This window comes from Cynocephalus volans, chromosome 10 (genome assembly GCF_027409185.1).
Source record: "Cynocephalus volans isolate mCynVol1 chromosome 10, mCynVol1.pri, whole genome shotgun sequence".
In the NCBI taxonomy this organism is placed as follows: domain Eukaryota; kingdom Metazoa; phylum Chordata; class Mammalia; order Dermoptera; family Cynocephalidae; genus Cynocephalus; species Cynocephalus volans.
The window spans coordinates 30,739,950-30,861,845 of NC_084469.1; the positions used below are offsets into that span (position 1 = coordinate 30,739,950).

General features: G+C 38.0%; 4 protein-coding genes across 4 annotated transcripts; 2 read left to right on the plus strand and 2 right to left on the minus strand.

Moving 5' to 3' along the window:
- Nucleotides 1-19,600: 19,600 nt before the first annotated feature.
- On the plus strand, nucleotides 19,601-20,560 carry LOC134389169 (olfactory receptor 3A3). The gene has a single exon (XM_063112659.1). It carries the CDS (start codon nucleotides 19,613-19,615, stop codon nucleotides 20,558-20,560), a length of 948 nt encoding a protein of 315 aa, XP_062968729.1. The 5' UTR covers nucleotides 19,601-19,612.
- Nucleotides 20,561-41,394: 20,834 nt separating this feature from the next.
- LOC134387241 (olfactory receptor 1E2-like) lies at nucleotides 41,395-42,339 on the minus strand. The gene has a single exon (XM_063109663.1). The coding sequence runs from the start codon at nucleotides 42,337-42,339 to the stop codon at nucleotides 41,395-41,397; it is 945 nt and encodes a 314-aa protein (XP_062965733.1).
- A 5,215-nt stretch (nucleotides 42,340-47,554) lies between these two features.
- On the minus strand, nucleotides 47,555-95,819 carry SPATA22 (spermatogenesis associated 22). The gene is made up of 8 exons (XM_063112863.1): nucleotides 95,777-95,819; nucleotides 93,870-93,998; nucleotides 91,585-91,645; nucleotides 91,360-91,455; nucleotides 60,086-60,428; nucleotides 57,375-57,504; nucleotides 50,720-50,817; nucleotides 47,555-47,746 (listed from the first exon to the last, which is right to left on the minus strand). Exons 1-8 carry the CDS (start codon nucleotides 95,817-95,819, stop codon nucleotides 47,555-47,557), a joined length of 1,092 nt encoding a protein of 363 aa, XP_062968933.1.
- Nucleotides 95,820-101,538: 5,719 nt separating this feature from the next.
- ASPA (aspartoacylase) lies at nucleotides 101,539-121,499 on the plus strand. Its single transcript, XM_063113005.1, has 6 exons — nucleotides 101,539-101,774; nucleotides 105,299-105,494; nucleotides 107,002-107,095; nucleotides 112,950-113,057; nucleotides 117,503-117,612; nucleotides 121,302-121,499. The coding sequence occupies exons 1-6, from the start codon at nucleotides 101,539-101,541 to the stop codon at nucleotides 121,497-121,499; spliced, it is 942 nt and encodes a 313-aa protein (XP_062969075.1).
- The last annotated feature ends 397 nt before the right edge of the window (nucleotides 121,500-121,896 follow it).

A 121,896-nucleotide genomic window follows, 5' to 3' on the forward strand; every position in this document is an offset into this window, starting at 1 on the left:
CCCCAACTGCACCTCTTGCTTCCTGGGGGACTCTGAGGCGATGGCAAGTCCCCCAGGCCTCGGTGAACCACCCTTAAGAGGGGCTGGCATCATCCGCCCTGATTACCTGCCCATAGAGCCAGGGCTTGAGATAAAAAGCCTTTGCTGAGAAAGTCTAAATACCAGGAAATGTGAGATATTATGGCTGTACGAGGGGTCTTCAACAAGTGCATGGAAGGATTCGTACTATCTTTTAGTTCTATTTTTCCATGAACTTTTTGAAGCACCCTCATACTTATGAAGGGCTTTAAATGTTCCCTCTCCCACATCTGTCTCCCGATCCTTCCCCCCTCTCTCAGGCGGGCTAATTTCTGAGGCCCCGGAGGATGACCCTGCACACAGACAGCCCTGTGACAGACGTCAGCTTGTCTTTCCCTCGCTTCTTGCACACAGCCCCTCACCTGCTTTCCGAGTGGATACCGGCTCTGCACAGCTCCTCTCCTCCTTCCCTGCAGAAACCTCACTGGCTTCCATGCCCGCTCCAGGGTGAGTAATCCTCGTGTCCTTCCTCTCCTCTTACACAACAGAAACGGCTTCCGTTGCCATCGTTTCAATCCTGCTTTGTACCTCATGCAACAGATGCCCCTGAAAGGGAAAACTGTGTAGGAGAAGAGCTGGGACTGTAACCCAGAGCTCCTGGCTCCTTTCTGGTCCCCTCTGCCCAGGGCCCCCCTCTTGGATGAAGCCCACTCTCTGTTGCTTTTAGAGGTGAGCATGAGAGGACTTACAGGGTCCGGTTCCCCACCCGGGACCCACTGCATCAGGCAGCCTGGAACCTTCACCCCAGGGAAGACCTTTTGGAGCCTTGTGGAGCATGATGGGACGGGTGGAGTTCCAGAGCAGGGGTCGGTCCGCTCAGGAGGACAGCCTTGAGAGTGGAGATGCGGGTGGCTCCTCAGTGGCCTCTTGGCGACCCTGCCAGATGCTGATGTCTCAAGGTGATCAGGGGTCAGCCCAGAACCCCACTGGTTTTAAGCAAGCGGCATATCTAGCCATCTGAGGGTCAGCAGCAGCCGGTCTTTCCTCCTCTTCTGTCCCTGGCATGACTTGTCTGTAAAGTGTTCCTCTCCTAAGGGCCTTATTATTTTGAGGGGCTTATGTGAAAAGAAACATGTCAGTATGTGGATTGCTACATGACCTGCTTGTGCCATCAACACAAAGGAAAGCAGTCATCCCTGCAGCCACCCTGCCCCTACACCTCCCCTGAACCACTCTAATCCATAAAAGTCTAGCCCAAACTCCACTGTGTCAGAAAGTCTTCCAGGACAACTCCAGCTCACACAGATGCTCTCTTTGTCTGAAATCCTTTGGACATTTCAATCATCCATTTATTTGTTTAAGAAACATTGGTAGTTACTATGTGTAAAGTGCTATGATGAGTAAAGTGCTACTGAAACAATGAATCAAACATGTGTTCTGTCCTCATGTCACTCACAGAGAAGTAAGAAAGATGTGCTCTATAGAGAAATGAATGACTCAGCTGGAAGGTAAACAGCACTGAGTTCGAAAAAAGAGTGGGTAGAGGTAGTTTGGGGTAGGGAGTGGAGTGTAGAGAGAGAGATCCTTTTGAGTTGAGGATGTTACAAGGAAGGATTTGTTCAGCAGCCAACATTTCAGTCAAGTCTTGAAATAGTTGGGCATGTGGAAGTGGAGGGAAGCCATTGCAGGTAACAAAAACAGCACGAGCAAGGAGGTGGAAAATCACAGGGTCCAAATCATTAGATTACTTGTGTTACAATGGGGAAAAAATAGGTAGTTAACTGCTCTTTAGTATAACATACATCAAGAGCTGTTATCTACCCACTGATTTGTCAATTTGCAGAGCATTTATCAATTACCAATTTCATCAATGATATCCAAGCCTGGAGATAATTCCCACCCACCCCCAATCATGTGATCTTGGAATTTTAAGGACATCTTGCAAATCATCACATCCAACTTCTCATCCATGAGGTGTCTCCCTGCAGCTTCCCAAAGGACTGAACCCATGCAGTGGAGACCTCATTTGGGAGGTGGTCATTGAGATGTCCTTTTGCTGTAATAAAGAGTCCAATGAAATGCATGTTATCCACTTGAAACTGTGGGTCAGTCTGCAGTCACAGCCTTCACTGCAAGCCTAGGTGGAGGGGTCTTTGTGGAAGGAGTCTACATACCCTGGAATGGCTGGTAGACTTTTAGGTCCTATAAGGAGAAAAGAAATGAAGAAGGGAGCGAAAAGCCATTATCACAACCTAGGTTGCAAATTTGTCAGAGTTCTCTATCCTGGCTGGACGTTGGAACCCTCTGCCAGCTTTAATGAAGCTCTTGTACTCCGGTGCCACCAACTAAACCAACAAAATCAGAATTCTTGGTGAAAGGCCTGGGCACCAATATCTTCTTGTTAAAACTTCCCGGATGATTCCAATAACGATGGGGACTACTGAAATTTCAGTCTAACAAAGGGTCACAGATAGCAGCTTGAAATACCACCACACCTTTGTGAGATAGCTTAAATTTCTGTAACTTTTCTGTGATCTTTTTTTAACTGTTTTATCTTCTGCCTTCATAATCATCAGTAAAAGTAAAATGAGAAAGGACTGTGCCTTAAATTTGAAAGAGTGGCAAGAAAGAGCTGGTGCTTGGAAGCACCGTGCTGTGAAATTCTGAGCAGTGATCAGGCAGGTGCTTTAAAAATCCTAATGCCTGGGTCTCACCTTCACAGGTTCTGATTTAATCAGACTGGGGACAGAATCCATGCATCAAGATTTTTAAAAGCTCTCACTTAATTCTAACCTATAACCAAGGTTAGACTCACTGCAGTATACTTTGATAAAGCACCAGACAGAAATGAGTGGCAGGCTGGTTTCCTATAGTCTTTGGAAAGAAAGTAAAACACAAGGCAGGAAAGGTAGTGTGAAGTAGAAGTGACTTCAGGATTTTAAGAGTCAAAAAAAACCCTATATGGCTGTTCTTTGACATTTGGTGGCAGCCATAGGATTAGAGAACACTGGGGCACATCCTTGGTGACTGAATAAAAGGTGCAAATCATCTCAGGGTGTCAGAGGTAAAGCACTCCGGGCAAGACAAGAGACAGCTGGCCAGAGGAAATGGAGTGAGACAGCTGCTGACTACACCCAGGACCCACCCAAGGCTCTTCTGTGGACAGGAGCTGCTGCAGCTTGCAAGGCAAGACACTGAAATTTACAAGTCAAAGCCAGGGAAAGGGTGGGAATAGTTCAGTCATTCACAAAAATGTGTATTAATAACCATTATAAAAATGATATAGATAATATGTAAAATAAAAAACTTCCAAAGAAAAAAGCTAAAACCCACTATGTATTACCAACACTCTTTGAAAAGCACTTAGTAATATCTTGGTATTTCCTTCTATTTACTGTGTGTGTATGTTGTAACATTGGGATCAAATTTTAAACATACTGTTTGCCTTCTCTTTTATTTATTTATTGTCTTACCACAAGAATTTACTTTTTTTTAAGTTGTTTTTGTTAATGTGGCCTTTTTAAAATTAAATTTTCCAGTTTATTACAGTATATATAAGAAAACTGTATATTGTTGTATTTTATTATTTTTATATTTACTTTTTGTCATGTAATTTTCCTACACATTTATGTTTTTAAGGGTTTTACAGGTCACTTAGTATGTAAATTTATTATTTCTATATATATATATTTATTATTTTCTAATGTGATTTTTTTAATACAATTTCTTGCATTAACTAGCACTTCCAGAACAATGTTAAATAATAATCATGATAATGAATATACTTGTCTCATTCTTTAATTTAATAGAAATGCTTTTAATATTTTCCCATTAAGTATGATGCTGGCTTTGAGGATGAGTTAGTTTCTTTCTTTTTTTTTTTTTTTTTTCCATTTTATTTATTTATTTATTTATTTATTTAAATTTTATTTTGTCGATATACATTGTGGCTGATTATTACTCCCCATCACCAAAACCTCCCTCCCTTCTCCCTCCCCCCTCCCCCCCAACAATGTCCTTTCTGTTTGCTTGTCATATCAACTTCAAGTAATTGTGGTTGTTATATCTTCTTCCCCCACCCGGTTTTGAGTGTGTGTGTGTGTGTGTGTGTGTGTGTGAATTTATTTATTAATTTTTAGCTCCCACCAATAAGTGAGAACATGTGGTATTTCTCTTTCTGTGCCTGACTTGTTTCACTTAATATAATTCTCTCAAGGTCCATCCATGTTGTTGCAAATGGCAGTATTTCATTCGTTTTTATAGCAGAGTAGTATTCCATTGTGTAGATGTACCACACTTTCCGTATCCACTCATCTGATGATGGACATTTGGGCTGGTTCCAACTCTTGGCTATTGTAAAGAGTGCTGCGACGAACATTGGGGAACAGGTATACCTTCGACTTGATGATTTCCATTCCTCTGGGTATATTCCCAACAGTGGGATAGCTGGGTCGTATGGTAGATCTATCTGCAATTGTTTGAGGAACCTCCATACCATTTTCCATAGAGGCTGCACCATTTTGCAGTCCCACCAACAGTGTATGAGAGTTCCTTTTTCTCCGCAACCTCACCAGCATTTATTGTTCAGAGTCTTTTGGATTTTAGCCATCCTAACTGGGGTGAGATGGTATCTCAATGTGGTTTTGATTTGCATTTCCCGGATGCTGAGTGATGTTGAGCATGTTAACATGTTAGGTAGGTATCTATCTATTCCTATTTTATTGTGAGGTTTCAAAAATCAAAATGAATATTAAATATAATCAAATGCCTTTTTAGCATCTGTGGAAATGATCACGTAACTTCTCTTTAGATCTCTTAATATTATAATATGTATTAATAAATGTCCTAATTTCAAGCTAACACCACTGTACCGGAACAAATCTCACATACTTACAGTGAATTATTTTTGTAATATATTACTGAAATAATTTGTTAATATGTTATTCAGGAATTTATATTAGAATTTAAGTGGTAAGCTGCATTTTCTTTTCTTTGAGCTAGTTGCACATACTTCATAAAAAGAATTTGGAAGCTTTCTTTTATATTCTCAAAAAGTTCAATTATCATTACAAACTTCCCTGTGACATTTTCTGAACGTGATTCTTTTTATTGGTGGCATTTGGAGTATAGCTCATTCTTCACTTTTTCCACAATAGTCAGTCTGTTTAGATTTTCTAATTGTTCTAAAATAATTTTAATAAATTATATTTTCACAGAAAACTATCCATTTCATTGCACAGAGTTCAAAAACTAGAATTTAACATTTTTTAAATTTCCTATGGGGCTTTGGTTATTTTCTCCTTATCACTTCTTATTTTTCACATTTATACTTCCTTTTTATTAATGATTAGGTCACTAGTTAAAGGCTTACCAATTTCACTTTGCCCAAATGAACCTGTTTTCAACTTTGTTTATTTCTTTTGTCTATTTTCTAATTTATTATTTTGTTTGTTTTCTTTCTGTTTGTTTTTTATTTTAATTTATCAATATACAATGTACTTGATTTTTGTGTCCCTTTACCAATTCCTCTTTACTCCCTCCCTCTATCCCCTCCCGCCATCAACATCATATCTGTTCACGTCTTAAAAAGTTCAAGGAATTGTTGTGATTGTTGTGTCTTCCCCACCCCTCCCCAACATTTGTTTGTATATTTACTTATTTATTTATGTTTAGCTCCCACAAATAAGTGAGACTATGTGGTATATCTCTTTCTGTGCCTGATTTATTTCACTTAACATAATTTTTTCTAAGGCCATTCATGTTGCTGTGAATGGTAGTATTTCATTCTTTCTTACAGCAGAGTAGTATTCCATTGTATAGATATACCACAGTTTCCTTATCCACTCATCTGATGATGGACATTTGGGCTGGTTCCAACTCTTGGCTATTGTAAATAGAGCTGCAATAAACATTGGAGTACAGGTATTCCTTTGACATGATAATTTCCATTCCTCTGTGTATATGCCCAGCAGTGGAATCGCTGGATCATATGGTAGATCTATCTGTAATTGTTTGAGGAACCTCCATACCATTTCCCATAAAGGCTGCACCATTTTGCAGTCCAACCAACAATGTATGAGAGTTCCTTTTTCTCCGCAACCTCGCCAGCATTTATCGTTCAGAGTCTTTTGGATATTAGCCATCCTAACTAGGGTGAGAAGGTATCTCAGTGTGGTTTTGATTTGCATTTCCCAAATGCTGAGTGTTGAGCATTTTTTCATGTGTCTGTTGGCCATTTGTATATCTTGCTTTGAGAAATGCCTATTCAGCTGCTTTGCACATTTTTTAATTGGATTATTTGTTTTTTGTTGTAAAGTTGTTTGAGTTCCTTGTATATTCTGGATATTAATCCTTTGTCAGATGTATATTTTGCAAATATTTTCTCCCACTCTGTTGGTTGTCTTTTAACTCTGTTAATTGTTTCTTTTGCTATGCAGAAGCTTTTTAGTTTGATACAATCCCATTTGTTTATTTCTCCTTTGGTTGCCTGTGCTTAGGGGGGTGTATTCATGAAGTTAGTACCCACTCCTACTTTCTGGAGTGTTTCCTCTATGTTTTTTTTAAGAAGTTTTATTATTTCTGGAATGGAAAGATGGCAAGTGAACAACCTAACACTTCACCTTAAAGAACTAGAAAAACAAGAACAATCCAAACCTAAAGTTAGCAGGCGGAAAGAAATCATTAAGATCAGAGCAGAATTGAATGAAATTGAAAACCAAAAAACAATTCAAAAGATCAACGAATCAAAAAGTTGGTTTTTTGAAAAGATAAATAAAATTGACAAACCATTAGCATGGCTAACAAAGAAAAGAAGAGAGAAGACTCAAATAACAAAAATTAGAAATGAAAAAGGCGATATTACAACTGATTCATCTGAAATACAAGGAATCATTTGAGACTACCATAAACAACTATACGCCAACAAATTTGAAAATCTGGAGGAAATGGATAAATTTCTGGATACACACAAGCTCCCAAAACTGAACCATGAAGACGTAGAAAATTCGAACAGACCAATAACAATAAAGGAGATTGAAGCTGTTATCAGAGGCTCCCAACAAAGAAAAGCCCAGGACCAGATGGATTCACAGCAGAATTTTACCAAACATTCAAACAGGAATTGACACCGATTATTTACAAACTATTCCAAAAGACTGAAACGGACGCAAATCTCCCAAACTCATTCTATGAAGCAAACATCATCCTGATACCAAAACCAGGTAAAGATATAACCAAAAAAGAAAACTACAGGCCGATATCCTTGATGAATATAGATGCAAAAATCCTCACTAAAATACTAGCAAACAGAATACAGCAACACATACGTCAAATTATTCACCATGATCAAGTGGGATTCATCCCAGGGATGCAAGGTTCCACATACACAAATCAATAAATGTGAGACACCATATTAATAAACTCAAACACAAGGACCATATGATCATCTCTATAGATGCTGAAAAAGCATTTGATAAAGTTCAGCAGTCATTCATGACAAAGACCCTCTATAAGTTAGGTATACAGGGAAAATATCTCAACATAATTAAAGCCATATATGCCAAACCCACTGCCAATATCATCCTGAATGGGGAAAAGCTGAAAGCTTTTCCTTTAAGAACAGGAACTAGACAAGGATGCCCACTCTCACCACTCCTATTCAACATAGTGTTGGAAGTACTAGCCAGAGCAATCAGAGAAGAGAAGGAAATAAAGGGCATCCAGATTGGAAAAGATGAAGTCAAACTGTCCCTGTTTGCAGATGACATGATCCTATATATCGAACAGCCTAAAACCTCTACAAAAAAACTCTTGGAATTGATAAATGATTTCAGCACAGTAGCAGGATACAAAATCAACACACAAAAATCAGTAGCATTTCTTTTCTCCAATAGTGAACATGCAGAAAGAGAAATCAAGAAAGCCTGCCCATTTACAATAGCCACCAAAAAATAAAATACTTAGGAATTGAGTTAACTAAGGAGGTGAAAAATCTCTATAATGAGAACTACAAACCACTGCTGAGAGAAATTAGAGAGGATACAAGAAGATGGAAAGATATCCCATGCTCTTGGATTGGAAGAATCAACATAGTGAAAATGTCCATACTACCCAAAGTGATATACAAATTCAATGCAATCCCCATCAAAATTCCAAAGACATTTTTCTCAGAAATGGAAAAAACTATCCAGACATTTATATGGAACAATAAAAGACCACGCATAGCCAAAGCAATGCTGAGCAAAAAAAATAAAGCTGGAGGCATAACACTACCTGACTTTAAGCTATACTACAAAGCTATAGTAACCAAAACAGTATGGTACTGGCATAAAAACAGACACACTGACCAATGGAATAGAATAGACAATCCAGAAATCAACCCACACACTTACTGCCATCTGATCTTTGACAAAGGCACAAAGCCTATTCACTGGGGAAGGGACTGCCTCTTCAGCAAATGGTGCTGGGATAACTGGATATCCATATGCAGGAGAATGAAACTAGATCCATACCTCTCACCAAATACTAAAATCAACTCAAAATGGATTAAAGATTTAAATATACACCCTGAAACAGTAAAACTTCTTAAAGAAAACATAGGAGAAACACTTCAGGAAATAGGACTGGGCACAGACTTCATGAATACGACCCCAAAAGCACGGGCAACCAAAGGAAAAATAAACAAATGGGATTATATCAAACTAAAAAGCTTCTGCACAGCAAAAGAAACAATTAAAAGAGTTAAAAGACAACCAACAGAGTGGGAGAAAATATTTGCAAAATATACATCTGACAAATGATTAATATCCAGAATATATAAGGAACTCAAACAACTTTACACGAAGAACAAGCAACCTAATTAAAAAATGGGCAAAAGAGCTAAGTAGGCATTTCTCTAAGGAAGATATACAAATGGCCAACAGACATATGAAAAAATGCTCAACATCACTCAGCATCCAGTAAATGCAAATCAAAACTACACTGAGATACCATCTCACCCCAGTTAGGATGGCTAAAATCCAAAAGACTCTGAACAATAAATGCTGGCGAGGTTGCGGAGAAAAAGGAACTCTCATACATTGTTGGTGGGACTGCAAAATGGTGCAGCCTCTATGGAAAATGGTATGGAGGTTCCTCAAACAATTGCAGATAGATCTACCATATGACCCAGCTATCCCACTGCTGGGTATATACCCAGAGGAATGGAAATCATCAAGTCGAAGGTATACCTGTTCCTCAATGTTCATCGCAGCACTCTTTACAATAGCCAAGAGTTGGAACCAGCCCAAATGTCCATCATCAGATGAGTGGATACGGAAAGTGTGGTACATCTACACAATGGAATACTACTCAGCTATAAAAACGAATGAAATACTGCCATTTGCAACAACATGGATGGACCTTGAGAGAATTATATTAAGTGAAACAAGTCAGGCACAGAAAGAGAAATACCACATGTTCTCACTGATTGGTGGGAGCTAAAAATTAATATATAAATTCACACACACACACACACACACAAAACCGGGTGGGGGAAGAAGACATAACAACCACAATTACTTGAAGTTGATATGACAAGCAAACAGAAAGGACATTGTTGGGGGGAGGGGGGAGGGAGAAGGGAGGGAGGTTTTGATGATGGGGAGCAATAATCAGCCACAATGTATATCGACAAAATAAAATTTAAAAAAAAAAGAAGTTTTATTGTTTCTGGATGTATATTTAATTATTTAATCCATTTTGAGTTGATCTTGATAGATGGTGAGAGGTACGTGTCTACTTTCATTCTCCTGCATACAGATATCCAGTTTTCTCAGTACCATTTAGTGAAGAGGCATAGACTTGGTGCCTTTGTTAAAGATCAAATGGCTATAGATGTATGGGTTGATTTCTGGATTCTCCATTTTGTTCCATTGATCCATGTGTCTGTTTATATGTGAGTACCATGCTGTTTTGGTTATTATAGCTTTGTAATATAGTCTAAAGTCAGGTAGTGTTATGCCTCCAGCTTTATTTTTAATTGCTCAGAATTGCTTTCGCTATTCATGGTCTTTTGTTATTCCATATAAATGTTAGGATAGTTTTTTCCATTTCTGAGGAAAATGTCTTTGGAATTTTGATGGGGATTGAATTGAATCTGTAGATCACTTTGGGTAATATGGACATTTTCACAATGCTAATTCTTCTGATCCAAGAGCATGGCATATCTTTCCATCTTCTTGTGGCCTCTTTAATTTCTCTCAACAGTGGTTTGTAGTTCTCATCATAGAGATTTTTCACATCTTTGGTTAACTTTATTCCTAAGTATTTTATTGTTTTGGTGTCTGCTGTAAATGGGCTACCTTCTTGATTTCTTTTTCTGCATGTTCACTGTGGGAGTATAGAAATGCTACTGATTTTTCTGTATTGATTTTGTATCCTGCAACTTTGCTGAAAGCATTTATCCACTCTAAGAGTTTTGTGTAGAGGCTTTAGGCTGTTCGATATATAGGATCATATCATCTGCAAACAGGGACAGTTTGACTTCACATTTTCCAATGGATGCCTTTATTTCCTTCTCTTCACTGATTGCTCTGACTAGTACTTCCAACACTATGTTGAATAGGAGTGGTGAGAGCAGACATCCTTGTCTAGTTCTTGTTCTTAAGGAAAAAGCTTTCAGCTTTTCCCCATTCAGGATGATATTGGCAGTGGGCTTATCATATATGGCTTTAATTACATTGAGATACTTTCCATTTATACCTAACTTGTAGAGAGTTTTTATCATGAAAGAATGTTGGATTTTGTCAAATGCTGTTTCAGTATCTATAGAGATGATCATATGGTCTTTGTCTTTGATTTTATGGATGTGGTGTATCACATTTACTGATTTGCATATGTTGAACCAACCTTGCATCCCTGGTATAAATCCCACTTGATCATGGTGTATAATTTTATGTATGTGTTGCTGTATTCTGTTAGCTAGTATTTTATTGAGGATTTTTGCATCTATATTCATCAAGGATATTGGTCTGTAGTTTAGTTTTTTGGTGTATCTTTGTCTGGTTTTGGTATCAGAGTGACGTTTGCCTCATAGAATGAGTTTGGTTGAATGGCCTCTGTTTCAATCTTTTGGAATAGTTTGTGGAGAATTGATATCAATTCCTCTTTGAAGGTTTGGTAGAATTCTGCAGTGAAGCCATCCATTCCTGACTTTTCTTTGTTGGGAGACTTCACTTGACAGCTTCAATCTCTTTTATTGTTATTGCTCTGCTCAGATATTCTTCATCTTCTTGGCTCAGTTTTGGTAGTTTGAGTGTGTCTAGAAAGTAATCCATTTCCTCCAGTTTTTCACATCTGTTGGCATATAGTTGTTTATAGTTGTTTATAGTTGGCATATAGTAATCTCTAATGATTCTTTGTATTTCTGAGCTATCAGCTGTAATATCACCTTTTTCATTTCTAATTTTTGTTATTTGGGTCTTCTCTCCTCTTTTATTCATTAGCCTTGCTAATGGTTTGTCAATTTTATTTATCTTTTTAAAAAATCAATTATTTGTTTCATTGATCTTTTGTATCATTTTGGAGCTTTCTATTTCATTTAGTTCTGCTCTGACCATAATTATTTCTTTCCATCTGCTAACTTTGGGTCTGGATTGTCCTTGTTTTTCTACTTCTTTAAGGTGAAGTGTTAGGTTCTTTACTTGCCATCATTCTATTCTTCTCAAGTATTTAATATGATAAATTTCCCCCTTAGTACTGCTTTTGCAGTATCCTACAGGTTTTGTATGATGTGTCATTATTTTCATTAGTTTCAAGAAACTTTTTGATTTCCTGTTTGATTTCTTCTTGGACCCATATGTCATTCAGTAGAATGTTGCTTAATTTCCATGTGTTTGTATAGTTTCCAGAGTTTCATTTGCTATTAATTTCTAATTTGAATCAGTTGGGATCTGAAAAAATAGATGGGATAACTCTAATTTTTTTGAATTTGTTTAGACTTGCTTTGTGACCTGACATGTGGTCTATCCTGGAGAATGTTCCATGTGCTGATGAGAAGAATGAATATTCTGAGGTTGTTGGACGGAATGTTCTGTAGATATCTGCCAAGTCCAATTGGTCTAATGTGTTGTTTAGATCTTGTGTTTCTCTGTTGATTTTTTGCACAGATGATCTGTCCAATGTTGAGAGTGGGGTGTTCACATCCCCTGTTATTATGGTATTAGTGTCTATCTCATTCTTTAGGTCTAATAGTGTTTGCATTATAAGTTTGACTGCTCCAGTGTTGGGCGTGTACATGTTTGTGATTGTTATGTCTTCTTGATGGATAGATCCTTTTATCATTATATAGTGGCCTTCTTCATCTCTTTTTATGGTTTTTGATTTAAAGTCTATTTTATCTGATATAAGAATAGCTACTCCATCTCATTTTTTGTTTCTCTTTGCAGGGTATATCTTTTTCCATCCTTTTACTCTTAGTCTGTGTGTCTTTACAGGTGAGGTGAGTACCTTGGAGGCAGCATATTGTTGGGTCCATCCTTTTAATCCAGTCAGTTAGTCTGGGTCTTTTGATGGGGAATTTAATCCTTTTACATTGAGTTGTTATTGAGAGGTGTTGATTTACTCCTAGCATTTTATTGATTTTTGTTTGGATGTCTTAAGTATCTTTTGTTCCTTTTTTTCTGATTTATTGTTTGTCTTCTGTGTTTGTTGGTTTCTTGGGGTGGTAAACTTTTTTTCTCTTTACTGTTAGCATTTTTTGTTTTACTAGTGGGTTTTGCTCTTTCTTGAGTATTCATGGCAGTGATGGTTGTTTTTCAGGTACCAAACCCAGTACTCCCTTGGATATTTCTTGTAAGTTTGGTCATGTTTTCCTGGTCGTGAAGTCCTATAGTTTTTGTTTGTCTGAGAAATATACTATTTGTCCTTCATTTTGGAAGGATAGCCTTGCTGGGTAAAGTATTCTTTGATGGCAATTTTTGTCCTTTAGTATTTTGAATATATCATCCTATTCTTTTCTGGCTTTTAGGGCTTCCAATGAAAACCCTGATGTTAGTCTGATTGGGGCTCTCTTATAGGTGACTTGATGCTTCTCTCTTGAAACTTTTAAGATTCTCTCTTTGTCATTGAGTTTTGCCAATTTGACTATAACATGTCTTGGAGAGGACCTTTCCAGGTAGAACATGTCTGGGGATCTTTGAGCCTCCTGAATCTGAAGATCTGTCATTTTTCCTGTCCCCGGGAAGTTTTCTGCTATTATTCCATTGAATATGTTTTCAATGCCATTTCATTTTTCCTCCCCTTCTGGAATACCCACGATTCAGATATTTGAGGACTTAAGGTTGTCAGTTATCTCTTTTATATTTTCTTCAATTTTTTAAATTCTTTTTTTTTTTTTTTTTTTTTTGGTCCACCTGTGTTATTTTGAACAGCCTGTCTTCAAGTTCTGAAATCCTCTCTTCTGCTTGTTTTAGTCTGCTGGTTAGACTCTCTGTTGTGTTTTTTATTTTGTTGAATGAATCCTTCACCTCCACAACCTCTGCTACATTCTTTTTCAGGGCATTGATTTCTTTGTACATTTCTTCTTTCAGGTCCTGTATACTTTTTCTCATTTCATTGTGTTGTTTAACTGAGTTTTCTTGTATCTCATTTAGTTTCCTTAGAATCGTTGCTTGAAATTCCTTGCCAGTTATTTCAAGGACTTCCTCCTGTTCTATAGGGTCTAGAGCTTGAGAGTTATTATTTTCCTTTGGTAGTGTCATACTTTCTTGATTTTTCATATTTCTGTTTTCTTTCTTTTGATATTTAGTCATTGTGACAAGAGATTTCACCATCCACTTGTTCGACCCTAGTATCTGGCTTGGATTCTGAAGGGGCTGCCAATTTGTTGTGGCTGCCTCAGGGCCTATGGGCTGGCAGCTCAGGCCTCTCAAGGCCACGAGGACTGGCCTGGGCTTGGAGTCCAACAGCGTGATGCCTCAGGGTCCTGTGGGCCCGGCAGCTCTCAGGCCTCTCTAGGTGGCACAGAGTGGCCTTAGCTGGGGTTCCACTGGCACATGGTGCCTGTCTGTTCCAGGGCAGGTGGCTCAGGGCCCTGTCTATTTTCTAATTTATTACTAAGTACTTCCTTTGGGTTTCCTTAAGCTTATTTTGTTTTCTTATTCTAATCATAAATTGGCTAATTCTTTTAATTTCAATAATTTCTGTTTATTAAAAAACGTATCTTTTGACTTACAGCTATAAAATAAATAAGGAAGTTGACATAGCTTCACTATGTCTACTTGCTCTTCCTTCTTCTCTCAATTTTATTAGACATGCTGTTTCTACATTGCCATGGTTCATAATATTTATTTTATATTGTGAAAATACAATCCCTACATATGTACTAGAGTGAAATACAATCAGTGCCTTTCATCAGTTCTTTTGCAGTACTTTTAAATTTTTTAAAAATTTTTATTGTACATATCTGTGGGGCACAGCATCAAACAATACCTGTGTGCAACATGTGATGTTCAGATCAGGAGAATCAGCACATCTACCATTGCACAGGGCAATTAATCTTCACAGACCCCACCAGCTCCTCCTCCCTTCCCTTGCTCCCCTGTCAACCCAGCTCTGTAGCTCTGTTCCCCTCTCCCCCAAAATCTAACATATTATTCTGATTGCTGAATCCCTTTTCCTCCTTTATTTATTTGCTCATTTATTCATCTATTTTTGTATTAGCTCTCACATATAAGTGAGGACATGCAATATTTCCCTTTCTGTGCCTGGCTTATTTCACAACATAATTTTCTGTAAGTTCATCTGTCTCACTATGAATGGCAGTATTTCATTCTTTCTTATGGCAGAGTAGTATTCCATTGTATAAATATATCATATTTTCCTTATGCACTCATCCATTGATGGACATTTAGATGATTCCAACTCTTGGCTATTGTAAACAGAGTTGTAATAAACATGGGAGTACCAATGTCCATCAGATATGATGATTTCCCTTCCTTTGGGTATAGACCAAGCAGTGGGACTGCTGGATCATAAGGCAGTTCCATCTGTAGTTGTTTGAGAAACCTCCATACCATTTTCCAAAATGGCTGCACCATTTTACAGTCCCACCAGCTGTGCAGGAGGGTTCCTCTTTCCCTGCATCCTCACCAGCATTTGTTATTCTGTCTTTTTGATAGTAGCCAGCCTAACTGGGGTGAGATGGTATCTCAGTGTGGTTTTGATTTGCATTTCCCTGATGTTGAATGATGTTGAGCATTTTTTCATGTGTCTGTTGGCCATTTGTGTATCTTCCTTAAGAAATGCCTATTCTGCTCCTTTGCCCATTTTTTAATGGGGTTACTTTTTTTTTTACTGTTAAGTTGTTAGAATTCCTTGTATATTCTGGATGTTAACCCTTTTTCTGGAAGCATATTGTGCAAATATTTTCTCCCATTCTGTTGGTTGTCTTTCTGCTCTGTTAATTGTTTTTGCTGTACAGAAGCTTTTTAGTTTGATATAATCCCGTTTATTTTTCCTTTTGTCACCTGTGCTTTTGGGTCATGTTTGTAAAGTCTATTCCCAGTCCTACTTCCTGAAGTTTCCCATATGTTTTCTTTTAGGAGTTTTATAGTGTCGGGATGTATATTTAATTTTTTAATCCATTTTGAGTTGATTTTGGAATATAGCAAGAAGTACGGGTCTAGTTTTATTCTTCTACATATGGATGTCCAATTTTCCCAGCACTATTTATCAAAGAGGCAGTCTTTTCCCCAGTGTATGTTCTTGGTGCTTTGTTGAAGATCAGTTGGCTATAGGTATATGGACTGATTTCTGGGATTTTACGTTGTGTTCCATTGGTCCATGTGTCTGGTTTTATGCAAGTACCATGCTGTTTTGGTTACTACAGGCTTTGTAGCATAATTTGAAGTCAGGCAGTGCTATGCCTCTGGGTTTACTTTTTTTGCTCAGGATTGCTTTGGCTATTTTGAGGTTTTGTTTTCTATATGAATATTAGGGTTATTTTTTCTTTTTCTGTGAAAAATGTCATTGGTATTCTGATGCGGATCGCTTTGAATCTGTAGATCTCTTTGGGTAGTATGGACATTTTCACAATGTTAATTCTTCCAATCCAAGGGCACAGAATATCTTTCCATCTTCTTGTGTCTTCTTTAATTTCTTTCAACAATGATTTGTAATTCTCATTGTAGAGATCTGTCACTTCCTTGGTTAACTTTATTCCTAGGTATTTTACTTTTTTAGTGACTATTGTAAATGGGCTAGCTTTCTTGATTTCTTTTTCAGCTAGTTCATTGTTGGAATAGAAAAATGCTACTGATTTTTGCATGTTGATTTGTATCCTGCAACTTTGCTGAAATTGTTCATCAACTCTAAGAGTTTTTGTGTAGGATCTTTAGGCTTCTCTCTATATAGGATCATGCCATCTTTAAACAGGTACTATTTTTTGTTAGTTGAAGTTTGTCCTCTAATTGTTTATTCTGTGGGCTCATAGAAAAATTATTCTTGAGTTGTTGCATATCCAAACATGTTAAGCTGTTGCTTATCTATTTAAACAACAGTTTCTCTTGGCATGATATTCTTGAATCACACTTTGTTTCCCTGAAGACTTCATAAGCAATGCTCTATTTTTTCTAGCCTTGAGTGCTTCTATAAAGAAATATGATAAGCCTCTTTTTTTCCCATTGTGACTCGATCTTTTCTACCACTGTACCCAAAGAATTCATTATTTTTTAATTCCAATAACTTTACCAGGACTATCTTAGAATGAAACTTCTGTTTCTGTTTTTCCTGGCACATGTTGTGCCTTTTCAATCTTCAGAAACTAGTCTTCACTTATTTCTGGAGAGTTTTCTCTTATTTTAATTGTATGTTTTTCCTCTACTTTTTGCCTGAGTACTATTATCTCACATTTCATCTTCTGTTTTCTTGAAACACCTCCCTGAGATCTTGTATCTCTGCTTTATGTTCTTGTTATACAGAATTGAATGCTTTATTACATGTGTTAAGTACCTGTCTTTTATTTTTTATGTTATTCAGCTGCTCTGTGGCACCAGGTTTCTTCTGAGTGTTTGGAACCTAGAATTTGTTTTTCCTGGTATCTCTCCTCCTCCACCCCTTTATTTCTTGGGTATCTTTGACTAGATCTTGTTCTGGTTTCTTTTTGAGGACTAAATGAAATGAAAGGATTCTGAACCAGTCTTTTGTGAGAGGTTTTTGTTTGGGAGAGGCACATGTCTTGATTCATGATTGTTTGTGTGTACTTTACTTCTCTATAGTCCATGCTGAAATGCAGCTTTGGAACTGCTAACAATGCAGTTTTCCTGCTTTTACAGTCTCACCTAAAAATGACAAAACAGTTTACCTGGATTTCTTTTTTTCTTTTTTTTTTTTTTTTTTTTTTTGTCTTTTTTGTGACCAGTACTCAGCCAGTGAGTGCACCGGCCATTCCTATATAGGATCCGAACCCGCGGCAGGAGCGTCACCATGCTCCCAGCACTGCACTCTCCCGAGTGCGCCACGGGCTTGGCCCTTACCTGGATTTCTTATTCAGTCCTGCCTCCTCTGCTTCTCATATCCAACCTGAGACCAGAGAAGATCACACCACCAACCTGTACAGTCAATTCCTATTTTTATGAAGAGGGGTTTTTAAAAGAAATTTTTTGGTGAGCATATTCCCAGTCATATCAGTCATATTGCTACAGCCTCTCTGATTTCTGGAATTTCCTGAACCACATCTGCCCCTGAATTTCATCGCCTCAGCTCAGGCAGTGATCACCTGTTCCCTTCTTTTAGAGTTACCAGGCTCCAACTGCTTCTTATCCTCTAATTCCGGTCCATCCTATGCAAGAGTTACCAGGCTCCAACTGCTTCTTATCCTCTAATTCCAGTCCATCCTATGCAAGAGAAAGACTTTACTCTTCATGAATCTCCAGACCCTCTTATTCCATGGGCAATAGAGACATTGATATTTTTTGATGCAGAGCTTGACATAAAATTTGAAAGTTTTAATTCAATATGGCTTTACAAATATGAGGGTACTTCAAAAAGTTCATGGAAAAATAAAATTAAAAGATAATATGAATCTTTCCATGAACTTTTTGAAGTACCCTTGTACATTCCTGCTTCATTTGAGGACTTCTCCTTACAGCCATTCATTCAATCTACCATGCTGAGTCAAGGACAGGTGGAAGACCAGTGCCTGTGCCTAATCCTAATGGCACCCAACAGTAACCAGCCCACCGGCCATGCTTACAACTTTGATTTTAGAGAGGAGCAGCAGACAACATAAAAAAAGTAAATAATTTTAAATTAAGCTGTTATTTGAAGTCCAATGTAAGAGCTTAAGTAGCAATAATAACACTAGCAGTTTACTGAACAAGGGATTTTGAATTTATAGTTCAGAATATGGTTTCTCGTCTTGGAGAAATGTAGTTGGCTGGTCTTTCTGAAATCTACAATCATGGGTGTCTTCTCTCTGATTCTTGCTTAATCTTCACTATTTCTAGAAGACTTGGAACCTAAGTAATGTTTGCAAATACTTTCTAGTTTCTCTGGAAATATCGTTAATTTTTCTATTTTGAAATCTGCTTATTGGTCTCTGCTTCTATGAGGTTGAATTTTTAGATTTCACATATAAGTGAGATCATACAGTATTTGTCTTTCTGTGCCTGAGTTACTTCACTTAGCATAATGTCCTCCAGTTTTACTACAAGAATAGACTTTCAATGTTCTCACCAAAAAATAATAAGTTGGTGAAGTGATGGATGTATTAATCAGCTTGATTAAACCTTTTGCCAGTGTATACACAGATCAAAATACCACATTGTATCCCACAAACATACACAATTATAATTTGTTGATTAAAAATAAGTTTTAAAAAAATAATCTGTTTATTGGTTTGGCTTGATCTCTCAGAGAAATATGGGAAATTCCATTTTACTCCCACTATATTCAAAGAGAAATCTTCTTTTACTTTTTATTTAATGAATTTTATTGTGTATATTTAAGGTATACCACATAATGTTATGAGATATATAGAGTAAAAATGTTTACTATAGTGAAATAGATTAACATATCCATGGGCTCATATAATTACCTATTTTCCATCTATGGCAAGAGAAGCTATAATCTACTCATTTAGCAAAAATCCTGAATACAATACACTGTTATTAAGTATATGTTGCACGTTGTACATTAGATCTTTTTGTTGGTTTGTTTTTGTTTTTGTTTTTGGCAACTGGCCAGTATGGAGATCTGAACCTGCGACCTTGGTGTTATCAGCACCATGCTCTAACCAAGTGAAATAACCAGCCAGCCTTTACATTAGATCTTTTAACTCATTTTCCCACATATTTTGACCCCTTCAGATAGAAGACAATGGGAGAAAGGGGGTGGTGGTGGCATCAGGCATCTCAGCTGAGAGCAGGTAAAGGTGCTGAGGTGATGAGGAGGTCAGTGAGTGAGGTGTGTGGCCTGGGGAGTGGGAAAATACTCACCTAGACAACTGGAAACTTACTATGGGGATTTAAACAGAAATTATTTAAAATGTTTATGTTGAATAAGTAAAAGAGCGTACTGACACCTCCCCTGCTGTGACATTTCCTCACAGGAACTCATGGAGCCAGAAGCTGGGACCAACATGACAGCCATTACTGAGTTCATTCTACTGGGCCTAGTGGAAACAGAAGCGATGCAGTCTGTGGTCTTTGTGCTCTTCTTCTTTGCCTACCTGATCACAGTTGGGGGCAACCTCAGCATCCTGGCAGCCATCCTGGTGGAGCCCAAACTCCACACCCCCATGTACTTCTTCCTGGGGAACCTATCAGTGCTGGATGTTGGGTGCATCAGTGTCACTGTTCCCTCCATGTTGGGTCGTCTCCTGTCCCACAAGCGTACAGTTCCCTATGGAGCCTGCCTCTCCCAACTCTTCTTTTTCCATCTTCTGGCTGGGATGGACTGCTTCCTGTTGACAGCCATGGCCTATGACCGATTCCTGGCCATCTGCCGGCCCCTCACCTACAGCACTCACATGAGCCAGACAGTCCAGAGGATATTGGTGGCTGTGTCTTGGGCTTGTGCCTTCACCAATGCACTCACCCACACTGTGGCCATATCCACACTCAACTTTTGTGGTCCCAATGTGATCAACCACTTCTACTGTGACCTCCCACAGCTCTTCCAGCTCTCCTGCTCCAGCACCCAACTCAATGAGCTGCTGCTCTTTGTAGCAGCATCCTTCATGGCTGTGGCCCCCTTGGTCCTCATCACTGTGTCTTATGTCCACGTGGTAGCTGCTGTGCTACGAATCCGCTCTACCCAGGGCAGGAAGAAAGCCTTCTCCACATGTGGCTCCCACCTCACTGTGGTGGGCATCTTCTATGGGACAGGCGTCTTCAGCTACATGAGGCTGGGTTCAGTGGAGGCTTCAGACAAGGACAAAGGGGTTGGGGTTTTCATGACTGTTATCAATCCCATGCTCAACCCACTCATCTACAGCCTCAGAAACACTGACGTTCAGGGTGCTCTGTGTCAGGTCCTTGTGGGGAGGCAGTCACTGACCTGAGAGGTTATTGGGTCCCTCCTTTCCTGCCTTTTCTGGACTTAGGAAAATTTCTCATGTAGCCAGCAATCAGAAAAACTGGTCTATAGCCATTTTTCCTATCTCCTGATGCCTGAATATCGATGTTATGTGTTTGTCCCACAAGGAAACCCTACGTCATTCATTCATTCATTCATTCATTCATTCATTCATTCAACAAATATTTATTGAATTACTTCTATAATCCAAACAGTCTTCTAGGGCATTGGTGAACAAAATGGACAAAAGTCTCTGCACTCAAGCAAATCTTATGCTATAAAGGTAGGCAAAGTAAATTAGTAAGCATCATATATAGTAACACCACATGGTGATAAGTTCTATAAAAAACAAATAAACAAATAAGATAGGGGGATATGAAGTTAAGTTCTGCCAAGCAAACCCCCTGGGTAAGTTGCTACCTTGTTTTTGGCTGTGCATATTCTGGGCAGAGTTGAAGCCTTGGCAGCAGCAATGTCCTACAGGGAAGAGACATTTGGTTAATCACAGCCTAAGTAACCTTTTGGTGGGGATGTGAGATTCCTGTAGATCAGAGTGTGGAAAGATGAAAGATGAAAGATGTTTCATGTGCATCGTGCCAAGAATCATTTCCTTTCCCCTCCAATAACTTCAGTTCCTTCTCTCCACTATCCTACAAGAATCCCATAGAATGCTTAGGGGACCAGTAGGGCCTAGAGAAGGAAAGAGACCATTAAATAAAAACCGCATTACCTTAGGACAAAAAAGGAATGTTGCTTCTCCATCCCCTGTCATGTCTTTCTCTCTTATTTGATGAGTCACTTTCCTCACACATATGATAAAGCCAATGTAAGAGTAGGCATTTATACTGCAATCAGCCCTTTAGAATTTTCACTGTAGAATGACCTTCTCCTCCAAAGTCTTACTTTTATCTCTCAAAACTCTTCACTCAGAAAACACATATCTATAAATGAAGACCCTGGGAGTGACGCCTCTTTCTCACTTTATTAGTGCGTCAGTTTAGCCCCCAACCCAGAGCACTTCTTCATCTTTATGTTTCTCCAACCTGTGGCCTATTCGTTCTTGATGCCCTCCAGCCTCCCTGGGAAAGCTGCTCACCCTGTCCTGGCTATGCTACTGTCCCTCTGCTGTATCATTTCTAAAACTGTCCCACGGCTGTACCTGGAGCTTCACTTCCCTGTGATCTCTTCTTGGGGTCAATGGACTGGAAGAATGAGCTGAGGTGAGGAGGCAATGAAAAGATATGATAGTGGGACATGGGTCAGGACTGGAGCAGAGCAATGAAGACCACATACGAGCACATGGGGAGGAAGGGTGCAGGACGGTGAGCAGAAGGGGTAAGAGGTAAGAACAGAAATGAGGGAAAGAACATGATGAGAGAATGGGAAGAGAGATGAAGCATGTCTCTTTTCTGATACTCCTGGGGCTTGAGCTTCCCTCAAAGGGCAAAATTCTTGAGAACAAAAACCAGAAATGTGGGTTGTAATTGCAGCATTCTCACTTATCCACTTCTTGTGATCTCAGAAAGTTCCTTATCATGGTTAGGCTTGTTTCCACCTATACCATAAGGGGCTGGGACAAAATCTTTGCAGAGTTCTTCACCTTTACTGATGTCTGATTATAATGATCTCAACAAACTTTTCCCAGATCCAAACACATCAGAAAGCATTTTGAGACCGTTACCACCACCACTTCCACCACTCCATCTCCTCCACGAGCATTTAACACTAACCCAACTAATTTTATCTGTTACCCCAAAAGATCCTTTTTCAGCATTGCTTTCTCCTGAGAATTTATCCTTTCCTGTGTTCTGCCTATTCCCCAGACCTAAAGGTTTCTTTAACAAGTGAGAAAGTTGTGTTTCCCTTGGGATTTCTTTCTTTGTGCCCCCAAATGTTAATATATTTATTTTAAAATCATTCAGAAATATTATACCTGATAGTGGACACATTCAATGTTATTTTGTCAAGCAGGAAATAAAAATCCATGTGTTCCTATATTGCACCAAAAATGCCATTATTCAGAGTTAACACCTGTTCAGAATTTTGTGTTCATTCCTCTAAGGATTTCATGCATATGATATGCACATTTCACAGCAGTAGGACCGTACTGTTCTGTGATCTGTTTTTTGTTTTTCCAGCACATTATGCAACATAATTTTTACCTGACAAAGACTAAAACTCTGCTGTATCTGTTTTAACGATGGCATGGTATAACATTAAACATGTAAACTATAATTGATGTAATCAAACTTCTATTGATATAATTCGGGTTGTTTCCAATTGTTCTGCAATAACAAACAATGTTCATATCTTTACAGAGCTGTCTTTCTAAATTTTTGTAATTATTTCCCTGGGATTAATTCCTATGAACAATTTTATCAGATTAAAGGAAACACAAATACAAATTTTGAGATAAACACACACGCACACATCTAAAACTTTTAGACCAGTTTACAAGTTCACTAAGTTATGATAGTGTCTGTTTACCCACATACCTACCATCAAGAGTTATAACAAATAAATATCTTCCATTTTTGCAATCTGAAGGTTGAGAAATTGCAGTCTTTTCATTTGAATTTTTAATTTTAACTAAAAGTGCATTTGAATGTCTTTTACATTGGCTATATGTATTCCTTCTTTGGGAATGGCATTTTGATATCTTTGCCCTCTTTTACATTGGATTATTTGCTTGTTAAAAATCGTTAGGAAATATTAACATATTATGGATAGCAGCCTTTTATCGTGTCATTTACAAATATTTTCTCTAACTTGACATTTCTCTTTCAATTTAATGTTTTTCCAAATAGATGTGTTGATTTTTATATAATCAATCTGTTTGTCTTTTCTTATAATGTTTCTTAATTTTGTGACTCATTTTGAATGCATAAGATTTTTTCCATCTGTATCAGGCAAGATTGGCTGCGTTACACTGTACTAACAAACAGCCATGAAGTCTCAGGGGTTTACAACAATCTGACTGCAGAGGAAGAGAACCAAAGTGTTTTTCCTACTCAACACAACACTTCTGACCAGATGTGTGGGGGTATTTCCCTACACACCAAGTAAGAAATCCTGTAGATTTTCCAATGGACACCAGCTGGGTGTCTACAATTTAACTCAATTCTGACACTATCTACCTGGAGATAGACCCACATCTAACAGGTTGACGGCTCAATCCCACAAGACTGCCCCCACTTCAGATGCCAATCACAAACCCCATATTGTAATATGTGCTTCTGACTGACAGGCTATAAATCAGGGTTCCCATGACCTCCTCTTTAGGTTCAATGAACTTGCTAGAGAGGCTCACAGAACTCAAGGAAACACTTTATTTACGTTTACCCACTTATTATAAAGGATATTACAAAGGATATAGATAAACAGCCAGATGGAAGAGATGCATAGAGTGAGGTATGTGGTGAGGGGCTTGGAGCTTCTATGCACTCTCAGGACACCACCCTGCAGGAACCGCCATGTGTTCAGCTGTCTGAATTATCCCCAAGCCATGTCCTTTTGGGTTTTTATGGAAGACTTATCACACAGCAATAATCAATTAAATCATTAGCCACTGGTGATCAACTTAACTTTCAGCCTCTCTCCCGTCCCTGGAGGTTGGGGAGCTGAGACTGAAAGTTCCAACCCTCTAATCAAGCCTTGGTCTTTCTGGTGACCAGCCCCCATCCTGAAGCTATCCAGGGGTCCCTGGGCACCATTCATCTCATTATCATACAAAAGACACTCATATCACTCCAGGGATTCCAAGAGTTTTAGGAGCTATATGCCAGGAAACTGGAACAAAGACCAAATATTTACTCCACAATATTACAAATAGCAACGGTTAATTTCTTACTCGTGATATGTCTCCACTGTGGGTGGGCTATGGCTCTTCTCCATAACATTTTCACTTTGAGACCCAAGGTGATGGAACCTGGAAATTGAGAATATTGCCAGGATTGTGGTAGACAGAAAGGAGACATAGTAAAACTGCACTGTATCTTGAAGCCTCTGCTTCGAAGTGACTCACATCACTTACATCCATGTTCCAAACCAAGCCATATGGCCACAGCTTACATCATGTCAAGGATGGAAAATCCTCCCACATGGAAGGGAAATGAATATATGTGTGCAACAGAAGCCAAGGGTCTCTGTCATCTCAGCGCTTCAGTGATACCTTCGTTCATGTCAAAGACGGCTGCAGCAGTTCCAGGAATCACATGCAGATGTTTCAAAGACCAGTGAAGAAGAGGTGTGTTTCCTCTCACATTTTACTTTTTATTAGTCAAGTAAATATTTTCTAGAGGCCCACAAGGAGATTTCCTCTTTGTGTCATTGGCCATGCTCATTCCAGTCTTGACAAGGGAAATTAAATTATCATGATTGCTTTAATGAATCAATTCATCCCTGTCCTAGTCAGCTCAGGCTGCTACAACAGACTGGGTGGCTTAAACAACAGACATTTATTTCCCACAGTTCTGGAGGCTGGTAAGTCTGAGGTCAATGTGCTGGCAGATTCAGTATCTGGTGAAGGCCCTTTCTGGCTTGCAGATGGATGCCTTCTCACTGTGTCCTTACATAGCAGGGAGAGAGAGAGAGTTCTGGTCTCTTCTTCTTTTTATGAGGGCACTAATTCCATCATGGGAGGGTCCACCTCATAACCTCATTGAAGCCTACTTACCTCCTGTGGGGAAAATAGAATAGTTTAGTCAGGCCCCTCGCCTCAGATCTGTTAGGGGGTGGCGCAGCACATTCTTTGTAAACAAGTTGTGTGAGGGTGGAGTTAGTGAGCATGCACACCAATGTATCTTTTTAGTTTGTTGCTAGTGTGTGTTCTTGAGTTTGCAGAGCAGCAGCCCTGAACTGCTGGTTGGCAGAGAGTTCATGTCTAAAAATAGAGTACATATACTTTACTGGCAGCTGCTCAGTTTTTCTTTGGACTTTGCAGGTAGCAGTTGAGTTTCTGGGTTTCTCTTTGGACTGCCTTGCTCTGAGATGACTCTTTCTTCAACCAAGGCTCCAAGGACATTTTTCCAGTTACCTAGCTCATAGACCTACATGTGAAGGGTTTGTGACCCAGTCTGGACAACAGGCTTAAGGGGTCTGTGAGCTTCAGGACCAGCCCTAGCTCTACACCTCCTCAAAGACCTCATCTCTAAATACCATCACAGAGGGGATTACGACTTCAACATATGAATTTTAAGGGACATAAGCATTAAGTCCATAGCACCCTGGAGTTAGGGAAGGATCACAAAGCATAAGACCTTGCAATTTCTGAATAAAATCAGGATGGGATTGGCAAGGAAGAAGCAAGAGGAGATGGCTATTAGGTTAAGTAGCAAGCAATGTCTGCCCTACTGAGTTAAAGTATTTAAAGTATTTACACATTTTTGTAGTAGTTGCCCTAAAGTTTGCAAGAAACATTTACAACTAATTGAAGTCCACTTTCAAGTAACATTATACCATTTCACAGGTTGTGCACATACCTCATAACAGAGTACTCCCAATTCTACCACCATATTGTTGCTATTATTATTTTGAAAAAATCGACATCTATTCAATCAGTCAAAAATAAGAAAAATAAAATATTTTATTTTACTTTCATGTGCTCCTTCTTAAATGCTTTTCCTTTTTTTATATAGATCTAAGTTTCTGTCTTACATCATTTTCTTCCTCTCTGAAGAGTATCTTTTAACATTTCTTGCATTTCTTGCAGGTCTACTAGCAACAAATCCTTCCAGTTTTTGTTTGTCTGAGAAAGTCTTTATTTCTCCTTCACTTTTAAATTCACTATATACAGACTTCTAGTTCTGGAGGTCTTTTTCTTTAAGTACTTTACATATTTTACTCTCATCTTCCTTGCATGACTCAGATGAGAAGTCTGATATTATTCTTATTGTGTTCCTCTGTAGGGAAGATGGGTATTTTCCTCTGGCTTCTTTCAAGATTCTCCTTCTGTGTTTCACTTTCTGCCATTTGAATATGATATTCCTGCCCAGCCAAGTGCACATGGAGCAGGGAGACATCCAGCAGGGGAGGCGGAAGCACCACAGAGACCACAACCCCGGTGGTGCCAGCCTGCGACCCAGCAGGAAGGCCTCACATCTGCCACCCAACTCCATCCCTGGCCCACCCGAGCATGCGTGGAGCAGGGAGATGTCCAGTAGGGAATGCAAAAGCACCACAGTGACCACACACCCTGTGGTGCCGGCACACAACCCAGCAGCCAAGCCAAGAGTACATGGAGCAGGGAGACGTCCAGCAGGGGAGGTAGAAGCACCACAGTGACCACACACCCTGCAGTGCCAGAACACAACCCAGCAGCCCAGCCTAGTGCACGTGGAGCAGGGAGACATCCAGCAGGGGAGGCAGAAGCAGCACAGAGACAACACACCCTGTGGTGCCAGCCTGCGGCGCAGCAGCATCCTAGCCAGACAATTGTGTCAAACCAGTAGACTGTGACACCCCCTGCCACAATGACTAAACATCAAAGGAAAGATACCAGAAATATGAAAAATCAAGAATGTACACCACCAAAGGGTAATAACTCTCAAGCTCTAGATCCTATAGAACAAGAAGCCCTTGAAACGTCTGACAAGGAATTTCGAGTGATAATTCTAAGGAAACTGAATGACATACAAGAAAACTCAGCTAGACAACTTGAGGAAATGAGGAAAAGTATACAGGACCTGAAAGAAGAAATGTACAAGGAAATTAATGCCCTGAAAAAGAATGTAGCAGAGCTTGCCGAGCTGAAGAATTCATTCAATGAAATAAAAAACACAACAGAGAGCTTAGCCAGCAGGCTTACAGAAGTACAAGAGAGAACGTCTGACCTTGAAGATGGGCTGTTTGAAATAACACAGGCAGACAAAAAAAAAAAAAAAAGAAAAAAGAATTAAAAGCATTGAAGAAAATCTGAGAGAGATATCAGACAACCTTAAGGGCTCAAATATCCGAGTCATGGGTATTCCAGAGGGGGAGGAAAAAGGAGATTGCATTGAAAACATATTCGCGAACATAGTGGCTGAAAACTTCCCAGTTATTGGAAAAGACACAGATCTTCAGATTCAGGAAGCTCAAAGATCCCCAAACGTATTCAACCCAAAAAGGTCTTCTCCAAGACATGTTATAGTCAAATTGGCAAAACTCAAAGACAAAGAGAGAATCTTAAAAGCTGCAAGAGAGAAGTGTCAAATCACCCATAATGGAGCCCCAATCAGACTAACATCAGACTTTTCATCACAAGCCCTAAAAGCTAGAGGGGAATGGGATGATATATTCAAAGTACTAAAAGACAGAGATTGCCAGCCAAGAATAATCTACCCTGCAAGGCTATCCTTCTGAAATGAAGGGAAAATAGTATATTTCTCAGACAAACAATAACTGAGGGAGTTCACTACCACATGACCGGCCTAACAAGAAATTCTTAATGGAGTACTGGGTTTGGTACTTGAAAAACAACTACCACTGCCATAAAAACCTAAGAAAAATCACAACCCACTAGTATAATAAAAATGGCAACCATGAAGAGAAAATAAACAAACCAAAAAAAGTCCATCTACAACCCAAGGAACCAACAAATACAGAAAACAAACAGTAAATCAGAAAGAAAGGAACAAAACACACTTAAGACATCCAAACAAAAATCAATAAAATGCTAGGATTAAATCAACACTTTTCAATAAGAACTCTCAATGTACAAGGCTTAAATTACCCAATCAAAAGACACAGACTGGCTGACTGGATAAAAACGGGGGACCCAACTATATGCTACCTTCAAGAGACCCACCTGACATATAAAGTCTCACATAGACTAAGAGTGAAAGGATGGAGAAAGATTGACAATGCAAACAGAAATGAAAAACCAGCTGGAGTAGCCATTCTTATGTCTGATAAAATAGAATGTAAACAAAAACCATAAAAAGAGATAATGAGGGCCACGACATAATGATAAAAGGAATGATCCATCAAGAAGACATAACAGTCATAAATATATACACAACCAATGTTGGAGCAGCCAGATTTATAAAGCAAACTCTATTAGACCTGAAGAAGGAAATAGACACTAATACCATAATAGCAGGGGACCTGAACACCCCACTGTCAATATTGGACAGATCATCTAGGCAAAGAATCAGCAGAGAAACACAAGATCTAAACAACACACTAGACCAGTTGGACTTGGCAGATATCTACAGAACATTCCATCCAACAACCTCAGAATATTCATTCTTCTCATCAGCACATGGATTATTTTCCAAGATAAATCACATGTTAGGTCACAAAACGAGTCTCAAAAAATTCAAAAAAATTGGAATTATTCCTTGTATTTTTTCAGATCAAATGGATTAAATTAGAAATCAAAAACAAACGAAATTCTGGAAACTATACAAACACATGGAAATTAAACAGCATTCTACTTAATGACATATGGGTCCAAGAAGAAATCAAGCAGGAAATCAAAAAATGTATTGAAACTAATGAAAACAATGATACATCATACCAAAACCTGTGGGATACTGCAAAAGCAATTCTAAAGGGGAAATTTATCGCATTAAATGCTTACTTCAGAAGAATGGAAAAATGGCAAGTGAACTACCTAATACTTCACCTAAAAGAACTAGAAAAACAAGAACAATCCAAACCTAAAGTTAGCAGACGGAAAGAAATCATTAAGATCAGAGCAGAACTTAATGAAATTGAAACCAAGAAAATGATACAAAAGATCAATGAATCAAAAAGTTGGTTTTTTGAAAAGATAAATAAAATTGACAAGCCATTAGTACAGCTAACTAAAAAAAGGAGATCCAAATAACAAAAATTAGAAATGAAAAAGATGACATTACAACTGATACTTCTGAAATACAATGAATCATTAGAGATTACTATAAACAACTATATGCCAACAAATTTGAAAATCTGGAGGAAATGGATAAATTTGTGGACACACACCAACTACCAAAACTGAGCCAAGAAGATGTAGAAAATCTGAACAGACAAATAACAACAAAAGAGATTGAAGCTGTTATCAGAAGGCTCCCAACAAAGAAAAGTCCAGGACCATATGGATTCACAGCAGAATTCTACCAAACATTCAAAGAGGAATTGACACCAATTCTCTACAAACTATTCCAAAAGATTGAAACAGAGGCAATTCTCCCAAACTTATTCTATGAAGCAAACATCATCCTGATACTAAAACCAGTTAAAGATACAACTAAAAAAGAAAACTACAGGCCAATATCCTTGATGAATATTGATGCAAAAATCCTCAATAAAATACTAGCTAACAGAATACAGCAACACATACGTAAAATTATTCACCACGATCAAGTGGGATTCGTCCCAGGGATGCAAGGTTGGTTCAACATACGCAAATCAATAAATGTGAGACACCATATTAATAAAATCAAACACAAGGACCATATGATCATCTCTATAGATGCTGAAAAAGCATTTGATAAAATTCAACATTCATTCATGACAAAGACCCTCTATAAGATAGGTATAGATGGAAAGTATCTCAACATAATTAAAGCCATATATGCCAAACCCACTGCCAATATCATCCTGAATGGGGAAAAGCTGAAAGCTTTTCCTTTAAGAACAGGAACTAGACAAGGATGCCCACTCTCACCACTGCTATTCAACATAGTGTTGGAAGTACTAACCAGAGCAATCAGAGAAGAGAAGGAAATAAAGGGCATCCAGATTGGAAAAGATGAAGTCAAACTGTCTCTCTTTGCAGATGACATGATCCTATATATCGAACAGCCTAAAGCCTCTACAAAAAAGCTCTTGGAGTTGATAAATGATTTTAGCAAAGTACCCAGATACAAACTCAACACAGAAAAATCAGTAGCATTTCTATTCTCCAATAGTGAACATGCAGAAAGAGAAATCAAGAAAGCTTGCCCATTTACAATAGCCACCAAAAAAAATAGAATACTTAGGAATTGAGTTAACCAAGGATGTGAAAAATCTCTATAACGAGAACTACAAACCACTTCTGAGAGAAATTAGAGAAGATACAAGAAGATGGAAAGATATCCCATGCTCCTGGATTGGAAGAATCAACATTGTGAAAATGTCCATACTAGCCAAGGTGATATACAGATTCAATGCAATCCCCATCAAAATTCCAAAGACATTTTTCTCAGAATTGGAAAAAGCTATCCAGACATTTGTATGGAATAACAAAAGACCACGTGTAGCCAAAGCAATGCTGAGCCCAAATAATAAAACTGGAGGCATAACACTACCTGACTTTAAACTATACTACAAAGCTATAATAACCAAAAGAAGCACAGTACTGGCAAAAAAACAGACACACCGATCAATGGAATAGAATAGAGAATCCAGAAATCAACCCACAGGGCCGGCCCGTGGCTCACTCGGGAGAGTGCGGTGCTGATAACACCAAGGCCCCGGGTTCGGATCCCATATACGGATGGCCGGTTAGCTCACTGGCTGAGCGTGGTGCTGACAGAAATCAACCCACACACTTACGGCCATCTGATCTTTGACAATGGCACCAAGCCTATTCACTGGGAAAGGGACTGCCTCTTCAACAAATGGTGCTGGGATAACTGGATATCCATATGCAGGAGAATGAAACTAAACCCATACCTCTCACCATATACTAAAATCAACTCACAATGGATTAAGGATTTAAATATACACCCTGAAACAATAAAACTTCTTAAAGAAAACATAGGAGAAACACTTCAGGAAATAGGACTGGACACAGACTTCATGAATATGACCCCAAAAGCATGGGCAACCAAAGGAAAAATAAACAAATGGGATTATATCAAACTAAAAAGCTTCTGCACAGCAAAAGAAACAATTAACAGAGTTAAAAGACAACCAACAGAGTGGGAGAAAATACTTGCAAAATATACATCTGACAAAGGATTAATACCCAGAATATACAAGGAACTCCCAACAACTTTACAAGAAAAAACAAGCAACCCAATTAAAAAATGGGCAATAGAGCTGAGTAGGCATTTCTCAAAGGAAGATATACAAATGGCCAACAGACATATGAAAAAATGCTCAACATCACTTAGCATCCGGGAAATGCAAATCAAAACCACACTGAGATACCATCTCACCCCAGTTAGGATGGCTAAAATCCAAAAGACTCTGAACAATAAATGCTGGTGAGGTTGCGGAGAAAAAGGAACTCTCATACATTGTTGGTGGGACTGCAAAATGGTGCAGCCTCTATGGAAAATGGTATGGAGGTTCCTCAAACAATTGCCAATAGATCTACCATATGACCCAGCTATCCCACTGCTGGGAATATACCCGGAGGAATGGAAATCATCAAGTCGAAGGTATACCTGTTCCACAGTGTTCATTGCAGCACTCTTTACAATAGCCAAGAGTTGGAACCAGCCCAAATGTCCATCATCGGATGAGTGGATACGGAAAATGTGGTACATCTACACAATGGAATACTACTCAGCTATGAAAACGAATGAAATACTGCCATTTGCAATGACATGGATGGACCTTCAGAGAATTGTAGTAAGTGAAACAAGTCAGGCACAGAAAGAGAAATACCACATGTTCTCACTTATTGGTGGGAGCTAAAAATTAATATATAAATTCACACACACACACACACACACACACACACAAAAAAAAAAAAAAAAAAAAAAAAAAAAAAAAAACCAGGGTGGGGAAGAAGATATAACAACCACAATTACTTGAAGTTGATACGACAAGCAAACAGAAAGGACATTGTTGGGGGGAACGGGGGGAAGGAGAAGGGAGGGAGGTTTTGGTGATGGGGAGCAATAATCAGCCACAATGTATATCGACAAAATAAAATTTAAATAAATAAATAAATAAATAAATTCACACACACACCAAAAAAAAAAAAAACGGGGGGGGCGTGGGAAGAAGACATAACAACTACAATTCCTTGAAATTGATATGACAAGCAAACATAAAGGACATTGTTGGGTGGGAGGGAGGAGAGTGAGGAGGGAGGGAGGTTTCGGTAATGGGCCACAATAATCAACCACATTGTATATCGACAAAATAAAATTTAAAAAAAAGAACTTTCACAATTGAGTGTGTAATTCTCCAAATTGAGGAAGTGGTCAACTTTTGTTTCTATGATTGTTTTGACTGTTAAATAAATCAATCATTTAAAGGGAAAAAAAAAAGAAATAATATCAGGGGAGAGAGAATCAAGATGGTGGAATAGATGTCCCCAGAGTCACTCTCTCCCACAGTTGACCAATTTACAACTATTTAAAAAAGCAATGACTGCCAAGCTGGGGATGCTAGAGCTCAGGGGAAGAGGAGGAGAGACATATGGAGTTTGTGAAGGTTGGAGAAGCTGTGTGATAAGAGAAAGAAGGGACTGTTCCAACCACTGTGAGCCCTGACCATTTTGAGCCCCAGCCATTTCAAGGCTGGTCCTGGAGAGCACAAGGAGCAAGAGCTGGCAAAAACCACAACTGTGCCCTTTGTGTGAAGTTGCTTGGAGACTGCAGGGGAGAGGAGGGCCTTGGTGGACCCCGGATCAGCAAGGCCACTGAAGGGGTTCCCATGGATATACACAGGAGTGAGAGGCCACAGACAACTGCAAAAAGGAGCCACTCAAAGGCCAGTGAGTCCTCACAAGGGGACAGTGCACAGATCTCCCCATGGCAAGTGTTTGGAATGCAGAGGGGTGGGGGAGTCAAGCCAATCAGGAGAACATTGGGGCACAGCATAGACAGCTGATCTTCCTCCGATCAGCACAGGCATACTCAGTGGAGACTGGTCAGGAGTATAGATCTGCAGAGGGTGCAGTATGCTGAAAAGACTCAGGCCCTGATCAAAGTTTCCACACAACCTAGGTGTATCAGGCTTCACAAGATCTGGAAGGACTTAAAAGATCAACAATTAAAACCTGAGCTGCACAAAAAGCCTTCCCCAGGGAATCAGCAGTAAAGCAGCAATTTAGCTCCACTGCAGGACTCAACCAATGGTCCCCACAGGAAGTTCTCTAATTTTAGAAAGAAAGGACAACAAATTAGTTCCAGTGCATAGTTCAAGTGTTGGGGGTAGCTAATAATCCAACACAGAAGTGAAAGAAAACACAAAATACCTACAGATCAGAGATAAATATCTGATATTAACTCATAAAGGTTTAATACCACCAAGGAACACCTATAAAACCTACAAGAGCTGGAAGTTCCCCAGGCAACAGAGCTGGGGCGAGGGGAGCCCAAGAGCCTCATCCATGCCCCACTGATATGCATCCAGCCAGGCAATGACCACACTGCCAACAGAAGCTCTCCAGGCCCCTGAACCATTAAGGCATAAGGGCCTCAGTTATACCACCACCCAAATGTCTGCATTCAGCCCAGAGACAACCACACAGCTTCCGGAAACCCCTCAGACCCCAAACCAGTGGTGTTACCGAAGACCTAAGCCATGCCCCCCTGACATCTGCATCTAACCTCATGATAACCACCCTGCCACTAGAAGCCCCTTGGGCTCCCAATCCTGGGGGTGGGGGTCAAGGGCACCAGTCATGCACCTCAATGTCTGAATCCAGCACAGCAATAATTGTGCCACTGCCAGAAGCCCCCTGTATCCCTGAGCAGGGGTGGGGGGAGCAGAGGGCCTCAATCACGGCCCCGCAAAGTCCATATCCAGCCTAGTGACAACCTACCACTGCTGGAAGACCCCACGCTCCCAAGCCAGGTTGGGGGGGGCCAAGGGCTCCAGCCATAACCCCTGACATCCACATAATAATCAGTGACAACCATGCCACCACTGGATGCCCCATGGGCCCCAAGCCAGGGTGGGGGTGCTGAGTGCCTCAGCCATGGATCCCTGATGTCTGCATCCAGCTTCATGATGACTGTGCCACTGCTGGAAGATCTCTGAGCTCCTGAACTGGGATGGGAGAGGGCCTAAGGCCTCAGCCAGTGCCAGAGGGACTGGCCCACAGCCCCAGCAGGTGCCAAGGTGAGCACTGTCCCACATGCCTTTGGGGGCACAGACTCCAGCCCCAGAAAGCCCTGCTCACTGCTGGAACAGGAGCCAAAGTGGTGCATGACAGCCACCACCACATCTACTCTCACCATGAGGATAATTCATGACAACAGTAGCCACCATTCTACAGGCAGCCTGCCACACACTCAACTACATTTATACAAAAAGAGTCACCAGTGAAGCCTGCAAGTAGAGGAGGAAATCTTTATCCTCATAGCCAACCCCAGAGTAATAGAAGCAAGTGCTCTACTGGATGACCAAACATCAATGAAAAAATATTTGAACTACAAACAAACAAGAAGATATGACACCACCAAAGGAGTACAGTAATGCTCAAATACCAGACCCCATAGAAAAGGAAACACTTGAAATGTCTGAAAAGGAATTCCTAGCAGTGATCTTAAGAAAACTCAAAGAGATAAGAAAAGACTCAATTAGAGAACACAATGCAACAAGAAAAAATATCCAGGATATGAAGGAGAAAATTTACAAAGAGATTAATACATTTAAAAAGAATGTAGAGGAATGCCTAGAAATGAAGGATTCACTCAATGAGATAAAAAAAAATAAATAAATAAATAAAAAAAATTTTAAAAACCCACAAGAGAGCTTGAGTAGCAGGCTGGAGCAAGCAGAAGAAAGAATTTCAGATCGCAAAGATGGTCTTTTTGAAATAACCCAGGTGGACAAAAAAAAAGGAAAAAAGAATTTAAAATAATGAAGAAAATCTAAGAGACCTAGGAGACAACCTCAAGCACTCAAACATCTGAATCATGAATATTCCAGAAGTGCAGGAGAAAGGAAAAAATATTGAAAACCTAAACAAGGAAATAATAACAGAAAACTCCCCAGGCATAGGGAGAAATGCAGACCTTCAGATCCAGGGAGCCCAAAGATCCCCAAACAGATTCAATCCAAAAAGATCCTCTCCAAGAAACATTGTAATTAAATTTGCAAATCTCAAAGACAAAGAAAGAATTCTAAAAGCAGCAAGAGAAAAGTGTCAAGTCACCTATAAGGGAGCCCCATCAGATTAACAGCAAACTTCTCAACTGAAACCCTATAGTACAGAAGAAAATGGGATGATATATTCAAAATACTAAAAGAAAAAAATTGCCAGCCATGAATTCTATACCAAGCAAGGCTCTCCTTCAGAAATAAGGGAGAAAAAGTTTATTTCCCAGGCAAAGAAAAATTACGGGATTTCACCACCACATGACCAAACCTTTAAGAAATTCTTAAAAGAGTCCTATATCTGGAATCTGAATAAAGATAATCACTATCACAGATACATGAGAAAGAGCAAAACCTACTGTTAAAACAAAAATGCAAACAAGAAAGAAAAAGAAGATAAATCATGCCACCTCAAATTTCCAACTAACATTGAACACAAGAAATAAAAGGGGAAGAAATGAAGAGATTTAAAACTTCTAAACAAAAAGCTATAAAATGACAAGAGTAAAACAATAGCTGTCAATAACAATCCTAAATGTAAATGGTTTAAACACCCCATTCAAAAGACACAGAACGACTGATTGGATTAAAAAGCTAGACCCAAGTATATGCTGTCTTCAAGAGAGTCACCTCATCTGTAAAGACACACACATTAAAAATGAAGGGATGGAAAGAGATATATCATCCAAATGGAAACCAGGAGTAGCCATTATTATATCGGATAAAATAGACTTTAAGCCAAAAATCATAAAAAGAAACAAAGAAGGCCATTATATAATGATAAAGGGATCTACCCAGCTAGAAGACATAACAATCATAAATATTTATGCACCCAGCACTGGAGCACCCAAATATATAAAGCAAATACTCTCAGACCAAAGAAAGAAATAAACCCTAATGTGATAATAGTGGGTGACCTGAACACTCCCCTCTCTCAGCATGGGATAAATCTTTCCGACAACAAATCTACAAAGAGACACAGGATCTAAACTACACCTTAGACCAACTGGACCTGGCAGATATCTACAGACCATTTCAGCCAACAACTACAGAATATTCTCATCAGTACATGGAACATTTCCCAGGATAGACCACATGTTTGGTCACAAATCTAGTCTCAGCAAATTTTTTTTAAAAAAGAAATCATTCCAAGTATCTTTTTAGACTGCAAAGGACTAAACCTGAAAGTCAATAACAAACAAAACTCTGGAAACTATACAAATGCGTGGAAACTAACCAATAGGCTTCTGAATGATTTATGGGTCCAAGAAGAAATTAAACAGGTAATCTAAAAATTATTGGAACTAATGGAAAAAGATATATCATACCAAAATCTGTGGGATACTACAAAAGCCACTGGAAGCCCTTGGGGCCCCAGTACTAAGAGGAAAGTTTATTGCAATAAACACTTACATCAAAAGAATAGAAAGTCTGCAAATAAACAACCTAACAATACACCTAAAGGAACTGGAGAAACAACAACAATCCAATCATAAAAGTATTAGATAGAAGGAAATAATTAAGATCAAGGCATAACTGTTGAAATATAGACCCAAAAACTGATACAAAAGATCAATGAAACAAAAAGTTGATTTTTCAAGAATATAAATAAAATAGACAAACCATTAGCTAGATTAATAAGAAGAGAAAAGACCCAAATAACAAAAACCAGAAATGAAAGGGAGACATTACAACCAATACTATAGAAATATGAAGAATCATTAGAGATTATAAACAACTGTATGCCAACAAATATGAAAACCTGGAGGAAATGGATACATTTCTGGACATGTACAAACTACCCAGACTGAACCAAGAAGAAATAGAAAACCTGATCATACCAATAATTAGCAATGAGATTAAGGAGGTCATTATGTTAGGTGAAATAAGCCAGGCACAGAAAGACAAATCCCATATGATCTCACTCATAAGTGGAATCTAAAAAAGCTGATCTCATAGAAGTAGAGAGTAGAATGGAGGACACCAGAGGCTGGAGTGGATGGCACATGGGGGCTGGTGTGGGAAGATGTTGGTCAAAGTATACATATGTACAGTTAGACAGGAGGAAGAAGTTCAAGGTATCTATTGTACAGCATGGTGACTATAGTTAATAAGGATATATTACATTCTTAAAAATGTTGAGAGCGAATGTTAAATGTTATCCCCACAAAAATAATAACTATGTGAGCTATTGCATTTCTTAATTAGCCAGATTAGACCATTCCACAATGTAGATATACTTCAAAACATCATGTTGTACATGATAAATGCATACAATTTTATATGTAATTTTAAAAAATAAATTTGAAACAATAAACTTTAAAATTTTGTATTTCATTTTCCATAACCCTAATGAAATTATGAAAAACCTTAAATATGCCTGTTTTGTCACCAGTTAGCTACAAACACCTGGGTCCAACATGCAAGAAAAGCCATGTACTTACCCACAGACCCAATTGTCCACTAATCAACTGTACATATCCCAAACTTCTGCCAAAGATTGGAGTGGGGGAGGTTCACTATTTCAGGAGCAATCTCTATAAACCTGAGAGGCTCCAATTTTTGCTCTATAACGTACCTTGTGGCCTCCATCTTCAAGGACTAAATCATGAAGCTTTTGATGAGAACCCCACACAAGAGGTAGTTTTTCCCTCCTTCAAACTCTTATAGCACTCTGTTTAGAACACCATACTTCATTTACTGCTTACCACCTCTTTGTACTGGTGGCTGTTGCGAGGAGTTCACTCCACAGATAGGTGCTCCACTGCTACTACAACCAGCCCCATTCATGGGCATAAGGTGAACACTGAGTCACATATACACTTGTTACATCAGGTTTCCCAGCTTCTAACCTCAGTGTAGACAAGAGGAATAGTTCATGCAATGCCAAATCTTGTCATAGACTGGGCATGTCCCCACTCCTTCCTCTCTTGTGTCTTATCAAGCATTCCCAGCTCTAACCCCATTTACACAATGAACCTACGACCTACTGTCGTTAAAATGTATTTCACAGCATATATTCTACATATGCACAAACTTCTTCTGCCCCCTGGAAAGAGGTATGTGAAGGGGAAGGAGGATACTGGGAGAACTAAGGATTAGGCCTATGTCTTAATGCAATCAGCCAAACTTTAATAGATTTGAGTCATAGCCTAGGTGTGGTTTAGGTTCTAAAGACAGCATATCAGGTAAAAACTTCAAATTACCTTGAAAATTCTTAGCAAGGCACCTCACTGTATAATGACATATTGTCTATTAGTAAGTCAGAGCTAGTTTTTCTTTCTTACTTGAAACAGCTAATATTTACTTAGCATAGCACAAGCACCAATGAAGTATGTGCCTGTACAGAGGCCTGTGGAACAAAGAAAAAAATGTACCTCTAAACACTAAACTCTTACACGGTGTGTGAGATTCTCATGGTTCATATTTTGTGTACATGTGTGTGTGTGTGTTTTGAGCATCTATGATTACATTCACATCAGCTAAATTCAAGATAAAAATATATACCAGTTTGCCCTGCACAGCCCCATCTTATGCCCATTATTAGGCCCCTTTCACTCTCAAAACATATTCCAATTTGGACTATGAAGAGGTAATACAACAGAATTTCTTTATGGTGATGGGACAGTTCTGTATCTCGGTTGTGGTAGTACTTGTACAATCTATACATGTGATTAAAAAATCATAAACTGAACACAAAGACTTATAAAAAAGAATGAGTGCTTGCAAAAGCTGGTGAAATCCAAGTACGGTCTGTGTTCCAGTTAACCATATTATGCCAACATCAATTTCCTGTTTTGAATAATGTATTCTAGTTATAAAATGATGCCAATGGAGTAAGTCAGGTGAGGTACAAATGACCTCTCTGTCCTATTTTTTAAACTTCTTGTGACTCTATTATTTCAAACTAAAATTTTTTAAAATGTATACTCCATTTTTGACAAGTAATTATATGATCTCCTTTGTTAAATGTACATAGTTTAGTTATTCTTAGTCTCCCTTTCTGGACTTCATAGTTATTTCATGCAACTTCCCTGAGTCAATGTGGCAAAACAGTTAAATGTTCATCAAAAGTGCATGGTCTCATTCTGTAGTACAGACTTGAGTATGGCAGTATGAGAAAAAAAAATTCTCACTGCCTCCCAACCTTGCATCTAAGTCAAGCTATATGAGTGAATTCTGGAGAAGGAAATGTAGGTCCAAGTGATGTATGTCACTTCTGGGACCAGTTCATAAAACTCTTCTATGCAATCCCCTGCCCATTACCTACTTTTTCCAACTAGATGCCAATACTTAGACTGAATTTGGAAACTGGATGTTGAAGATGTCACAGCCTCCTCTAGCCTGACAGCATGGAACATATGCTCCCCACACCATAATGCCCACTGAATTTTACATGAGCAAGAAAATTTTGTTGTCTCACACTACTAAGATTTCAGGGTTTATCCATTATATAAACTAGTGTATCTTTAGTAACACGTGGAGAATATTAAAATAACCAGAAAACTGCATTTTAATAAATTAAAAATAAATGAAAAAAGAAAAACTGTATGAACAATAGTCCATTCTTGTAAATACATATATACACATAGACACACAAATATACACTAACAGCTTCTTGGATAACTACATAGAAAATAATACAAATCAAGAAATGGAATGTAGAACAAGAGCAAGTGTGGGTAAATAAGTAAGAAAGAGTTCAATTTGTGCATGCCATAGAGAATAAAATGGGAAGATGAAAATAAAAACTGGGAACTGGAGAAAGCTCTGGGCAGATGAGAATAAAAACTGGGAATTGGAGAAAGTTCTGGACTGCAGAGATGTGGAGGTCAGCAGAATAAATGAAAAGATTGAAATAAAGGGCTTAGACGCCATCACTTAGAGGGGACAATATGGAAACAAATGACCTAGACAATGCCATATGTGTACCAAAGATCTAAAATGAATGGCTGTTCCCATTATTTCTGAGGGGGGTGGAGTAGGGGTGAGTACAAGAAACCCAGAACCAGATAATGTGAGATCTTAAGTAGGTTCAATAATGATCCACTCTGGAACCCTGGAAAGTTCAAATTCCACATTTTTCAATCTTTAAAATGGTGATAAGATTTCCTCTTCTTTGTGGAATAATCATAAGAATGCAATAAAATCATGGCTGTAAAGTTTAATCATAAAGTCCAAAATACAGAGGAGGAAAAAGAGATCCTTAAAGAGTGGGACTGTTAAGCAAACTGGCTCCCTTCCCCATGTTTGAGGGCCCCAGGTCTGACATAGCTTCCAGGTAAAGACAAGTTAAACTATTATAGCAAAGCAAATGGAAAGTTCATTTTAGGTTCAGGTCAGGTAGAAAAAATACAAATATGAAGAAAAAGGAGAAGAAAAAAAGGTTAAAAGACAGAATGATGTGAACACTTGCTCAAGATGATACAAGTGAGAGTTTTTATTCAACAATGAAAAGTCTAGTTTAGCAGAAGGAACAAGGGTCTGAGATGATTGGGTCTTAGTATTAACATGGTATGAGAGAGTATCATTTAAAGCAGAGTTAAGTTTCAAAGAAAGAATACGTAATAAATTAGTAATTTAACAGATGGAGACAGCATATTCAATTTAAAATTTTTTTAATTATACCTCCTGAGGGTCACCTGAGATTAACAGAGGAAAACCTTCCTAGCAGGTTACTGCAAACCCATTCCTAATTCAACTGCACACCTCCATTTCATCTGCTTTACTTATTGGACAATTATGTGATATTTCATTTGAATTCAAAAGTTTTACGATGTGAACAAAAAGAGGTCTGGAATGATATTCAAGTATCAATATATCTACTGGGAAAAATTATGTAAAAATTCCACGTTGCCATCATAGACAGAAGGAGATTTTCCTTTTACAAATGACTCTTCCCAGAGCTCCCTTCATGTCTCTGTTCCGCAGACTGTAGATGAAGGGGTTCAGCATGGGGGTCACCACAGTGTACATCATAGCCATGACAGTCTCCTTCACAGTAGAATTGTTAGCTGATGGGTATAAGTAGAGACCTATAACCGTCCCATAGAACAGGGACACCACAGAGAGGTGGGAGCCACAGGTGGAGAAGGCCTTATGGATACCCCTAGCAGAAGGGACCTTGAGGATGGAGGTGACAATTTGTGCGTAGGACACAATGATGAGTAAGAATGGGATGACGAGAATGAGACCTCCCATGATAAATATCACCAACTCATTAACTCGAGTGTCAGAGCAGGCCAGCTTCAGCAGAGCAGACATATCACAGAAAAAGTGGGGGATCACGTTGTCTGCACAAAAAGACAATCTGGCTGTGAGCAGAGTGTGCAACAAGGCATGGAACGTGGTCAGCACCCAGGACAGCACCACCAGGCAGAGACAGAGACTGGGGCTCATGATGGCGGTGTAGTGCAGGGGGAAGCAGATGGCCACATAGCGGTCGTAGGCCATGGCCACGAGGAGGAAGCTCTCCAGGTCTGCAAAAAACAGGAAGAAGTACATTTGGGTCAGGCAGGCTGCGTAAGAGATGGATGGGACTTGGCTCTGCATGATCTGCAGCAGTTTGGGCATTGTGACTGAGGAAAAGCAGACGTCAGAGAAGGACAAGTTGCTGAGAAACAAATACATGGGCGTGTGGAGATGGGAGTCCAGTCGAATGAGGACAATGATAAGAAGGTTCCCCAGGATGGTGGTGAGATACATGGTCAGCAACAGGGCATAGAACATGTTTTTTTGCTCTGGCTGGATGGGCAGGCCCAAAATGAGGAATTCTGAGATTATAGTTTGGTTCCTTCCTGTCATGCTCTGTCTCCAGTATTTTTAAGAGAAAATAATGGGTCCCTTAAAAACCTGGAAAAAAAAGAATCATACTCATATTTCTGTGACACACAGATAATTGAAGAACCCTTAACCATAACAATGATCTCCATAATCAATAAATGTAAGCCACTTTTTAGACTTACTCTCATTAGATGTAACAATATTGAATTTCTTTTCCTTCTATTTTCCTAAAACACTCTCATCTATTAACTTCTGTATGATCACACTTGTTTTCCTGATACTTCCCTGGCCATTCATTCTCAAGAACTGTAATTAGTTTCTTCTCTAACAGTATCTTATATTGGTGTTCCTGGGCTTTTTCCTGAACGATGTTCACTTGTAACTCTACATACAGAGCCGTGAAAGAGCTCACCTATTCCCATGGCATTGATTACGGTCTAAACCTCATGGGTAAACTTCTCTATCACCTTCAGTTCTGTATTACCAATTGGTTACTGGTTATCTCCCCATGGACATATCACAACCATCTTCAGCTCAACAGATCCCAAATGAAACTCATGATCTCACTTTGCCCCTCTCTCCCAATCCACTCCTCCAGTCTCTCATATCTCAGTAAAAGGAATCCAGGCTGAAAGCACAAACCTGAGAGTTTTGTTCATTCATTCATTTCTCTCACCATCAACACCTAATCTAGCAAGTCTTAAAATATCTGTGACTTCATTCTTTCTAATTCGTCCACTGCTTATCCCAACTACCACTGCCCTAGTCCAGGCTGACATCCTGCCTGCACTATTGGAACAGCCTCTTAATTCATCTCCCTGCTTCCATGCTCACTCTGCTTCAATCCCTTCATACTGTGGCATTCTAAGATAAAAATCTCATTATTATTTTTCTGCCTAAACTCTTCATGGATTCTCATTGTTCTTAAGATAAAGGCAAAATTGTTTTCAAGGGCACAAAAGTGCTTCATGACCTGACATTGCCTATCTCCACAGCCTCATCTGGCCCCACAGTGACTCTTGCAGTCCACTCTCCAGCAATGCGGCACTTTAAGTCACAAATTCTCGTCTGCAGCTTTTCACACTTGCTGTCCCTCCTGCTCAGCACCTTCTTGCCCCTGCTCCCTCTTCTCATGGCTTACCCCCACTTATTCTTCAGGTATATTATTACATGTCACTTGCTCAGATAAACCTTCCCTGTCTCTCCAGACTGAGTGAGACCTGCTGCTGTTTCCACAGCATCCTGTACTCATCAAATAGCACTCTATGACCTTGATTACTAGTTTATAGCTAAACTTCCCTACCAGACTGTAAATTCCATGCAGAAAAGGCCAAGTTTGCCATCATGACTGTAGCAGGGCCAGCACCTGGCCTGGTGCCTTGGTGTGGCCAACATTTCATTAATATTTGTTGGCTGTCCTTCAGGCTGAGACATGGATTCCTCAAACTTTAAAGGCAGCAAATTCTCATTTAAATTAGAATAACTACTCCTACTAAATCCTCCCAGAATAAAAACTCACTATCTTTAACCATTTAGCCCTAGCTTTTGACACTTTGTTACATAATTCCTGGATGTAACTGCAGATCCCTGGAAACTATTAAACTACCCAACCACACTACATCTTATTCAGACAACCCAGTATGCATGTTTATGCTCTCACTTTGTTCCTTGTGTTGATATCCATGATTGAGTGATCCCAACGTGAAAAAATAAATCCAGTAGATAAGTTCATTAACTTGGGAAGGAAATAATGGAATAAACATTATTTTTATCCTTGAGATCTCACTCTGGTTCTTCTGCAGATTTCCATACCTCATAGCGCTGCAGAGCAAAGAAAGCTTGAAGAGAGGCATTAAGGCATATGGGAAATTCCTTCCCTAAAAAGACATAACTGAGTTCAACTGCTAGGATTTTTACCCTGCTGATGCTATTTAATCTAGCAACTTAGTAGTCTTTTACATTCCGACATAAAGTGATGGTGTTGCAGTAGGGAAGAGCATCAACTGGAATTTTATACACCTGATTTCTCAGAATGTTGCTTCCCTGGGAAATAAGTGGGACCCATCTCTGGTATCAAGTGTCTTATTAGAAATCACAAACCAGAGAAACATCACTTGTAGATCTGCCACTGATAAGGGAAATGATTTCAGCTTCTCAGTTAATAATACCTGTCATCTTTTTCACCTGGTAAATCCATAGTTTTCAGTCTCGCCTACACATAAGAATCACAAACGGCAGTGTATTTAAATTTTTATTTACATAAGAAAACCACCTGTTGACCCTGTTAAATGCTGGTTTTGATTCAGTAGGTCTGGTGTGGGGGCTAAATTTCTACATTTTAAAAGTTCAGATTTTACATTTGGTGATGCCAGCTCTAACAGTCTGTGGACCACACTTTTGAGTAGTAAGGACATACAATATATTTTTAAAATTCAGATTATTGTGCCATCTCCCAATAAATGTAATCAGAATCTCTGGGAGTGTTTTAAAGCTCCTTAATTCAAATATATAACCAATGGTAAAGAATCTCTGTATTAAATGCCTACCTCACAGAAATGTCATTATGTTGAAATGACACAATCTTGTGAGGGTACAATGCATAATAATATTAATGAACACTATTATTAGTCATAAAAAGATTTTAAGTGGTGAGCATTAATCAAAATATTTCAGGGACGTGGCAGAGTTTTGGCAGGCAGAGAGGTGGAGAAGAGGAAAGTTATCATATCTGAAAAAGAATCCTGCAGAACATCACACAACCAAGGAAAACAAGACCCTTGGGCTAGAAAGACACTAAGGCACCAGCTCATTCACCCTCCTGCCCAACTTACCCAGTGTGCTTGAGTGACTCCAGAGCCCAGACCCAAGATCCTGCTCCCTTTACTCATTATAGACATGTGAAGTAACAGCCTCTGTAGTCATCAGCTATATCTGTCTGCACCATCCCTTCTCACATCTCCCTGGGCCCAAGGGGCTCTGCATCCCGGAGGAGTTTAGATCCTGGAGGAACTCATTAAAAACAAAGTAATTACCTAGGACCTGTCTAGGACAAATTCTCGCAGAGTCCTGCAGTGGTGACTGATTACTGTCACTGATCACACCTGACTATACTTTGGGGGGTCATGAGGATGGAGAAGCTCATGGATGGATGCTTAGTCATTGCCTGTTTAGGGAATGGACTGTGTGGCTGGAGCCTACCATTTGGGGAGGTGAAGAATGGTTGGAAAAGCCATAAAAGCAAGGAGAAAGCACACCGTAAATCTCCTAAAATTTCTTAAGAGTATGTAAGAGTTTAGGCTTTATCCTGTGGACAGGAAGACATCAGTGGTATCTCAGTAGAGTACCACAATGAAAGACATATTTTGGAAATATTCCAAGGGTGGCAGAATCTCTCACTACAACCCAGCTCCCTATAAACATACCCCAGGGGAGAGATAAACCTGCCACTAACAAGGATCCGACTTCTATGATCCAACCATCTGCAGATATACAGAAAAGACAGGAATAGGAGAAAAGATGAATTCTCCCAGATAATGTTCAATTCTTCCCCTCCCCTGCCCAAAAAAAAGAAAGGAAGACCAGATTTGCATCCCATTATTTCTAGTTTCTAACCTCTCTAGGAAAACCTTAATAACATCCAGACACCACTATCATCCCTACCACTCTGTATGTCAGACTACCTCCTAGTGCCAGCTTTTGCTTACCCTGCAATTATGAGGAGTACGTAGTCACATTTATAACTCCTTCTTCCACACTTATTCCATGTTCCCTTTTTCATCACTTCAGCTAGATTCAATCTTAAATCCTTGGAAATCTGAATCCTCAGTGTTACTGCCTTCATTGAATTGCTATAATAGTTTTCTATTAACTTTTAGTAAATGACACCCAAAAGAATCTCCTGGGTGTCAGACATGATCTTTCCTTTCTTCATCCTATAGATAAACACAATTCTATTGCTAAATGGAATCAAATTACTTCAGGCAGTGGGTAACCCCCTTGATTATCTGTTGGTTCAATGACAAATGAAGCCAAAATTGCCAAGTGGCAGTCTCAACCTCCACTAGAACGGAACCACTGAAGCATTTCTTGTAGAAGCATTCCTTCCTTGGGAATTGTATCAGACTCTTGTGCATCACTTCAAATTCTTTCAGCCATCATCTCTTATTCCAGCCACAGCTTCAGTAACCAGTTCTGCATGCACTTCAACCAGCTTCACGTGGATACAGTCTGAGAGTATTACCTCAGACCTTCTCTCCCTAATTCTTGTGTCCTGCTATAGGGTTTCTCTAATTCCATGAAGTAGAATATCATGGAAAACCAGCTCAATACTCATACATACACAACCTGAAAGCACAAGGGATTTAAATCTCAAAGGGTCAACCCTTAACTACAGATGCTGGAAGCTGACGGATATATGCCTTGGTCACTCCTAGGGGTCACCAACTCAATAAGCCACCCTAGTATTGGGTATCCCTTTTCCCCTATTTAACATCCCTCTATCTCTCCCTCCTCTCTATGAGATAAAATTCTCAAATAAACTACTTACAAATAAGACTGTCCCAGTCTCTGCTTTTTAGTAACCTAGGCTGTGACAGAAAGTAAGATCTGTAAACCAGAAGACCCCGAAATTGTGGGGGTAAGAAGCAAAAATTCTGTGACTGCATTATTTGGTCTAATAATGAGAGAAGTCAGTCCTGACACTACCCCTTGATTCCCAGACTCATGAATCATGGCTATGGGATAAACAGCACCATATAATGGGTTCCTGGTTCAAAGCACATACCTTATCTGTAGGAGAGTACACCAGCCTTTCTGGTACTTCTAATGTTTGTTACTTTGTTAGCTGCTTTGTCTCCAGCACTTTCAACAGTGCTTAATTAACAGTGCTGATAGCGGGCACCCTTGTCTTACTCCTGGTCATAGAAATGCCTCTAATATTTCCTCCTTAAGCCTGATGCTGGTTTTTGGGCTGACTCAGATGTATTATTATCCCATGTTAAAGAAGTATCTATCTATTCCTATCAAGCACTTTTTATCTGAAATGGTTGTTGAATTTTAACAAATGCACAATTTTAGTAAAAACAGTGAAATTATTTTTCAAAAACTCCACATTTCAAATGATTTAAATACTTTAATTCAACAAATAAAATATAGAAAAACAACAGCCATAAAATCACAAAGATAGTAAAAGAAACAGAGAAATGCTACAATTTGTACTAAACTTCTTTATCGCTATTTAAATTTCATTGGTTACATTAGTATAATACCTCATCTCAACATCAGCAATTTTAACAAATTCTTGGAAAGTTTTTTGCTCAGAAACAGATGCCGGTCTGACAGAAACACATTTGAAAATGTTCTTTTTCTGGTCATAGTTTCCAACACACCTATGAACTCGGCCTCTAATCAGTCTTGGAAGTTCACGATCCTGTTTTTCGAAAAATAAATAGCAAATCATTATTACTTCATCTGAATTTCAATTTTTAAAGCTAATAATATGATCAACTAAATATGAATCACTCCAAAATGCTGTAATTCTCTCATCTTAGTCACGGCCCCGTTGCTGACAAGACTATAATAGTTAAGCATATATATGGGTGTTCTGTCACAGACAAAAGACCTTCACTTGGGTAGAGCTTCTTAAAAGCTGGCAAATTGCTGTTTCTTAAAAGACTAAATAATTCACAATGTAATGGCATGTGAATTATCCATTCTTTTATCACACTGCCATAGTTCCCCTTTCAGTAGATGCCAGACTAGGTAGTTCAAACCAACTCTCCAGCTGAGAACAACTAGAATAGCTGGATGAAATATTTTGTTAAAAATCTCCTTGTAAGCATTATAGAAATATCAAGGCAGTGAGGAATTACAGAGACTTCCATCTGGGAGAGTACGGGAGTCCAGCATGGGCCTGACTTGGGGGGTGCTTTCCCCCTGAGCTATCTGCCAGTTACAGAAAGGCAGAGTTGAGAGTCTAAGAAACTGAGCAGACCTTTTGACAGACCTACAGAGCTGGGAGAACAAAAATGGAGTCTGAAGACTCCCAAGGAAAAGAGATTCTGATAACCACCCCCAGCCCTACCCCAGCCATAGGGCTGGGACCCAAAAGGGTTATGCCTTTAAGGAACTGTTAAACCAGAAAAAGATCAGCAATCTCTCAATCATGAATAAAATTAAAGCATTCTAAAACTGCTTTCACTAAAAGGTCAGAAGAAGCACTAACTATAAGGGAAAGACTGATTGATAAAAAAACTATATTAAGGGCCGAGCCCGTGGCACACTCGGGAGAGTGCAGCGCTGGGAGCCCAGCGACGCTCCAGCCGCGGGTTTGGATCCTATATAGGAATGGCCGGTGCACTCACTGGCTGAGTACCGGTCACGAAAAAGACAAAAAAAAAAAAACTATATTAAAATGAAGAACTTTTGTTTATCAAAAGCCACCATTAAGAGTGAAAAAGCAAACCACAAAGTATGCGAAAATATTTGCAATACATATAATGGACAAAGAACTTGTACCCTCCTAGAAATCAAGAAAAAAAAGACAAATAACTCAATAGAAAAAAGAGCAAGAAGCCTGAACAGACTTCACAAAAAAAAGATATTTAAGTGGCCAGTAAACATATGAAAGGTTGCACAACCTCATTATTCACCAGGGAATTGTAGAGAAATGAGATAACAATAAATTCACCCATCGGAATGGCTAAAATAAAGACTGACAATACTAAGTGTTGGTGAGAATGCAGAGAAACCACACTAACCTACACCGCTCATGAACTGATGCAACCCTTTAGAAAAATCTTTGGCAATAACTACTGTATTAGAACATATGTGTGCTCTATGATCCAGCAATTTCACTTCTAGGTATATACCAAGCAGAAATGCATGCATATGCATAAGAAACATACTTAAGAATGTTCATAGAGTATTACGCATAACAACAAAAAATATGGAAATAACCCAAATGCCCACCAATAATTAAATGGAAAACCAAATTGTAGTATATTCATACAACAGAATATTACATATGGCAATACAAATGAATTAACTATCGCTACATGCAACAACATAGATGAATCTTACAAACATTGTGTCAAGTAAAAGAAACGACATTTAAAAAGGTATACTTACTGTATGATACTATTTAAATAAAGTTAAAAAGCAGACAGAATTAATTTATGACATTAAAAGTCATGATTGTGGTTTCTTTTAGGTAGGAGACAAGTGGTAGTGAATGGTAGGAGGCACAAGAGGGTTTCGGGGGTGATGGCAATTTTCTCTTTCTTAACCTGGATAACATTTGTGATACCTTATAGAGTTGTATGGTATGATTTGTTCACTTTTCTTTATATGTTATACTTCAATAACAATGCTTTTTTAAAAACATTTTGACTAGAGGATAATAATAAGCATTCAAGATATTATAGAGATTAGCATGACAATTACTATTTCTTGATCACCTACATGTCAGGCACTGCACATTCATGTTTTGTAATTTAATCTCCACAACAACCTTTCAAAGTAGGAATTTATCTACCCATATACAGATAAAAAAAACTGAAGCTCAGGTAGTTTAAGCAGCTTACTTAGATCATAAAGCTGGTAAATGGTAGAGTAAACACTAGTCCAAGTCTGATTTCAGAATTGAGGCCAATTTCAGAATTAAGGCCAAACTCTTTTACAAAAGTATATAGGTCTTCTAAGGTCTTCAGCCTCCATATCTCTAGCTTTCTTTGTTACCAAGCCTCTTACTTAAATCCCAGCCCACACTCTTCTTTCCTCAATTTCAGAACCACTACCCTGACCTGTATCACTTACTAACTTAACACTCTGGTAATTATAAACTACTTGTAGTTTCCTGAACAAGTCAGGCTCTCTCTTAGCTTCATTTTTTGCATATGCTGCTCCCTCACCTTAGAATGCACTCTTTCTCACATCTTTCCCTCCCCAATACACTTTGGCTTAGCTGATTCTTATTAGTCCTTTAAAGATTAAGACAAGATAGTTTACTGCCTTCTTTGAAAATCTTTCCTTGATCTGTCCCATCCTTCCTATCTCCTTCTATAGCACCCTGCACATTTCTCTATCATATCATTTATTATACCACAGTGTAACATTTATGTGTCTGTCTTTCTATACAAGATTTTAAACTCTTTGAGAGAAAGATCCATAAACCACTTATATTCCACTTTATACCCTTTGCACCCAGCATAGTGCATGGCACATAGCAGACTTTCCACATGAGTTAAACAAATGAACAATTTTAACATCAGAACTAAAACTAAACAAAATGTTAAAAAGTACTATTAAATTATTAACAGAATTTCTATTACAACAGAATCATAGCCTTCATTTTTACATTTTATTGGCACTGGCTTCTCAAAGAATACTTTAAAATACTCACAATTTCATAAAATACACAGGGCAGAGTATTTTTCCCATCTCTCATAAGAAAAGTCTTTGAATAACATGGGCCAGGTGTCACAGCGGAATCAAGAACAGCTAAGCAACATTGAAATAGGGGGGGAAATCAATGTTGGTAAAATGCAAATAAAATTTAACAAAGAGAAAAGGACATTGAAATAACTGTTCCCATACCAACCTCTCAGTTATATTTATACAGTAATAAAGAATAAATTTTAAGAAGGAAAAGTATTTCTGAAACAGTTTTGTGCTAGAGAAAACAAAATTTATGACCCTCTCCAACTTAGGAACAGATTATATGTCAAGTTCATACAATTGACAATAATGGAAATTTAAAGCAGTTAAAGCCCCAGACCAGTCTAAAACAGTATTATAATAAAATACACATGTAACCAGTAAGCATCACAGTTTAATGGAGAAAAACACTGACTTAGAATCAGAAGTCATGCATTCTAGTACCAGTTCTTCTACTTATTAGTATTTTGTGATATTGAGCAAATTGGGTTTTTAATTTATTTTTAATGTATACATTTAACATGTACAACGTATGTTTCAATATACATAAACATAATGAAATAATTACTACAGGCAAGCAAATTAATTTACCTATAACCTTCCATAGTTACCTCTTTTTTGTATGTGGCAAGAGTACCTATAATCCACTCTTAGCAAATTTTCAATATACAATACAATAATATTACCATAGTCCTCTTTCAGTACATTAAATCTCTAGACTTATTCATCCTATCTAACTGCAAGTTTGTACCCTTTCCTCCCCCTTCAGCAAACTGTTTAACCTCTTTCAAATCTGTTTCTTCATCTATAAAATACAAATAGTAATTCATTTTTATCTCAAGAAATTAGTATCAAATAACAGCATTACTCACTCCTTCAGTAACCATCTAGTGAGTACTGGCAGTAGACATTTGCTATTTTTAGGTCAGCCTCCATTTCCCCTAATAAAACCTGGATCTTCTTTTAGGAAACCACTCCTATTCCGTTCTTAGTCATGTGATTTGGATGGGATTTGTCCCAATCCCTAGATCCAGGAGTGACCCATGATTGACTTAAATCCATCAGTGTATTTCATTCCTCAGCTACACAGTTCAGGATTTCAGTGATGAGCATGTTACCCAGTCAGAAATGATAATATACAAAGAGACATTCATTAGTGCAACCAGAAGAAACTCCATTAAGAAAGTGACAGTGTGGTATATGTATGCTTGGCCTAGAGAATTTTGATAATCATCTCACTACCATAAGGGGAGAGTCGGAAGCTGCTGGAAAGAACAGTATAGAGCCTTAGGATGACAGGACTGAAAGATGAAGATAATCCATTGTGCCATCTTTAGAGCAGCTGGATCAAGCCTTGTCTGATATCAGAAACCTAGCAACTTTTCAGTTCTGTGAATAATTCCCTATTATTATTTAAGCAGCTAAAGTTGATTTTGTCACTTGCAACTGAAAGGGACCTCCTATATACCAGGCACTGTGTTAGGCATGAAAGTTGAATAAACGAAGTCTCTACTTTTGATGAGCTTAGAGTCTAGTCTGGGAACTCAGGGTTATAACAGAACCATGAAAGCTAACCATCACATATAAAGGCAAAAGCCTCTTCATCTTTTTATAAGAATGCCTATGTCTCTCTACGTTGGATATTGTGACATTTTAAAGAGCATTTTTCTGGAGTGAACCTGAACAAGAAACCAAAGAGAACCTGGGAAAGTGGATGGAACTAGCATGTCCTTTTAATGAGCTCAGGAAATTTTTAATATTTTTACTGCACAAATGAGGTAAGATCCAGAGGCATGCCAGAGGCACACACAAAAAAAAAATTAGTGAGAGGTCCAAAGGGTGTAAGATCTTTAAAACAAGAAGATGTTCTAGCTGTGACAGTATTATTCTAGCTGACAGAAAACTGACATGGAATAGAATACTATCTACTACTGCAGTTACATAGCTACTGGCAAGCAAAATTAGTAGGACCTACAGAAGAAGACATGTAGAGTAGATGGACTTCCAGATGCCAGAGGCATGGAAACCTCCAAAAAGACAAAATGTCAGCTGAAAAAAGCCAGATTACAAAAAAAAAAAAAAAAATGGTATTCTTTCAGGGGCAGAGAAGTAGCTATCACATACAAGGCCCAGGAGGACAGGAACAAGAGCCTATGGAAAATTGTTGCAAGGATATATAATACACGTCAAGGGCCAGAGGTGATCGTTCAAGGGCCCAGGTAATCAGAAATTATAAAGCAGGATCCTTTGGCATCAAAGAGGGACAGGCCATATGAGAAGGAATGTAGGTAACTTTAAGGAGCTGAAAGAGGCCCCAGTTCACAGCCAGAAAGGAAATAGGGACTTCAGTTCTACAGCTGCAAGGAGATGGATTCTGCCAACAGCCCGAATGAGTTTGGAAATGGATTATTTCCCAGAGCCTCCAACAAGAGCACAGCCCAGCCAAACACCTTGATGTCAGTCTTGTGATACCCTGAGTATAGAACCCAGTCAAGCCTACCCAGACTTCAGACCTGCAGAACTTGGAGTTAAGAAATGATGTTGTTTTCAGTCATTACGTTTCTGATGATTTGTTATGCAGAAACAGAAAACTAATACAGCACACTTTACTCAAAGTCTGCATCTCCACAGAATCCAATGTCATCTTATATAACATGTTTTGTCCTTAGTGATGACCAAGAGAGAAACTGGAATAATTTTTAGGTGAAAGTTAAATACATGAAACAAGTGCACTGATAGAAATCTGTATCTATATATAAACACATTTATATATATATTAAATTTATAAATATATGAATATAAATAAATATAAATATAAATGTGTGTGTATGTGTATGTATATATCAGGACAAAAGAAAAAGAAGTAGGATATATCAGTCTCCAGTTGCTGCTGTAACAAATTACCAGAAACTTAGTAGCTCGCTTAAAATGACAAAAAAGTATTATCTTACAGTTCTGGAGGTTAGAAGTCTAAAACGGGTTAGCAGGTCTGTGTTCCTTTCCGAAGCTCTACAATAGAGTCTATTTGCTTGACTTTTCCAGCTTATAGACACTGCCTGCATTCTTTGGCTCATGGTCCCTTCCTCCATCTTCAAAGTAAGCAGGGTAGCATCTTTCAGTCTCTCTCTCTGACACTAATCTTCCTGATTCCCCTTTATAAGAACCCCTGAGATTACACTGGGCCCACCCAGATATTCCAGGGTGGACCCATCCCAAGATCCTTAACTTAATCACATCTGCAAAGTTCCTTCTGCCATATAAGGTAACATTCACAGTGTGATATGATATGTATATTTTGGTTTTCATCCATGGCTCCTGGTTGTTCTAAACTTCCCCTGCCTTTCTGTCTTGGGCTGGCCACAAAAAAAAATTATCTGATCTATCTTGCCTGATTGTAGGTGATAAGGTCCCTATTTCAGAAGGGGTCTGACTCCAAACCCAAGAGGAAGGAATGTTGCATAGAGAGGCTGAAAAGAATATGAACAAACAGGCCTTGCTTAGTTTCCCCATCCAGTCTGTTAGTGTTAGATCATACCCTTTTTGTCCTATCACATGGTTGGTTGTCCATGCTTCAATCAAGCCTATGTAATGAAGCTTCCATAAAAACCCAAGAGCACAGAGTTCAAAGAGCTTCTGAATAGTTAAACATGTGGAGGTTCCTGGTGGGTAGCACACACAGGGAGGGTAGGGAAGCTCCACACCCCTTCCCCCATAACTCACCCTAAGCATCTCTTCATTTGTATCATTTGTAATATCCTTTATAATAAACTGATAAAAGTGTTTCTCTGAGTTCTTTGAGCCATTCTAGCAAATTAGTCTAGCCTAAAGAGGAAGGAGGGGGGCATGGGAACTCTGATTTATAGCTGATCAGTCAGAAGTTCCAGAAGCCTAGACTTATGACCAGCATCTGAAGTGGGGAATGGTCTTGGAGACTGAGTTCTCCACCTCTGGGATCTGACACTATCTCCTAGAAGATAATGTTGGAATTGAATTAGAGGGCACCCAGCTGGTGTCCACTGGAGAAATGCTTGCATGTTTGCTGTTAGGGAGAAATCTCCACACATTTGGTCACAGAAGTCTGTATTCTGTGTTGATGATTGTGCTGTGAGAGCAGAGGAAAAACAGATTGTGTGTTTCTCCTCTAACACGCAGGTTTTGGGAATTAGGATGTAGATATCTTTGGAGGCCATTACTCTGTCTGCCACATGAACTACTATTAAAACTGAGTTACTACAGTTCTTTGAATATTCTCAGGGAGCAGCAAAAACAAGACTATTTTACTTGGAAGGAAAAGGACTGGTTAGGGGTAGAAGTTGAGGTGATGAAGAGATAAATCAGTCTGCAAAATAAATTCAAAGATATCTTCTTTGGACAGGGGTGTGTGTGCATGTGTGTGTGTATTTCAAGATTTTTTTTTATTTCCTCCGACTAAACTGGAGGAAAATAAAGGAGATAAGGGATGAGATTATATTCCAAAAGAGTAGACCCTGGCACAGGTTAAATAAAAAGACAATCAGTAAGAAATAGTCAACAAACTTTATCAAGTGATGCCTAAAATCCAATTTAAAGATGTTTCCTAGTCTATAAGTAATTCTACATTCCCATCACCCACATACCAAATCTTCTGTGTAACTGTATTAACCACTAATAAGCTAGTGTCAACATTGTATTAGCACTGTCTTGGGGAAATAAGGGAGAAACACATCCACATTAGGGGTGGAATTAAGTTTGACCTAAAATTGCGTGGAAAAATGGCAATAAGAGGTGATTAAGGAGAAGGTGGGAGCAGGGAATAGAAACAAACAAACAAAAATGACGGACTTGAAGAAACAGAAACTTTCATGGAATTTTCAGAAACATTGACAGGCTGAATTTCCTTCAGCTAGTGTGGGATATTTTATTTTATTTTATATGGATATTAAAGGAAAGGATGACCTCATACATGGGCAAAGTCGGGTCATTTGGTTTTAATAAAGAATAATTGAAATAACTTAAAATGTTTAATCTAGAAAACAGCCTTATAGAGGGCACAGTACCTGAAGGGCTGTCATATTAAAGATAGATTAGATTTCTCTAAGATCTCATGTGAGGTAGAACAGTTTGCAAGATCTGAAACTTCAATAATTACACACTTTTATGATTACACACTTTTTGTGGTATTCATCCATGGATTAAATAAATATTTCTTAGGGATATGGTAGGAGAGATTCAAAACATGAAATGTGTGATTTAAGGTCCTTTCCAAACCTGTTACTCATGGATATATGATTTATTACCACTCTAAGTCAGTCCTATGGACAAAGGACTGGGATAGAAAGATTCTCCTCATTTAAAGTATGCATCATACTCAAAAATAAAAGAATAAAACCTGAATTTCTAGCAAAAATTATACACATTAGCAAAAATTATAGTCTTACAAGAGAGCTGATGAGAATGTGAGGATAAAAGAACTATAAACTGCATTGGAAGGCAATCTGCCAAAATGTGATAAAATTGAAAATGCAGATCTGCTACTTACCAGCAATTCCACTTCTAGGTACATATCCTAAAGAAACACTTATGCATGTATAAAAGAAGTCATTAACTAAGATACTTATCACAGTATTGCTTGTAAAACAAAAAATTGAAAACAACTTAAATGTTAATAAGCATATGAATATACAAATCATAATATATTCCTAAAATCAGATAGTAATACAGCCATGAAAAGTAACTAGATCTGCATGAATCACTACACCTAAATATCAAAAACATAATACTAGGTAAAAATGCAAACTATGTATTTTTAAAATACATAAAATAATAATGTATAGAAATTTATGGAATCATATGTATATTGTGAAATTATAAAAGCCTGGACAAGAAAGACATTAGACTGGTTATCTTTAGAGAGCAAAATGAATGAGGGCTTCAAATATATCCATAACATGGGTATATGGATATTTATTATATTCTTCAAATTTTTCTGGATGTTTGGATTATTTCAAAGTTTAAATTAAATATTATTTATTTTATTTAAACTATGGAATGAAATGTTTTGAATCTCCACTTCTTACTTGTTTATCACTTAACTCTAGGTAAAATCAAATTCCAGGAACATCCTACAAAACTCTTCCCCTTTTAAATATTAATTTAGAAAACAGATTAATTGTGGGGTGTTTACTCATATCAGCAAAAGATTTTTAGCAAATGCTCTTTCAGAGTATTTAAAATATGATTTAATTCATCTACAAAATTACTACTGGATTTAGTGTAATATAGTAGAAAGAACACTAGATTGAGAATAAGGAGTCTTGAATCCTAGATGCATTTCTGCAGCTTGGCTAGATTTGTGATTTTAGCGAAGTCTATTTTAATTATTTGCCCCATTTCCTCACCCACCTCAAGGGGTTGGGTTAGCTTACTTGTACCAGTCTTTCTAGTTTTTATATTATGAATCAGAAGAAGACTACCTTAAATAACCAAATACTAAATTTGCACACATCAATCAGACCTAGAACTAAAAAAAAGCCTAATAAACTATAACCCCTTTTGAAAAATCTTATTTTTCTTCAAGATCCCATAGGTATTTCTGTTGTCCAAATAGTATTACTGAAGAATTTTTTAAGTATTATACCTACCCAGTACTTCAAAAAGAAGTATGGTTTTCTGTGCATGTTCACGCCAATACTTCATGCTCTCAATAACTGCAGAAATAATTCTTAAGGAATTATCTTTCTCCTTAAATTGTAATTGATACAATGAGGATTCCTTTGGGAAAAAAACAGCATTAGAAAATGTTTTCATTTTTTTATTGCACTCTTTCACCTTCTATGTAAAGATTCTAGGTCCTTATAATCAGCAAATGTGTAAAAAGAGCTACTGAAAATTTTAGTACAGTTACTTCCCTAAATTAAAGCCATCATTAATACATTATAGAAGGAGAAATCAGGATGCACTTGAAGACAATTAATTAAGAAGAGAATTATTTATCTGGGCATTCATATATTCATTCATTTGTTCATTCATTGAATATTCTTAAAGCATCATGGGCCAGATCCTGTGACAAACAGGTGAGTAAAACTTACTTTCCTAAATGTGCTCACACTCTAGAATAAGAACCAGACACAGTCATTTATTCATTTGAAAAGTTTTACTGGGTACCTACTATGTGCCAAACATAGCTACTAAGGAAGAAATACTGAATCAAACAGACAAGGTATCTGCCCTTGCAGACTTTCAGTTTAATGGGGGATTCATGAAATAAAAATATAATGAAAAGAGGAACTGGTAAAGGGACATGAAAATCAACTACATTGTATATTGATGTTAAAATTTTAAAAAATCAAAAAAATATAATGGAATGTCAAGAATTGATATACTCTATGCATTTTAAAAAACAGGGTAAACGGAGGAGGAGAGAAAGAGGTTATTATTCTAAACTGGTTGTTGTGTGAGGACAGAGGAAACAGTTGAGTGTAAAGGCTTGAGGTGGAAATGTGCTTGGTGTTTTTGAAGATCAACTAAAAATACAGTGTGTTAAGATATTAATTTTCAAGGGGGAGGAACACTTTCCTATGTGAGAGCAGGGGTTTTAAGAAACATCTGATGTGACTTTTTTTTCAAAATATGATTACTTTTCTCCCTCCTCCCCCTCCTAACCAAGATTCTAATATGCCTCCTGTTACAGCCATAGTGAGCCACTGTTACTAAGATGAATATGTCATATCATTCTTGAGTACAAGAAAACATAAGGTTGAGAACCACTGCGAAACATGCAATATTAGTCATATATCCAGCAAAAACAAAAGAAGAATTCCCTTGATGGCTTACTGAAAAGACTGTTTTTTCAGACATATGGGCAAAACAAACACGGGGTACTTAAGCACCCAAAGACTAAGAATATTAAGAAGTTGTTTCCATTCCTAGGCTAAAAGGAGAAAATAAAATTACCAAGCCCACGAAAGCCGGACTCATGGAGGAGCTATGTCATTCAGGACAACAGCTACTGCTGGCGATACAACGTTTTAGCAGGGAGAGAATGGGAAAACCTAACCGCTCCTCCCATCCTTTCATGTCCCGCCAGTGACTCCCAAGGGCTGACCTCTAGCACAAGCCAGCAAGTAAGGGATCCCAGGATGATACATTACGTACGATAATTCAGCCTTCTAGAGAACAGAGAAGAGCAGGTGAAGAATTTATTGGGCCAGGGGTGAGAAAGGGGAGATAGAGAAGAACCAGTACACACAATATTTACAAAGAATAATTAGACATTTACAAAGAATAATTTGTATTAGACATTTACAAAGAAGACATTTACAAATAATTAGAGCATCGCATGTAGAGAAGAAGGTTGATATACAGGTACAGGGAAGAATATAAACCAAAGCAAAGACGTATTAAAGTGCATGTCATGTTTAGAGAATTGTGAAGAGTCTAAAATGGCCAGAACACTGGAGAATTAGTGAAGTATGGAATATGAGGTTGGAAAGGTCAAACAGGACCAGATTATTGAGCAGAGCTCAACAAACTATGTCCTGCATCCAAATCTAACCTACCATCTGTTTTTGTAAGCTTTTGGTGGAACACAGTCATGCCCATTCATTTACAAGGGTGCTTCAAAAAGTTCACGGAAAGATTCGTATTATCTTTTCAATTCTATTTTTCCACAAACTATTTGAAGTACCCTCGTATGTACTGCTTATGGCTGCTTTCAAACTACAACGGCAGAGTTGAGTTGAGTGATATAGCTGACTGAGTAGCTGCAACAGAGACAGTATGGCCTAATAAAGCCAAAAATATTTACTATCTGGCCCTTTACAGGAAAAGTTTTCTGACCTCTGTTGAAAAAACTTTAAAATGACATGTGAAGAGCTTGGATCATTTCTCCAAGCAATGAATATAAACTGTCATCACCTTAGTAATTAGTAAACAGTGAAAGTCAGAATCCAATAGAAAACTAAAGCAACTACGAAAAAGAGCAGCCATTCACACCTTCTAAGAAAATATTTTGCAAACCAACATTCATCCACTCCAATAAAGCTGGATATGTGTGTTAATTCAGCAATATATGCCATGGGATTGATTTAAATAGTTATCTCTGTAACTTTGTAGATATTTACCACTTTTTTTTTTTTTTTTTTTTTAAAGATGACCAGTAAGGGGATCTTAACCCTTGACTTGGTGTTGTCAGCACCACGCTCAGCCAGTGAGCGAACTGGCCATCCCTATATGGGATCCGAGGGCCTTGGTGTTATCAGCACTGCACTCTCCCGAGTGAGCCACGGGCCGGCCCTATTTACCACGTTTTAAAAGATGTAAGTAATTCATTAACTGATGTTTAAACATTTACCTTCAAAGTGTTTTCTTCTGGAATATCATCCAACATTTTTTTCTTAAATTGACTTTGTTGAAAATTGGGCTTAAATGCCTGTAATGCACTGTTTTTGTCTAGACCTCTCATTGTGGAGCCAGATATTTTTGATAATTGTGTTTGTCTGAGTACCACAGTTTCCCTGTGGTGAGATAAGTTAGGAGGTCCAGATATTCTTAGTTGTTTCTGTTGTTGAGCTCCCAAACTCACTGGACAAGAATTTATTCCATCATTTGCCACTAGGTTTGTTCTTTTACACTGAGGCTTAAAATCATTTTTATTCCAAGTTTTCAAGCTGGTGTTTTTGTTGCCATCTCTATAGCTGTAATAGTAAAAATAAATAAATAAATAAATAGAGAGAGAACAGAGAATAGTATTTGTTTCTATATACTTTTTTCTTAATTAAAAACCAATTAACAATAAAATTTTCCATTTATATGGCAATATATGGTTTATAAACTACTTCGTAACTAGTAACTAGTTAGAAAGTCCAAACACATCATCACCAAAGAAAGGTAATATATATTATTACCTCTCTTTCCAGAGGAGGAGACTAAACCTTAGTGAGAAAGTAACTTGCTGAAAGTCATATGGTAAGTTACTAATGAGTCCAGATCCCAGAGAACTCTAGTCTCCCAACTCAGAGTCCAGTGATACAAAGTACATTTTTTTTTTAAATTTTTAATTGATACATGTTTGATAATTGTACATATTTATGGGGTACAGTGTGCTCTTTCAATACATGTACCCATTGTATAATAGTGAAATTTGGGTAATTTGTGTATCCATTACCTTTATCTCTTATTGGTGAGAACTTTTGAAAACCTCTTTTTCTGCTATTTTGAAATATACAATATATTATTGTTAACCATGGTCACCTCACTGTGAATTGAGACACTAGAACTTACTCTTCCAACCTAACTGTAACTTTGTACTCATTGGTCAACCTCTCCTCATCTTCCCCTGCCTGCTATCCCCTGCTATCCCTCTCAGTCTCTGGCAACCACAACTCTATCCTTTACTTCTATGAGATCAACTTTTTTTACTTCTATGAGATCAACTCATCCACAAATGAGTGAGATCATGCGGTGTTTGTCTTTTTGTGCCTGGCTCATTTCACTTAACATAATGACCTCTGGTTCCACCCACATTGCTGCGAATTATAGGATTTCATTACTTTTTGTGGCTGAATTGTATTCCATTGTGTAAATATACCAGATTTTCTTTACCCATTCATCTGTTGATGGACACTTAGGTTGATTCCATACCTTGGCTATTGTGAATTGTGCTGCAATGAAAATAGGTATGCAGATATCTCTCTGACATGTTGATTTCCTTTTCTTTGTATATACACCCAGTAGTGGAATTGTGCTAGATCATAAGAGAGTTCTATCCTTAATTTTCTGAGGAACCTCCATACTGTTTTCCACATTAAATTACATTCCCACCAACAGTTTATAAGAGTTTGGCTCTCTCCACCTCCTTGTCAGCATTTGTTACTGTCTTTTTTATTACAGCCATCTCACTGGAGTGAGATGATACCTCACTGTGGTTTTGATTTCCATTTACTTGATGATTAATGATGCTGAACATTTTTTTACATAACTGTTGGCCTTTTCCATGTCATCTTTTGAAAAATATTCAAATCTTTTGCCCATTTTTAATCAGATTATTTGGTTTTTTGCTATTGAGTTGTGTGAGTTCCTTATATATCTTGGATATTAACCCCTTGTCAGATGCATAGTTTGTAAACATTTTCTCCTTTTCTATAGGTTGTCTGAACTCTGTTGATTGTTTCTTTTGCTGTGCATAGCTTTTTAAATTTTGTTTAACACCATTTCTCTATTTTTGCTTTTGTTGCTTGTGCTTTTAAGGTCTTATTCAAAATATTCTTGGCCAGGCTAATGTCACAAAGCATTTCCCTGATGTGGTCTTCTGGTAGTCTCATAGTTTCAGGTCTTACATTGAAGTCTTTGACCCATTTTGAGATGATTTTTTGTAAGTGGTGAGAGATAGGTGCCTAATTTGATTTGTCTGTATGTGGCCATTTAGTTTCTCAGCACAATTTATTGAAAAGACTAGGTGTTCTTAGCACCTTTGTTGAAGATCAGTTGGTTGAAAGTGCATGGATTTATTTCTGGGTTTTCTATTCTGTCTGTCTGTATGCCAGTACCTTGCCATTCTGGTTACTATTGCTTTGTAGTATATTTTGAAGTCAGGTAGTGTGATGCCTCCAGCTTTATTTTTTTATTTTATTTTTTTATTTTTTTGTGACCAGTAAGGGGATCACACCCCTTGGTGTGGTGTCACCCGCACCGCACTCAACCAGTGAGCACACCGGCCATCCCTATATAGGATCTGAACCCCCAGCCTCGGCGCTCCCAGTGCCGCTGCGCTCCCAGTGCTGCACTCTCCCGAGTGAGCCACAGGGTAGGCCCCAGCTTTATTCTTTTTGATCAAGACTGTTTTGACAATTTGGGGTCTTTTGTGATTCCATATGAATTTTAGAATTTTTTTTCTTTTCTGAGAAGAATATCACTGGTATTTTGACAGGGATTGCACTGACTCTGTAGATTGCTTTGGGTAGTATGGACATATTAACAATACTAATCTTCGACTCCTAGAACACGGGATTTCTTTGTGTCTTCTTCAATTTCTTTCATCAATGTTTTATAGTTTTCATTGTAGAGATCTTTCACCTCTTTGGTTAAATTTATTCTTAGGTATTTTTTTGTAGCTATTGTAAAAAGGATCGTTGTGGGTTTTTTTATTTTTATTTTTTTTAGATAATTCGCCACTGGCGTATAAAAATGCTACTGATATTTGCATGTTGATTTTGTATTCTGCAACTTTACTAAATTTATTTATTGGTTCACATAGTTTTTTGGTGGTCTTTATAAGCCCAGAGAGAACAACCCTCACCTTCCTAAAATAAGCTGCCTTAGCACAGCACCCTCTTGAAATCAAACCCAGTGCTAGAGTATATTTAGCCATCAGGGCCAGTCGAAACTGACTCCCTCCATCCTGAGGCCCCATCTTCATTCTACCATGTTCATGCAAGCTCTGGTAGGACCATGACCCCAGCTGCCTGGAGTCTAGGCCAGACAGAAAAAAATGAGACCCCAAATTCTGATCTTACACAGTATCCCTGCCCCCAATCCCCACAGGAGAATAGACAGACCGACTCAGCAGGGAAGTAGCCAATGAGCAGTGTTCCACCATATTCATATGCACCCATCTTGCACAACCCACTGGCCCACTGAGCCCACAGGTGCCCATGCCAGCCCAACAGCCAGTCCAGCAGTAGCTCCACCTCCCCCCACGGCCCTCCACAGAGCTGCTACACCCTGCTGCACTAGTGTACACCTGCTCCCTGACCAACAGCAATCGGGCAGCATCTTTGAGTCTCCATGGCAGGCCTCCACAGAGCTGCGAGGACTGGCTGCACCTTTGCGGGCTTGCTCCAGGCTCAGTGGCTGATTCAGTGGCCCTCCATAGAGCTGTGTGGCCCTGTTGAACCAGTGCACACCTGCTCATTGACTGACAGCAATCAGGCAGCAGATCTGACTCTCAATGGCAAGCCTCTATAGAGCTGTCAGGCCTGTCTGCACCCTTGCAGGCTTACTCCAGGCTCAACAGCTGATCCAGCAGGCCTCCACTGAGCTGCCAGGTCCTGCTACATCAGTACACTCCTGATGCCTAGTGAATTAGGCAATGTTTTCATCTCCTCCAGCAGGCCTCCATAGGGCCACATGGCCCTGCTGTACCTGCGCACACTAGCTCCTGGCTTGGCAGTGGCATATATTCCTATGATGGACTTCAAAGAACCACCTGATCCCAGACTGCACCCAGGCACACCTGTGTCCAGACTATAAGCCAGTCAGGCGGCACACCACCCCATGGGAGAGATGACCACAAAGCTGTGTGCCCATACCTAGCCTGATAGCTGGTCAAGCAACAACTCTGTACCTTAGAGAGACTACCAAATAGCAAGCTGGCCCTCTGTGCTGCACACACTTAACCACACCAGCCCAGAATCTCTGACCCAGCAAAACAAAGCCAGTGTTGACACAAACTCCTGCAGTCTACACAACTGAGGCATTTGCAGACACCACTGAAGAGGATAACAACCAAAACAACTACACATAGGTTATGCTACTGAGTCCACCCAAAATCAAAACCAATGCAAAATATCCAAGAGAAATCCTTGGGCCCACATTCAGGAAAAAGTCATTTCTACATAACCTACTCCATAAAACTGGAAAAGCACCTACGCCATTAGATGTGCAGATATCAACACAGGGGTATAAGAAACATGAAAAAGCAAGAAAACATGACAGTCACAAAGGAACACAATAAGTCTCCAATAACAGACACCAAAGAAAAGAACAGTTATGAAATGCCTGTAGAAAAATTTCAAATAATGACCTTAAGAAAACTCAACAAGATACCAGAGAACACAGACAAACAATTCAAGAAAAATCAGAAAAATAAGTCATGATCTGAAGAGAAATTTAAAAAAGAGATAGATATAATAAATATATATATATAGGAGCTGAAGAATTTAATTAATGAAATAAAAAATACAATTGAGAACTTCAGTAATAGAATACATCAAGCAAAAGAGAGAATTTCTGAGCTTGAAGACAGATCTTTTGAAATTGCCCAGAGGAGAAAATCAAACAAGAATGAAGAAAGCCTACAAGATGTATGAGAATCCATTAAGCAAACAAATATTTGAATAATAGGTGTTCCAGAGGGAGCAAAGATGGAAAAAGGCACAGAAACCCTATTTAATAAAATAATAGCTGAAAATTTCCCAAGTACTGGAAGAGAGATGGACATCCAGATTCAGGAAGCTCTAAGGTCCCCAATTAGAAGCAACCCAATAAGATCCTAAGGCACATCATAATAAAACTGTTAAAAGTAAAGACAAAGAATTCTAAAAGCTGCAAGAATAAAGCATCAAGTCATATATAAGGTAATCGCCATTATACTATCAGCAGATTTCTCAACAGAAACCTCTCAGGCCAGGAGAGAATGAGATAATATATTCAAAGTCCTGAAAATAAAAAACTGTCAGTCAAGAATAAATTATCCAGAAAAGCCATCCTTCAGAAACAAGATAGAAATAAAGACCTTCCCAGACAAGCAAAAGCTAAGGGAATTCATCACTACAGGAAATACTTAGGGGGATGCTAAAACTGGAAATGAAAAGACAAAAATTACTATCATGAAAAAGTACAAAACTCACTTGCAGATATAAATTCATAATTCAAACTCCGAACACCCCACTGAGGTAATGATACTATGTAAATCCTTCAATTCTCTATTATGAACATTTAAAAACAAAATGGTCAAAAAATTACAACAGCTACAATTAGTGGTTAAGAAATATACAATAGATACAAACATAAATTAAGGCAACAAAAATATAATTGAGGAAAGGGAGTATTGTCATACAACTAGAGTATTTTCATACAACTAAGGTTAAGTTGCTATAAGCTTAAATCAGTTTATTATAACTACAAGACTATATGTTGGCCCCAAGGTAACCACAAAAAAAAAGAAATTACAGCAGAAACACAAATGACAAAGAGAAAGAAAACAAAGCATAGCACCACAGAAAACCACCAGACATAAAGGAACTAAGGTTCTACAAAAAACAGAAAACAACAAAATGACAGAAACAAATTCTCACATACTAGTAATAACCTGAACCTGAATGTCAATGGACTAAACTCTCCAGTTAAAAGATATGGAGTAGCTAAATAAATTTTTTTTTAAAGACTGTAAGTGAAGGGTTGGGAAAAGATATTCCATGCAAATGGAAACCAAAAGTGAGTGGGAGTAGCCATACTTATATCAGACAAAATATACTTTAAATCAAAAACTATAGAAAAAGACAAAGACAGTCATTATATAATGACAAAGGGAACAATTCAACAAGAGGACATAACAATTGTTAATATATATGCACCTAACACCAGAGTACCTGGATATATAAAGCAAACATTATTAGACCTAAGGGGAAAGATAGATTGCAATTCAATAATAGTAGGGGACTTTAAAACCCTGCTTTTAACAATGAACAGATCATCTACACAGAAAATAAACAAAAATTTGACTTAAACTGCACCACTGACCAAACGGACATTACAGATATTGACAGAACATTCCATCCAACAGCTGCAGAACACACATTCTTCTCAACTACACGTGGAACATTATCCAGGATAGATCATATGTTAGTCCACAACACAAGTCTACACAAATTTTAAAAGACAGGGTTAGTATCAAGCATCTTTTTTGCCCACAATGGTCAAAACAACATACTCCTAAACAAACAATGGATTAATGGAGAAAGCAAAAGAGGACTAGCCAAGTTAGCTCACTTGGAAGAGTGTGGTATTGGTAATGCCAAGTTCACAGGGTTGGATCCCTGGATCAACCAGCCACCAAAAAATCCCCCCCAAAAAAACCCAAAAACAAACAAACAAAAACAAAGAAAGAAAGTAAAAGGGAAACTAAAAAGTTCCTTGAGACAAACAAGAATGGAAACATATCATACAAAAACCTATGGGATACAACAAAAGCAGTTCTAAGAAGAAAGTTTATAGCAATAAATGCCTATATCAAAAAAGAAGAAATTTTTTAAAATTTTAAATTATTTCTCAATATACATTGCAGTTGATTTTCATGCCCCTTTATCCATTCCCCTCCACCCCCTCCCCTACCCCTCACATCATATCTGTTCACTTGACTGAAAAAGTTCAAGGAACTTTTGTGATTGTTTTGTCTAAAAAAAGAAGAAATATTTCTAATAAATAGCCTTACAATACACCAAAAGGAACTAGAAAAACAACAACAAAATAAACCCAAAATTGGCAGAAGGGAAAAATAATAAAGCTCAGTGCAGAAACAAGTGAAACAGAAACTAAAAAAATAAATAAATTAGAAAAATCAGTGAAAGAGTTGGTTTTCTGAAAAGATAAACAAATTGACAAACCTTTAGCCATACTAACCAAGAAAAAAAGAGACGATTCCAATAAAATCAGAAATGAAAAAGATATCACAACTGATACCACATAAATACAAAAGATCAGAGACTATTATGAACAACTATATGCCAACAAATTTGACAACACAGAAAAAATGGATAAATTCCTGAAAAAATACAATCTACCAAGATTAAATTATGAAGTAGAAAATCTGAACAGACCAATAACAAGTGAGGAAATTGAACTAGTAATACAAAGTCTTCCTTTAAAGAAAAGCCCAGCACCAATGGCTTCACGTTGAATTCTACCACACATTTAACCAAGAACTAATACCAATTCCCTTCAGACTAGTCCAGAAAATTTAGGAGAAGGCAATACTTCCCAACTCATTTTATGAAGTCAATATTACACTGATTCCAAAACCAGACAAGGATACAACAACAACAAAAAGAAAATCACAGGCGAATATCCCTGACGAACATAGACACAAAAATTGTCAACAAGATACCAGCAAACCAAATCCAACAGCACATTAAAAAGATAATTTCACCATAATCAAGTGGGCTTTATCCCAAGGATGCAAAGATGCTTTAACATATGCAAATCAATAAGTGTGATACACCACATTAACAGAAAGACAAAAACCATATGATCATTTCAATAAACACACAAAAAGCATTTGACAAAACTCAATATTCCTTCATGATTAAAAATGCTTAACAAACTAGGTATTGAAGGTACCTCAATATAATGAAGAATATATAGGACAAACCCACAGCTAACATCATACAAAATCGGGAAATGCTGAAAATTTTCCCTCTAACATCAGGAATAAGACAAGGATGCCCACTTTCACCACTTCTATTCAACATAGTATTGGAAGTCCTAGCCAGAGCAATTAGACAAGAGAAAGAAATAAAAGGCATCCAAATTGGAAAGGAGGAAGTCAAACCGTCCCTGTTAGCAGATAACATAATTTTATATATAAAAAACTCTAAAGACTCCACCAAAAAACTGTTAGAATAAACAATTTCAGTAAAGTTGAAGAATACAAAATCAACATATAAAAGTCAATAGCATTTCTATATAGTAATAGTAAACTTTTTGAAAAAGAAATTAAGAAAACAATTCCTTTTACAACTACAAAAAAAATTAGATACCTATGAATAAACTTAACAAAGGAGGTGAAAGACCTCTGCAATGAAAACTGCAAAACTTTGAAGAAATTGAAGAGGACATAAATAAATAAAAGATATCCCATGTCCATGGACTGGAAGAATTAATACTGGTAAAACGGCTATCCTACCCAAAGTAATCTACAAATTTAATGCAATCCTCTATCAAACAACCAATGACATTCTTCACAGAAATAGAAAAAGGAATCCTAAAATTCAAATGAAATTTAAAAAGACCCTGAATAGCCAAAACAATCCTGAAAAAAAACATAAAGCTGGAGGCATCATGCTACCTGACTTCAAATTATACCAAACTGCATGGTACTGGCATAAAAACACACACAGAGACCAAGGGAACAGAATTAGTGAGCCCAGAAATAAATTCATGCACCTACAGCTAACTGATCTTTAATAAAGATGACATCGGGGAAAAGACAGTATCTTCAGCAAATGGTGCTGGGAAAACTGGAAATCCACAAGCAGAAGAATGAGACTAGACCCCTATCTCTTACCACATACAAAAATCAACTCGAAAGGATTAAAGATTTAAATGTAAAACCCAAAATTATGAAACTACTAGAAGAAAACATAGGGGAAATGATCCACATCATGGGGCTGGGCAAGGATTTTTTAAATAAAACTTCAAAAGCACAAGCAATAAAAGCAAAAATAGACAAATGGGATTACATCAAATTTAAGAGCCTTTGTACATCAAGGGTAACTGCTAACAGAGTCAAGAGACAACCTACGGAATGGGAGAAAATATTTGCAAACTATACATCTGACAATGGGTTAATATCGAAAATATATAATGAACTAAAAAGAAAAAACAAAACAAAACAATATACATATTGTCATATATACTGGAACTTAAACAACTCAACAGCACAAAAACAAATATCTCAGTTAAGAAATGGGCAAAGGATCTTAATAAATATTTCCCAACAGAAGACGTAGAAATAGCCAACAGGAATATGAAAAATGCCCAACATCACTAATTATCAGGGAAATGCAAATCAAAACAACAGTGAGATATTACCTCACTCTAGTTAGAATGGCTATTATCAAAAAGACAAAAGAAAACAAATGTCGGTGAGGAAGTGCAGAAAATGGAACACTTGCACTGTTGCTTACAATGTAAACTAGTACAGCCATTATGGAAAACAGTATGGAGGTTACTCAAAAAATTAAAAATATAACTACTATATGATCCAGCAATCCCACTACTGGATATACTCTCAAAGGAAATGAAGTCAGTATGTCAAAGAGATATCTGAACTCTCATGTTTACTGTAGCACACTTTACAATACCCAAGATATGCAATCAACCTAAGTATCCAAGAATGAATGGATAGATTTTTTTAAATGTGGTATTGATACAAATGCAATAACATTCAGCCATGAAAAAAAAATAAAATACTGTCATTTGTAGCAAAACAGATGGACTTGGAGGCCATTATGTTAAGTGAAGTACGCCAGACACAGAAAGACAAATACCACGTGATCTCACTCACATGTGGAATCTAAAAAAAACAAAGGAATTGATATTATAAAGACAGTAGAACAGTGGTTACAAGAGACTTGGTGGTAGGGTTTGGGGTGTAGGCAGGACAGGAAGAGGTTGGCCAATTGGTACAAAATTACAATGAGATGAGAAGAATAAGCTCTGGTGTTCTATTGCACAAGGTGCAATATGGTTAACAGTTAAATTCTGTATATTACATAAGAGCTAGAGAGGTTTTTGAATGTTTTCACCAGAAAGAAATAAGCATGTACAATTATAATGTGTCAATTAAAATTTTAAAAATTGGGGAGCTCCAGTCAAGATGGCAGAATAGATGGTTCCCAGCGTCACTCTCTCCCACAAATTAACAACTATAAAAATGTAACATCAGCCAAGCTGGGCCGCTGGAGCTCAGGGGAAGAGGAGGAGAGACCTACAGAGTTCACGAAGGCAGGAGAAACTATGATGAGAGAAAGAAAAAGCTGTTCTGAGCATTTCGGGCCACAGCTGCTTTAAGGCTCAAGCTGATGAGCACATGGAACAGGAGCCGACAGAAGCTGCAGCTGTGCCCTTCAGATGGAGTTATTTGGAGGCAGCAGGAGAGAAGAGGGCCTTGGTGGCCCCCAGAACAGCAAGACCACTAATAGGTTTCCCATGGACCCACGCAGGAGCAAGGAGCCAGAACAACTTAAAAAAGGGAGCCATTCAGAGGCCGGTGAGTCATCACAAGGGACCAGGGCAGGGCCCATCCCATGGGAAGTGTTTGGAGCATCGGCAGTGGGCGAGATAGGAATACTGGGAGAACACTGGGACACAGCAAGGACAGACGTCACCTGCCCGCCAATCAGCACAGGACCACTCAGGGGAGAATGGTCAGGAATGCAGAATTGCATGGCATACAGTTTGATGAAAAAACTCAGGCCCAGATCAGAGATTCTACAGAACACAGATCCACTGGATCTCTGGAGAGCCTGAAGTACCTACAAGATCAACCACTAAACCCTGAGCTGCACAAAAAGCCTTCCCTAGGGAAAGAACAGCAAAGTAGCACTTTAAACAACCACACAGCTCAAGTACTGGTTCTCACAGGAAGTTCCCCTGTGTTAGAAGCAAAGGACAAAAAATTAGTTCCAGCCCAGGCACACCACCAGCACCTTAGGGCCTGCCTGGGAAACAGAGGCTTGGATCTGGGGACCTGACCCCACTCCCACTTCCAGGCAAACCGTGCCAGTGCCTTGGGGCCAGCCCAGGTACATGAGGCATGGAGAAAGGGACTGGACCCTCCTCCCACAACCAGGCATACCATGCCAGCACCTTGGAGCCTGCCCAGGGGACCAAGGCATGGAAAAGGGGACCGGACCTCTCTCCACAATCAGGCATACTACATCCGCACCTCGGGGCCCACCCAGGGACCCAGGGCATGAAGAAGGTGACTGGACCACCTTCCCACAACCAGGCACACTGAGCCAACACCTTGGGGCCCACCAAGGGACCCAGGGTATGGAGTCGGGGACCGGACCACCCTCCCACAACCAGGCACAACATGCCAGCACCTCAGAGCCCACTCAGGGACCCAGGGCATGGAGAACGGAACCGAACCTCTCTCCCACAACCAGGCACACTGCGCCAGCACCTTGGGGCCCACCTGGGGACCCGAGCACTAGAGAAGGGGACCAGACCTCTCTCCCACAACCAGGCACACCATGCCAGCGTCTCAGAGCCCACCCAGGGACCCAGGGCATGGAGAAGGGGAATGGACCTCTCTCCCACAATGAGGCACACCACACCAGTACCTCGGGGCCCACCCAGGGACCCGAGGCATGGAGAAGGGGACTGGACCACCCTCCCACAACCAGGCACACCAAGCCAGTGCCTTGGGTCCTGCCCAGTGACCCAAGGCATGGAGCCAGGAACCAGACCCTCCTCCCACAACAAGGCACACCACACCAGCACCTCAGGGCCCACCCAGGGACCCGAGACAAGGAGAAGGGAAACAGACCTCTCTCCCACAACAAGGCACACTGCGACAGCACCTTGGGGCTCACCTGGTCCAGAGGCATGCAGAAGGGGACTGGACCTCTTTCCCACAACCAGGCACACCAAGTCAGTGCCTTGGGTACCACCCAGTGACCTGAGGTATGGAGGTAGGGACCAGACCCTCCTCCCACAACCAGGCACTTGGCGTCAGCACCCTGGGGCCTGCCCAGAGACCCAGGGCATGGAGAAGCGGACCAGACTGCCCTCCCTCAGCCAGGCACACCATGCCAACACCTCGGGGCCCGCCCAGGGAGCTGGGGCACAGAGAAGGAGACCAGACCCCTCTCCCACAACCAGGCACACCAAGCCAGCTCCTTGGGTCTCACCCAGTGACCTGAGGCATGGAGAAGGGGACCAAACACACCCCACAACCAGGCATACCGCCAGTGCCAAGGAGCAAACCAAAAACAGCACCCCCACGTGGATGGCCCACCACAGCCACCACAATAACCATGGCTGCCGCAAAAGCAGCTAAATGCCACAACCATGACGCAGATGGTCCACCAACCACTGGAGTGCATTCACACAAGAAGAGTCACCAGCAGAGACAAAGAAAAGAAGAGGATGTCTGTTTCCACAAACCCCATTTCAGAGTGACAGAAGAAGTATCTGCTCTATGGTAATATTGGGGGACCTGATCACATCTCTCAGCATTGGATGGATCATGTAGGCAACAAATTAACAGAGTAACCATTATTCTTTCAGAAGGAGAGAAGAAATCTAGGGCAATTAGAGGGGGGAGGGGGAGGGGGAGGCCATCGGGAAAAGGGAGAGATTTCCAGGGGCATAAAGAATAATTACAATTTGTAACAATATGTATGCTAGTAATATTCATTTAATCAACATATCTCAATGTTCAACCCCCAAAATATGTATAATCAATTTTGATTCAATAAATAAAATAAATTTTTTTTTAAAAATAATAAAATAAAATTTTAAAAATTGAATAAGCTTGTCCACATTAAAGAATACATACCCATTGTACAAGTGAAAGGTATGGAAAGTGAAGAGAAATTAATATACAAGGGTCTTCACATAGCTCATGGAAAGATTCACATTATCTTTAAATTCTATTTTTCCCCAAACTTTTTGATGTACCCTTATATAGGCATCATTTTATTAGAAACAACATTTTTTTAAATTTATACCGTAACCTTTATAATATCAATTGTTATAACACTCTTTCAGAGAATAAAAGTAACTTATCTAAAAATTGTGAAGACCCTTCAAACTGTTGGACATAATCAATTATGGGAGGAGTGAGACTACAGAGGCCGTGGAGAGAAGTTAGAAAACTGGTCTTCCCTGGAAGCCAAAGTCATATAAAAGAAGGGAAACTGTTAGAGTAGAGAAGCACAATGACAGAAAAGAAAAGACAACATGGTAATTATAAGAGAAATAAACTAAAATTCTCCTCTCCCTCATCAAATGCCTGTGGGGACACGGAAACCTGTGATTTAAAAATATTTAGGCTAAGGTTGTCCAGCAATTACTAAGGAACTTAAAGATCTCCATAGGCTATACATTACAAGAAATGCTACAGAAAGTTCTTCAAATTGTAACAAAAAGATGCAAAACAGCTACATAAGAGCCTAAGAAAATATAAAATTCAATAGTAAAGGTAAATACATAGAGAAAAACAAAATACTGTATTTACTATGACAGTGGTGGGTAAATCACTTTTAATTCAAGCATAAAAGTTAAAACAGAAAAGTATTTTTAAAAAACTATAACTAAATTATGGTAATGGATACACAATATAAGCAAATGCAAATTGTGACATCAATAGCATATAATGTTGTGGGGGAAGAGGTAAGTGTTGTTTTCTTATATGCAAGTGAAGTTAAGTTGCTATCAGCTTAAAATAGACTGTTACAACTATAAGATATTGTATTTAAGTCCCATGGTAACCACAAAAATGCCTATAGAAGTTACACAAAAGAAAAAGAAAAAGGAAACGAAGATAATCAATTTAAAAAAACAACAATAAAACAAAGGAAGACAACATGAAAAAAGGAACAAAACAATTACAAGACAAACAAAAAACAGTAAATACTTCCCTATCAATAATTACTTTAAATGTAAATGGATTAAACTCCCCAGTCAAAATATATAGAGCTGCTGAATGGATTAAAGACCAAGATCCAACCATATGCTGTCTACAATAAACTCACCCTAGATTCAAAGATACACATAGGATCAAAGTGAAGGTAAGGAAAAAGATATTCCATGAAAATGGCACCGAAAAGAAAACAGGAGTGGCTACATTTATATCAAACAAAATAGACTTTAAGTCTATTTAATAGACTTAAAACTGTCTCTAGAGACTGAGAAGGTCATTATATAACAATAAAAGGGTCAATTCAAAAAGGAATATGTAAAAATTGTAAATATATACAAGGGTACTTCAAAAAGTTCATGAAAAAATAGAATTGAAAGATAATACAAATCCTTCCTTGAACTTTTTGAAGACCTCTTGTATGTATCCAACATCAGAGCACCAAAGTATATAAAGTGAATATTGTCAGATCTGAAAGGAGAAATTGGCAGCAATACAATGATAGGAGAAGATTTCAGTACTCCATTTTCAATAATGAATAGAATATTTTAACAGAAAATCATAACAACACTATACATCAAATAGACCTAACAGACATATATGTGTATAGAACTTGCCACCCAACAGCAGAAGACCATACATTCCTCTCATCCACGCAAAGAACATTCTCCATGATAGATCACATGTTAGGTCACAGAATCAGACTTAAATTTACAAAGATCAGAACCACACCAAGTACTTTTTCTGACCACAATGGTATGAAATTAGAAATCAATAACACTAAAAAATGGAAAAATTCACACATATGTGGAAGCTAAATAACATGCTCTTGATCAATCATTTGGTCAAAGAGAGAATCAAAAGGAAATTTTTATTTTTTTTTTTTTTTTTTTTTTTTTTTTTTTTTTTTTTTTTTTTTTTAAATTTTATTTTGTCGATATACATTGTAGCTGATTAATGCTCCCCATCACCAAAACCTCCCTCCCTTCTCCCTCCCCCCCTCCCCCCCAACCATGTCCTTTCTGTTTGCTTGTCGTATCAACTTCAAATAATTGTAGTTGTTATATCTTCTTCCCCCCCCGTTTGTGTGTGTGTGTGTGTGTGTGTGTGTATGTGTGTGAATTTATATATTAATTTTTAGCTCCCACCAGTAAGTGAGAACATGTGGTATTTCTCTTTCTGTGCCTGACTCGTTTCACTTAATATAATTCTCTCAAGGTCCATCCATGTTGTTGCAAATGGCAGTATTACATTCGTTTTTATAGCTGAGTAGTATTCCATTGTGTAGATGTACCACATTTTCCGTATCCACTCATCCGATGATGGGCATTTGGGCTGGTTCCAACTCTTGGCTATTGTAAAGAGTGCTGCGATAAACATTGGGAAACAGGTATACCTTCGACTTGATGATTTCCATTCCTCTGGGTATATTCCCAACAGTGGGATAGCTGGGTAGTATGGTAGATCTATCTGCAATTGTTTGAGGAACCTCCATACCATTTTCCATAGAGGCTGCACCATTTTGCAGTCCCACCAATGTATGAGAGTTCCTTTTTCTCCACAGCCTCGCCAGCATTTATCGTTCAGAGTCTTTTGGATTTTAGCCATCCTAACTGGGGTTAGATGGTATCTCAATGTGGTTTTGATTTGCATTTCCTGGATGCTGAGTGATGTTGAGCACTTTTTCATATGTCTGTTAGCCATTTGTATATCTTCCTTAGAGAAATGCCTACTTAGCTCTTTTGCCCATTTTTTAATTGGGTTGCTTGTTTTCTTCTTGTACAGTTGTTTGAGTTCCTTATATATTCTGGATATTAATCCTTTGTCAGATATATATTTTGCAAATATTTTCTCCCACTCTGTTGGTTGTCTTTTAACTCTTTTAATTGTTTCTTTTGCTGTGCAGAAGCTTTTTAGTTTGATATAATCCCATTTGTTTATTTTTCCTTTGGTTGCCCGTGCTTTTGGGGTCGTATTCATGAAGTCTGCGCCCAGTCCTATTTCCTGAAGTGTTTCTCCTATGTTTTCTTTAAGAAGTTTTATTGTTTCAGGGTGTATATTTAAATCCTTAATCCATTCTGAGTTGATTTTAGTATACGGCGAGAGGTATGGATCTAGTTTCATTCTCCTGCATATGGATATCCAGTTATCCCAGCACCATTTGCTGAAGAGGCAGTCCCTTCGCCACTGAATAGGCTTGGTGCCTTTGTCAAAGATCAGCTGACAGTAAGTGTGTGGGTTGATTTCTGGATTCTCTATTCTATTCCATTGGTCAGTGTGTCTGTTTTTATGCCAGTACCATACTGTTTTGGTTATTATAGCTTTGTAGTATAGCTTAAAGTCAGGTAGTGTTATGCCTCCAGCTTTATTTTTTTTGCTCAGCATTGCTTTGGCTATGCGTGGTCTTTTATTGTTCCATATAAATGTCTGGATAGTTTTTTCCATTTCTGAGAAAAATGTCTTTGGAATTTTGATGGGGATTGCATTGAATTTGTATATCACTTTGGGTAGTATGGACATTTTCACTATGTTGATTCTTCCAATCCAAGAGCATGGAATATCTTTCCATCTTCTTGTATCCTCTCTAATTTCTCTCAGCAGTGGTTTGTAGTTCTCATTATAGAGATTTTTCACCTCCTTGGTTAACTCAATTCCTAAGTATTTTATTTTTTTGGTGGCTATTGTAAATGGGCAGGCTTTCTTGATTTTTCTTTCTGCATGTTCACTATTGGAGAAAAGAAATGCTACTGATTTTTGTGTGTTGATTTTGTATCCTGCTACTGTGCTGAAATCATTTATCAATTCCAGCAGTTTTTTTGTAGAGGTTTTAGGCTGTTCGATATATAGGATCATGTCATCTGCAAACAGGGACAGTTTGACTTCATCTTTTCCAATCTGAATGCCCTTTATTTCCTTCTCTTCTCTGATTGCTCTGGCTAGTACTTCCAACACTATGTTGAATAGGAGTGGTGAGAGTGGGCATCCTTGTCTAGTTCCTGTTCTTAAAGGAAAAGCTTTCAGCTTTTCCCCATTCAGGATGATATTGGCAGTGGGTTTGGCATATATGGCTTTAATTATGTTGAGATACTTTCCCTCTATACCTAACTTATAGAGGGTCTTTGTCATGAATGAATGTTGAACTTTATCAAATGCTTTTTCAGCATCTATAGAGATGATCATATGGTCCTTGTGTCTGAGTTTATTAATATGGTGTATCACATTTATTGATTTGCGTATGTTGAACCAACCTTGCATCCCTGGGATGAATCCCACTTGATCGTGATGAATAATTTTACGTATGTGTTGCTGTATTCTGTTTGCTAGTAATTTAGTGAGGATTTTTGCATCTATATTCATCAAGGATATCGGCCTGTAGTTTTCTTTTTTGGTTATATCTTTACCTGGTTTTGGTATCAGGATGATGTTTGCTTCATAGAATGATTTTGGGAGATTTGCGTCCGTTTCAATCTTTTGGAATAGTTTGTAAAGAATCGGTGTCAATTCCTCTTTGAATGTTTGATAAAATTCTGCTGTGAATCCATCTGGTCCTGGGCTTTTCTTTGTTGGGAGACTTCTGATAACAGCTTCAATCTCCTTTATTGTTATTGGTCTGTTCAAATTTTCTACGTCTTCACGGTTCAGTTTTGGGAGCTTGTGTGTGTCCAGAAATTTGTCCATTTCCTCCAGATTTTCAAATTTGTTGGCGTATAGTTGTTTATAGTAGTCTCGAATGATTCCTTGTATTTCAGATGAATCAGTTGTAATATCGCCTTTTTCATTTCTAATTTTTGTTATTTGAGTCTTCTCTCTTCTTTTTTTTGTTAGCCATGCTAATGGTTTGTCAATTTTATTTATCTTTTCAAAAAACCAACTTTTTGATTCATTGATCTTTTGAATTGTTTTTTGGTTTTCAATTTCATTCAGTTCTGCTCTGATCTTAATGATTTCTTTCCGTCTGCTAACTTTAGGTTTGGATTGTTCTTGTTTTTCTAGTTCTTTAAGGTGAAGTGTTAGGTTGTTCACTTGCCATCTTTCTATTCTTCTGAAGTGAGCGTTTAATGCAATAAATTTTCCCCTCAATACTGCTTTTGCAGTATCCCACAGGTTTTGGTATGATGTATCATTGTTTTCATTAGTTTCAAGAAATTTTTTGATTTCCTGCTTGATTTCTTCTTGGACCCATATGTCATTAAGTAGAATGCTGTTTAATTTCCATGTGTTTGTATAGTTTCCAGAGTTTCGTTTGTTATTAATTTCTAGTTTTAATCCATTGTGGTCTGAGAAGATACATGGTATAATTGCAATTTTTTTGAATTTATTGAGACTTGATTTGTGACCTAATATGTGATCTGTCCTGGAGAATGATCCATGTGCTGCTGAGAACAATGAATATTCTGAGGTTGTTGGGTGGAATGTTCTGTAGATATCTGCCAATTCCAATTGGTCTAGAGTATTGTTTAGATCTTGTGTTTCTCTACTGATTCTTTGCCTAGATGATCTGTCTAATATTGACAGTGGGGTGTTCAGGTCCCCTGCTATTATGGTATTAGTGTCTATTTCCTTCTTTAGGTCTAATAGAGTTTGTTTTATAAATCTGGCTGCTCCAACATTGGGTGCATACATATTTATGATTGTTATGTCTTCTTGATGGATCAGTCCTTTTATCATTAAGTAGTGTCCCTCATTGTCTCTTTTTATGGTTTTTAGTTTAAAGTCTATTTTGTCAGATATAAGAATAGCTACTCCAGCTCGTTTTTCTTTTCTGTTTGCTTGGTAAATCTTTTTCCATCCTTTCACTCTTAGTCTATGTGAATCTTTATGGGTGAGGTGGGTCTCTTGTAGGCAGCATATAGTTGGGTCCTGCTTTTTGATCCAGTCGGCCAGTCTGTGTCTTTTAATTGGGGAATTTAAGCCTTTTACATTAAGAGTTGTTATTGAAAGGTGTTGATTTATTCCTAGCATTTTATTGGCTGTTTGGTTGTCTTAGGTGTCTTTTGTTCCTTGTTTTCTGATTTACTGTTTGTTTTCTGTGTTTGTTGGTTCCTTAGGTTGTAGATAGTGTTTTTGTTAGCTTGTTTTCTCTTCATAAATGCCATTTTTATTATACTAGCGGGTTTAGATTTTTCTTGCGTTTTTATGGCAGTGGTAGTTATTTTTCAGGAACCAAACCCAGTACTCCCTTGAGGATTTTTTGTAAGGGTGGTCTTGTGGTAGTGAACTCCCGCAGTTTTTGCTTGTCTGAGAAATATACTATTTGCCCCTCATTTCGGAAGGATAGCCTCGCAGGGTAGAGTATTCTTGGCTGGCAATCTTTGTCTTTTAGTATTTTGAAAATATCATCCCATTCCTTTCTAGCTTTTAGGGTTTGTGATGAAAAGTCTGATGTTAACCTGATTGGGGCTCCCTTATAGGTGATTTGACGCTTCTCTCTTGCAGCTTTTAAGATTCTCTCTTTATCTCTGAGTTTTGCCAATTTGACTATGACATGTCTTGGAGAAGGTCTTTTTGGGTTGAATACATTTGGAGATCGTTGAGCTTCCTGGATCTGAAGATCTGTGATTTTTCCTATACCTGGGAAGTTTTCTGCCACTATTTTGTTGAATATGTTTTCAATGGAATCTCCATTTTCCTCCCCTTCTGGAATACCCATGACTCGGATATTTGATCGCTTATGGTTGTCTGATATCTCTCTCAGATTTTCTTCAATGTCCTTGATTCTTTTTTCTTTCTTTTTGTCTGCTTGTGTTATTTCAAATAGCCCATCTTCAAGTTCAGAGGTTCTCTCTTCAACTTCGACAAGCCTGCTGGTTAAACTCTCTGTTGTGTTTTTTATTTCGTTGAATAACTTCTTCAGTTCAGCAAGTTCTGCTACATCTTTTTTCAGGACATTGATTTCCTTGTACATTTCCTCTTTCAGATCCTGTATACTTTTCCTCATTTCATCATGATATCTAGCTGAGTTTTCTTGTATCTCATTCAGTTTCCGTAGAATTATCACTCGAAATTCCTTGTCAGTCATTTCAAGGGCTTCTTGTTCTATAGGATCTAGAGTTTGAGATTTATTAACTTTTGGTGGTGTACTTTCTTGATTTTTTGTATTTCTGGTGTCTTTTTTTTGGTGTTTATTCATTGTGGCCGGGGGTTTCACAGTTCACCGGTTTGAGACTAATGACTAACTAGGATGTTGCTGTGGTTGCCAATTTCGTATGGCTCCCTCCGTGACTGCTCAGTTGGCCTCTAGTGCCTTGTGTGTATGGTTGTCTCGGGTCTTGGGCTTCTCCGGGGAGCCACCTTTCTGGTCAGCTTGGACTCTGCTGGGCTGGTGGATCACGTACCACAGGGTATGTGATCTCTGTTGAGCTTTCACTTCCTGTGCAGGACTTCTCCCTGTTCCGTGTGCTCTGGCCCAGGCTGTTAGATCGTGCAGTGGCGACCCCACAGGGTGTGTGGTTTCTGTCGAGTCTCCCCCTCCCTGGCCGCACGTCTCCCCACTCTGTGCGCACTGTGCTGGGCTGGGGTGTGTCTTCTGCACCCCTCGTCTATCAGCTGGGCCTTCAAGACCCTGCTCGGCACCGCCTCGCCCAGGAAGTCTACCAGGTTTCTGCTGGGCGCAGACGACTGGTCTCTCTGGGTGCCTTTGTAGCACTATGTAGATCTTTCTCGGGTCTTGTTCACCTTTGTATCCCCCCAGTATAAACCGAGTCTAGCGCCCACCTGCAGCCTGGTCTCCGGCAGGTTCAAGCGGACCTGGGAACTCTCCTACCACACTATTCCCAACCAGACATTCGTTAGGCTTTTTTCCAAACTGGTGGCCGCAGAGATGGTATCTGCCTCCCAGTAACAGGGAGTTTACCTGGGGCCGGAGTCCAGGGTATGGTGGAGTGACAGTCGGCCTGCCCGTACTTCCTTGCCGTCCCGACACAGGCCCGGGACACCCCCTCCACCAGCCCCACCAGAGAACCACGGAGGGAGTGGGAGCGGAGGCCCCCGCGCCAGGCCAAGCAAGTGGGAGGGCTCAGTGATGGCCGAGCAGGGCGGAGCTGCCCGCACCTGGGAAAATGGAGGCAGCACCTGGGTGGTGAGTGGCCTGGTGGTGCAGGCGGGAGCCGCATGGGCATCCACCCCCCCGAACAGAGCTGTGCCAGGGATCACTCACAGTGCTGTGCCAGGTCGGGTGCTCGCTCTCTGTCTCTGGTTTGCCGCCTTTCCCAGTTCTCGGCTGCTGCCGCCTCGGGCTGTTCAGTCGTGGCGCGGCTCGGGCGCTCACAGGAATCTTCTTTAATGCCGGCCTGAAACCTCGAATCCTGAATAGGGCAGCTGGCCGCCTTCAGCGCGGCCCCGGCCTCCGGGATCCTGGCTGCATCCACAGCAGCCCTGGCGCCGTGTTCCCTGTTTCGAGACTCGCTTTTGCAGCTAAGAAACAGTTCTTTTCCTGCTCCACACTTCAAAGCTGTTGTCTGTAAATGAGGCAGCCTCTCCTGCCGGGGGCAAGGTGGCGGTCACCCCCCACGACCGGCCAGCAGCTGCGGTCCTCCCTTAAGAGATGGCGAGGGGAAGGTCCACAAGATTCCCGGCTGCCTGAGGCCCAGTGGCCACCTTTTTCACCTCAGCTACTCCGAGCCAGCTGCCGCAGCCGCCGCCATCTTGACAGACCTGAACCTTGAGTGATAATTCTAAGGAAACTGAATGAGATACAAGAAAACTCAGCTAGACATCATGATGAAATGAGGAAAAGCATACAGGATCTGAAAGAGGAAATGTACAAGGAAATCAATGTCCTGAAAAAAAATGTAGCAGAACTTGCTGAACTGAAGAAGTTATTCAGCGAAATAAAAAACACAACGAAGAGTTTAACCAGCAGGCTTGTCGAAGTTGAAGAGAGAACCTCTGAACTTGAAGATGGGCTGTTTGAAATAACACAAGCAGACAAAAAGAAAGAAAAAAGAATCAAGGACATTGAAGAAAATCTGAGAGAGATATCAGACAACCTTAAGCGCTCAAGTATCCGAGTCATGGGTATTCCAGAAGGGGAGGAAAATGGAGATTCCATTGAAAACATATTCAACAAAATAGTGGCAGAAAATTTCCCAGGTATAGGAAAAATCACAGATCTTCAGATCCAGGAAGCTCAACGATCTCCAAATGTATTCAACCCAAAAAGGCCTTCTCCGGGCCAAGCCTGTGGCGCACTCGGGAGAGTGCGGCGCTGGGAGCACAGCGACGCTCCCGCCGTGGGTTCGGATCCTATATAGGAATGACCGGTACACTCACTGGCTGAGAGCCGGTCACGAAAAAGACAAAAAAAAAAAAAAAAAAAGGCCTTCTCCAAGACATGTCATAGTCAAATTGGCAAAACTCAGAGACAAAGATAGAATCTTAAAAGCTGCAAGAGAGAAGCGTCAAATCACCTATAAGGGAGCCCCAATCAGGCTAACATCAGACTTTTCAACACAAACCCTAAAAGCTAGAAAGGAATGGGATGATATATTCAAAATACTAAAAGACAAAGACTGCCAGCCAAGAATACTCTACCCTGCAAGGCTATACTTCCGAAATGAAGGGCAAATAGTATATTTCTCAGACAAACAAAAACTGTGGGAGTTCACTACCACACGACCAACCTTACAAGAAATCCTCAAGGGAGTAATGGGTTTGGTTACTGAAAAATAACTACCACTGCCATAAAAACCTAAGAAAAATCAATCCCCACTAGTATCATAAAAATGGCATTCATGAAGAGAAAACAAACAAACAAAAACGCTATCTACAACCTAAGGAACCAACAAACACAGAAACCAAACAGTAAATCAGAAAGCAAGGAACAAAAGACACCTAAGACAAGCAAACAACCAATAAAATGCTAGGAATAAATCAACACCTTTCAATAACAATTCTTAATGTAAAAGGCTTAAATTCCCCAGTTAACAGACACAGACTGGCTGACTGGATCAAAAAGCAGGACCCAACTATATGCTGCCTACAAGAGACCCACCTCACCCATAAAGATTCACACAGACTAAGAGTGAAAGGATGGAAAAAGATTTACCAAGCAAACAGAAAAGAAAAACGAGCTGGAGTAGCTATTCTTATATCTGACAAAATAGACTTTAAACTAAAAACCATAAAAAGAGACAATGAGGGACACTACTTAATGATAAAAGGACTGATCCATCAAGAAGACATAACAATCATAAATATGTATGCACCCAATGTTGGAGCAGCCAGATTTATAAAACAAACTCTATTAGACCTAAAGAAGGAAATAGACACTAATACCATAATAGCAGGGGACCTGAACACCCCACTGTCAATATTAGACAGATCATCTAGGCAAAGAATCAGTAGAGAAACACAAGATCTAAACAAGACTCTAGATCAATTGGAATTGGCAGATATCTACAGAACATTCCACCCAACAACATCAGAATATTCATTCTTCTCATTAGCACGTGGATCATTCTCCAGGATAGATCACATATTAGGTCACAAATCAAGTCTCAATAAACTCAAAAAAATTGGAATTATCCCATGTATCTTCTCAGACCACAATGGATTAAAACTAGAAATTAATAACAAATGAAACTCTGGAAACTATACAAACACATGGAAATTAAACAGCATTCTACTTAATGACTTATGGGTCCAAGAAGAAATCAAGCAGGAAATCAAAAAATTTCTTGAAACTAATGAAAACAATGATACATCATACCAAAACCTGTGGGATACTGCAAAAGCAATATTGAGGCGAAATTTTATTGCATTAAACACTCACTTCAAAAGAATGGAAACATGGCAAGTGAACCACCTAACACTTCACCTTAAAGAACTAGAAAAACAAGAACAATCCAAACCTAAAGTTAGCAGACAGAAAGAAATCATTAAGATCAGAGAAGAACAGAATGAATTTGAAAACCAAAAAACAATTCAAAAGATCAACGAATCAAAAAGTTGGTTTTTTGAAAAGATAAATAAAATTGACAAACCATTAGCATGGCTAACAAAAAAAAGAAGAGAGAAGACTCAAATAACAAAAATTAGAAATGAAAAAGGCGATATTACAACCGATTCATCTGAAATACAAGGAATCATTCGAGACTACTATAAACAACTATACGCCAACAAATTTGAAAATCTGGAGGAAATGGATAAATTTCTGGACACACACAAGCTCCCAAAACTGAACCAAGAAGACGTAGAAAATTTGAACAGACCAATAACAATAAAGGAGATTGAAGCTGTTATCAGAGGCTCCCAACAAAGAAACCAGGACCAGATGGATTCACAGCAGAATTTTACCAAACATTCAAAGAGGAATTGACACCGATTCTTCACAAACTATTCCAAAAGATTGAAACGGACGCAAATCTCCCAAAATCATTCTATGAAGCAAACATCATCCTCATACCAAAACCAGGTAAAGATATAACCAAAAAAGAAAACTACAGGCCGATATCCTTGATTAATATAGATGCAAAAATCCTCAATAAAATACTAGCAAACAGAATACAGCAACACATACGTAAAATTATTCATCACGATCAAGTGGGATTCATCCCAGGGATGCAAGGTTGGTTCAACATACGCAAATCAACAAATGTGATACACCACATTAATAAACTCAAAAACAAGGACCATATGATCATCTCTATAGATGCTGAAAAAGCATTTGATAAAGTTCAGCACTCATTCATGACAAAGACCCTCTATAAGTTAGGTATAGAGGGAAATTATCTCAACATAATTAAAGCCGTATATGCCAAACCCACAGCCAATATCATCCTGAATGGGGAAAAGCTGAAAGCTTTTCCTTTAAGAACAGGAACTAGACAAGGATGCCCACTCTCACCACTCCTATTCAACATAGTGTTGGAAGTACTAGCCAGAGCAAACAGAGAAGAGAAGGAAATAAAGGGCATCCAGATTGGAAAAGATGAAATCAAACTGTCCCTGTTTGCAGATGACATGATCCTATATATCGAACAGCCTAAAACCTCTACAAAAAAACTCTGGGAATTGGTAAATGATTTCAGCACAGTAGCAGGATACAAAATCAACACACAAAAATCAGTAGCATTTCTTTTCTCCAATAGTGAACATGCAGAACGAGAAATCAAGAAAGCCTGACCATTTACAATAGCCACCAAAAAAATAAAATACTTAGGAATTGAGTTAACCAAGGAGGTGAAAAATCTCTATAATGAGAACTACAAACCACTGCTGAGAGAAACTAGAGAGGATACAAGAAGATGGAAAGATATCCTATGCTCTTGGATTGGAAGAATCAACATAGTGAAAATGTCCATACTACCCAAAGTGATATACAAATTCAATGCAATCCCCATCAAAATTCCAAAGACATTTTTCTCAGAAATGGAAAAAACTATCCAGACATTTATATGGAACAATAAAAGACCATGTGTAGCCAAAGCAATGCTGAGCAAAGAAAATAAAGCTGGAGGCATAACACTACCTGACTTTAAGCTATACTACAAAGCTATAATAACCAAAACAGTATGGTACTGGCATAAAAACAGACACACTGACCAATGGAATAGAATAGAGAATCCAGAAATCAACCCACACACTTACTTCCATCTGATCTTTGACAAAGGCACCAAGCCTATTCACTGGGGAAGGGACTGCCTCTTCAGCAAATGGTGCTGGGATAACTGGATATCCATATGCAGGAGAATGAAACTAAACCCATACCTCTCACCGTATACTAAAATCAATTGAAAATGGATTAAGGATTTAAATATACACCCTGAAACAATAAAACTTCTTAAAGAAAACATAGGAGAAACACTTCAGGAAATAGGTCTGGGCACAGACTTCATGAATACGACCCCAAAAGCACGGGCAACCAAAGGAAAAATAAACAAATGGGATTACATCAAACTAAAAAGCTTCTGCACAGCAAAAGAAACAATTAACAGAGTTAAAAGACAACCAACAGAGTGGGAGAAAATATTTGCAAAATATACATCTGACAAAGGATTAATATCCAGAATATATAAGGAACTCAAACAACTTTACAAGAAGAAAACAAGCAACCCAATTAAAAAATGGGCAAAAGCTAAGTAGGCATTTCTCTAAGGAAGATATACAAATGGCCAACAGACATATGAAAAAATGCTCAACATCACTCAGCATCCGGGAAATGCAAATCAAAACCACATTGAGATACCATCTCACCCCAGTTAGGATGGCTAAAATCCAAAAGACTGTGAATGATAAATGCTGGCGAGGTTGCAGAGAAAAAGGAACTCTCATACATTGTTGGTGGGACTGCAAAATGGTGCAGCCTCTATGGAAAATGGTATGGAGGTTCCTCAAACAATTGCAGATAGATCTACCATACGACCCAGCTATCCCACTGTTGGGAATATACCCAGAGGAATAGAAATCATCAAGTCGAAGATATACCTGTTCCCCAATGTTCATCGCAGCACTCTTTACAATAGCCAAGAGTTGGAACCAGCCCAAATGTCCATCATCAGATGAGTGGATACGGAAAATGTGGTACATCTACACAATGGAATACTACTCAGCTATAAAAACGAATGAAATACTGCCATTTGCAACAACATGGATGGACCTTGAGAGAATTATATTAAGTGAAACGAGTCAGGCACAGAAAGAGAAATACCACATGTTCTCACTTATTGGTGGGAGCTAAAAATTAATATATAAATTCACACACACACACAGACACACACATACACACACACACAAAAAAATACCGGGGGGGGGGGAGAAGATATAACAACCACAATTACTTGAAGTTAATACGACAAGCAAACAGAAAGGACATTGTTGGGGGGGAGGGGGGAGGGAGAAGGGAGGGAGGTTTTGGTGATGGGGAGCAATAATCAGCCACAATGTATATCGAAAAAATAAAATTAAAAAAATAAAATAAAATAAATTAAAAAAATAAATAAATCAAATGGAAAATAGAAAAAAATCAGCAAAACTAAGAGCTGGTATTTTAAAGACATAAACAAAATCGATTAACCCTTAGCTAGACTAAGGAAAAAAAGAGAGAAGGCTCAAGTAAGTAAAATCAAAAATAAAAGAGGAGCATTACAATAGATGCATCAAAAATAAAAAGGATCATAAGGAACCATTATATGATAATAAACTGGATAACGCATAAGAAATAGTACCTAAAAACACACAACCGACCAAGATTGAATCAAGAAGAAATAGAAGACCTAAGCAGATAGTAACAAATAAGGAAATTGAAGCAGTAATCAAAAACCTCCCAATAAAGAAAATTACAAGATCAGATGACTCCACAGGTGAATTCTATCCAACATTCTATGAAGAATTAATACTAATCTTTCCTAAACTCTTTCAAAAAATAGAAAAGGGAACACTTCCATACTCATTTTTTGAGACCAGCATCAACCTGATAACGTAGCCAGATAAATACACCACCAGAAAAATACAGGTCAATATATCTAATGAACGTACACACAAAAGTCCTCAAAATACTAGTAAACCAAATTCAATAGCCCATCAAAAAGATTATACACACCATGACCAAATGGAATTTATCCCTCAGAAGTAAGGTTGGTTCAACATATGCAAATCGATCAATGTGATATACCATACTAGATTAAAAGATAAAAATAGATGCAGAAAAAGCATTTAACAAACTTCATCATCCACTCATAATAAAAATTCTCAACAAAATAAATATAGAAAAAATATACCTCAACACAATAAAAGCCATTATGAAAAGCCCACAGCTAACATCATAATGGAGAAAAACTGAAAGCACTTCCCATAAGATCCAGTACAAGGGTCAGATGCCCACACTTGCCACTTCTATTCAACACAGTCCTAGCCAGAGCAATGAGACAAGAAAACAAAATAAAAGGCACACAAATTGGAAAGGAAGAAATAAAATTTTCTCTGTTTGCAGATGACATGATCCTCTATGTACAAAACTCTAAAGACTCCATAAAAAACTGTTAGAATTAATGAAGGAATGCAGTAAAGTTATAGGATATAAAATCAACATACAAAAATCATGAGTATTTCTTTACACCAACAACAAACTATTCCAAGAGAAAATCAAGAGAACTATCCCATTTACAATAACATAAAAAAGAATAAAATAGTTAGGAATAAAATTACATTTCTACATTGTTGGTAGAAATGTAATTTGGTGCAGCCATTATAGAAAACATTACAGAGAGTCCTCAAAAATTAAAAATAGAACTATCATATGACCCATCCATCCCACTTTTGGGTATATATCCAAAGGAAATGAAATTAGTATCTCAGAGATATCTGCACTTTCATGTTCTTTGCAGTATTATTCAAAATAGCCAAGATATGGAAACAACCTATGGGTCTGTCAACAGATAAACTGATAAAGAAAATGTGTATATAGATAGAATGGAATATTACTGAATATTATTTGATTATTATTCCATTATTCTTTAAAAAGAAGGAAATCATGCCATTTGCAACAACATGGATGAACTTAGAGGCTAATATGCTAAGTAAAATAAGCCAGACACAGAAAGAAAAATACTACACGAGCTTAGTTTTATGTGGAATCTAAAGAAGTGAACCCATAGAAGCAGAGAGTAGAACAGTGGTTGCCCAGGGTGAGGAGGTTGCAGAAATAGGGCACAAATTTTCAGTTATGTAGGATGAATAAGTTCTAGAGATCTAAAGGATAGCATGGGGACTACAGTTAGTAATATCGTGTCATACACTTGAAATTTGCTGAAGTAGATCTTGTGTTCACACCACACACACAAAAAAATGGTAACTATGTGAAGAAGTGGAAATGTTAATTAGTCTGACTATGGAAATCAGGTGACTTTGTACATGTACATCAAAACATTAGGCTGTACACCTTAAATATATGAGGGATCTTCAGAAAGTTCATGGAAAGATTCATATTACCTTTTAGTTTTAATTTTTCACAAACTTTTGAAGTATCCTCATACAATTCCAATTAAAATTGTTTTTTAAAAAAGATCTCAATGGGTTAGAAGTACAATATTCAATTGTCATCCTTGTTCAATTGTAACAAGGATGGAAGTGTCAAGAGGATGTTCCAGATGCAAATAGAGTCTGAAAGAGAAGATTCCTTGTATCTTTGGCCATCCTGAGCAAGATGAAGGAGATTTAAAAGATCAAAAATTCAGTTACCTGGATCTGGGGGGTCTGCCATCTCCTTCTATGAGTTACTGACTTAAATTATATATTATTTTATATTATCTAACATTTACAATAGAATTATATAAGAAGAATGGGTGAAAGACATAATGTGTGATAAGAAACAATTCTGGGTGAATAAGGGCAACAGGCGTTCTAAGTATTCCACATACAAGAACATCAGATTAATTTGTGTATTTGTAAAATCCTTAATCAAATGTTTTCATGGTAGTGACAGAAAAGACAGCACAAAAGTTACATAAATACATCAGAAGAATTGTATGTTTTATCCACCATACGGTGCACTAAATGCACTGAAGGGACTTTAGATATCCCATAGTTCAACTTTTTTAAAAACATAAGCCTCAAAAGAGATTAAATGGCTTGGGTTTTCTGTTTTAAAATGAATTAATGGCTAACTCTGGAACAGTGCAACTATTAACTTTATTCTTTTTACTTGTTTCTAGAATAATTATATTATTCTTATAATGAAAACAGTAAATTATTTTAGAAAAAAATAAAATTCCTATCTTCCCTTAAAAACAATTTATGGATCTATATGAACTTGTTTTCCAGGTTGTGTCCAATTCCCAGCTTCTAAAGTCTTCATCTCACTTGATCGGAGATTTCTTAACTACCAAGTGCAATCTCAATTTCTCCCCAGAGTCTAAGACCAATTGTAGGAGCTTTGGCATAAAAGCTCAAAGATACATCATCAGTTCATCCTTACTAATTGTCAAGTATTCTAATTCTGGTAATTAAAACCTATCTTGATAACCTATCCAATGGCACAGTATCTCTAAGATAATCTTATAATATCCATAAGCCTACATTGCTCTTGCAAATTCCAAGTTCCAAGAGAGTCTAGGCTGGAATTGCCAGATAAAACACAAAATATTCAGTTAAATCTGAATTTCAAATAAATAACAAATTTTTAGTATAAGTATGTCCCAAATATTGCATATGATAGATACTAAAAAATTACTCATTGATTACCTAAAATTCAATTTGGGAATCTGGTATTTTTATTTGCTAAATCTGGCAACCCTAGCCTTGACTCTAAACCTAAGCATAGCACCAGTTAAAAGACTTTCGGCACATTACCAAATGCCTGCTTGGTTTTCAAACATTTTCTGCTTCTGGATTTTCTGTTCTATTCCAATAGTCTGACAGTTCAACTATTACAAACTAGAATATCCAATACGAGGTACCTGTCCTGATTACAGTCTGTTACCTAGTTCCCTGCCTAATGCTCATCAAAATCAATTTTCTTCCAGCACCTGCAGCTAGAACTATGCCTACAAGAACCATCCCAAACCACTGAACAGGCCTAGTTTCAAGTCCTGGTCCTAAAGAAACTAACACACTAGTTCTAAGGAAACCAGAATAAATAACAAAATCAAAACTAATATTTTAAATAAAAATATGATTTTGATATGCTTATTAATCACTATATAAAAAGTTTCCCCATTTAAAAAAAATTATCTAATAAAAGTGAGGGTAATATTAAATTAACAGGGTTATTATAAGAATTATTAAAATAACATATCAAAGCACTTAACGATGACTTGATATATGATACGTTTGGTATTGTTTTTCCAGTACTTTCTTTCCAAAATTATTTCCTTCAATAGTTGCCACTTATCCAAGGATACTAAAAAATCCAACCTAAAATATAATCCATACCCTTTTTTTCTATTTGTTCATTTTTTCATACTATTTAGACATTTAACTTAGATCCTTATAGCAAGTACCCTCACCATCTTCCTTGACGGCATTCTTCATTTCTTGAGCCCCTACCACTGCAGGTGTGTATGCATCTCAGCCTCCATCTTTCTTTCCTATTCCATTCTGTTTACCTTGGAGCTAACTGTCTTACCAGGTAAGACTGAACATTCTATTTGTATCTGGTTCTCAATTTTTAAATATATCTGACATTGAGATACTACAATGATTTTTGACCTTTATCTATTGTCAATTTGACCATTAGTGACCAGAAGCAAAATCACCAATTCATGGCAATAAAAATTGACAGAAATTTCACTATAATGTGAAGAACTCTTCTGAAACATAATCACTGCCAAATTAACCTATCTTAAAAGTTTTATACAGCATGATCTCTTAACTTCTTTTATAAAACATAGCTAATATTGCTATAGTTAGTTATTACTTATAGAAATTTCCTAAATATAATTCTGTCCAAGAATGGTGGAAAAATTAAGAAAGAAGGGAAGAGTGGAGAGGAGCAAAGGGAAAGGAGAAGAACAGAAGAAGAAAGAGAAATTCAGACTCACCTCCAACCACTCTGGCATCTTTCAGTATTTGATTGAATAGATTTAGACACAGAATCTTCACTTCTTAGGGGACGAGAAACTGAATGTGGTATTTGCCTTTCAAGAAAATGTGTCTTGTTAAATTTTAACAGTTTGTTTTCAAGTTGAGATATGTAAAATATACACACAAGAATAAGATAAGTCAGTAACAAACACACATCCATTGGTTTATATTTTTCCACATACCCTGTGTTCATTGTTTTCGTTAAAGGAGCAAACTCAGGATTCACAGCTTCCCAGGCCCAATCTCAAAAGATATAAGTAACATAGATAAAAGTAAGATAGGCAGTATTTTTCAAAGTAATTACTTCATACTTATTTAATTTGGGAGGTTTAAAAACGTGAAGGACAAAACTTGAAGATAAAGACTTGCTCTTCAATAACACTTTGTTATAGAATTTGTCACATAGCCTGCCTGATTTTTATAGATGTCTTCCCTTCTCTTTGTATTTTAAGCAAAAACAGTGGTTTAATCTGTATCTTTTCCACAAACAATCTTTGCATAGTATCCTGTACTTTGTAACATGAATTCAGTCTAATCCAATGTTTCTTAAACTTCTTCGATCCCACAGCAAAAAAATACATCACAACCTAGAGCATATATATGCATGGTGGGGGTGAAGGGAGAGAAAGAGGAAGAGACAGAGAAAGAGGGGGGAAGAACATAAAATTTTACCATCAAATCTTATCCTCACTATATGCGATGCCGTTCTATTCTGCTCTACTCTATTATCCTCTATTTCTTTTTTTAAAGGTTGGCTGTGTTCTTCCCAACTAATGGATCAAGACAAAAATTTGAAAAACAGTGATATAGTCCTCTTACCCAGTATAAGAATTTTATTATGTCTCTGACAAACAGTAATCATGGTCAGAGTTTGGAAAGTTCAGTATTTCAGGATGGACATTTCCTTATGGAGTGGTTCAAACTGTTGTTATATTTCAAGGTCAACATTCATACTACTTATAAAAATACTTTAAATGGTGAAGAATATTCTAGATGGTGGAATATGACCAGACAAATGCCCACTTGTGCATATCTATGTTCATTTCTAATTTTTTATCTATGAAAGTGGTAATAATATCAACTTCTTACCTCAAATTCCTCAAATGTAGAAGAAAACAAAATAATTACAGAATTAGAAGAATATTAAGATATACAGGAGCATGCTGGATGAAATTAACAACACAACTATTGTTATATAAAAAGATATTTTTAAATTCTAGTTGCAAAAGATCTTATTAATGATTTTTAAGTGTCCCCATAAAATGAAAATGTGTATAACCAGCATATACCAAGTATATTTCAGAATGTCTGCCTGCCCATGCCTTCTTGCAGAGGGAAGTTGAAAGTTAGCAAACATTAAGACCTCCCAGCACTTACCACCACAGCTAGTAGCTTCAGAAGTGAGAGTCCTAACCATAAAGCGAGGATTTTAGTCGCCTCAGTTAAAAGATGAGCTGAACAAGGGGCACTCTGTCTCTTCAATTTGAATCAAGAGATACAAAGAACAGTCTACTGATGATCTCTGAGAACTAAAACTAAAAGGTTATGGAAACTCCCAGCAAAGGCAACTTAGTTCATGTGCTGAACTATAAAGAAGCCAACGGGATAAGAGAGTATCCTAGTCCATTTGGGCTGCTATACCAAAATACCTTATACTGGGTAATTTATAAATAACAGAAATTTATTTCTCACAGTTCTGGAGGCCAGGAAGTATAAAATCAAGGAGCCAACAGATTCAGTGTCTAGGGAAGGCTCATTCTCTACTTCACAGATAGTGCCTCTTCCTATGTGTTCACACGACGGAAAGGAGCAAACAGCTACCTCGCACCTCCTTTATAAAGTCACTAATGCCATTCGTAACTTAATCACTCCCTAAAGCCCACCACATCTTAATGCTATCACAATGGTGATTATGTTTCAACATACGAATGGGGAAGGGACACATTCAGACCACAGCAGAGAGTAAAAAGCCAACAAATGAAGAAAGGCAAAAATGCCGTAAGAGAAGGAAAAATACTAGGGCCAAACACCAGAAATTTCTGGGCTTCTGCATTCTAAAGCCTATTTTCTTTTTTCTGTTTTTTCCCGTGTTTCCATGCACACTTATCATTGTTCCTGGGGCAACTCAAGTTTTTCTGTTCTTTACCACCTAATGTATATGTCACAATCTCCGTATGTGTTTTTAAAAAGAAAAAGAAGAAAAAATCTTACAATGTAGGTTTACTTCATTAGAACAAAAGCTCCAGATCTAAGATACTCCATTTAAATGCTAAGCCACCCTTGTAGACAAGGAAACTCAAACTCCTAAACTGGAATGTTTACAAAGAGCCAAGTAATCTCTATATTTGGATAGTGGAAAAAAGAAAAAGATAAACTTTCTATTTTCATAATAATAAAATAGAAGTGGTAATTATCTATAATCCTAGTGCTTATTTCCTGAAAATTTTCACTTTACTCGTTTTCTTACCTGTTGGTAGAGGAGGGAAATCATAACTGTCAGAAGCAGTACTGATACCTGGATCACTTTTAAGTGGATTAGAAGTTAATGGCTGTCTGTTCCTCTTTTTCTGATTGAACAATGGTACAGGCAAACAGCCTAAATTGAATGTACCAATAAATTAGTACAGAAGAGGCAAACAAGCAGATGTAGTTATAGAATAATTACTAGTATATAATACACAATTTGAATGTTTACTTCTATAAGTTAATACAATTATTATAGATAAATTTCTACATCCTTGGACTGATTCTTACATTCCCTTTAAGATCCTGAATAGCCTCATTTGTCTCTCTAAAAGTCCTATCTTATTCTACTTTAACACTGCTTTAATTCCCCTTGTTTAGAAGTAATTCCCATCATTCCCCAACCCTTTCCAAATCCACTTTTTGCTTTCCTTATTTCCTTTCTGTGCTTGCCTATTACCATATGTATTGGGGGAGGCCTTCGAAGTACAATAGAGGTGAGGAAGAACAAAACTTTGAGGTATGCTTTCCAAACACTAACCACTCTTTGGACTGTAGGTAGTAACACACCAGTTAGGGCCATTGTCCTCAAAGTTTTGTCTGATTAAGATTTGTCTGGAATTTTTTAATGTGCAGGTTCCTAGATCCTACTCGCATAGATTTTATTTCAATATATTTGGCCTGGAACCCTAAAGTCTGCAATTTTAACAAGCACCCCAGGTGTCCGTAATGATATACTCTGTGGATCATTTTTTAAATGCCTTAGAGAGTGATAATATTCAATCCAAATGAGAATAAATACTACCTCTAATTCCCCTAGAATTGGAGATCTAGAATTGGCAGATCTAGGATTTCACGGCAGGCCAAAAGTCATAATGTATAAACTTTAAAACTTAGAAGGGAACTGAGAGGAAGAAGAGTTACAAAAAGCTTGCCCACCACTATATAGCAAGTCAGTGGAAGAACCTAGATAAGACCCAAGCTTCCTGAATCTCAATTCAGATCTCTTGCCACTACACCATTCTCTGGCTGGTCCTTCATCACTTGTACTAAAGGAGAGCACAGACTCTGTGAAAACTCTGATGAAAGCCTGGGATAAGTACGTGGGCTCTGGAGTCCATCCAGACTGCCTGGTTTTGAATTATGACTTCAAAGTAGGTTTGAATTACAACTTCAGAGTATAAATTTAGGCAATTTCCTTAAACTCTTTGGGCCAATATGACATATACTGAAAAAGAGAGGCAGGATAACATAATTAAGAGCATGGACTGTACAGCCAGATTCCTAGGTTCAAATCCTAGTTCTGCCACTTCATAGATTACTTAATCTCTTTGTGCCTTGATTTCTCATCTGGAAAATGGATGAAAATAATAACCTACCTCACAGGGTTGATGTAAGGATTAAAGGAATTAATATATATAATTAAATGTCTGGAACACAGTACATCCACCATAAATAATAGTTAGTATTATATTCATCATACATCATCATCATTCCCCCCGGTTCTTATCATTCTTGTCCTCTGTCCTTATACTAATGAATTAGGAAAGCAGAAATGGTAGAAGAAACTGTCAGAGACTGAAGTGCTTCCGGAAATATTTTAAATAAGTAACAAACACAAAGAGATCTGTTTGTTTTCAGTTTAAAAGCACAGAACAACTCAAGCACATAGGATTTCTAGAAAGAACATCAGAGTAAATTTAGGAAAGTGTGATTTTACTTCCACCTCTGCCACTAAATGTTTTGCCTTGAGTAAGTTATTTCACTTCCTTGGACCTAAAAAGTAAAGAGACTAGACTAAATGTTCAACTTTTTTAAAAGTTCCTTCCAAAATGGTCCATCTTTAAACTATATGAGCTTTATATGGCATATTCAAAACATAGATAATTCTAGAATAACGTCGTTCAATACCTGCTGTACTTCGAGTTGAATTTTCACTTAGGTTTCTCTTCATTTCCTTCAATATCGACGTCTATAATTTTTCCTTTAGCATTCCAAATTTACAATATGAAGTTGTTTGATTAAACCTTCAAAGAAAGAAATTTGCAACATATTGTATCAACAATCAAATCAAATTCTCAGCCTAGTAATTACCGAAATGGTTTAAAACTACTTTCAGACCTGATTATGTAAATAACCACTTTAGAGTCCTTTGCTTTCTGAGCAAATTTTACAACATAACCTATTTTTCCAACTCTCTTCAAAATAAGTTATGGTTAGGGCAACTATAACCTTGCTTCTAAATGTAGGTGAATTTTTACAGTCTATGTAATTTATTTCAGAATGAAGGACACACACTAAGAATACTTCTGAACCAGATGTATAAAGAGGAAAATAGACCACAGCATTGGAAAACATATGTAGACAAGTCCAGGAAAGAAACATACTCTACTCAACTAGCCATGTGAGAACATGCTGTGTCCCACTTTAAGGCGCTGTGCAGTTATATAATACCAAAGACTAAGTACTCACTTAATATCCAGAATAATTATGACAAGTTTCCACTCAGTTTCTACAACTTCAACAAGCAAAACTACTTTTTTCTTTTTTTCTTTTACAACAGAATTTCTGTTGTAATTTTTCCATGTTTAGCCTCCTAATATATTTCAATCCCAATTTAATTCAACAAACACTCGCCCATTGCACGAAAAGGTAAGATACAAACCTAAATAAGTTAATTTCTGCTCCAAATTCACTACCCAGTGAGACAGATAGACAAGAATACTACTAAGTAATAACGGAAATCAGGCTGAGATAAATACTAATTTCCAAACATCACTTGTAAAAATAAACGTTGGGAAACATGGCACTGCCTCTACTTTGTTTCCAAATCTTGGGCTTGAAGCTGGATTCATTAAGCCCTTTAGAAATATGCTTGGTGCCATTCTTGGAACCAAAACAGAGGCTATGCCATTTTTTCTCAACACAGAAATACCAACGCAACTCACATCTTAAACCTAGGGGGGATTACAAGGGCTACTTCGTTTCTGAGTATCATGCAAACAGAATAATTTTTTTTTTAAGTGCGGCATCCCCGCCCCCCACCACTGGCCCTGAGGGAACGGACCCTGAGTTACCCCCCACCCCAGCTTTCCAGTTAGACCCAAGTGGCATTAGTAATGGGTTGGTGGCACTGCTATGCAAAAACTTTGTTCAATCTGCAAACACACACACACAAAGAAAACCCCAGGAAGAGCCCCCCAAAACTGCCACCTCTAATGGAGGCCAAGAAGGCCTATTTTGGCCCCTTGTGCAGGGCCGGGAAGTGAAGCTCCAGTCAGGGCTCATGTTCTCTTCCAAAAACCTCTCCTGACCCACCAGGGACTGGGGGATAGCTTGATAACTAGGGTCAACGCACGCTCTTTCCCTTCCCGGCCCTCCTACCAACACGAGGCACAACTTTAGCCCTCGGTTTCCCTCGCCTCAGTCAACCGTCGCCAACCGACCTTTCTGCCTCCGGAAAAAGTGCAGGAAGTCAGGCCGTGCGCAGGCGCACCCCGACCCGCGCCGCTGGCGGCGCAGGCGCAGAGGCCAGACGGTGTGTGGGTGCAGTGGGGGAGTCTCTTGTTCCTTGCCGCTCTCAGCCAGGAACGATGACTTTAACGCTCCTCTCCTTGGGGTCTCACACTGTGAGCGCCAGGCGCAGGGAAGGCTCTGTCTCTGTTGAGTTTTGCCCAGAGAGGGAAGGAGCCTGTCCTGGTCACCGGAGGGGGGCAGTGACAGATCCCCTGTCCAGCCAGCCTCTGCCCCAGCTTCGGCAGAAATTTGTGACCCCTACTTACTCAGCACACCCGATTGCCATTTCTTAGGTTCTAGACATCAGTTTATAAAATGCTGGTGGCAGCGTGGAGTGTTCCCAGAGAATGACTCGAAGGCCACAAAACCAAGTCATAGATGTCTTGTTTGAGCTGGCTGAATTTCTGAGTCGGATCAATCAGTCAGGGAATTAGAGTCTCCAGGAGGCTTGGGAGAGAGCCGAGGCCTGAGTTTAGATGACAGCCATGCAAGGCAGAGAACAGTCAGCAAGGCAGGGCCAGGGCTGTGGGAGCTCAGGGGAGGGAAAGAGCACATGAGCCCGGAGACATTCTGCACCACAGGCGGAACGGGGCAACGACCCCCTCGAGCTTTGAGATCCAGGCTTCCTGCTGGGTAGACTGTAGATTCCTGACCCTGTGACCTTGGGCAAGCTACTTACCCCCTCTAGACTTACATTTCCTTCCTCAGTAAAATGGCAATAACAATATTTATTCAATTGCCTTAAAAATACTGAAAGAGAAAGTGAACAGTCACGGCCGGCAGTAAGGGCTCAATAAGTGTTAGCCCTTATTTAATAACAGTAGCTGTGATTTATTGGGCACTTACTTTGGGCATTATAATTCTACTTCTGCCTGAGTTCAAAGACCACGTTTTATTGTTACCACAACTTCATGCCAGTTGAAGGCTGAGATAGAGGTGAAGAGAAAAGGTGGAGAGGAGGTCTCTGAGATGGAGAGAAGGTTGTTAGTAAAGGCTTAAGACTACGAGATAGTAAAACATATTAGTAGTTTATTTGATGATTAAGTCAAATAAAGAAGAATGTTAGGAGATAAGATTAGAGGATTAAAAGTAGATTGAGACCAGATAATAGCAGACCCTGAATGTCAGGATAAAGAATACGCTTTGAAGGAATAGGGTCATCTTTTAATTTCGAAAGAAGACTTCAAACAATAAAATGTGTGTAAAGACTTGTTATTCATCATGGTTTGGGAGATGAGACTTACCTACAAAATAAATTGAAGCTTCAGGGAAGATTTTGACCTGATATATACATAGATAGGTATACAACACCCACTCAACCTCAAAAAATCGATTTCTCATAAAAAAACAATAAATAACTTTAAGCCCACTATGAGCAGTATCCTGTGCTACATTTGTAAGGTATGCAGATAAGAGCAATATGGAATCTTTGCTAGTAGTTTATAATCTTATCTATTCCACCTTTTTCTTGTTCTGGTTATCATTTTTTTATTTCCATCTGGAAAGTTGGGCCATGGGGGAAGGGGAAAATTAAAGGAGTGAGAATAGTTTGATTGGATGACTGCTGGACAGCCACATTATGTTCAAGACACTTTATGTATATTATTAGAAAGAAGATCCTCTTTATTCCCCAATCATACTATTTGGGTAGCAACCCTACCTTATTTTTGTCTTCTACAAAATTTCCAGCATACATCTGTTGGACGGCCATGACTATGAAGTAAAATTTTGCTCTCCATTTATTGTAAACCATGTCATTTTGTTAATAAATCAGGCACCTTCATCCCCCCAAAACATTTATAGTGCTGGAATTTATTAGCCTTACCCTTTTAAGTACTTCAAAACATTAAATATTCAACCTGACAGTGAGATAGGGACAACCACAAAAGGTTTTACTTTGTTTACGATCGGTTCTCTGAACTCTCAAAATAGAACTAGACTAATAAAAATATATTGTTTTTATGGGGCCGAAAAGTCAACTGTGCTTTGGGAAACAGGGAGTTAAAAGTCTTTTGGAAGTTAACTTGGTATAAGGGTATGAAAAGCCTCTGTTGCTCTACTTCTGAGGAAATGCTCTCCTTTTTTTCTAATAAAGCATTCCACAGAAGACAAGCTCTGTATGCAATAAACAAGGTAAGTATGAAATAATTACTGCAATTCATTAACTCTCAAGAAAATTATTTATTTTGACATGTAAAAGAAATTTTATTTATAAATGAGAACTGTGCTTCAAAGTGCTGATCTGTTAAAATTCCATAAAACAAGCCTCAAAGTGCAAGTCATTCGTGCCAGCTACAAGCAAATAACTGAAGCAGCATTTCCAGAGAGACTAGGGCAAAGGACAGAACAAACTACAAATCAGCAGAAAAGAAACAAAACATAGTCGAGTGTTAATAATTCACCATAGTTACCACTGTTAAAACCAAATAAACGAAACAATACAACTATCATCTATTTACATTTATGTGTTTTTTTCATCATCTCTACACTGTCTCAAGTGTTTGGTATACATTGACGTGGGTAGGAAATTAAAGGCTAGAGGGGCTTTTTCTTAGATTAGAACAGTAATTTTAAGATGTAAATTTACATTTTGTTATTTTGCTTTCTTATTTCTTCATTATAATTTCTTAAAGGAAGTATATCGGAATTAGTTTATTAAATTTTATGAAGCATTCATACTTTATATTTCCATCCTGTATTTTGTTTGTATGCTTATTTATCTTCTGAGCACACTGTAGTGGTTGTTTACGTGAATTCTGAAAAAGCAAAATTAGAACTTTAGAGAAGGCCAAAAATAAGAGAGGCACCCTGCTGTCCTGTGAAAAACACTGGATTTACAATCAGAAACATGGGTTCCAGGTCTAGTTTTCTCCTAGGTAGCTATGGAACCTTAATCAGGTTACTTAACCTCTCTTTCCTTTATCCCTGACAAAGGGTTGTCAATACCTTACCCACCCTATCTTACAAAGTAGATGTATGAATAAACTGAGCTAACATACGGAGAACATTATAAATGAAACTCGTCTTCAATTGTAATGAATTACTGCTGTTGTAGCACTATAAAACAATCTGACATATTTGACTTTCTGGGAGGTCAAGCATGAAGTCAAATCAGATTTGGCTCAGAGTCGTTTCTCCAAAGGGATGCAATCATGTTAGTGTCCTGGATGGTTTCCGCTATTGAGACCCCCCCCCTCTTTTGAATAGCGATTTCCAGTAGAGAGTCTCTGCTGCCGGTAAGCTAAACTTATATGAAGTGTAATCACATATGAAGTGGTTAGTATATACAGTATGTCCCAAGACATTTTCAGACATTACAAAGACTCAAAAATTGCTAACAGTTGCTTTTCCTTTAGTATTAAGAAAAAAAAAAAAAAAAAGAGGAAGATTCCTAAGGAAGTTGACACAGAATTACCAAAAACTCCATGAGAAAAAAATCAAAGGACATTTCATAGTAGCTTTTTAAGTCCCAGGAATCATAGATTTTGGTCTTTATGTCTGACTATGAGAAAACATTCTGAAAGAAAGGGTGCTGGTTCAAGAAGAGGGAGGTCTCTGAGGATCTGCCTTTTTATCCGTTTTACAGGGATGAGGTTCAAATGCCCTCAGATCACAAAAACTGCTTGAAATCATTTCAGAGAAAAAGTGTTTTTGAATGCCAGTTGAAATACAAATATTGAATGATAACATGCATATTAAGGGACACTTTCATTTTTTATATTTTGGAGGATTAGAATTGTATAAACTACTTTTATTATTACAAACATCATAAAAGCACCTTAGATGACAATCTATCTGAAAGGAAAACAGAATTTTTGAATTAGTATGAGATGATGATTTTTTATTGTATTTATATCTACTGACCATCTGAGGGAGTTAGAAGTTAAAGTAAACAGCTGTATCTGTAGTTGATCTTTGCATGTTTTAATCCAAATATGGTAAAGGGCAGGGCTAAAGAAGGGAGTGTCTGTATAATAAACAGGGCTCAGAACTTGTAACAGAAAATTAAAATATACTCCACTCAAGAGAACTCTGTACTTTGCACTTTGGTTAAAGTGTCATTTAGATTTAAATTTCTAAACTTTTCTTAGGAAATTGAGTTGTCTTTGATCTCCTTTCTTCTGAATTGCAGAAATCAGATAAAACTACCTGGCAAAATGACTTCTTGTCACGTTGCTGAAGAACCGATAAAAAAGGTTGCTATCTTTGGAGGAACTCATGGGAATGAGTTAACAGGAGTATTTCTAGTTAAGCACTGGCTAGAGAGTGGCGCTGAGATTCAGAGAACAGGGCTGGAAGTAAAACCATTTATTACCAACCCAAGAGCAGTGAAGAAGTGTACAAGATACATTGACTGTGACTTGAATCGTGTTTTTGACCATGAAAATCTTGGGTAAGACTATGTTTTATATTGTGTGCGAATGTATTTGTGTGAAAAGTGGTAGATGTTGAGAGAGAACACATATATGTATGTATATGATAAATATTCATGTTCATACTCTTAGTCACTATAGTGAATAAGGTCACTTTCACTTTTAAGCATACTGCATTGTGAATTTCACAGTTAGCTAAACTGGGCATTCATATGCTCTTTTATAAACTTTTTTTACGCTCCAGACTATTCTTAACTGATTTCTCTTTTTAAATGTATTCTATACAGAATGAGACAATAAATAAGAAAGGTTTTTATTTTTAAACCATATCTTTAAAGAAGCAGATCTAATAATCCTTTGCATTACATTAGTGTTTGGGAACTATATTTGCATACATATTTGTTAGATTTCTAGGTAATTCACTATGTTTTCATGCAGCTATGTTTATGGTAATACATAAAGTTCTAGTTAAGAAAAATGTGATGTTTCAATTAATATTTGTTGAATGCAAGAGTGAATAAATGCCCATCACCTGTAAACATTAGACCTCTCTGTGATCTGAGGAACCGATGTACTTACCTTCAGTGGTGGATTGCCATAGATGAGGATAATGACAGATAAAGACACTTCACCTGAATTTTCGGAATTTAAATTTTTAAATTACAGCTGACTTGGAAAGCATTGCATACAATGTATGTAATCATAATTCTCTAGGTAGGTCTTTATTAATTTGTTTATATTATAGTAGCCAACATTGTAGATATATAAGCCTTTAAGGATTTGCTTTTTGCCACTTCCTTTTTTCATTTACCTAAAAATATTATTAAACACCTATTCTTAGAGCACTGTGCCAGGTACTATGGCAGTACAAAGCTCTGTATGAGATGGTTTCTTACCCTCAAGGAGTTGGTAGACTACTAGCTAACATGTAAGAAACCCACAGGAGGAACTAACTGCATTGCTTTATGTTCTTGTTCTCTGATAAATGCTAATTCAAGCTTAGAGAATTCCTTTGGTTTACTCTCACTGCAGATCCAAAAACGGATCTGAGTACAAACATGCCTCACTACAGAATAGATAGTTTCCCAGGCAATTACACAGTAGTCATACTTTGTGTATCAAATCATATATCTACTAGAATAAATTTTAATTTCAGAAATGCCTTATCTTCATGACTGAGATTATGTCAACACAATTAATGTTTATCTATTAGCCTAAAATAGCAATTAACTCTTATATTACAAGTAAGAATTTATTGAATTTTAGTCAGCATATTAGCTTCCCAAATAACTCAGAAATGGACTGTGGTGACTTTTCTTATTATGACCACCCAATAGTATGCATTTCTGTGGGAGCATAGCTTTTAAATTAAATTCACTTTCTGCTTCTTACCCTTCACACTATTTAGACACTAGGCAGTTCTCTCTCAGGGTTGTTATGAAAATTATGAGGTAGGTAACTAATTAACTTCTTCTCTCCTCCCTCTCCCAAATCTGTTCCTTTTCTGTAATTCTCATCTCAGTGATGGCACCATTACCCACCAAATCCCCTATGGAAATCATCTCAGAACCTTCTCAGTTCTTTGTACCCCAAGTCTAGTAGGTCACAAAGTCTTCCCAGTTATTCCTTGCAAGTACAGTACTTCACAAATCCAGTATTCCTCTCCATTTTCACTATAGTTTATTTGTTCTGTGGACAGTTAGAATAGCCTCCTAAAGGGTCTCTCTGCACCCAGCCTTACTCCAATCCTTCCTGTCATCCATTCTCCATATGCTAGCCATAGGGATCATGCTAACATGCAAATCTTATCATGTCTCTCCCCTGCTAAAAATTCTTTCAAATCTCCTATTTAGAATAGATCTGAGCAACTTAGTATAGCCAATAACGCCCTTCAGGATCTTGCCCTTGCCTGTATTTCAGCCTCATACCTTGGGGCTCTTCTAATGGGACTTGGACTCCATGCATGAGAACTCAAAGTGTCCATTATCTTTTAAAACTTCAAGCCTTGGCTCTAAGCAACCAGAAGGGCAGTGGTACCATTCATTCAAATGGGGTAGAATGTTGTACGAGCAAATAGGCTGGGGGCAACCTCATGGAATATTTCAGGAATTAACTTTTAAAATACATATATAGCCATCCCTCAGTACCTGCAGGGAATTGGTTCCAGGACCTCCCTGGGATACCAAACTCTGTGTATATTCAAGTTGCTGATATAAAATGCATAGTATTTACATAACCTGTGTACATCCTCCCATATAATTTAAGTCATCTCAAGACTACTTATACTACCTAATACAATATAAATGCTGTGTAAATAGTTGTTATACTGTATTGTTTAGGGGAAAATGACAAGGAAAAGAGTCTGTACATGTTCAGTACAGATACAATTTTTTTTCTGCATATTTTTGCTCCACAGTTGGTTGAATTCAGGGATGTGAAACCCGCAATATGAAGGGCTTATTGTATGTATATCCATTAGGAGTTGTGTTTGGTTGCATAATGGAAACGTGAGAATAGTGGCTTAAACAAATAAGGGTTTCTTGTAGGCAGACCAGGGCTGGTGCAATGGCTCTATGATGTCATCAACACCACAGGCTCCTTCTGCCTTACCCCTGCACTATTCACAGCAGGCAGATTTGTCCTTACCGTTTTTTGTCTCAGTTGCAAAATGGATACTCCACCTTCTTGATTGCATTCCAGGCAGGAATTACTCAGGTGCAAACTATAGGTCCCTTGAAGATACTAGCAAAAATATCCAGGAAATAGAAATAGAATTATAGGAAAATGCGGTTGAGTGGTTTAATGAGGAAAAATAAAGTTAAACCATTATGTACAGCAAGAAAAAAATGCATCCTAACTCTGGTGGGAAGAGGACAGATAGAGACCCATTCAAGAATATAATAAAACCAGTAATTTTCATCCCAGAAAACTACATATATGCATGTACCTGCAAAATTTCGTATTCTTGGAGAGTTTGCAGACAAGAGAGCTCAAAGTGTCCAGGGACAACGTTTACAGACAAGAGCCTGTAAACCTTCTACCTGGACCACTAGTGGCTCCTGGACCTCAGTTAAGAATTCCTAGTTGGATTTTGTGAGAACCTAAATTTGACTATTTTTGTGCTCTAGAATTAGCTATAGTGGCAAGGGGTGGGGACAGGGGGGCTGCATTTGATGGTCTAGCCCCATAATAGACAATCCAGTGCACCATCACTACTGAGAGACTGTTTATTAAATTAATTAATAAATTTTGTTCAAGGTGGAAGTCAAATGACAAATTCTGTTTGAAATGCCCTATCTGTGACAAGCCATATAAATGAGGTGTTATTTTGCAAGCATACCAAGGTAACATTAGTTATATGGAATCAAATGGAGGAAAAATGTAATTTTTCATTTATAAAGGTTCCAGATATGTTTCCACTTCCTTCACAGATTTTTCATATTAACGGTTTGACAACTTGTTCTTCGCACACTGTGTTCTTACTGTATATTTATGTTATCTTAGCCACAGATGTTGTTTATCTTTTTCTTTCTGCTAATAACAGCAAAAAAATGTCAGAGGATTTGCCATATGAAGTGAGAAGGGCTCAAGAAATAAATCATTTATTTGGTCCAAAAGATAGTGAAGATTCCTATGACATTATTTTTGACCTTCACAACACTACTTCTAAAATGGGGTGCACTCTTATTCTTGAAGATTCCAGGAATGACTTTTTAATTCAGATGTTTCATTATATTAAGGTAATGTCAATGTTATTCATTTGTAAGTTAGCATAGGACCTGTACTTTTAAGTCAATTATAGATGTGAAACAAACAGAAAAGGGTCAGGAGGGAGGGTCCAAGAGAAATGGAATCTACGAGTATTTGATAGCCAGTCTTGGGGCATTGGGGTAGAGCGGTACCAGAAAACAAAGGCAGTGGTGACAGGCGGAAGAAAAGGAAAGGAATTAAGTAAAACAATAAATACAATGAGTAAATAATAAAGCACTTGTAGATTCTTGTGTGTACAAAATTACAGATTTTATCCAGACAGACACCAAATTGTGGCTTATTTGGCAAAAACAAGTAAAATTAATATCAAAAATTTAAGTGGTATGGTTTTAGTATCTCAATTACAGGGTTTAGGAAGAAATAGTCATTTAATGTTGACTAAAGCCCAATGATTAAAAAAAAAGATTTGCTCCCTTTAATCCTGCCCTCTTCCCCACTTGATTCAGATACCCCAACACACATTCTATCTTACAGTACATCGTATAGCTAAACATTTTAAAGCTCAGAAAGCTGCAAGATGAAAAATTAAGCAATCCAGTGCCTATAGCTAGAGAAAAATTGCTAGAAAATAATAACTAAGCGAAAACACAAATAATGAATTGTATGCTTATTTCTGTTTAATGGAAAGCCTTTCTTCTTGAGGGCTAGTCTAAGGTAGTAAGAAGAGTTTGACTGAGGTGGCCAGGAGAGCCTAGGTTCAAATCTGGATTTCTCATTCACTAACCTTAGACAAGACACTCAACTCCCAAAACCTTGCTTTCCTCATTTTATCAAATTAACATAATAATAACACTCACCCCATATGGCTACTAAAAGCCTTAAATGAGATAAAGTACTTAAAGCATTTAGCATAACACTTAGCAGATAGTAAAGATTAACTATTACTTTTGTTTCCCTTGAGTTTTTGACAATAACTGGATAGTGATTCTGATCATACTGCAGTTCTTCTTTATTGCTCATTGAAGAGAGAAGTGACTGCCAGACACAGAAGCAGCTGGCTGATATTCAGTTATCAAAACCAAGAGGCCTGTCTCAAATTCTCATTCAGAAAAGAGGAAGGAGAGGGAATCACCCAACATCTGTAGAGACCTGGACCACAGGGCTGTAGAAACAGAATTCTTTAAGAGACTGATACTAAGCTAAATATTAAGTGTAACCAATCATAAGAACAAAAATAGTTAAATTCATTCAGAAGAAAAAGGTATTTTATATTCTTTGATCATGGTCCTGGAGAATTGTTTAATGTACACTTTACCCAGAAAGCTATGTATAATTCAATTTTCTATGTAATTCATTTGTATGTTTTCAAAGCTATAATAATATTATATATTGGGTTTTAGACTGTGTAATAAAGCTGTTTTAGGAATCTTAGTTGGCGAAGTAAAACATATTGAAGGCATTATTGACACTGTAGCAACACAGAGAACAAAACATATGGTCTTTACATAGTAAGAAAGATGTTTTAAATTCTTTCAGACTTCTTTGGCTCCATTACCGTGCTATGTTTATCTTATTGAGCATCCTTCCCTCAAATATGCAACCAGTCGTTCTATAGCCAAACATCCTGTTGGTAAGTCATATTTCTTATTGCCATGACTGAATAAAATGTACCAGCAGAAACTCTGAAAAAATTGTTTTTACTTATAATAGTCAAGTAATAAGCAAATTAACCCGAGGCAGGCTCTAACTGTATCAAATTTCCTCAATTTCATTGAGCAGCTTTCTGGTTTTGTTCGTATTGTTTCCTTCGGTATAATACTTGGTCTTCAAATTACTCTGGAAGAATTCTCATCCTCAAGATTCAGTTCAAATGCCACCTCCTGTGTAACCTTTCCTAACCACACTCCACAGAATTAATTATTCCAAAAATTCGTACATTCAAAAGACATTTATTGTGTGCTTACTAGAGATCAACACTGTGCTGGGTACTGGGCTTTTATCAACAAATGAGATATACAGTCTGCCCTCGAAGAGCTTAGTATTCGATGAGAAGACAGATAAGTAGCCAGGTAATCACTGCACAGAGTAATAAATGCTACGGAGGGGTAATTACAGAGGATGACAGCAGCCCAGAGGAAAGGTACCTGACCCAGTCTTAAAGGGTCACAGAAGGCCCAAATAAAGTGACATCTATGCTGAGATCTGAGGAGCAGGGAGGAAGTGACCAGGCACAAAATGCATGTGTATGTTTGAGGGAAAGAAGGGAAAAACTGGGAGCTGTCAACAGTATTCTAGAGCAGTGCTTCAAAATTATCTGTGGTGAAAGGCCATTGTTTATTTCCAATCTGCTACAAAGCAATACTTTTATAAAATATAATTTAAAAATTAATTAATTTCCTCGAAGTGTTATCTGAGGTTGAGGGCTGCACCAGATAACACTTTGAGGAAATAGGAATATCATGTAAAAAGGCCTCAAAACCCTGATTTGTTGCATGTCATCCGTGATACACTGTACTCTCCATTTATCTTAGCAGTCTCTGTTCCCTACCCTCTTCTGCAGAGAATAATAATAATGTATGTTTAATAAATATTAGCTGAAATTACCAATGAGTAAACAATTCAAACTTATAAATGTTTATCAATCAGTTTTAATCACACATATCCTGCACAGACCCATACAAACATATCCATTCTTTGCCACACAGTTCCTATGACTATGATCATATATATGTAAGATACAGGCTATCTCACTTTGGTACCATGTACATTTATGAGCTTATCCCAAGTGGTCAGATTTGATTGGATTCCACAAGCCATGGGTATCTGTTTCTCTAAAATGCGTATGGTCCCAGTGATCTACTCCATGCTGTTTTCTGGCCCTGACTTTATCAAGAACTGGAAAGGGTCTGATATTTTACTCTACTTACAAGCTAGCAGGTTAGCCTGCCACTGTTTGGTGGATGCTGGTAGAAAACACAGACTCCTGGGAAACAGACAAAGAATTGATTACTATTAACAGTAGTAGTAGCAGAGTTTCAGCATTTTTGTGCTATTCCCTGAGCCCCAGTTCCCACAGGGTGATGTGAATAGACCAGATGACAGCTATACATGCCAGTGTTGCATTCTAAGAGAGAAAACACTGAGCTGAGGGAACTTAAATTTTTTATTATGGGACATAAGTATGCTTGCCCTTTGCTCTAAGGAAGACACCATCCCTGTCTTCCAAGGCCATTCACTATACAAGCATCCTGGAAAAGATAATTTGGAACAAAAGTAGTCAGGTGCAAAAGTAGTCAGTGTCTTGCTCCCAAGACATGTAGAAATGCAAAAGATCTATGGAGAATCTTCTCCCAGCATCCCTCATAGCACCTGCTTTGCAGTAGTCTCTCTTGTAAACTGTTGTCCATTCACTTGTTTTCCCTGTCAATTATTGGGCTGTGAATTCATCTATGCCTTCCAGTAACTTTCAGCAGGCACACTCTCGTATACCTTCTCAGACAGACATTCTCTTTTTTCTATATTCTATTCTCTTTCCTAAGTGGCCTATTAGCATGATTAATTATTTGCAGACTATACTACAGACAAAATTGCTATCACAATTAAAATCTTTTTTGTTAACTCTCAGATGGTTTGACCAAGAATAATTTAATTTAAAAGCAAGTTGGCAAACAATATAAGCAAGTGAAAATAAAAAATTATCCTGGCTATTCAAATATTGATATTTTTGGTGCATAATTAAGGTATCCATTAGAGAAAGCTAAATATCCAAATATAGGTACTTATTGAAACAAACCAAAGGCTTAATAATGAGAAATAGAAATCCCATCTTTCTGTGACACCATATGAAAGCATAAGGCTTCCAAACTTTGAAAGATCAATCTTGATCTATAATATTTGTGGGCAATGCTGCTCTTAGCCAAATATCTGCTGATATGTTTGGCCCTTACAAATAAAGCCAAACCTTTAAAACATTTTAATATGAGAAAGTATTAAGTGTATTTTTAAAAGTTAGGAATATTTTATGTTCTCCTTCCAACTTTACTATTTTATTTGGAATACTTTTATACCATCCACTCATTGAGAAAAAAAAAAAAACCACTTGAGATCAAAATCAAAGAAACATTCTTCCCCAGTCAACATTTTATAATATAACTAAGACAATTGCCCCATACAAACATGCTTTAACTTCTACTAGCCACCTACAAGAACCACCTTTGCATTCTATTGCAAAGGCAGCTGAAATGTGACAGGATCATTCTAGGTAAATTATCCCACAAAGATGCACTTTGCTGTAGCCAGCCTTATGATCATTCATACACACACACAGAAGAGCAACTGAACACAATCTTCTGATAACTTTCCTAGATCGACCATGGTCTCATGAGACTCAGAAAAGTGATTATTATGACTATTACACCTTCAGCTCCACTCCTGACTATGCCATGGCCATGTCCTACAAATTTAAATATTCTGCTTGTATATGAGATGTTGTGTCAAAGTTCATTTTTGGTTTGGAAAATACATGGGAACTTCAAAAACTTTGTGGAAAATGGAATTGTAAAAGATAAAAATAATAAAAATAAGAAAATAAGCTTTATTTCTAAACATAAGCACCATCAAGTTCAAGACACTTTTGTAAGTGATGATACAAGCCATTTAGTCCATCTCTAAAGAACTGAGCATCCTGGGAATTTAACCATGTCAATGCAGTCTTTCTTAGTTATTAACTGAAAAAACAATGTTGCCCTTTAAAGATTTTTTAAAGATTAGGAAACAAAAAGAAGTCAAAACAATCCAAATCAAGACTGCAGGGGAAGGCCTAATGATTTCTCATCAAAACTCTGACAAAATTGCCCCTGTTTGATGAGAAGAATGAGCAGGAGCATTGCCATGGTGGAGAAGGACTCTCTGGGGAAGATTTCCAGAGACTTTTCTGCTAAAACTTTGACTAATATTCTCAAAATATTCCCATAATAAGCAGATGTTTTCATTCTTTGGCCTTCCAGAAGGTCAACAAGCAGAATGCCTTGAGCATCCCAAAAAACACTGTTGCCATGACCTTTACTCTTGACCAGTCTGCTTTTGTTTTGACTGGTCCAATTTCACCTCTTGGTAGCCATTGCTTTGATTGTGCTTTGTCTTCAGGATGGTACTGGTAAAGCCATGTTTTATCTCCTGTTACAATTCTTTGAAGACATGTTTCAGAATCTTGATCCCACTAATTTAAAAAATTTCCATTGAAAACTCTGCTTTTGTCTACAGTTAATCTTGGTGTAACCGTTTTGGCACCCATTGAGTGGAAAGTTTGCTCAACTATAATTTTTCAGTCAGAATTGTGTAAGCTGAAGCAATTGAGATGTCTATGGTGTTGGCTATTGTTTCTGATGTTAATTGTTGCTCCTTTTAAATTAAAGCATGAACAAGATTAATTTTTTTCCTTGCAAATTGCTGTGGATGGTCTGCTGCTATGAGCTTCATCTTCAACATCGTCTCATCCTTTCTTAAAACAAGTTATCCATTTGTAAACTGCTGGCTTATTTGAGGCATTGTTTACATGAACTTTCTGTAAAGAATCAATGATTTCACCATTCTTTCATCCAAACTTCACCATAAATTTGGTGTTTGTTCTTGTTTCAATTTTAGCAGAATTTATGTTGTTCTTATCAGGGCTCTTTTCAAATTGATGTCCTATCCTTCTTAGTAGCTCAAACTAGATCCTGTTCAGACATGTTATAACAAGTGATGTATGGCTTTTTTTAGTGCAAAGAAATTTTGAAATTCACATATAGTTTTCTCATAATACCTATTTTCCATGAACTTTTTGAAGATTCCTCATATGGCCACCCTACTTATTATCCTCCACTCACAATCAAAAAACAAAACTTCAGTAACTGGATCTTCTGGGTCAAGCACCCACTCCTATCACTCCGTAACTCCTCTCCCTCCACATAGAACTGCCCACACCACACTGTCCCTCTCCCTCAAAGAGTGCTTTTGGCTACAGGTAACTCCAAATAGCTTAAACAATAAGATAAACATATTATTTTACATAATAGTTCAACAACATCATGAGGTACTAGGTTCTTTTACCTTTCTGGTCTACCATCTTCAGTGTGTCTTTAGCTGCCCATATGGCTGCAAGATGTCTACTGTAGTTCCAAGCATCATACGCCAACATGACACCATCTACTGGAAGAAAGGGGACTCTCAGAACTCCCCTACAGACTTTGTGTTTATGATCCCTTAGTCAAAACTGGGTCATACATCCATTCTTAAGTCAATCACTAGAGTAATGGGATTACTGTGATTTATTTAAACTACTCAACATTTACTCCTGAGCTGTAGAAAATTTTACCTTTCTTGAAGACTGGACACTCAACCAAATCAGGATTCTATTAGAAAGCACGAAGGTGGAATGGATTTGGGGTAGGCAAACAAAGTCTTCTACAATACACACACAGACATATTCATGAACACACTTTTTTACACATTTGTATAAATCATTTATGCATAGGTACATACCTGCCACACTTATGATACCATATACTTAAAAATATATGTCCATACATATATACAAGAAAGCTAAGCATAACAAATAAATAATGAAGATGAAAGAGAATATAGTAAGATTTCATGAGTGAGGAAGTACAGAGGTGGGTGAAAATAGCATAGTTGTAAAATAATGTGCATGAATTGGGTAGAAGAGAATGAAGCAGATGATATTGTACTTGGTAAATGGTTTGATAAATGGAAAAGGTAATGATTGGAGGGACGATTTTATGGGAGACTTGAGCAGAAGGAAAGGGATATATAAGTGATTTAGAGAAAGAATAATTTGTAGATGTAAGGATAGATGCTTGAGGAAGTAGACTTGGTAGAACAGACATAGTTTATTGGATTAGAAAAAATGAATACAAATTTTTTTTCTACAGAAAATTAAAACCATTGCACTCTCATGTCAGGGAAGGTGTTCTGTTAAGGGCTGTAGGATGTTGCTATAGGATCACATAGATTGCCATGCTGATTTAAATCCATAGTTCATCTGGCCTAGATTTCTATGACTAAATAGGTGTCCTTCTTCTTGTCAAAGCTGAATGTTAGATCTCTTTGTAGTCACCTGTTATTTTGTCAGCATACCTTTGTCTACTCTTTGTACGATGTTATGATTTTTAAATATTTAGACAATATTAAAGGAAATTTAAAGAAAAAACAGCCCCAAGATCTTAATACTCTAACACAACTCTTTTATTTTTTTCCATGTTCTCTCTCAGTATTTATTCACAATGCATATAGCTTGAATATGTAAATGTTCTCCTTCATTTTTTGTCTAGCATTGTGTCTCAATTATTTTCCATAATGTTATGTGATCTACTTTTATAATAGATTTTAATGGTGGAGTTCTAGATCTTGATCTATTAAAGTGCTCATTTTTATGATATATTCTAATACTTATATAAATGTGACTATCTCCCCTCTGTACCTAGGTATAGAAGTTGGTCCCCAGTCTCAAGGAGTTCTGAGAGCTGATATTTTGGATCAAATGAGAAAAATGATTAAACATGCTCTTGATTTTATACATTATTTCAATAAAGGTAAGTAAAAAAGATAAAATATATAAAACTGAACTACTAAACATTGAAATAGCAACTAGAACCCAGGTCAAATTTGCCATGTTCATGATCTCAAGTGCTTTTTAAAATTTTTATTCACTTCAGCTATTCCTCAATGACCAGAATAGATGCACTGAAGAAAAGCGGCTGCCAGATAAAACCCCCAAAGTCAAATCCTTATTTTTATACTAATCTCCATTTTAAAAAGCAAAGATAGACTAAGAAATATAAATGTCGGTAAACATATGAAAAAATGTTCAACATCACTAGTAATCAGAGAAATGCAAATTAAAATAAGACACCATTTTCCCTTATTAGATTGGGAAAATATTAGAATGTGATAATATTAGGTGATGATAGTTGTGTAGGAAAAGGGGATACTTTCATTCCCTGCTGATGAACATAGAAATTGGTAAAGACACTTTAGAGGGTAATTTTACAATACTCACTTCTTAAAATGCATAACTCTTATGGCCCAGCAATTCCACCTCTCAAAGAAATACAAGCACATGCACTCCCGACACGTTGTATACAGGTGGTTATCGCACCATCGCTTCTAACAGACAAACAATGGATATGACGCAAATGTCCATCAGCTGGTGAACAGCTAAATAAACTTATGTGGAAGAATCTTCGAAACATACTGTTAATGAAAAGAAATCACGTTGCAGACCAAAACGTACAGTATACTGATTTGCTTCAAAACAATGAATAATGATGGTGATGAAGATGATGATTACTATACAGGGTTACTTCAAAAAGTTCATGGAGGGCTAGCTGGTTAGCTCAGTTGGTTAGAGCACAGTGTTATAACACCAAGGTCAAGAGTTTGGATCCCCACACCTGCCAGTTGCCAAAAAAAGAAAAAAAATTGTGGAAAAATGGAACTAAAAGATAAAAAAAATCTTTCCATGAGCATTTTAAAGACCCCTCGCATGTGTATTAACATATCACAGGGAAAGTTCTAGAAGAAAACACACCTAATGGTGATTACCAGGGAAGAGAGGAACAAACTGGGTTAATTTTGTTTTAATTATGTTCAAGAAGAATAATATACTCATGTATTATTTCTGTAATTAAAAATTAATTAAATGGGGACTGGTGGAGGGGAGGTAAATGGAGCTCTAAGTACTAGCTCATTTATTTGGTAAATCTGCAACTGTGCTAAAAAGTAAAATCTACTAATTTTTTTCAAGTTTACTTTAAAATTGGGAAAAAAAAAAACTACTTAAAATCAACAGACATCCTATGTAAATAACTATTCCAACAGGCTGAGTTGAAATTGTTTTTGAGGAATGGGTCATTATAGCGACAGCTGGTGTGAAGTTCAGTGTCAGCAGGGAGTGGAATTCCTCAGCCTCAGACTGTGCACCCTACTGCAATCACAGGGATTTCTTCTGTGCTTGAGAACTCTTTGACCCCAAAGTCATGAAAACTGAAAATTAGTTTCTCATCTCCTTTTTCTGAGGGCAGGTTCTATACTGTCTGATGGTACTGGTGTTGGCAAGGTCACAACATATTCACAAGAAACCCTTTAAATAGTTAAGTGTGGGACTACAGTATGTGAAATGAGGCACCCAGGCAGAAGGCCATAAACGTGAGTCAAAAGCGTGGTTTTCAAATCACGGTCCATAGAGTCCTACCAAACGGGTGGGAAATAGTAGCTCTAGAACACCCTGCCTCTCATCTCTGCTTCAACCAGAGAAGTTTCCTTTCTGTTTTATTTCTCTTTTATGTAACATTTCATTTAAGCAAGAGATTCTGCAATTTAAAATTTTTAAACCACTGTTAATTTAGACTATCCAGGTTAGTGTATTTTTAACTGAGCACCAGTATCCAAAGAATGCTGACCAAAACAAACAAACAAAAAAATCATAAATGCTTAGAGAAAAGTATCTAGAAGTGTGTAGAAGGGCTCCATTCTTGACTCTGTGCTACTCAAAATTGTTAGTGATTTAGATAAGGACATATGTGATATGCTTATCTGAGAGATAGACGGCAGGAAGACAGCAGGAATATATCCCGGTTGAGGAAGTGGATCCAGAAAGTCCTGACAATCTCTAACAATTGTCTAAACCAAATATTTAAGGTTAAATGTATCAGGGACAATGTTTTGCTCTTGCTTTGCTCCATTTGCTCTGGAATTCTAATTCCAGAATGAGGGACGTCATGGTCTTTTTTTCTGTCTTAGATAAATAATACTTGAGAACTGTGAATAAATTCTGAGTACACAATTCAGAAAGAACATCCATAAAAAGGAGTTTAGACAAGGAGAGAGTTGAGAATGCTGAAGGGTTTGAAAACCATAGTAAGAATAATCCCTAAGACGCACATAGAACTTCAGTTTACAAAGTACCTTCACATACATCTTCATGTATGTGATCACATATGGGTTAGTGGTTAATAGAACTGAGGATACTCAGAATGGCAGAAAGAAGGCATAAGGGCAATTTTATTTCAGAGTTTCAGAAGTGTTGTACTGGAAAGAAATTAGACATATTTTCTGTGACCCAGAGGGCAAAATAGAATCAGTGGGGTAAAGTTACCTAGAGACAGAAATTTCTAATTAACGAAGCTGAGCAATGATGAAATGGGCCACATTTTGTGAGGCCATTCATGCAGCAGTAAGACGACCACATGGGTGGATCAGTATGGAGAACCCTCAAGCATTGATGGAAGCTGGGCTTTCAAGGCTCCTTCCTTCTCTGAGATTCTAAGTAGCAAAAACACACTCCTTTTTGTTCAATCAGTTTTTTCTTTCTTCCCAAGAGACCTTCTGGTTTAAAGAAATGGCATCTGGTAGTTCCCATTTTCATCTTGGAAGGTGTGATAAATTCTAAAAATGGCCATGAATTTTTCCTTTTCTGCATCCATGTCCTTGCAGTGTGATGTTTCAGATCCTTCTTTTAAAAGATGGAGTCTATTTCCCTGCCCCTTGAATATGGCTTGGCCATGTGACTTGTTTTTATGCCACAGAGGAAGCTTAACAAGGATTTGCACATTGGGGCTTGCTCTCTTACTCCTCTTTGGAACCCTCTACCACCATTTTGTAATCAGTCCATAATAGTCTGCTGGGTAATGAAAGGCTCTGAGATGGAAAACTCAAACATCCTAGCCAACAGTCATGCAGCTCTAGCCAATAACCCATCAAATGCCAGACATGAGAGCAAGGCTGTCCCAGATCATCCAGCCTCCAGCTGAACGCCAGCACACCGCAAATGCATGAGCAAGTTAATCAGAAATCAGCGAAGCCAGCTCAGACCAGAGCAACTGCCCAACCACCCACAGAATAATGAGCTAAATCAAAAGTTTATTGTTTTAAGCCAGTAAGTTCTAGGGTACTGTGTTGTGCAGCAAAGCTAACTGGTACAGAAGCGATCACAGGGTATCCCCATTCTAACTTTGCTCTAAGGGCAAAGGAATATTTTCCCTAGAGTTGCAACCATAGCCCACTATTGGCCCTACATTGGACAAAAGTTCGTGCTGTTTACTCACAGTTTCCTTTTACATATGTAAACTACTCCTTTTCCAAGTTTTTGGGCATTAGGTTGTTTACTGTTGCTGCATCTTTGGAAGTTGGACTCTACTGTTGGCAGACAGCCTGCATCTCAAGATTTCACTGTTCAGGTGCTTTCCAAGTGTTTAATGCACTTAATTAAGAGAATTAGCACTAGATTGAAGCACTGATCTTCTGGAAATCCTCCTGAAAACATACAATCAAAATTCAGAGCTGGAAGGGCCTTCCAAGATAATCCAAAACCTTCATATGACAGGTGAAGAAAGCAAGCCTGTAGAATTTAAGCATCTTGCTCAAAATTACATAGCTAGGAAATTAGAGCCCAAAGGTTCTGGCTTCCAGTTCTAGGCTCTTTTTCTCCCACACTGTCTTTTTTATTATTATTATTTAACATTTAGATAGAAAATTATTTTCTCAACATAGAAACAAAAGAAAACATCACAAATTAGATTTAAAGTCAATTAATAAGAAACAAATTTAACACTCAGAGATTAACATCCTTACTGCAAAAAAGAAGTCTTAAAACTGAATTAGGACAATCCAAGCAGAAATGTGATGAAGGGCATGAGCAGATAAGTCACACACCCCAAAGAAACACACATGGCTAATAAGCACATTCTAAAATGTTGTTTTGGGGGGGACAGGGTCAGAGCTGGCCCATAGCCCCCATCTCAGGACCCCATCCCACACTGGCTTTTTAAGTTCTGTTTTCTTTCTCAGTTTATGGTTGTATTTTGTGAACAGTGTGCTGATAGGAATAATTTAAGAACATCTTTTGGCTTAGTGTTGTTTATGAAGTTCTCCCTGTAACTGTCTTCATTTTTTTGTTGTTCTTCTTCCCTCCTTCCTTAAAGTATCAGGAGATTTTTTTTTTTTTAGTCACTATTTGTATGTCTTGTTTTTGTCACAGGAAAAGAATTTCCTCCCTGTGCTATTGAGGTCTATAAAATAATGGAGAAAGTTGATTATCCCAGGGATGAACGTGGAGAAATTGCTGCTATTATCCATCCTAATCTGCAGGTAACATTTGCTGTTTCTTTAAAATACTGAAAATAATGACGCTCTACCTTTGAGTAGAACTTTACAGTTCACACAGCATTTTATACACATTAGTTCATTTGATGTTCTCAAAAACACTGCAGTGCAGGGAGGACATTCAGACCTTCGCTCAGTAAATACTTATTGAGTATTACTGTGCTGGCTCTGGGAGTACATCAGTGAGCATGGTCTATACTCTCAGGGAATGTATAGTCTAGATATACTGAAGTCTAACCTATAGTCTAGAAATGCAGATAACCAGGTGCCATAGCAGAAGAATGAGGTGGGAGAGGGATGGTCAGATCAGTCCTCTCACAGAAGGTGAAATTCTTACCCAAGTACAATGGGTAGGAATTATTATGTCTATATTTTAATATTTAAAAACAGGTTCAGAAGTTCAGTCCTCCCAATAGCCTCATAGTCACCAATGACAGATCCAGAACTAATGTTCTTTGCAGTTGACCAATTGCTGCTACCTCCCTGTGATCACCATTGAATAAGTCCAAGCAAAACAATCAGAATCTCTGTTTGGAATGTTTTCTACAACCATTCCCTGACTCTCTTCAGAACCCCGGTATCCTCTTCTTGCCTGTTTGATCAATAATAGCATAGTGCAGGAGGAATAAAAGGCCCTTGGGAGAGTGTAGGAGGCTTAAATCTGGGAAAGACAAAGGAAGAGGGAGGAGCAAAGATACCTAAAAGCTAAAATATCCATTCCCCATTGTGAGTACCCTACAAATTCTTAAACCTCAGAGACAGAAAAAACCTGGTGAATTATCTAATCTGGAGCTTTCAACCCTGGCTACACATTACCTAGAGAGCTTTTTAAAAAATAATACCGGGACTCCACTCTAACGTAGTCTGGTCTTATTGGCATGGGTAATCAGGGTTGAAAAGCACTAACCCAGTTCAGATCCCTATATAATGACTCAAATAGTCATCCAGACTTGCAACTTCATAAAGTAGCCTGCCCCAAAATACAGACCAGTGGAGCAAACCCTGCTTTGTGGTTTAAGGAGAGGCAGAAACCTGAAGAAGGAGCCTTAGGCAATGTAGTAAAGAAAAGATAAAGATTGGGAAAGAGAAAGAAGGAAAGCACTATAGGTGGTAAATATATCAAGTACAAGAGAAAGAGGCCAAGGTGATGATGTCATAACAGGCTAAAACATTTGGGATTTGGGGGGTTTTAGGTTCCTCAAGGATATCCTTGAGGAGTACAAAAAAAATCCTGGAAAGCTGAGAAGTGAGATTAATAAGACTGGTAACAAACAGGGTTAGTGGTAGGTCTTGAAAGTTAGGAAGGATAGTTTTAATTTGATAGACAATAAGGAATAGCTCATTATTCTACAGGAGGGATTGAGCAGTTAATTATTTCAATAAATATTTCTGAATGACTACTAAACCTGTTTTGGGCCCTGGGGTTCAAAATAGTCCAGGTCCTTCATGGAGCTTCTATACAAATGGGGAGAGAACAGACCATGAATGAGCAGACAATACATAAGCCAGATCATTTCAAACTGTAATGAATGCTGTAAAAGAAATAAACAGAATAATATAGTAGAAGGTAACAAAGGGATCCAATTAGATGAAGTGGTGAGAAAGAGCTATCTCTGAGGTGGTGGTACTAAGCTGGCACCTGGAGGGTGAGAAGCCAGCCACATGAAAAACAAGTGCAAAGGCCCTGAGGCTGGAACAAACTTGGAGTGTTTGTAGAACAGCAAAAAGACCAGTGTCAGTGGAGAGCAGGAGTGAGCAGAGAGAACGGTAGACCCTGGAGCCAACAACGAAGGCAGGGACCTGGTTCCGAGTCTAGATATTGTTCTAAGAGTGATGGTTCTTAATCAGGGATGATAATTGGAATTACCTAGGGTATTTCCCCCCAGATGCCTGGAACCTATCACAGTCTTCTAAAGCAGTGCTTCTCCAATCCAGGCCACATGAGAATCACCTGAGGAGCTATTTAAAAATCCTGATTCCCAGGTCTCATCCCCAGAGATTCTGATTTCATTCATCGAGGTGGAAACACAGAATCAATTGAGTTTACCAGGTGATTTTCATGTGGCTCGGGTTGGGCTAGCACTGCACTACATTGGAATCTCTGCAGGTGAGGCTAGCCACATGCATGCTGAAGAAGTTCCTTCAGTAGTTCTGGGGCACATCTCTGAAAACCACTGGTCCAGAGCAGTTCTCAACCGGGCTGCCAGGTAAAATCACCTGGGGCTTGAAAAAAAAAAAGTGACTTATAAATGGGTAGCATGAGGGACTGGAGGAGGTGGGTGATGAAACTAAGTATCTTGATTTCCTGGTTATATGATTCTATGCTACTCATATGTCAAAACTCATAGAACTGTACACAAAAATGAGTGAATTTTACTGTCTGTAAATTTTTAAATAAATTTTAAAAATAATAACACCTGGGCCCCACTCTTGAGATTCTGATTTGACTTATCTGAGATACCCATGTATATGTATCACAGCACTTCAAAAAGTTCATGGAGTAGGCGGACACCTCCCAATACATTCTGAAATCAGGGAAAAAAGCCATTTTAGGACAAGAGCTGCTCTAGACATACCTCTGTATCAGCCTTCATTGAAATGCCTGTGGTGTTTTATTATGGAATAAAAAATAGATAAGAAGTAATAGAATTTTTGAAAAAGAAAAAAACAGTTCATGGAAAGATTTATAGTATGTTTTAATTCTATTTTTCCATGAACTTTTTGAAGTACCCTCATATTTTAACATCCCAGGTGACTGTAATGTACAGCCAGGACTGAGACAATGTCTGTGGTGCAGCACTTTTCAAACTTTAGTGTTGCACGTGTGAATGTCTGGGGATTTAACATGAAGATTTTGATTTACTAGCTCCACAGTGGGGAGTGAAATTCTGCTTTTCTAACAAACTCCCAGGCGATGCTGATGTTTCTCGGAGATGTTAAAAATGCAGAATCTCAGACCCCATTCCCGACCTATAAGAATCAGAATCTTCATTTTAACAAAATCCCCATATGATTTGCAAGCACATCCAAGTTTGAGAAGAACTGTTCTAGAGTTCCTGTGGTGTGACAACACTGGTGTTTGAAGTCTCTTAGGTCCAAATCCGTGGTGCGGGATAACTCAGTTGTTATCATAATGTGGGGACACATTTGGGATACAGCCACCTTGTCTTAGATGTTTCCCCAGCTCTCCTTCACCTTCTCTCACCAGTCCCCATCAGAATAGATTCTCCTTGTATGCAGGCACATCGTGACTCATTGTCATACCCCCAGCAGTAGAATATCTTGCACTCAGAATGCTCTTAACAGGTATTTCCTAAATTTTGCTGAACAGAATTTAACTTCATCTGGCAAGAGGTAGATATGCATTTAGTTTTGCCACTTAATATTATAAATTTCTCTGAAAACATTCGAAGTAAACCTGGTATTGAGGCAAACTTTAATTACATGCATCAATTATAAAAAATTTAAAGGGGAACTCTTAAAACTGCTGCCCAAATTCATTACACGATTTCAGTTTAGTCAGGTAACTTATATGCCTCTCTATGCCTCTCTCAAGTATTTCTTTTAAAAGAATAGGATGCTATAATTTGTTAGTTGTCTGCAATCTGACATAAGACTTTCAAAGTAGGAGAAAAAACAAATGTAATTTATTTATTTTAATTGTTTCCTGAGAGGATCAAGACTGGAAACCATTGCACCCTGAGGATCCCGTGTTTTTAACTCTTGATGGAAAGACTATTCCATTGGGCGGAGACTGTACCGTGTACCCGGTGTTTGTAAATGAGGCTGCGTATTATGAAAAGAAAGAAGCTTTCGCAAAGACGACGAAACTAACACTCAGTGCAAAGCGTATTCGCTCCTCTTTACACTAGAAATCACTTCTAGCTCACTTGTTATATGGTATCTTGAAAAACTACTAGTTTTTAAGCTCATCTAGAGCAGAGCTGTGCCTTATTCAACTTCATATCCGTAGCACCTAGCCCAGCGCCTTACGCAGTAGACATCCAGGCAAATTTCTTAAATTAATGAATATCTTTTAAAGGTATCAAATTTTATATATGTAGCTTCTTCAGAGAAGTGTATTTCCTATACCTGGATAGCATTTTATACATGATCTTTGATAGTTTAACATTCTTAGTAGTCTTTAAATTCAAAATATAAAATTGAAATAGATACTATATAAAAAAAGCTATCAACTTGAACTTAGAATTGTTATATGATTTCAAGTAATGTATAAACACTACTAAAAACTAATGTTGCAGGCTTGCT

Coding starts and splice junctions, on each gene's coding strand:
- LOC134389169 (XM_063112659.1), top strand. CDS start 19,613: ATGGAGCCAGAAGCTGGGACCAACATGACAGCCATTACTGAGTTCATT.
- LOC134387241 (XM_063109663.1), bottom strand. CDS start 42,339: ATGACAGGAAGGAACCAAACTATAATCTCAGAATTCCTCATTTTGGGC.
- SPATA22 (XM_063112863.1), bottom strand. CDS start 95,819: ATGAAGAGAAACCTAAGTGAAAATTCAACTCGAAGTACAGCAG. Junction 91,646..93,869: donor TTTCCCTCCTCTACCAACAG/GTAAGAAAACGA, acceptor ATATCTTTTGAG/ATTGGGCCTGGGAAGCTGTG. Junction 50,818..57,374: donor ACTTCTTTTTGAAGTACTGG/GTAGGTATAATA, acceptor AATGTTGCTTAG/CTGTTCTTGATTCCGCTGTG.
- ASPA (XM_063113005.1), top strand. CDS start 101,539: ATGACTTCTTGTCACGTTGCTGAAGAACCGATAAAAAAGGTTGCTATC. Junction 113,058..117,502: donor TATACATTATTTCAATAAAG/GTAAGTAAAAAA, acceptor TTTTTGTCACAG/GAAAAGAATTTCCTCCCTGT. Junction 117,613..121,301: donor TTATCCATCCTAATCTGCAG/GTAACATTTGCT, acceptor GTTTCCTGAGAG/GATCAAGACTGGAAACCATT.